At 38.6% G+C, this 144179-nt stretch overlaps 3 protein-coding genes across 4 annotated transcripts; 2 read left to right on the plus strand and 1 right to left on the minus strand.

Moving 5' to 3' along the window:
- Positions 1 to 310: 310 nt before the first annotated feature.
- On the plus strand, positions 311 to 83741 carry CCDC50 (coiled-coil domain containing 50). 2 transcript variants are annotated; one of them, XM_055307912.1, is made up of 12 exons: positions 311 to 728; positions 39510 to 39572; positions 40376 to 40502; positions 45899 to 45989; positions 54739 to 54856; positions 59116 to 59643; positions 68422 to 68537; positions 69124 to 69168; positions 69277 to 69381; positions 71214 to 71293; positions 76679 to 76785; positions 77438 to 83741. In XM_055307912.1, exons 1-12 carry the CDS (start codon positions 680 to 682, stop codon positions 77455 to 77457), a joined length of 1449 nt encoding a protein of 482 aa, XP_055163887.1. In that variant the 5' UTR covers positions 311 to 679; the 3' UTR covers positions 77458 to 83741. The 2 variants fall into 2 exon arrangements, with proteins under 2 accessions (XP_055163887.1, XP_055163888.1); XM_055307913.1 differs by lacking the exon at positions 59116 to 59643.
- Positions 83742 to 99380: 15639 nt separating this feature from the next.
- On the minus strand, positions 99381 to 103469 carry LOC129498456 (uncharacterized). Its single transcript, XM_055307764.1, has 4 exons — positions 103380 to 103469; positions 103068 to 103116; positions 101287 to 101493; positions 99381 to 101251 (listed from the first exon to the last, which is right to left on the minus strand). Exons 1-4 carry the CDS (start codon positions 103467 to 103469, stop codon positions 99381 to 99383), a joined length of 2217 nt encoding a protein of 738 aa, XP_055163739.1.
- A 986-nt stretch (positions 103470 to 104455) lies between these two features.
- Positions 104456 to 143800, plus strand: LOC129498457 (39S ribosomal protein L11, mitochondrial-like). Its single transcript, XM_055307765.1, has 2 exons — positions 104456 to 104463; positions 143280 to 143800. The coding sequence occupies exons 1-2, from the start codon at positions 104456 to 104458 to the stop codon at positions 143689 to 143691; spliced, it is 420 nt and encodes a 139-aa protein (XP_055163740.1). The 3' UTR covers positions 143692 to 143800.
- Positions 143801 to 144179: the final 379 nt, after the last annotated feature.

Raw genomic sequence — 144179 nt, forward strand, 5'->3', positions numbered from 1 at the left:
GCCCGCCCGGCTCGCAGGCGCGGTTACAGACCCACAGCCCCTAGCTGGTCGCAGGTGCGGTTACAGACCCGCAGCCCGCCCGGCTCGCAGGCCCGGTTACAGACCCACAACCCCCGGGGCTCCCAGGCGCGGTTACAGACCCGCAGCCCCAGCTGGTCGCAGGCCGGGTTACCGACCCGCACCCCCCCTCCGCAGGGCTCGCAGGCCTGGTTACAGACCCGCACCCCCCTCCCCGGGGTTCGCAGGCGCGGTTACAGGCCCGCCCCGCCCCGCGCCCGGCCCGCGCGCCCGCCTTTCTGTCTCCTCTCTCCCTCCGTACGGGACGGCCCGGCTCCACTTCCGGGCTCGGGGATCGGGTATCGATCCGGGCGGGGGGCGGGGGGCGCGGGAGCAGGTGGCTGCGGCGGGCTCAGCGGGGCCGCCTGCCCGGGCGCCCGGACGGCCCTCCCGCCGCCTTTGTCGCCAGCGCTTCCGCGGCGGCCGCTCCTCCCCCAGGTCGGCGCGCGCTGCCGGCCGGACTTTGCGCCGCGTCGGGCGCTGCTGCTGCTGCTGCTGCTGCTGCTGGCGGTGCCGCGGCTGCTGGGGCTGCTGGGGCTGCTGGTGCCGCGGGGCCGCGCTCGGGGCCGGCGGCGGGCGGCGAGGGGCGGGCGGCGAGGGGCGGCCGGGACCCCGGCCCAACATGGCTGAAGTCACCATCGACCAGTCCAAGCTGCCCGGAGTCAAGGAAGGTAGGGGCCGCGGCGAAGAGCGGGGGCGCCCCCCTCCCCAGCCTGGCTCCGGCCGGCCGGGGCCGTCGCCCTTTGGGCCCCCGAGGCCCTCGCGCGGGCCCCCCCCCCGCCCCCCGTGCCCTGACCCCGGCTCCCCGGCCCCCCTGGGTGCCCTGACCCCCCGGCTCCCCGCACCCCCTCCTGCCCTGACTCTGGCTCCCCGTCCCCCCCCCGTGCCCTGACTCTGGCTCCCCGCCCCCCCCTCGTGCCCTGACCCCGGCCCCCCTGGGTGCCCTGACCCCGGCTCCCCGCACCCCCTCCTGCCCTGACTCTGGCTCCCCGTCCCCCCCCCGTGCCCTGACTCTGGCTCCCCGCCCCCCCCCCCTCGTGCCCTGACCCCGGCTCTCCGGCCCCCCTGGGTGCCCTGGCCCTGGTTCCCGGGCTTTCCCCCCCCCGCCCGTGCCCTGACCCTGGTTCCTCGCCCCCCCCCGGGTGCCCTGACCCTGGCTTTCGGTCCCCTCGGGTGCCCTGGCTCTGGCTCCCTGGGTGCCCTGACCCCAGCTCCCCAGCCCCCTTGGGTGCCTGACCCTGGCTCACTGGCCCCCTCGGGCGCCCTGACCCTGCCTCCCCACCCCCGGGTGCCCTGACCCTGACTCCCCGCCCCCCACCCAGGTGCTCTGGCCCTGGATCCCCGGCCCCCTCGAGTGCCCTGACCCTGATGCCCCGGGTGCCCTGGCCAGTTACGGGGTTGACTTGAGGCTCTACTGTGGTACCTCGGGCGAGTCACCCGGTTCTGAGCCCGGCTCGCCCTTCGCCAGGAGGTGGGGGGAGACAGGCTAGCACCACCCGCGGCAAGTGGTTGTGCAAATGTTCTAGTGACAGGCCAAGCCTCGGTGAAGGTTCGAGGGCTGGGCACATCTGACTTATTTGTGTCCTGAAAAATCCAGGCCCAGCCTAGCTGCTGGTGTGAGGGCTAGGAAGTGGGGAGGGGCTGACGTTCAGTTCCTTGTGGAGCCTTTGTTTTGAAACTTGACTCTTTCCCTCCTTCTCTCCGCTTTTCCTAGCCCAGCGTCTGGCTGGCTGACTTTCCCACCTCCCTCAAGGTTTAAAAGTTTCATCTTGGCACTGCCCAGCGCGGGCAGGCTGATGGGAAGCTGCTGCAAGCATTTTCTTAGAGAAAGCAGGGGGTAAGGGGGGACAGGGGACTGACTGGTGGCCTTGATTTTTAAAGGCTCTTTATACTGATGTCCTGGAAAATCGTGGTTGATGAGTACTGGTCTGGTTTAGCCACTGGCAAGTAGCCCTTTGACTTCCCTCCCCTGCTCATGATCGGCTGCTCCAAATTTAGCATTTTTTTGTTGGAATTTTGGGTGGTGTTAGATCACCTTAACCTTTAGTTATCTTTGGCTCCACTTTGGCCCCAGGAAGTGTGGAAATCCCAGAGTGCTATCCAAGCTTGCAAAGGTTGTCTTTGTTGTGAATGCCATTTGTTTCAACTGAACATCTTGGCCCCGGGTGTCTTGTCTTGGGAATGTGGAATTGAAAATAAGAATTTTTGCTTTCTTGCAACTGCATGTTTCATTGACAACTTGATTTAATTCTGATGGTCTTGTGGGTGTTCAGACCGACGCCAAAATCCCAAGGAAGCTTGACTGCTTTCTTTCCCAGAGTTCCAAACACTACAAGATAGAGTCCCTGGTTTTGTGTAGAATTTTTCTTGGGGCCAGGCTTGTCCTATTTTTCCTGCAGGGTATTAGAGTTTAGGCCTGAGATCTTTCAACCTTTCAATTTCCAGCAAGGCTTTGGTGAAGACTCAGGCATTCACATGTAAATGTCGTTGTCACAGCAGTGTCAGGTCTGGTGCCTGAGTGGAAGGAAAAGCTGATAGACACTTTGAAAGACCTAGTCTCTGAGATTGTCTGGTTGGTTGCCCTTAGCCTTTTGGGTACAGTGTTATGGACAAATGTCTGTGTGCTATGGATAAATGTCTCTAAAGAAAAAGTGACCCTGGGTAGTGCGTAGTGCTTCCTTGGGGGTGGGTGAGGAGTAGAATGAGCCCTGGAGTTAAAACACAACCTTAACAGGTAAAGTATTAATCGTGTGGTGCTGTGATCTTACCCAGCCCCTTGTATCTGTCAGTGACCTGGAACAAACTCGAAACTCACTTTCTGTGTTAGCATTTATATGACTCTTAGGTCTTCTGGTCTCTAACCAAAACAGGAATGATTTATTCTAGTACATTCTTTCTCAAGGGGTTCAACAAACACTTTCCATCTAAAAATGCAAGATGTTTCTATTGCTAGACTCTGGAATTTTAACACATTCAAATTGGCTTTCACTTTGCTCATGTGTTTGGCAGTCCAGTTTGCATGATATGGTAAGGTGGTACGAAAATTTGGTGTGGCTTTTTTATTAAGTTAGAATTAAATGTTGATTGATTTTGAAGGTGGTCAGATTATTGTCTTTGTGAGCAGCTGACTTTTCTGATTCCAAGATACTCAAAGGAAATGAAGTATTGGGCCAGGAACGCCCTAATGGTGGTGTAGTTTTTGATCTGGGAAGTATTCAAGTCTAATAAAATGTATCTTTCTCTAATGTAACTCTTAATTATGGCCTAGTTACTCCCTAATAATGTCTTTGAACCCTAATTTAAAGAGAAGAAAGCTGATGCCCTTGTTTGGGTAAAACACACATTTGAGACTGTTCTTAATACTGAAACTACAACAGAGCTTGTAAAGGAAGTTTAGTGGTAAATTGCTTAATACCCTGGAATAGATTTTTAAGATCTGTTTTTAAAAATCTGTCTCTTCCACTTCTCTTTTCGATCTAAATTTTGGTGGATTTATATAGAATTATGATTTCGGGTCATGGGGTAGATTCCAATACAGATTAAGATTAATGCAGTCAGTGTCTGTGGCTTCCCGCTGCCTTTTCTTTGGGAGGGGTTGGGGAGCCCTGTGACCTCTGTTGTGAACGTCTCAACAGAGGTCATGGGTAACAGCTGACAGCAGGGAATATTTTAATATAATTTTCTTTTCTAGGTTAAAATCCAATGCTTGCTTACTTAGTTTTAGGGTGGTCAAAGACATTCATAATTTGGCCAGACCTTTAAAAAATACCCAAAGTTACAGCAGTATTGTTACCTTAGGAAATCTCTTAGAATAGGGGACAAAAGGACACATTTGAGTTGATATGTAGGTGAAAGGAATTAAGTCTAGCTAAATGTTCACACACGTCATTATTTCTGGTTTAAAAACATATTTGGGACACAGGCATACTTTTTGTAATGGAAATACTTTGCCAATGTTTAGGAATAGTCCTTTATTTCTTCTGAAACATTCGAGCTTCTACCCAACAAGATTTGAAATAATCCCCAGTATTTTTTAGATCAGTAGATGTATGACTCAAAGGCATCATGCAATTTTCGAATGTTAGACAAAGGTGTATTCAGGTTCCAACAGTATTCTGTAAGCTTCTTAGTTTAGATCGGAGCTGGGAATATATTTCTCTTAGAATGAATGCTTTTCTTCAGTTGACAAATTTAGATTTTTGGTCAATTGTAACGTCTTTGCCGAATTTTCTTTCTGACAAAATAGTCCAGACTCCTTACTTTCCTTTTTTCCCTCTCCAGTCAGATTCCCATATCACTTCTTAATTCATCACTTATCATCATAATCTTGCCCCTTCTCCCATATTTTTTTCATCCCTGCCATTTTTATTGGTGCATATTTTCTATTGGAAATGAGACTTTTACAGATTGTAGATTTATCTGAATTAACACTTATAAATAAATCACTTAAAAAAAAAAGAATCTCAGGTCTTCACAAAACATTTTATTCCCTGAGTACCCATTCCTCAGTGGTCATTCTGCTGTCTGACTTCCTCCTACCTGTGAATGCCTGTGAAACCCAGGCCCCAGACCTCTGCCCAGAGTCAGCAGAACTAAGGTGTCACAATTTTGCTTGGGTCTCCCCAGTCTGAAAGACATACTGGGGCAGGGGCCAGTCCTGGGTCCTCAGAGCTCACAGACACCCAAGGATCTGAATCTCTCTCTTCTCTGAACACTGGGGTGAGCATGTGTGCGGACCGTGGACCCAGTGAAGACTCTCTGGCCCCAGTATCATTACCTGAATTCTTGGGGAGCACAAATGTAGGGGCTGGGCCCCATCAGGGACTCCTGACACAAAGTTTTGACACTTAAAATGTTGGTCTAAGAGCTAATATTAGCCTGTCTACCAAAGCCATTTCTATACCCTTTTAAACTTTTATCAACTCCTTTGCAATTAGAATTTTCCCACTTTTAGCCATTTAGCCCAACACACAAACCCTCCTGTCAATTCCCAGGGCCAGCCTTCTTTTTTCTTCTTTTACAACAGTAAGAAATGCAATCATTTTGTTATGTATTTGTACTAGTCTTCATATGGAAAGTTCCACCATCTCCAAAGTTGGTTATATCTATGTTTCATGTACGTGTCTGAAATAAATGCACCTAGTGACTTTTTTCTTGAAGTAAAAGCAACTAGCTATTCTAAAAGAAAATCTTTTTTTTTCTCTTTTCTTTTCTTTTCTTTTCTTTTCTTTTCTTTTCTTTTCTTTTTTTTCTTTTTTTTTTGTGGAAGATAAGTACATCTTAATACATCTCCAGAAATATGTCTCAAAGGACTGATTCATTTTAGGTCCAGGACACCGTAGTGGCATAATGAAGTAAATTAAGTTAATGGCACAAATCCAGAATTTTAAGGAGAAGAGTACAAAATTAGGTTTGATGCATTAAGTTAAGCAAGTATTCCCAGAGATCGAAAGCATGTCGTGAGCATACGAGGTGTGTAATGGGAAGGCAGTGAAGGTGAGATGTATAGATGTATAGCACATGGCTCCAGGACAAACTACAGTTTCTCTTTGCTTCAGAATTCTACAGCAGGTTTTTTTGTTACTCTTTTTTAATGAGACAATGGCTCTATCTCCTTGAATTGGGAGATTTATATTTTATTTATCTTTCTTTACCCTCATCTGGCTTCAGGTCTTTCAGCCATAAAGTATTCAGCAAATATTTGCATATGTGAGTGAATGAATGAATGTGTTATTAAATGCTCCCTGTTAGTTCAGGAATCATACCTCTGGCAAAGTATATCATTTTATTATTATTATTATTATTATTATTATTATTATATATTATAGATAATATGTTATTTTATATTCCTTCTCAGAGTATAAGCTCTTAAGGGGCAGAGATAATGCCTTCTAACCATGGGGGGCACAGATCACAATGCCAGAAAGTAAATTTATTTAAAGAAATACATATTTTTTATTTTTTTATATAAGAACTTTTAATATTTTTTCTAATGTTTATTTTCTTTTTTTTATTTTTTAAAAATATTTTATTTATTTATTCCTGAGAGACACACAGAGACAGAGACAGAGAGAGAGAAAGGCAGAGACACAAACAGGCTCCATGCGGGGAGCTTGATATGGAACTCAATCCCTGGTCTCCAGGATCATGCCCTAGGCCAAAGGCAGGCTCTAAACCGTTGAGCCACCCAGGGATCCCCCTAATGTTTATTTTCTCATTGGTGCATCGTAGAAATAGATATCATCCCATATAGGTAAGTATAACATAAACAAGTGAAAAAATATAAAGGAATTGTTATGCTCTTCCTTCTGTCCTTGGAGATAACCATTATTAAGAATAAAATTTTAGTGAAAACTCGCAATAAATGCTCTTTTGTGGTTTTGATTTTTATTTGAGTAATAGGTTTAATACACTTATCTCACAGTTTGCAAGTTGGAAGGAATGTTAGATGCATATTTTTTAAAAAAGTGTTTATCTACTGTGTGCCACCTGTTGCGCAAGGGTAGTACCATCATAAAACATGCCCTGTAGTGCATGGATGTGATATTCACTGTGGTGGAGAAGCAATTGTGTAGAGTTCAAGGAGTTGCTGTAAAGAACCCTCTAAATTCATATTGTAGCCAAAATGCCTCTCACATGAAGGAGAAATAAAAACTCTTCCAGTTTATGGATGCAATACTTTCTTGAATGAGTGAATTAAAAAAAAATGGATATAGCTATCATTTGTAAAATAAAGACTTTTTTTAAATAAAGCATTTTTTAAGTCATTGAGTTTTTTTGTTTTGTTTTGTTTTAACTAACAGGTACCTAAAGGGCAACTTCTTCCATGTGTGAAACCATAAAGTTAAATGATACTTAATCAAAGGATCTCAGAGTAGAAAGCACTAAAAAAACCACTAATCTAAGCCAACCTCCTCATTTTCTAGATGAAAGTCTGAGGGCCAGGATGGGGAAGTGAGCTACAGGAACTGCTGAGGTTGAGTAGCTAGGAATTAGCACATTGAGACTAGAATTAGAAACACTTAAAGCTGCAGATATTCTCTCCTTACTTACCTTCCCCCTCCTCTCGCATTTTCTCCCTTCTCTCCTGCCTTCTCTCTTTCTCATCCTTTTCCCCCTTCCCCTCATCACCTTTCTTTTAAATTATTCTGTAGATACATAAGATTAATTTCTAACGTGTTTCCTTAATACTGCCTTATGTTTACAACAGTGGAATGAAAATAATGGACAAAAGTTTCACAGATGTTTTAGAGTTATTTTAGGGATAATGTTTGATATGAATGTTAATGAGTTTATGTAGGCTTTTTAAAACTTTTTTTTTTTTTTTGGTAAGTAGTATTCTTTTTTTTTTTTTATAAATTAATTTTTATTGGTGTTCAATTTACCAACATACAGAATAACACCCAGTGCTCATCCCGTCAAGTGTCCCCCTCCGTGCCCGTCACCCATTCACCCCCACCCCCCGCCCTCCTCCCCTTCCACCACCCCTAGTTCATTTCCCAGAGTTAGAAGTCTTTATGTTCTGTGTCCCTTTCTGATATCTCCCACACATTTCTTCTCCCTTCCCTTATATTCCCCTTCACTATTATTCATATTCCCCAAATGAGTGAGAACATACACTGTTTGTCCTTCTCCGATTGACTTACTTCACTCAGCATAATACCCTCCAGTTCCATCCACGTTGAAGCAAATGGTGGGTATTTGTTGTTTCTAATGGCTGAGTAATATTCCATTGTATACATAAACCACATCTTCTTTATCCATTCATCTTTCGATGGGCACCGAGGCTCCTTCCACAGTTTGGCTATTGTGGACATGGCTGCTAGAAACATCGGGGTGCAGGTGCCCCGGCGTTTCATTGCATCTGAATCTTCGGGGTAAATCCCTAACAGTGCAATTGCTGGGTCGTAGGGCAGGTCTATTTTTAATTCTTTGAGGAACCTCCACACAGTTTTCCAGAGTGGCTGCACCAGTTCACATTCCCACCAACAGTGTAAGAGGGTTCCCTTTTCTCCGCATCCTCTCCAACATTTGTTGTTTCCTGCCTTATTAATTTTCCCCATTCTCACTGGTGTGAGGTGGTATCTCATTGTGGTTTTGATTTGTATTTCCCTGATGGCAAGTGATGCAGAGCATTTTCTCATGTGCATGTTGGCCATGTCTATGTCTTCCTCTGTGAGATTTCTCTTCATGTCTTTTGCCCATTTCATGATTGGATTGTTTGTTTCTTTGGTGTTGAGTTTAATAAGTTCTTTATAGATTTTGGAAACTAGCCCTTTATCTGATATGTTATTTGCAAATATCTTCTCCCATTCTGTAGGTTGTCTTTGAGTTTTGTTGACTGTATCCTTTGCTGTGCAAAAGCTTCTTATCTTGATGAAGTCCCAATAGTTCATTTTTGCTTTTGTTTCTTTTGTTTTCGTGGATGTATCTTGCAAGAAGTTACTGTGGCCAAGTTCAAAAAGGGTGTTGCCTGTGTTCTCCTCTAGGATTTTGATGGAGTCTTGTCTCACATTTAAATCTTTCATCCATTTTGAGTTTATCTTTGTGTATGGTGCAAGAGAGTGGTCTAGTTTCATTCTTCTGCATGTGGATGACCAATTTTCCCAGCACCATTTATTGAAGAGACTGTCTTTCTTCCAGTGGATCGTCTTTCCTCCTTTGTCGAATATTAGTTGACCATAAAGTTCAGGGTCCATTTCTGGATTCTCTATTCTGTTCCATTGGTCTATGTGTCTGTTTTTGTGCCAGTACCACACTGTCTTGATGAACACAGCTTTGTAGTACAACCTGAAATCTGGCATTGTGATGCCCCCAGCTATGGTTTTCTTTTTTAAAATTCCCCTGGCTATTCGGGGTCTTTTCTGATTCCACACAAATCTTAAAATAATTTGTTCTAAGTCTCTGAAAAAAGTCCATGGTATTTTGATAGGGATTGCATTGAACGTGTTTTAAAACTTTTTAACTAAGATTTTGTTTTTAGGTTTTATTTTTGATTCATCAAATGAATTACTGGGTGAACTATAGGAGGGTATACTCCTGCATCAGTGTTATATCTAAAAAAAAAGATAATAATCATGTCTTCTCTGCTATAGTCAGCCTGACTGACGGGGCCAATGTTTAAAGGCTTGGACCCTTTAAATGTATAGAGGGATAAAGTCAAAGAAAGCTACAGGCCATGGTTTTTCCATAGTCCTTGTCAGGGAGTAAGAGTTGTTATTGAGATGAGTGAATTTGCGTCAATGACAAAAAGCTATGTGATACTCTTATAAAGAAAGCATTTATAGATACCACAAAGCTTTAGTAAACTCTGCTTGAAATCCTAGTTTTCTTAAGTAAAGGAGCATATTTTTAAAATGAACCACTCTGAAGCGTGGGGAAAAACAAACCTATAATAGCTATATTTGCGGTTTCAGAAGTAGCTAGTGGAAGATCTATTGAATTAATATTTTTAACTGATGACCCACTTAAAGGTGTCCTGTACTTCAAAATGTAGAACTAGGATATCCTAGATCTTGAATAAGACCTATAAAGGATAATTGGTTTGTATATTCAGAAGGACCTTGGGGATTATTTAGACCATTTATTCCCAGATGTTTGAATTTAGAAACCAGTGCAAAAGAATTCTCAGAGATTACCATTAGAAGTCATGACAAACGTGTGTGCAAACACAGTCATTTATTTTGCCATCATTTATTTTACAAGAAAAAACCCACATAAAGTATGTACATATGCATATGATAGTTGGTAATCATACATTGACATAACATTAAGAAGTTTCTCATAAACCAGAACCAGTTATAATCCGTTTTGTTTATATATTAGTATTTTTTCTTTTTAGTCAAACTCATTGAGGTATAATTTATGTACAGTGAAATTTCATCCTTAATTTACAGTTCTAAGTTTTTGACAAATGTATAGTCTTGTAATTATTGCAACAATCCAGATCAGAACAGTTATATAACCACCAAACTTCTCTACTCTTTTTCCCTGTCTCCCACTAGCTAGCCATTGATTTGCTTTTGGCCACTATAAGTTTTTTCCTTTGGAAAAATGCCCTGTCTTTGTTTTTCTTTATTATAAATTAATTTTTATTGGTGTTCAATTTACCAACATACAGAATAACACCCAGTGCTCATCCCGTCAAGTGTCCCCCTCCGTGCCCGTCACCCATTCACCCCCACCCCCCGCCCTCCTCCCCTTCCACCACCCCTAGTTCATTTCCCAGAGTTAGAAGTCTTTATGTTCTGTGTCCCTTTCTGATATCTCCCACACATTTCTTCTCCCTTCCCTTATATTCCCCTTCACTATTATTCATATTCCCCAAATGAGTGAGAACATACACTGTCCTTCTCCGATTGACTTACTTCACTCAGCATAATACCCTCCAGTTCCATCCACGTTGAAGCAAATGGTGGGTATTTGTTGTTTCTAATGGCTGAGTAATATTCCATTGTATACATAAACCACATCTTCTTTATCCATTCATCTTTCGATGGGCACCGAGGCTCCTTCCACAGTTTGGCTATTGTGGACATGGCTGCTAGAAACATCGGGGTGCAGGTGCCCCGGCGTTTCATTGCATCTGAATCTTCGGGGTAAATCCCTAACAGTGCAATTGCTGGGTCGTAGGGCAGGTCTATTTTTAATTCTTTGAGGAACCTCCACACAGTTTTCCAGAGTGGCTGCACCAGTTCACATTCCCACCAACAGTGTAAGAGGGTTCCCTTTTCTCCGCATCCTCTCCAACATTTGTTGTTTCCTGCCTTATTAATTTTCCCCATTCTCACTGGTGTGAGGTGGTATCTCATTGTGGTTTTGATTTGTATTTCCCTGATGGCAAGTGATGCAGAGCATTTTCTCATGTGCATGTTGGCCATGTCTATGTCTTCCTCTGTGAGATTTCTCTTCATGTCTTTTGCCCATTTCATGATTGGATTGTTTGTTTCTTTGGTGTTGAGTTTAATAAGTTCTTTATAGATTTTGGAAACTAGCCCTTTATCTGATATGTTATTTGCAAATATCTTCTCCCATTCTGTAGGTTGTCTTTGAGTTTTGTTGACTGTATCCTTTGCTGTGCAAAAGCTTCTTATCTTGATGAAGTCCCAATAGTTCATTTTTGCTTTTGTTTCTTTTGTTTTCGTGGATGTATCTTGCAAGAAGTTACTGTGGCCAAGTTCAAAAAGGGTGTTGCCTGTGTTCTCCTCTAGGATTTTGATGGAGTCTTGTCTCACATTTAAATCTTTCATCCATTTTGAGTTTATCTTTGTGTATGGTGCAAGAGAGTGGTCTAGTTTCATTCTTCTGCATGTGGATGACCAATTTTCCCAGCACCATTTATTGAAGAGACTGTCTTTCTTCCAGTGGATCGTCTTTCCTCCTTTGTCGAATATTAGTTGACCATAAAGTTCAGGGTCCATTTCTGGATTCTCTATTCTGTTCCATTGGTCTATGTGTCTGTTTTTGTGCCAGTACCACACTGTCTTGATGAACACAGCTTTGTAGTACAACCTGAAATCTGGCATTGTGATGCCCCCAGCTATGGTTTTCTTTTTTAAAATTCCCCTGGCTATTCGGGGTCTTTTCTGATTCCACACAAATCTTAAAATAATTTGTTCTAAGTCTCTGAAAAAAGTCCATGGTATTTTGATAGGGATTGCATTGAACGTGTTTTAAAACTTTTTAACTAAGATTTTGTTTTTAGGTTTTATTTTTGATTCATCAAATGAATTACTGGGTGAACTATAGGAGGGTATACTCCTGCATCAGTGTTATATCTAAAAAAAAAGATAATAATCATGTCTTCTCTGCTATAGTCAGCCTGACTGACGGGGCCAATGTTTAAAGGCTTGGACCCTTTAAATGTATAGAGGGATAAAGTCAAAGAAAGCTACAGGCCATGGTTTTTCCATAGTCCTTGTCAGGGAGTAAGAGTTGTTATTGAGATGAGTGAATTTGCGTCAATGACAAAAAGCTATGTGATACTCTTATAAAGAAAGCATTTATAGATACCACAAAGCTTTAGTAAACTCTGCTTGAAATCCTAGTTTTCTTAAGTAAAGGAGCATATTTTTAAAATGAACCACTCTGAAGCGTGGGGAAAAACAAACCTATAATAGCTATATTTGCGGTTTCAGAAGTAGCTAGTGGAAGATCTATTGAATTAATATTTTTAACTGATGACCCACTTAAAGGTGTCCTGTACTTCAAAATGTAGAACTAGGATATCCTAGATCTTGAATAAGACCTATAAAGGATAATTGGTTTGTATATTCAGAAGGACCTTGGGGATTATTTAGACCATTTATTCCCAGATGTTTGAATTTAGAAACCAGTGCAAAAGAATTCTCAGAGATTACCATTAGAAGTCATGACAAACGTGTGTGCAAACACAGTCATTTATTTTGCCATCATTTATTTTACAAGAAAAAACCCACATAAAGTATGTACATATGCATATGATAGTTGGTAATCATACATTGACATAACATTAAGAAGTTTCTCATAAACCAGAACCAGTTATAATCCGTTTTGTTTATATATTAGTATTTTTTCTTTTTAGTCAAACTCATTGAGGTATAATTTATGTACAGTGAAATTTCATCCTTAATTTACAGTTCTAAGTTTTTGACAAATGTATAGTCTTGTAATTATTGCAACAATCCAGATCAGAACAGTTATATAACCACCAAACTTCTCTACTCTTTTTCCCTGTCTCCCACTAGCTAGCCATTGATTTGCTTTTGGCCACTATAAGTTTTTTCCTTTGGAAAAATGCCCTGTCTTTGTTTTTCTTTATTATAAATTAATTTTTATTGGTGTTCAATTTACCAACATACAGAATAACACCCAGTGCTCATCCCGTCAAGTGTCCCCCTCCGTGCCCGTCACCCATTCACCCCCACCCCCCGCCCTCCTCCCCTTCCACCACCCCTAGTTCATTTCCCAGAGTTAGAAGTCTTTATGTTCTGTGTCCCTTTCTGATATCTCCCACACATTTCTTCTCCCTTCCCTTATATTCCCCTTCACTATTATTCATATTCCCCAAATGAGTGAGAACATACACTGTCCTTCTCCGATTGACTTACTTCACTCAGCATAATACCCTCCAGTTCCATCCACGTTGAAGCAAATGGTGGGTATTTGTTGTTTCTAATGGCTGAGTAATATTCCATTGTATACATAAACCACATCTTCTTTATCCATTCATCTTTCGATGGGCACCGAGGCTCCTTCCACAGTTTGGCTATTGTGGACATGGCTGCTAGAAACATCGGGGTGCAGGTGCCCCGGCGTTTCATTGCATCTGAATCTTCGGTGTAAATCCCTAACAGTGCAATTGCTGGGTCGTAGGGCAGGTCTATTTTTAATTCTTTGAGGAACCTCCACACAGTTTTCCAGAGTGGCTGCACCAGTTCACATTCCCACCAACAGTGTAAGAGGGTTCCCTTTTCTCCGCATCCTCTCCAACATTTGTTGTTTCCTGCCTTATTAATTTTCCCCATTCTCACTGGTGTGAGGTGGTATCTCATTGTGGTTTTGATTTGTATTTCCCTGATGGCAAGTGATGCAGAGCATTTTCTCATGTGCATGTTGGCCATGTCTATGTCTTCCTCTGTGAGATTTCTCTTCATGTCTTTTGCCCATTTCATGATTGGATTGTTTGTTTCTTTGGTGTTGAGTTTAATAAGTTCTTTATAGATTTTGGAAACTAGCCCTTTATCTGATATGTTATTTGCAAATATCTTCTCCCATTCTGTAGGTTGTCTTTGAGTTTTGTTGACTGTATCCTTTGCTGTGCAAAAGCTTCTTATCTTGATGAAGTCCCAATAGTTCATTTTTGCTTTTGTTTCTTTTGTTTTCGTGGATGTATCTTGCAAGAAGTTACTGTGGCCAAGTTCAAAAAGGGTGTTGCCTGTGTTCTCCTCTAGGATTTTGATGGAGTCTTGTCTCACATTTAAATCTTTCATCCATTTTGAGTTTATCTTTGTGTATGGTGCAAGAGAGTGGTCTAGTTTCATTCTTCTGCATGTGGATGACCAATTTTCCCAGCACCATTTATTGAAGAGACTGTCTTTCTTCCAGTGGATCGTCTTTCCTCCTTTGTCGAATATTAGTTGACCATAAAGTTCAGGGTCCATTTCTGGATTCTCTATTCTGTTCCATTGGTCTATGTGTCTGTTTTTGTGCCAGTACCACACTGTCTTGATGAACACAGCTTTGTAGTACAACCTGAAATCTGGCATTGTGATGCCCCCAGCTATGGTTTTCTTTTTTAAAATTCCCCTGGCTATTCGGGGTCTTTTCTGATTCCACACAAATCTTAAAATAATTTGTTCTAAGTCTCTGAAAAAAGTCCATGGTATTTTGATAGGGATTGCATTGAACGTGTAAATTGCCCTGGGTAGCATTGACATTTTCACAATATTAATTCTGCCAATCCATGAGCATGGAATATTTTTCCATCTCTTTGTGTCTTCCTCAATTTGTTTCAGAAGTGTTCTATAGTTTTTAGGGTATAGATCCTTTACCTCTTTGGTTAGGTTTATTCCTAGGTATCTTATGCTTTTGGGTGCAATTGTAAATGGGATTGACTCCTTAATTTCTCTTTCTTCAGTCTCATTGTTAGTGTATAGAAATGCCACTGACTTCTGGGCATTGATTTTGTATCCTGCCACGCTACCAAATTGCTGTATGAGTTCTAGCAATCTTGGGGTGGAGGCTTTTGGGTTTTCTATGTAGAGTATCATGTCATCGGCGAAGAGGGAGAGTTTGACTTCTCCTTTGCCAATTTGAATGCCTTTAATGTCTTTTTGTTGTCTGATTGCTGAGGCTAGGACTTCCAATACTATGTTGAATAGCAGTGGTGAGAGTGGACATCCCTGTCTGGTTCCTGATCTTAGGGAAAAGGCTCCCTGTCTTTGGATCATACAGTAAAATAGTTTGTTGAGTTTAGCTTCTTTCACTTAGCATAATGTATCTGATATTATGTTGTATATATTAGTAATTCTCTTCCTTTTTATTTCTGAGTTCCAGTGTTTGGCTGAACCACAGTTTACTTATCCATTCACTTGTTGAAGAACATTTGGGTTGTTTTCACTTTTCATGGTTATAAATAAAGTCACTCTAGACATTTGCATATAGAGGGGTTTTTTTTGGTGAAAAAAAGTTTCATTTCTTTTGGTTAAGCACCTATGGTGGGATTGCTGGGTCATATGGTGAGTGTATGTTTAGCTTTATAAGAAACTGCCAAACTGTTTTTCAAAGTGGCTATACCATTTTGCATTCCCACCAGCAGTGTATGTGAGGTCCAATTGCTCTGCATCCATGCCCACAGTTTGCGTTGTCAGGGTGTTTTTTGTTTCCTTTTTTCCTTTTAGCTATTTTAGTAGGTATATGATAACATATGTGGCTTTAGTTTACATTTCTCTAATGACTAATGATGTTAAGCCTCTTATCTTATGCTTATTTGCCATTCTTATGTATTTGTTGAAGTATGTGTTCTAAGCTTTTGCCTTCCCTTTTTAAAAATTAGACTATTTTCTTTTTATTGAATTCTGAGAGTTCTTTATATATTGTGGAGTCAAGTCTTACGTCAGATAAATATTTTGCAAGTGTCAGTGGATTTTAAACCTTGGTACAACATTAGATTGTTTATGTTGGGTGTTTTACTATAAACACATTCCTAGCCATACTAGATACCATTGAATCTCTTTGATATGGTCCCAGGAGTCTGTAGTTTTTATACCCAGATTATACACTTGGACTTACACAATGGACATTTGCAATATACTGTGGTCACCCTAGTGCAGGAATCCTCTCTATTCTAATTTCTCAAGTTTTTGCAGTGTTCTCTATCAATGTTCAAGAATAAGCAGCATTTTCCCCCCTCTAGTAATTGATGGTTCCACTAAGATAGGGGTCTGTACACTATGGACCATAGGCCAATGCAGCCCACCTATCACTTGTTTTCATTCAGCAGGTGAGCTGAGACTAGGTTTTATATTTTTTTAGTAATTGAAAAAAAAAGAGGAAGAAAGATTAGTGACATATGAAATTCATATTTCATTTCTATAAGTAACGTTTTATGGGAACAAAACATGCTCATTGTTTACATATTGTCTGTGGCTGCTTTCATGCTACAAAGGCTGAGATGAGTAATTGTGGCAGGGACCATATGCCAGCAAAGCTTAAAATTTTTATTATCTGGTACCTTATGGGAAGAAATAGTGGGTTTTTTTTTTTTACCATTTTTGATGAAACTTTAAAAAAACTTCCTTATTTGACTTTTTTCCTTTTTTCAAAATAATTTATTTATTTATTTATTCATGAGAGACAGAGAGAGAGTGTGGCAGAGACACAGGCAGAGGGAGAAGCAGGCTCCATACAAGGAGTCTGATGTGGAACTCAATCCTGAATACTTCAGTTATCACCATGAGCATCAGTTACAGCTTTAATAGGTTGGTGTTGTTGGGGACTATTGCTGATTGAACTCTTATGGTAGTGTATTTTCTATATGTAGTCACTTTTAAAATTATATACTTATATCCTGATTTTTTTTAGGAAGAAAAAATTTACACTCTGTATGTATTTCTAGGTACTTCAAAATTGATTATCTAGATAGAAGCCTTATATAAAATAAGAGCATGTCATATGCCAGCTCTGAGTGAGGGTCTGTGGCCTTTCATGAGTGAAGTGCATGAGTAAACAGATTGAACTTTTTGAAAAAGTTTACTTATGATTTTTAGTTTATTGCTAATTACTCTCTTCAAATGTGTTACTGACATTTGCATGAAGGAAATGTTATTTTGTCTTCTTGGAAACTTCTTCTTCTTCTTCTTTTTTTTTTTTCCTCTTGGAAACTTCTATCAGAAGTACCTAGGCTGAATTACCCCTCAGCTTTGAAGGTTTAGTGTGTAATGAGCATTTCCAGTCTTGATACAGCTCCTCAATGACCAAATACCAGGGGAGTCTCCACTGGACTTTTTTGGCTTTTATTTTTCTAATGAGTCATAAAGGTTGAGTCACTTTCCATTAACTTTACTCCAGAACTTTTAACTGCACATAGAAAAGTGTGAGTGCCTTATAGGGATGTCTTTTCCTCTTTGTTACCTCCCCATCAACAACATTTGTTTTGGATTCTGTTTTTTTTTTTTTGATTGTATGGAAGAGTCCATGATTTACTTTATTACATTAATTACATAAGTTGGGGGTAACATTCTGTCAAATGCTTTAAAATGTTAGGTTTTTTCTTTGGTGTTATGAAGATGTGTAAAATATAAAATGTTAGGGTTGACAAATACTGTCCAAAAGTCCTTATTGTCTAGATGGGAAACCTGAAGTAGAAAAGGAGAAAATAGATAGATAGATAGATAGATAGATAGATAGATAGATAGAAGAAAGAAGAAAGAAAGAAAGAAGAGACTTGATTAAGATCTTTGTTCCCCCATCTGTACTTCTTGAGCTTGGTCTGACATCTGGGCCAAGAGCTGTTTGGAAAGAACTGTTCATTCTCAATGTCTGTATTAACCAGATCACTTTTTAGCTTTGCCTACAAAAGGTCCCTTATGCTATCAGTGATGGCAGGATTTTAACTTGACATGTCTGCTTCTCTTGTTTTTCCAGGTTTCCATGGTCAGACCTTATTATTTCAAATTGGGCTTTAGTGGACCCACAGAACATTTCTTTTTCTTTCTGTAGTTACCCCATTAGAACTTCACAGAGCCGATCCTCAAAAGGTCATTTTGGCTAAGTGTGTATGTTAGAGGGGAGAGACAGGAGGTTTAGAGAATAGTTAGGGAGCTATGGATAGATGCCAGTTTACTGTGCTTTTAACATCCCTGAGGTCTAGGAAATTGGTTTCAGTGACTCTCAAGCTCCCTGTACTAAGATAATCACTAGGCTTAAAGATGGAGTCACCAAGGAATTTATAGGCCAAACCCAGATCATTTGTGAGTAAAAAGGGTGATTCTAATTATTTCACCAGAGTAAATGGATACTGGTAATCACACAACTAAAGGAGACATTGCTGAAATACCATGAGCAGTTGGATGTGGTGACTGAGTGAAGTCCTTGTGTTACAAAGCCTCTTCTGGATATGTGAAATTTTCATTGGCACTTAAAACCTGAAGGATACCTGTCTGTCACAGATTGTCTTGAGGTTCTAAATTTGTTTTCTGTTTCATAATTGATTACTATGTAAAACATAAAACTGCTTTGTAGGTTATAGAATAGAAATCATTAGGGTGTCATTCAGCTATTCATATTGGGGTTTATCAAAATTTTATTTTTATTTAGTTTTCTGTTCCCTACTTATGGGTTCTTTCCATGTATTCTCCCCAAAATGTGGGGAACAGGTGTTGAAAAGATTTGTGCCAGTTGAAGGGAGATAGGACATGGAGACATTTCTGATTCCCGTTTACTTGGCAATATGTAATACATCTATCATTTTTTTATTTTAAATACTACAGGAGGCTACATTTTTACTCTATATACCTCTACTATGCATCTTTTTAGTAACTGAGCTTTTCTTAGAATTATTTTGCAGTCTTTGCTGTAGTTTACTGGTACATTAAATAATTCATCCCAATTGCAATCAGACTAGTAGTATAAAATTTAACTTCAGTGGACTGATTTCTTTCTAAAGGGAAATACCCCAAACCTAGACTTGTAAGACCTGGTTTCACATCTCTTTATTTACCACCTATTAGGTGTAAGATCTCAGAGATAACACTCAGTATTTCTAAGCTTTAGTTTCCTTATCTGTTTATTGAAGATGATATTTACATGGGCTTCTGATGACAGCTAACTGAAGAAATGGATATGAAAACTTTCTGTAAAATGTTGTGGTATCCAATCAAGCTCCTGATGACATTACTGTTTAAGTTGCCCTGTAATACTTTGACTTTTTGACTTCTCCCAGAATTTTTATATTTACTGTTTTCTCCTTTAAATTTATTTTGGCATAAAAGGAGTAAGGTTCTTACAAAGCTTTAACTAAACATATCAAACATAACATGCATTTTTAAAGTAGTTGATTGTAAGAAGAGATAGTTGTGAAGAATCTAAAAGTTTCTGGTTGGAGACTAGAGGGACGATGTACAGATTGCAAACTTGGAGTGGTTTAAGATCAAAAGGTGGGAAAGCATGGGTAAGAGCTCAATAGATTTTGCTTTGGGCCTGGATATGTCCAGTTGTACTTATTTTGGAATGGTTTTCTAAGGCCACATTGTTTAGTTTCTTTCAGCTTCATATGATATATTAGGAGTTAACACTACTTTAAAAACAGTGTTGTAAAAAATAAATTTATACTCATAGATAGCTATTTCAATTTTTAAAAAATTGCCAAAATAATTTTGACTCCTTAAAAAAACAGTAAAGCGAGTAAATCTTGTAGAGCAGAAAGGATTCGGACAACTTGTCTTCCTATTCACAGCTGCGGGTGGCCCCTGATTTTCTTTCACTTCCTCTGCAGGGGAATTACACGATAACCAAGCATACTATAGAATGTACTGAAGCTACTTTCTATAGCATTGCAGAGAAAAATCCAAGGCATATTAAGAATCCATTCTACTTGAACTTAAAACATTTGGTGGTCTTTCAGAAGCCTTCTGAATTTCCCAGGCTATACTGTGATCATCTGGCCCTTTAGTTAGTGACACAGTTCACATTTATATTCATTGGACAATAAGTGACTGATAACATGGTCTCATTTTGCCCTAGTATTGAAGGCTCTGTGAGAATTGCTAATTGAAACAGGAAAAGATCACTTTTTTTTATAAGGCAGCAGTTGAATGAAAGGTTATTTTAGGATTTATTGATGATTAAAGCTACTATACAGATTAATAAAAGCAAATGTTTGCCATTTTGTATGGTGGGAATAGTTAAATCATCAGAAACAATGAAGAAAGCGATATTTGGTGAAGGAGAAAGCCTATTTTGTATGGTGGGAATAGTTAAATCATCAGGAACAACGAAGAAAGCGGTATTTGGTGAAGGAGAAAGCCTAACAGTCATTCTATAGAGTAGTCTTTTATACAGGCTGTGATGATCACATTTTATATACTTGTGTCCAAGAGAAATGTTTAACACTTACTCTGAATCAACTACCTTTCATGCAACCCTATGTCTAATTTGGATGATTTATTTTTTTTATTTTTTAAGATTTTATTTATTACAGAGAGTGAACACCACTGTGATAGGGGTGGGGGCAGAGGGAGAAGCTACTGAGCAGGGAGCCCGATGTGGAGATTGATGCGGGTTTCTATCCTAGGACCCTGGGATCATGACCTAAACTGAAGGCAAATGCTTAAGTGACTTGAGCCAGCCAAGTGCCCCAGAGATGGATGAATTCTTAATTTGGACTGATTGTTTACAGCTCAGGACAGTGAGGTTCTGATTTGGAAAGTGACTTGTCAGAGGTCACTTGGTGAACTGTTGACAGAACCAGAACTAAAACTCTGTCAGGTGTCTGGAGTTGAAGAACCGGGCTCTTGTACTTTAACTTGTGTGTTCCTTATGTGCTACAATAAAGCTGTATTTCTATACACTGGGCAAGAAATATCCACATTTCTAATAGTAAAGTTACCAAAATGACATGTGGATTTGGGAGAAAGCTTTTACTAGAGCAACTCAAAAATAGAAATGAGGAAAAGACATCTAGTTTTAAGCATGCACTGTTTTTAATCTACTTGTTAGTGTGTTTATATTTTGACTGGTTATACTTCTGCTCAGCAGTCTACCCTCATCATTCTTTTTTTTTAAGATTATTTTTTTATTTATTTAATTTATGATAGACAGAGAGAGAGAGAGAGAGAGAGAGAGAGAGGCGCAGAGACACAGGAGGAGGGAGAAGCAGGCTCAATGCCGGGAGCCCAACGTGGAACTCGATCCTGGGACTCCAGGATCGCGCCCTGGGCCAAAGGCAGGCGCTAAATCACTGAGCCACCCAGGGATCCCCTACCCTCATCATTCTTGATGTTGATTAAGCTATTACATGACTTTCTTATGTAATTCTACTTTTCTAACATTGGACATTCAATAGAAAAAGTTTGAAGTGATGGTGGTTATTACTCTGCTTTCTAACTCTGGACATTCGCTTGAAAAAGAAAGTTTGAAGTGGTGGAGCTTATTAAACATTTTAGACACACTGATTTTCTTTTGACTCAGGCCCACAATATGTAAAGGAAACATTCTCCTTCAGTTGGACAAAGGTTAGCAAGAGCTATAGAAATGTAGTAAGGTGTGATTACAATTTAATTTTTTGCCAGGATATATTTCTAAACATTCATAAGAGGAAGCAGTGATTGCATATTCTATTATAGATTCTATACTAGACAAGTGCCAAGATCTGTGTTAGTGAGTAACTTAGTTGAGGGACTTGATTGGAAGAAATACTTAATGGGACATAAGTATAGGACTTAATAATTCCTTAATTCTGATGCTGCCAATAATAATAGGTTCCATTTATTGAATTTCCTTTTATTGAGTGACAGATGTATTCGTTGGCCCTTCACTTGTCTAATTTAGTTCTCAAGACATTTATTCTCATTTTACAGAGGAGGAACCTGAACCTCAAAAAGATTAAATAACTTGTACAGGTCTTATAGCCATTAAGTAAGCCATATTTGAATCCTGGTCTGTATAGCTCCACAGTTTGTTTGTTTTTTTCCCCCTCTGAAATACTCTTTACACAGCAGGAAAAATCCAACAGAATAATGCTGCCACTTTATATAATCTTTATTTTTGCTTTATTGAAGAGGTCTCAGCTTTCTCGTTATTGGAATTTACCTCTATGCTTCAGGTTTTGCTTCTTTCTTCCGATAGCAGTAGCTGCTTCATTTCCAGCTTTCTTTAGGAATAGGGAACTATCAAAAATTTACATCTAACTTAAGTACCACTAAGGTGAATACATTTTTTTTTCTCAAAAATGAAAAAAAAAAATAGGGGCACCTGCGTGGCACAATAGGTTAACATTGGATTCTTGGTTGCAGCTCATGTTGTGCTCTCAGGGTTTTGAGATCAAGCCCTGCATCAGGCTCTGCACTCAGTATGGAGTCAGCTTGAGATTCTTTCTCTCTCTCCTTCCGCCCCTCCTGCTCATGCACGCATGCTCTCTCTAAAATAAGTAAATCTTTAAAAAATAAAATACCCTCTGATGAACTGCATAGAGAGAGCCAAAGTGGTTGAAAGAATCACTTTTTAAATTCTTGGCTCAACTCCCTGTTTATCAGCATAGGGATTTTCTAGGTGTGCTTTGAAATATAAGCTAGCTTCTTTCAGTTTACTGTTGGGTTACTTCCTTCTATATAGATGGTAATTTTCAGGAAATCTGATTTAAATGTAAGCCTACTTGTATTATAATTATAAAGCTAAATCTCCTGATCTTCTGGAAAGACATTCCCCTAGATTCTAAGAAAGGTACCCATGATCTCAAGATATCTTGTAGAAAAACACATTTCTAGTCAGTAAACATGGCCAATTATTGAGCATATGGCAGCATATCAGAGTAAAATTCCAAAAGATCTCCAAATTTACTCATTTGGGTTTTTTTTTTCATACTTTTATTTTTTATTTTTTTTTTTTTTTATAAATTAATTTTTATTGGTGTTCAATTTACCAACATACAGAATAACACCCAGTGCTCATCCCGTCAAGTGTACCCCCCAGTGCCCATCACCCATTCACCCCCACCCCCCACCCTCCTCCCCCTCCACCACCCCTAGTTCATTTCCCAGAGTTAGAAGTCTTTATGTTCTGTCTCCCTTTCTGATATTTCTCACACATTTCTTCTCCCTTCCCTTATATTCCCTTTCGCTATTATTCATATTCCCCAAATGAATGAGAACATACACCGTTTGTCCTTCTCCGGTTACTGTGGCCAAGTTCAAAAAGGGTGTTGCCTGAGTTCTCCTCTGGGATTTTGATGGAATCTTGTCTCACATTTAGATCTTTCATCTATTTTGAGTTTATCTTTGTGTATGGTGCAAGAGAGTGGTCCAGTTTCATTCTTCTGCATGTGGATGTCCAATTTTCCCAGCACCATTTATTGAAGAGACTGTCTTTCTTCTAGTGGATCGTCTTTCCTCCTTTATCGCATATTAGTTGAGCATAAAGTTCAGGGTCCACTTCTGGGTTCTCTGTTCTGTTCCATTGATCTATATGTCTGTTTTTGTGCCAGTACCACACTGCCTTGATGAACACAGCTTTGTAGTACAACCTGAAATCTGGCATTGCGATGCCCCCAGATATGGTTTTCTTTTTTTAAAATTCCCCTGGCTGTTTGGGGTCTTTTCTGATTCCACACAAATCTTAAAATAATTTGTTCTAAGTCTCTGAAGAAAGTCCATGGTATTTTGATAGGGATTGCATTATACGTGTAAATTGCCCTGGGTAACATTGACATTTTCACAATATTAATTCTGCCAATCCATGAGCATGGAATATTTTTCCATCTCTTTGTGTCTTCCTCAATTTCTTTCAGAAGTGTTCTGTAGTTTTTAGGGTATATTTTGAGAACCATTTGAATGGTAAATGGTTCTCCAACCTTTTATTTTCAGGTTGTAGGTGTCCTTCTGTCTAAAATGAGTCTCTTGTAGACAGCAAATAGATGGGTCCTGTTTTTTTATCCAGTCTGAAACTCTGCGCCTTTTGATGGGGTCATTAAGCCCATTCACGTTCAGAGTTACTTGAACTTCTTCTTAAAGGGGAGTTTTAAGAGTCCCCCTTAAAATTTCTTGCAGAGCTGGTTTGGAGGTCACATATTCTTTCAGTTCCTGCCTGTCTTGGAAGCTCTTTATCTCTCCTTCCATTTTGAATGAGAGCCTTGCTGGATAAAGTATTCTTGGTTGCATGTTCTTCTCATTTAGGACCCTGAATATATCCTGCCAGCCCTTTCTGGCCTGCCACGTCTCTGTGGAGAGGTCTGCTGTTACCCTAATATTCCTCCCCATGAAAGTCAGGGACTTCTTGTCTCTTGCTGCTTTAAGGATCTTCTCTTTATCTTTGGAATTTGCAAGCTTCACTATTAGATGTCGAGGTGTTGAACGGTTTTTATTGATTTTAGGGGGGGATCTCTCTATTTCCTGGATCTGAATGCCTGTTTCCCTTCCCAGATTGGGAAAGTTTTCAGCTAGGATTTGTTCAAATACATATTCTGGCCCTCTGTCCCTTTCGGCGCCCTCGGGAACCCCAATTAAACGTAGGTTTTTCTGCCTCAGGCTGTCGTTTATTTGCCTTAATCTGTCTTCATGGTCCTTCAATTGTTTATCTCTTTTTTCCTCAGTTTCCCTCTTTGCCATTAACTTGTCTTCTATGTCACTCACTCGTTCTTCCACCTCGTTAACCCTCGTCGTTAGGACTTCTAGTTTGGATTGCATCTCATTCAATTGATTTTTAATTTCTGCCTGATTGGATCTAAATTCTGCAGTCATGAAGTCTCGTGAGGCCTTAATGCTTTTTTCTAGAGCCACCAGTAGCTGTAGAATAGTGCTTCTGAATTGGCTTTCTGACATTGAAGTGTAATCCAGATTTTGTAACTCTGTGGGAGAGAGGGCTGTTTCTGATTCTTTCTTTTGAGTTGAGGTTTTCCTTCTAGTCATTTTGCTCAGTGCAGAGTGGCCAGAAACAAGTTGTATTGGAACACGGGGGAGTATCACTGGCCCCTCTAGCTGGTCTTCTGGGGGAGGGGCCTGTTGCGTTGATTTTCAGGTGTTAGCACTTGGGGGAGCTGCTCTGCCCCTGCCTGCTGCAGGGCTCAGCGGGGGTTGTTTACCCCGCCAGGCCCCAGGAGGAACAGCAGCAGTTGCTATGGCAACTCTGGAAGCCTGGATTCAGCCTCCGCAGGAACTATGGGGCTCGGGGCTCTCGGCTCTCCGTCCGCAGGGCCTGGAGGCTCCGGGGCGGGGCCGCTGATCTGCTCAGCTCGGGGCAGGAGCGTCCTCGCTGTCTCGGGCCCTCCCGGCCTCTGCCTGTCCCGGGGGAGGCCGGATCCTGGGCTGTGTCCCGGCGCCCTGTGCTCCGGGGCCTGCGCTGTTGGATTCGCGCTCCCGCCCTGCAGCTCCCTCCCTGGAGCCGCTCCCGAGCCCCTCCGAGCTGCTCCGGTCGGTCCCGCCGTGCGCGCTGCAGCCCTTAGGGAGCTCGGAGCACTCTCCTGCGCTCGCAGGTGTCTGTTAGTGTCCCCGGGAGCCCGAGGGCATCCCCGCCCTCCTGGGTCCTGCTCCAACTCCCTGCGAGCCCCTTTCCGCCCGCCCGGGAAGGTTGGTGCAGCTCCTGCTCCTCCGGGACGGGGCTCTCCTGTCCTGGGGACACTCGCCCCGGCCTCAGCCCGGCTCCTCGCGGGGCCCCTCCCCCTCGGAGGCCTTTTGTTCCTTTATTTCTTTTTCCCCGTCTTCCTACCTTGATAGAAGCGCGGACTCTTCTCACTGTAGCATTCCAGCTGGTCTCTCTTTACATCTCAGGCCGAATTCGTAGATTTTCAGGATGATTTGAAGGTTATCTAGGTAATTTGGTGGGGACAGGTGATTTGGGGACCCTGCTCTTCCGCCATCTTGCCCCTCCCCCCCCCTTTTTCATACTTTTAAATCTATATGATCTAAGATTACTGGAATTGTGTGTAGAGTTCTGAAAAATAGTTACCAGAGTGGAACTGTTGAGTAGTACAATTTGCTTTATAGGAGCAGGATTGTAAGAGAATTTTTTACAATGCCTATTTATTCCATGGCTGCTATTTGAAACAACATTTTTTTTGGGGGGGGTTAATATTACTCTTGATTTTTAAAAAATAATAATAATTATATATATATTTGAGAGACAGAGAAGGGAAGAGCAGAGGGAGGAGAAAATCTTTTTATTTTTTTATTTTTATTTTTATTTTTATTTTTATTTTTTTTATTTGAGTTCAATTTGCCAACATATAGCATAACACCCAGTGCTCATCCCATCAAGTGCCCCCCTCAGTGCCTGTCACCCAGTCTCCCCCACCCCCCCCTTTAAAAAATGAGTGGGAAATATCAGAAAGGGAGACAGAACATGAGAGACTCCTAACTCTGGGAAACGAACAAGGGGTGGCGGAAAAGAAAGAGAAAAATCTTAAGCAGACTCCATGCTGAGCAGAGCCCAACTCAGGGCTTGATCTTACCATCTAGATCATGACCTGAGCTGAAATCAGAAGTCAGACAGTTAACCAGCTGAGCTACCCAGGCACCCCTTACTGTTTTGAAATTGGTGACGGGCACTGAGGGAGGCACTTGACGGGATGAGCACTGGGTGTTATTCTGTAAGTTGGCAAATGGAACACCAATAAAAAATAAATTTATTATAAAAAATAAAAAGTAAAAAATAAATGTGTTTACTAATCCTGATAGGAAAGAAAGTGCTAGCTAAAGTATCTCCTTGCAGGAGAGACGTTGAAAGTGGAAATATCTGACTCAGGGTAAATAGAATTTGCCGTAGCTAGTACTTAAGGAAACTCTCTTGTCATATGAAGCCAATAAACCAAAATGGTTTTCTTTCCCTGGTGTAAACTTGTACTTAAGTTGGGTTGGATGTGATCTTTTGGGTTTTAATGGGCATGACTGGGTTTATCCTACAGGGGTTTAAGGAGATGGGTGGCTTTTCTTTCTAGGCTAAGGCAAACAGAGAAACCAAAACCATTTGAGGGCTGCCAAACCTTTTGAGGGCTTGTTTAAGTGCCAGGAAAAGTGCCATTCAAATAGTGGAACAACAGAAGATCGGAGTTTCTTTAGGGATACATGCAATATAAAAGCAATAAATTCTTACAGTCTGGATATTATTTGTGGAAAATTGTTCTGTCTGCTACTGCTTATCTAAGGATATTTAAGTATTTGGGGTATTTTGAGGACTGCTGTGGTAATCAAGGATCTTTTGTTTTCTACATAGAAAGTTATCTCCATCAGAGGGATCCCTGGGTGGCGCAGCGGTTTAGCGCCTGCCTTTGGCCCAGGGCGCGATCCTGGAGACCCGGGATCGGGTCCCACGTCGGGCTCCCGGTGCATGGAGCCTGCTTCTCCCTCTGCCTGTGTCTCTGCGCCTCTGTCTCTCTCTCTGTGACTATCATAAATAAATAAAAAATAAAAAAAAAGATTTAAAAAAAAAGAAAGTTATCTCCATCAGAATAATTTGTGAATACCTTTTAAAAAGAAGTGTACAGATTTCCTGCAGTGCTCAAGTCCTTATAGTGGTTGTTATCACTCCTATTTTGGGTGAGTAAACGTAAGCTATATTAGTTTGGTCAAGATTATTCATTTAGGGAGTGCTAGACCCAGGACTGTAATCAGGATAAGAATACTTGGTTACACTATACTGCATCCTTACAGCAGTGAGTATTCAGTATTGCAGAAAACACTGTGTAAAGAGTTTCATTGTTTTCTAAGTGTAACTATTTTTAAAGATTTTATTTGGGGGGTGAGAGGAGCAGAGGGGGAGGGACAGCAAGCAGACTCTGTGCTGAGCACAGAACCCAATGTGCTGGCTGCTAGATCCCTGGACCCTGATGAGATCATGATCTGAGCCAAAACCAAGAATGCAAAGCTTAACTGGCTAAGCCACCGAGGTACCCTTCTGAGTGTAATTTTGATATTTATCTTTTTATATTCAGTTAGGAAATTTTAAATCCATTTAAAAATAAACTGAATCATTTAAAAGAAGGAATGATTTATTTTAAATAATTTTTATGATATTAAAAGTAATTACTTATTTACCTGCTGTGTAAATTCACATATTTCTGAATTGTTCTGAAATGGAGCACCCAGGTAAAATGTAATTGTTCTTAAGGAGTGCACCAAAGACAGTAAACTGAGGAGAGTCTTCTCTACTTTTGACCAGTTTGATTTTCGGGATCAACTGAAATTCACAGATGTAGATTTGTTAATCAGAATGCAGAATTCTTCAGTAAGTGTTTGGTCAGTAAGTGTTAGCCATCTGGTGGGTTTATTCAGTAGCAGATGTATTTCCCAGAATTGAATTCCTTTAACTGTATTGAAATCCATTCGATTTCCTTTCTAAGTGGGTATTTACTCACTTTGTTTCAGTGACTATATCTGCACAGTAGTTGCTTGATAAATGTGGAATAACTTTTTCTTTTTTCACACTGCTGAAGTTAGCAAAACTACCATCACTTTATAGCTGAAGAAAAAGAAACAGGAGAAATACAAGAATTTTGAAGATAAATCAGTGGCTAACACAAGACCAGTAATATATTCAAAACCTTTGGTTGCCTATACTGGTAAAGTGAGCTACATCTGTTGGTTAAAATATAAGTGCATATGCACATGTGTGTGTATGCATACACACAGACACAGACGGTTAAAATGGCTTTAAATGCTACTGAGTGGTCTAGTTTAAGTTAGCGGTAACCTATCTATCTCACTGTGATTATTGTTTAGAGCAGTGCTGTCCAATAGAGCTTCTGTGATGATGGAAATGTTCTGTATTTCACACTGTCCAAAATGGTAGTCATCAGCCCCATATAGTTATTTAGCACTGAAAATGTGGCTCGTGAGACTGAGGAACTGAATTTTTAAAATTTAATTTTAGTTAATTTGAAGAAATATCTATATATGAGTAGTGGTTCCCATATATAGTATGGGGGAAAACTTGTGACCTGAATGGATAGAATAGTGACGGATAGACCATACAGATTTAGTCTAGTTTAAGGAAATCTTTTCTAACATCTATTCCAACATTGGATGATATAAAGGTACATCATACGGAGCTTTGAAGGGAGCTTCACTTGTGATCACTTGGTGGGAATGCAAGGGCAGAACCTAAGCACCAATTTTTGGGAGTGTAGACTAAGTGACCTGCAGGTTGAGCCTCATTTTGAGATTATGGGATGCTTCTTGAGAAGAGAGGAAGATTTAGCATCTAGATCTGCATTTTCTGAAAATAGATAAGATCTGAGTTGTAACTTTTCTTGAGTAGTTTTTTGGTTACTGTCAACACAGAAAAGGTTGGCTTCAGAGTACTGATCCATAAAGTTGATGCCTGCAAACACAGGAAGCTTGTGAGGTTGTGTTTGTGGGTATTTTTTATCCTTTATGATAACTTGAGTCATATTTTTCTTTCTTTCTTTTTTTTAAAGATTTTATTTATTTATTCCTGAGACACACACAGAGAGGCAGAGAGATAGGCAGAGGGAGAAGCAGGCTCCTCCTGCTTTCTCCTCACATGGAGCCCAATGCAAGACTGGATCCCGGGACTCTGGGATCATGCCCTGAGCCAAAGGCAGAAGCTCAACCGCTGAGCCACACAGGCATTCTGAGTCAGATATTTCTTTATGGAATGTTTTACCTGACAGTTCTACCGGGATGGGTAAATATTGCTCTGTTTCCACCCTACTATCTTCCCTCCTGCCACTTTTTCACGGTTCCTCTCACTCTCAATCTTTTGCTCTGTCAGATGGAAATTTCTGACTCAGCCATTTTCACTTTTCCAATAAGTTACCCAGTTCTTCTGTGGTCTCTGATAATGATGTGGATGGTTTATGATATTTAAGTAATACTTCTGATTTGAGGACTTACATTATCTCAGCATTTTCAAAACCCGCTTGCCTGCAATCTAATGTGTCTGTGGTCAACTATAACATATCTACTTGCCAAACAAGTGGTTTGGGTTACTGGAGTTTTCAGTTAACTTTGAATTTGGGGGATTAGAAAAAAAATAACTCAGGGACTGATTTTAATAAATTGCATCAGAGTGAAATGTTGGGGTTAAATCAGTTGTTTTGCTTTAAGACATTTTAATGTCTCTTTACTTAGTCTTGGGCTTTTGTTGAAGATGTGTGTGGTGTGTGTATGTGTAGGTGCACATTTAAAACGCATGCTTTAACTATTGATGATGTCCATTAATATAATTCAGTGCTTTCTATTTAAGTTCTAGCATTATAACAGCTTAGTTTCATGTTTACTGCTAGTAAAATATTTCTATTCAGTGTAGAACTGGTATTCTTTCTTTTTTAGATAATGGAAACTGGGCAACTTTCACATTTCCCAGCTTACTTTGGTGCTCAGGAAAATCAGATACAAATTTGAGGACTTATGTAGACTTTGTATTTGGTAGTATACTTTTTTCCTTAACAACAACAACAACAACAACACCCTTTCATTTTGTAACCTTAAGGAAACTATAAACTGAATCAATAAAACATTGCAAATGCAACTCATTTTTTCCTAGCAAATATTTGTTTCATTATTTAGATGTGAAAATTAGATTAAAAACATGTATCTTATTATAAAATATTATCAAAAGGATTATAAACATTGACTACTCTTCACAGTAGAGAAATTGGAAAATATAGAAATACTTAAAAAGGAAAATAAGTGACATTGTAATTCTACAGTATATAGTCAGTATTTGAATTTTGAGGTTTATCCTTCCTAATATTTTATGAAGTTGCAAAGTCAGGTATGTCACCTATAGTCAGAAAGGGTCACAAGATCAGCCCATCTGGGGCATCTGGGTGGCTCAGTCAGTTAAGTGTCTGCCTTTGGCTCAGGTCATGATCCTGGAGTTCCAGGACTGAGTCCTGCATCAAGCTCCCTGCTCAGCGGGAGTCTGCTTCTACCTCTACCCCTCATCCCACTCGTGCGTGCTCTCTTTCTCTCTCTGTGTCTCTCAAGTAAATAAATAAAATCTTTTTTTTTTAAAAAAAGGTCAGCTCATATAATGGAGAGTACCTTTACTTGTGCCTAGCTTGTATGATAAGCCACATGGATAATCATCTATAGGGTGTATTGAACAGATTTCAGAGTGCCATTTTTTATGCAACACCCCCCCCCAAACCACCACCGCCAATCTACCCAAGGCTGGAAGTAGGATCAGTGGATAATGTCTATGAATTGACAGATTTTGTCCTTCTGAAGACCATCTTACTTTTTCTCTTTCTTTCTTTCTTTCTTTCTTTCTTTCTTTCTTTCTTTCTTTCTTCTTATTATTTTTAAAGATTTTATTTATTTATTCATGAGACACACGCACACACATGCACACACACACACACAGAGGTAGAGATACAGGCAGAGGGAGAAGCAGGCTCCATGCAGGGAGCCCGATGTGGGACTTGATCCCGGGACTCCAGAATCATGCCCTGGGCCGAAGGCAGGCGCTCAACCGCTGAGCCACCCAGGGATCCCCCTTACTTACATTTATTTACAGGGGGTGCTGTGTTGAAAGGAAATGGGCTTCCTGGGGCTGAAATATTTAAGAGGATGGTTACTTGGACAGGGTAAGATTGGACTTGACAACTACTAAAACCTTTTCTGATAATCAGTTTCCATAATTTTAAGAAAGTGATGAATAAGCACATTTTTATGACCAGTGATTGAAACTTAGAAATATTTGAAGAAACTAGAGAACATGGCCTAGATCCCTTCATTATTCTTAGCTATATTTTCTTGAGGTTAGAATTCTTGATACTCTAAAACAGTTTGGTGTTCTCACCAAAGTGATAACTTTAGCAGACCAGATATTTGGTAGAACTTTGCAGAATTCTGCTCCTTGTAGCACCTTTTATGAAAAGGGTAGCTTTCTATCTCTTAGTAATGTTTGTGGCAGGATTGATTCACCTGGAAGATATTTTCCTATTACAAAGATCCCTCAAGATTCTTCCCCCCATATTTTAAAAAAACAAACAAACAAATTAATTAATTAATCAATCAATCGATTTATTTATTTATTTCTTCCAATGTTGACCCGTTTTTCATTTACCTTAATTTACTAACATTTTCTGATTTTAAGACTCTTTGGCAGTCTGCTACTATAGAAGTTTTCTGAAGACTGAGGTTTTCTCAAATGACTCAGGACACCACTCCAAGATTCTGAAAATTCCTGTCAGTATCTTAGCACACGTTACATTCTCTGCTTCAAAATGCCATGCACATCTTATGTATCCTGTTGGGTTATTTAGCTTAACATATATCATGATGTATACACACACTTTTTGTAGTCTGGGGGTCTAATCTTAAACAGATTATTATTTGTGTGATCCTTGGCATTATTATTCCAGCTCTCAGAGCCATCATTTCTTCATGTATTGAATGAGGTTTTGAACTGTGGTCTAAAGGGATCAACAGTTGACCATCTGACTGAATGTACTACCTTTGTAGATATTCTAGGATTCTATCAACTTTTATCCATTATAATACATATAATGTATCTGAAATTTGGGTGATGGAACCAGAAACTCTTTACTGTCATTATATTTTATATTTTATTTTTAAGATTTATTTATTTATCTTAGAAAGAGAGTGAGCAAGAGAAGGGGCAGAGGGAGAGGGAGAGAAGTAGACTCTGTGCTGAGCGGGGAGCCCTACACGGGCTCTACCTCATAACCCTGAGGTTATGACCTGAGCTGAAATCAAGAGTTAGATGTTTAACCGACTCAGTCATCCAGGTGTGTCCCCCCCTTTACTGTCATTTTAGGTAATGTGGGCAGACATAGAGCTCCTCAGTTTTGTTTTGTTTTTTCAGGTTAGTTGGAAGGTGACGATGGGCTCATACCTGCAAAAAATGCAGTATTTCATGGTACCTCATTTATATTGGTCACCATTTTCCTAGGAGCCCTCATTTCCACAATTATTTATTTGAAAATCATTCTCTCAAGAACTGTGATAAATGTTGGAGATAAAATAATCCATAATATTTTTCCTGCCTTACAGGATCTTGAATGTATGCTGGGGAAACAGATGGGTAAAGGTAATAATAAGATTAGTGCTATAGTATTATATTTACTATATCCTATGAAGTCACTGGGGAAAAATGTATAGGTATAACTGTTGGTTATGTGACAGTCAGTTGTGATGGTTTTGGCTTTATTCAAGAAGATTGGATAAATAGAGAAATGACATTTGTGTGAGGGTTTTGAAAGTTGATTATGAATTTTTTAGACAGTGGAGAGGTGCCTCAGGCAGATAGAACAGAGTTCTGCCCTCCACACCCAATCCGTAGTATGGTGACTAAGTTTTCTTCCCATTCTCTGTGTTCTGCACCCACACCAATGAACTAAAATGTAAACCAAAACCAGTAACCATAAAAATCCCCAAATAGTTGAAACATTGGTTAATAGTACTTGACTCAGTCATTTGTACAAAACGTGGATGAAAGTCTCTGTCTTTCATAAAGGAATTATATAAATATGTGTGCCCTTTGCAGTTAATTTAGTAAGGGGGGCAATTACATTAAGGATAAATATTTTAGAAAAGTGAATCTGATTTAATAATATTATGGGTCTCTTCTCAGAAGGATCATCTATCTTCTAGACAGATGAAATAACCATAGTATATGGGATAGAACAGGAGATTTGGAGACTTGATCAGAAAACTAGGCCTAACCATTGGCTACTTTGACTAGGAACAAAGTAAATGAGGATGGAATACCTATGTCATTGACCAGTTTTTCATCAGCCAAAATTAGGTGTTACTCTCCTTCTGTCATACCGTACTTGGATGTTGTTAATTTCCACAGGATGGACATCTAGGACACTAAAAGTCGGAGAAGGACCAAGGGCTTCAGTTATCCCTTATCCTCTAGTAAATTAACTGCTCAAACATCACTGAGATCTTATTCTCATTGTTTCAACCTTCTGCCTGAAAGGGAAGTTTCAGTTGTCAGAGTGGCCAGTGACTCAAAGCTATGTCTGCTATTTTGGGACTCATTATTGGGGCAGATGGTTAAGAGAGTGTCCACAGTCCATAGCTGAGCTACGGGGATGGGGATGAAGGTTCATTTTGGATTGGTATTGGTGGTGATATTGGTATATATGTGTGTGTGTATATATATATACTTTGTTGATTATGAAAATGTTGAAAACTTGTCATTAGGATAACTGTTTACACTTTCTCCTGCATCCCATTTCTCTTTTACTCAGGCAATTTTATTAGAGCTTTTCCTTTTGTAGGGCAACAAACAAAAGCATAGGGGTTTACATACGTATCACTTGAACGCATTAGTATGAAATTCATTACTACTCTCTTTGCAAAGGGGGATACTCATTGATGTTGGATGGAAAGTAGAGGAGAAGGGGGGAGGTGGTTAGATCCCAAAGGGAGATTTTCCTCAGAATTTCCCACTATACTCACAGCTGAGAGATTCTTGTAGATTGCCCATTAAAAACACTGTAGATGAAAAGATCTTTTTATTGCTGTTGTTTTTCAGAGGTAAACACAGTCTGATTGCTATAGAGACTTATTCTGGGGAGAGAGTGAGACAAAATAAGTGATGTCACATTTTTATTGCTCTATTTTGAGACCTGGAATCCACCTTCTAAGTACATGTATCACCCTTACCTAAATTCTCTTGTATTCACAATTTCAGAGAACCAAATGCATATTTATCTTATTTACTATTTAATGATATCACTCTTTTCTGATGTAATGAAATATAGACTTAATAATGCTTTTTCCTGGAGTTCTTTGAACAGAAACGTTTGGGGCCAGAAGAGCTTGATTTGGTTCTGATTCATTTGTTTATTTTTGGGCTATCTTGGTCAAGTCACTTTATTTCTCTGAGTCATAGTTTTCTCATAAATAAAACGAGAGTATTGATAAAGCCTTTACTTTCAAGTGGCTAGGAGAAATAAATATGAAAGTGCACTGTCATCAACAAAGTTTTTACGTTAGTGTCAACTGTGCCCACGTGTCATTACCGAGTTTTTTAAGACAAAATATATGTCTGGAATATCATCCTCATTCATAGAGGCTGTTTTCATGTGTATGGAACAAAGGAAAGCAAGTACTATCCCTGCTCTCAATGTGATGAGTAGGTATCCCATCTGCTGCTAATAGCATTTACACAAAAATAGAATAATTTACAAGCTATACCAGAATATAAAATGCATACAGATGCAGTTGAAAGAAATAGTTTCCAGTGAGTGTATTATTAATCCAGGCATTTGTATGTGAGTGGAAGCTTGTAAAGATTGACTCATTGGAATTGTTATTTCCAGAAAGTTTTGGGATATGGGTAAAAGGACAAAAGTGGAATGCTGTCTTTACTCTTCTGGTTTGTAAGAGTTAATTGGTCTCCTTCACTGAAAATGCCTACCCCTTCTGCCCTTAAGAATTCTAACCTTCCTTTGAAATTTGTTTTGTATGTTAGCTATTTTAAGGTTTCTGGATACCTTTGTCTGAGTCACTCCCATTCCTTATACTTACCTCCACTTCATACCAAGCATAACTCCTCCATTATTTATGCCCTCAAAGAATATTCTGTAGGTCTTTCTAACATTTATTAAATTATATTGTGTTTACGTTTACTTACCTTTCTGTCATCTCTATCTTCTTGATGGCTTGGAGATGACTTATTTATCCTAAAAAAGAACTCAACAAATGTTTGTTGAATGACTGTGCTTTCTAGATATATTCTATGTCATTTATTTATTTATTTAGGGAGATCCATAAATGAATTAAAATTGTCTTTTTCTTCAAGGAAAATGGATGGGGGAGTGTGTGTGTGTGTGTGTGTGTGTGTGTGTGTGTATTATATGTATATATAAATCCCACTTCTTATTTCTGAAATTTGTTTGGCTCAATACAAACTAATTCATTATATCCCTATATGTATATATCTGAATTAAAAAGAATCACTAAAACTATATTTCATTTAATGGGAATGAGGAAGATTTCTAGTTTTTTATTTAAATATTTGAAAATTTTGTAAGGCTCTGTGTTGCTGTCAACAAAAGAGCTCAATTCTGTTCATAAAATTGTTTTCTTCTCTTGTCAATGGAACTTTTACTGTGTTTTGACTTTGTTGATCAGTGTTTCTTCATTTTTTTCCATTAATATCTCTTGGAGTCTTACTACATGCTACACCCAGTGCTAACGGTGTGGAAGGTGCAGAAATTAGTCCAACAGGATCCCTCTCCTGAAGAGTTTGCAACTGGTTGGGGAGGCAGCTGTGTATTTGAGCTGAATGATAAAGTGTGTTTCTTTCTGTTGATGTTCTTCAAAAGCAATGAGGCAGAGTTGCATGGTTATTAGTTTTCAAAAGAGACTTAGCTACCATGCCCTAATTGTGGGGAAAATGTTTGAGGTTAGAGGTTACAGGACCATTGAAGTTTGAATGGGAATGAAGGAGAGTGTTGGTGTTGCCTTAATATCAACATCAGCCTGAAATTCAGATGAGTGAAAGTGAACATAGAAGGGAGAAAGTTTGAGAAGTGGGAAGGTAAGAGCTCAAGGTCCAATGATACATCTTAAATGTGCTTGCAGGGAAAGATGGTGAGATGAGTTTATGCTGTTTATCCTCAGTAGTGTTTATACTGTTTACTACAAAGTAGAGTAGATTAGGGAAGGAACAATTTATCTAGGCTCTGAACTTGGCCTGGCTGTGAAGTATTTTCTGTAATTCCCAGCCTGGTTACTGATTTAAAAGGTGGCTGAATGTGTGATTTTTTTCCAGCTTGTAGTAGAGTCATGATGCAAAGATATATCTTGGAAGGGAGCTAGGGTGGATGAAGAAGAAACTGGATTAAACTCATAATACTTGGTATAAGTGAGATTATATATTTGAAAGTTCTTATTAAGCTCTGAAGTGCTAAATCAGTGTATTGACAATATAATTCCATGTATGAGTGTGTGCACTTCCTTCTAGTCCTTGAAGAGCTTCTAGATTCTCTGCTAGCTCAAGCCCTCACCCCTATATGCTGTAAGATTTAGGGTCAAATCATGATAATTGAATGTACTTTGTTCTTGTTTAAATAGTAAGAAATCATTGAGAAGAGTCATTGTTATGGTAACTAGTGATTCATAAACTCTTTGTACCTGTTATGTCAAATGTGCCTTCATGTTTATGATTTAGCAATATATGCTGCTGATGGAATTAAAGATGTGGATTTTAAAAATGTATTTAATTGTAGAATTTAAAATGCAATATAAAAAATTACAAAAAGCAGAAAAAATACAAATGTATGAACCTAATAGATTTAATAGATGTTAATATTTGCCTTATTTGCAGTAGTCTTCTCTATTTTGTTCCTAAAACAAGAGAACACCTGATATAGCAAAGACACTCCTGCCCTTTGCTTCTCTCTACAGATGAGCACAATTCTAAATTCAGTTTGTGTCAGTGCTGTGTATTAAAAACATATTTTATTACAAGTGTTTAAATCCATAAACATAATATTTTTAATGTTGCACTGACTAAAGCAAAAAAAATATTGAAGTTCTTCACATGGGTATGCACATGGAAAATTGCAATGATTTTATATTTTTTTATTTTATTTAGCATGACATTAACATATATATAAAATATATTGTTTGGCATAATTTTTTGCTCTGATAACATAAAGTGAAGTAGCTTTTTTGTGAGTATAATATACAGGATGAAATATGTTTTACATTGTGAGCTAATACATACCATATATACTTGTGTGTGTAGGTGTGTGTGTGTGTGTGTGTGTGTGTGTGTGTAAAGCTGAAAAAGTTTCTCCATACCATAATTTCCTCCACTGTGTATGCTATACTTTTTTCTAGTCTATTCGTTTTTTTTTGAATCTATTAATTTTTAAATACTTGTTCTAGTCTTAGTAAATTGATTTGACCTAATAACAGGATTTGAAAAATAATCATCTCAACAATTAATCTAATCTTAATTAAGTTTAACACTGACTTTAGTATAGACACATAAGCTTTTGTAGTATAATAAAAACACTTCAAATAATAAGGCAACATATTAAGATAGCATTCTTTTGCACAAGATTTGATTATATTCATTTTGGCTAATTCGTTCTGAATATTTGTTTTCTGTGAACTAAATTCATACATGTCTTAGCCATTTATAATCAATTAATATTAATTAGCTAAGCATTTTAGGGAATGCATGTTGATCAATATCAAATATCTCCTTTCAGTCTGTTCCAACCTCATGGTTTGCCTGAAGTCCAGCAAGGCTGTCATGGTTTCAGGGAAAGAAAGAGCCCTTACTGGCTGGGACACTGACTTCTAGCCTTGTCACCAACAAACTCCATTTGGCCTTAATAATAGCCTTTGTTCCTTACAGCCCTCACTTTCCTCACCTGCTAATTGAAAGGGTTCACCAGGTCATTTTGAAAGCACTTCCATTCTCTGAAATACAGGGTAACTAGGATTTGGGACACAGTTGTTACAACTTGCTGAGAATATATCTGATGTCAAAGCACAGGACTTTCTACTGGAATTACTAGTTTCACAGTTGCATTTGAACAAGGGTAAGCAGGTCATATATAGTTTAAGCGGTTCTTAGGCAGAAATGATTTGTAAAACCATTTTGGAGCAACCTATTGTCTAAGATCTACCTACTTTTTTATGGCATTATTTCTCAGGGACAGGGCTACATGAGTGTATATGTTAGCATATGTAAGTGCTAAAAATAGCAAAAATGTGTGTGTGGTGTTTTTTAATTCCATTTTAGGTAAATGTCCTCATAGGCAAATCCAAAGCTGCGGAAAGAAATCTATAACCTCTGCTAATGCTATGGTATAGTTTCTGGAATCCTAGATAAATCCCAAGTACTAGTTTATGGCTTTGAGGACTTTTCCTTTTTAATGTGAGTTACATGTTGGGAATACAGTAAGAAGTTATCGTCTAAACTACATGTCCTTCAAACAAGTAAAAAAGCACATGTCATAATAAGAATCCTTCATAAGTATTGTTTTATGTATATGTTTGTTTTAAGAAACAGGAGTTTAAATTGCTGTTTAGGGTAGAACAGACCTTGGAGACCATCTTTTCCCATTTGCTTCTAAAAAGGCCACTAAATGCTCCTGCCCCGATCTCCAAATTGAGGCAACATTAGGGACGGATTCCTGTATCCTCTAAGGTTCCCATTTTCTTTTGGTGTACAGATTAATTTTAGGAAGCTCTACATTTAGGGACATGTAAGGAGCCAGTTCTAACTCATGTCTGAGGGTGTGGACCCATTAAAGAATGTGATTATCCTTGACAAAGAGATCTGCCCCTACCTGAGGGACTAATAAATATATGTTTTTCTTTATAGATGCCAAGATAGCTGTCAGTCTCTGATAGAGGATCCCCTCCACCCCAGATAACTGAGGCAAAGGCTAGATAGATTTCTCTTAACTCCTCTGATATGGGAGGACTCCGCTTTCTCTCAGCTGCAGTATGCAGAATGTTCTTGTCTCTTGTATTATGGCAGTAGCACTTGCTCTCTCTTAGCGGACTAGAATTTCTGGACCTCTGAGTTCTGATTCTGTGGTTAGTATAAGTAGGCCAGGAATAAGAGCTAACCATTATTTTATGACACCCTGTGCTTGGCACTAAGCACGTACTATGTGGATTTTTATGATTGAAGACTTTATACTAACTAGTCACTATTTTACATTGCATGTTATCTTATAATATTAGAATTGATTTTTGAAGTAAACACAATTCTTTTTTAAAAAACTATAAAATATTACCAATGAGCCTTCTTGTCTGCTTCTCTTCCCTCATCCTTTGCAGTGTGCCGAGATTTTGCTGTTTTAGAGGACCACACCCTGGCCCACAGCCTACAGGAACAAGAGAGTGAGTAATGGCCCTCATTATGTTTCTTCTGTTTTCTTTTTTAGTGGTAGCTTGAGGCAGGTTTCTTAGGGTGAGATAGCAGGGAACAGAGTCACCAGGCCTACACTGTCCATCTATCCTGGGGGATTTATCTAGGCAAATGTCACCTGGGTGGGGGATGAAATTCTGGGTATTTTGAAGTATGACAGCTGCCAGGGATTAGGAGACTGTTGGGTGTATGGAAGGAGAAGGGGGACTTGAACTTTTTCTCTTGCCTTAGTGTTATAGGAAGGAGACACTATCTGGCATCTATCCCTTCCCCTAGAAGAGGGGCTTGAACATCTTTCCAAGGCATTGGCAGTATCTGGATTGTGGAGTCTTCATAATATTTATATATGTAATCATGGAAGCTAAATCCAGCTAAAGTTGTATTTGTTACATAAAAGTACATATTTGTGAATATGTAATTTAAGAATCATTAATTCACGTGTCAATATAAACATTAAGTATTGAAAAATGTAATTTATAAATAGAGTGACAACTGGTGGAGCAGAAGGAGCCGTGGCCTTAGAGTATTTGTGTGGAAGTCCTGGCACTACCACTATTTTGCCATGTGACCAGGAGCAAATTACTTAACCTTTCTGATCCTCATTTTACTTAATGGAAAGATACAAAGAAGTTGCCTGTTACATAGCATTATTGAGAGCATAAAATGAAGTCACAGGTGTGAGGCTCTTTTTAAGGGAAAAGCTCTTCTTAAGGCATACTATTAATAAGCCAAAAACTGAAACATTGTTATTCCTGTCTTCAATATTTCTGTCCAGTTGAGCATCATTTGGCATCGAACATTCAACGGAACCGTTTGGTCCAACATGATCTCCAGGTGGCTAAGCAGCTTCAGGAGGAAGACCTGAAAGCTCAGGCTCAGCTCCAGAAGCGCTACAAAGATCTGTGAGGATTTGGGGGTGGGAGGGACTCACTCTGGGACTGATTTTCTCTGTGGAGCAGCAGGGCAGGGAAGAGACTCTGTGTCTGTCCCTCTCCTGCCTTTCACTATTCAATTATAAATCCTGTAGTGGCTATCCTATAGTTTTCTTTGATTTGAAAATTTTTCTCTGTTGTTGGAATACTTTCTAGGTTTTGGGACATGTGGATTCTAATATGAACTCAGCACTTTTAACTTTAGGACTGTGAGCCATTTGGTCCATCTCTCTGAGTCTATATTTCTTCCCTGTAGCATGTGGAAAATAATCTCAGTCCCTTTGCCTTGTAGGTGGTTTGGGAGGAATCCAGGGAAATAGTGGATATCAAAGAACTTTCTGAGTTGTTTTGGATTTCTTTACTCTTTTCTAGGGGTACTCTTTCCTACAGTTCTTTCCTAGGGGTGGTTGCTGCTATTATTTTCCTTGAACCTCTTGCTTTTCAGGGAGAGATAGGATCTTCTGGAATGCTTTATTTTTTTTTTAAGATTTTATTTATTTATTCATGAGAGACAGAGAGAGAGAGAGAGGCAGAGACACAGGCAGAGGGAGAAGCAGGCTCCATGCAGGGAGCCTGATGTGGGACTTGATCTCGGGTCTCCAGAACTCGATCCTGGGTCTCCAGGATCACACCCTGGGCTGAAGGTGGTGCTAAACCACTGAGCCACTCGGGCTGCCCTGGAATGCTTTAAATGACACCCTCAGTTATCTTTATAACTCCAGCATGTGACAAAAGTTGTTTCTTAGTCTCCTCCTTTAATAGTTAGGTAAATGGAAAGATCACATGTAAGGTCTCTTCCAGCACAATGACTTGTTCTTTTCCAATGCTTTAAAAGCTCACAGGGTGCATTTCTTAATTGAGAGTGGCCCCCATCCTTAAATCTCAATGATGGATTTTACCACAAGGTATTGTTTTAAGGAGGAAAGGGCAAAGGAAGAAGTGAAGGGACCCCTCAATTTAATGTCATTCTTGTTCAGAGAAACAGGAAAACCTATTATTTGTGCTGTCTTTGAGGAAGGGTTTATCCTTCTGTTTTATTATTCATAGAGAGAACTTTAGTTATCATTTTGTTCAGCTTCCTTATTTTGGAAAAAACGCTGTCACTGACTTTTGCTATACCTGTCACCGTGAAAGGCACTAGAGACCAGAGATAGGAGTAAAATATAGCCATTGCCCTTAAGAGCCTCAGAATAAAGCTCTGAGCATTATAAATCTCCAGATAATCTCACAAGCCACAGGAAATTGAAGAATACAGTTCATTCCTATGAAGAGAGGAGACGGGGAAAACCATCCCAACAAAGATACAGTTAATCTGAACCTTGATGGTTAATTAGAAATGTGTAGTCCTAGCTGGGGAAAACCATTCTCGCCAGAGGAGGTAACAGGGAAGGTAAGAGGTAAAAGAACTTGGAATCTCATGGTACCTAAACGATGTTCAGTCTTGCTGGACTACAGGGTGTGAATAAGGGCATGGGTAGGGGATGAGGCTGGAAAAGTAGTCAAAAGCTGGACTGAAAGGTTACATAAATTATGTTTTTAGGAATTTAGATTTTGCAGATTTTATATTAGAAACAACAGAGAACCTGTTGGGGTTTTCATTTTGGGGCCTAGTTTGTGGACTGGGTAGGTGGAGGATTGTGGAGGCCGCTATTGAGCAATGGTCAAATGAAGAGATGACAAGGTTTGATTTGAGGGTAATAGAAATGGAGTTTAAAGAGAAAGATTTGAGGGATATCTGGGTGGCTCAGTTGGTTGAGCGAACAACTCTTGTTTTCAGCTCAGGTCATGATCTCAGGGTCATGAGATTAAGCCCTGCATTGGGCTCCGTGTTTAGGGCAGAGTCTGCTTGGCACTCTCTCTCCCTGTGTACCTCCCCCCTGCTCTCTCTCTCTCTCTCCCAAATAAATAAATAAATCTTTCAGAAGAGATTTGAGATGTGTAGAGAGGTTCGGGGTCACAACCAGGTGAAGATCAGAGCCAGAGCTAGAAAAATATTCTAGAGTTCTCAACTATTGTTTATATGATCCACAGTGCTTTGCTATGAAAGGCAGTTCTCAGGCTGGTGTAGAGGTTTAAGATCCTGAATTAGGGTAATGATAGTATGAGATTATTCAGAGATTCTAGGCATAAAAAAAAAACACTACCTATAAATGAAGATTCAGGGAGTGTTGGATTATAGGTCTTAAATTAAAAGAGAGCCAGGTATTATATTTCTGCCTGGGACTTCAAGGTTTGGCAGGTAGTCCTAACTGAAATAAGGAAGTTTCATGATTTTCACACTCTGGTAATTTTGACAGTTGCACATCACTGGATGGGTGAAATGCTGTAAATATTAATGAACTGGAACTTCCCACTCAATCTGCATCCTGGGGCCCCTGTCCAGCGTCAGATTTGCCAGTTGTTGACTACTTCTTCTTTTTTTTTTTATTTATGATAGTCACAGAGAGAGAGAGAGAGAGTGAGAGAGAGAGAGGCAGAGACATAGGCAGACTCCATGCACTGGGAGCCCGACGTGGGATTCGATCCCGGGTCTCTAGGATCATGCCTTGGGCCAAAGGCAGGCACTAAACCGCTGCGCCACCCAGGGATCCCCTGTTGACTACTTCTTTATCACTTGATTTTGCTTCCTCTGGATTCTGTATAATTGGCTGAATGAATTAAATCTGGCCCTTCATGGCAATATGATTTGAAGTAATTAAGCTTAGCTTAAACCTCAATTCTTTCTTTCTTTTTTTTGTTTGTTATTTTTTAAAAACATTTTTATGGAAGTTAAATTTAGTTAAAATACAATGTATTATTATTAGTTTTAGGGGTAGAATTTAGTGAATCATTTAGTTGCATGTAATACCCAGGGCCCATTCCATCAAGTGTACTCCTTAATGCCCACCACCCATCCCCCATCCTCCCTCCCACCCACCTCCCCCACCCCGTAACCCACATTTTGTTCTCTGTAGTTAAGAATCTCTTACAGTTTGCTTCCCTCTCTGTTTTTATTTTTCCTTCCTTATCCTATGTTCATCTGTTTTGTTCCTTAAATTCTGCATGTGAGTGAAATCATATGGTATTTGTCTTTCCCTGACTTCTTTGGCTTAGTATAAAATCTTCTAGTTCCATCCAAGTTGTTGCAAATGGCAAGATTTCATTCTTTCTGATGACTGAGTAATATTCCATTATAAATATATACCACATCTGCTTTATTCATTCATCTGTTGATGGACATCTAGGCTCTTTCCATGGTTTGGCTATTTTCTATACTAGAAGGTACATCTATGTCAGTTGTGATCTTTAACATTTCATTTGGATTTGCCTTCTCTACCGAGCTTCTGCTTTCTTCCCATCTGTTATCATCTGCATTTAATTAACAATTGCTAACTCCTGTGTAGATTCTACATGAATTTGGGAGATGCAAATAGAGGCATACTTGAAAACTAAGACCATGATTTTGTGTATGATTCTTAATTCTTAGAAGTGAGTACATGAAAAGAGGTTATATAATAAAACCTATTCTGAGTAGATTTTTTTTTTCTTTTCAGTACTTTGGCTTGAGTGGATAAGAGTCCTAAAATGTTAGACCTATTAGATGAAGTCGTTAAGTGCAAATACTTTTATAGCTGTTAAATTGACACAAGAGGATGCAGCTGTCAGTGGCAGGACCAGACATCACATCTGCAACCACCTTCTCCAGTGGTTTTCCTACTGATTCTAACGGAATCTTGCCATCCCTTCCCTGTGCTGTCTTACTTTCTTTTCCTTCCTTTCTGTCTTGTGTGTGCATAACACATGTGTACACACCTGTGTGTGTGTCACATCTTCCACCTATACCTACCTGTTTCCAAGCATGTTAAAAGTGACCCATTTCCATACAAATTAAAATAATTCTTTCCTCTCAGTTTTGTCAGAATAGAATATATGGATTTTAATTCCTCAATTGAAGTTAGGATTATTGCTCTCTACAACACTTTTATATTACAAAATGCTGTTTGTTAAATATGGAACATATAACCAAGACTGAGATGCACTGAGTATTTTTTTTTAAGTGGATTCCACACCCAGCATGGAGCCCAATGCAGGGCTTGAACTTGGGATCTTGAGATCAAGACCTGAGCTGAGATCAGGAGTCAGTGCTTATTAACTGACGTGCCACCCACATGCCCCTACTGAGTATTTAAAGTTCACTTGGCAGGGGGAGAATGAGAGGATTTATTTGTTTAGGAAACAAACTGCATCTATAAATCACAATTATGATTTTATTCCAGCATTCTTTTTAAATAGTAAGCTCTAAACATGTCTGTGGTCTTCATTCCTAGTTAACAGTTTTGTATAAAAATTGGCTCTCCAGAACTATCACATTCTGGAGATTTAGGCTTCCCAATGACTTTTCTTGAAACCTGAATCCAGAAGACATATGGACTTGTAACCATCTCTGAGAGATCCAAATCCTATTTTTTGTTTGAACTGCTGTTTTAGAGGTTCTGTTTTAAAGGATCTGTTTCTCCCACCAAAATCATTCTCTTGTTTTTTTCCATCAAAAAGTATTGTGAGCTTCTGAGTGCAGAGTGAAGATTTACTCATGTTTGCTTCCTCAGTGAGGAGCATAGTGCCTGGACCACAGCAGGTGTTATTTAAATGTTTGTTGAATGCATGAATGCCCAAACTATGCTAGCTACAGTATTACAACATTTGGTTTTCTTAGAGGCTTGAGTATGAAGAAAACTGGCATCAGCCAGGAGGTGTCTATTGTGAATTGAAGCTGGGGAGTATTTTAAGTATTAGTGAAACTGAAAAATACATCCAATCATTTTAAAGTCATACCACCTCTAAGTGATTCCAGTGATATTTAGTGAGCTCTCCCCCAATTTTTTCTGTGTACTCCATATCTTTATTTGGGTATTTGTGGACATTAATCTCAGAGTGTATGTTTCCTTTGCAGAATCTTGAGAAAACATGCCTCTCTGTAGAGTGGCCCCAGTATGGTGAGGTGATTCAGGAGTGCAGAAAAAGCATGGGACTTTCCATTGTAGTGTCTGGGGATCAGATTCTAGTTCTGGCGCTTATTTTCTCTGTGATCTTAGGGAAGTGGTTTTACTACTCAGCCCCAGCTTTTTTTTTTTTTTTTTCTGTAAGATGTAACAATATCAAACTCTTTACATCACTATTGTGAGGATTAAATGATAGAAAAACGTACAGGGGCTTATAATGAGTATTCACTCACTATATTATAGTGATATATATATGATATATATAACACTCACTGTTATTTTTAGGAAACATCATTTCTTATTTTCTTTATTCATAGTGTTTTCTTTTCTTTTCTTTCCTTTTCTTTTCTTTTCTTTCTTTTCTTTTCTTTTCTTTCTTTTTTTTAGTGAACAACAGGACTGTGAAATTGCTCAGGAAATCCAGGAGAAGCTGGCTATTGAAGCAGAAAGACGACGCATTCAGGAGAAGAAGGATGAGGTACAACTTAGATAATGCCCCTCTACCCTAGCCCAGAGGAGGGACTGCTTTCAGTATTCATAGGCTCAGGTTAGGATTGCCAGGTGGGCAGCTGAGCTCTTGTCTTTGGGGTGCATAGTCTGAGTGTTGCCTTCCACAGACCACTGTTTATTGCCCCTTGATAACCTAATAAGTGAAATCTTAAAAGATAACAGTAATTGAACGTAACATGTGAATTAGTCTCCTAGGACTGCTTTAACAAATGACCCTAAAATTGTTGGCTTAAGACAGTGGGAATGCCAAAGATACAGATGCAGTGAAACGCCGGGACACCTGCACCCCGATGTTTCTAGCAGCAATGTCCACAATAGCCAAACTGTGGAAGGAGCCTCGGTGTCCATCCAAAGATGAATGGATAAAGAAGATGTGGTTTATGTATACAATGGGATATTACTCAGCCATTAGAAATGACAAATACCCGCCATTTGCTTCGACGTGGATGGAGCTGGAGGGTATTATGCTCAGTGAAATAAGTCAATCAGAGAAGGACAAACATTATATGGTCTCATTCATTTGGGGAATATAAATAATAATGAAAGGGAATAGAGGGGAAGGGAGAAGAAATGGGTGGGAAATGTCAGAAAGGGAGACAGAACATGAGAGACTCCTAACTCTGGGAAATAAACTAGGGGTGGTGGAAGGGGAGGAGGGTGGGAGATAGGGGTGACTGGGTGGCGGGCACTGAGGGGGGCACTTGGCGGGATGAGCACTGGGTGTTATTCTGTATGTTAGCAAATTGAACACCAATAAAAAATAAATTCATTATTAAAAAATAAATAAAATAAAAATTCAAAAAAAATTGCTATTGCTACTGGAAAAAGAAAAAAAAAAAAAGACAGTGGGAATGTATTCTCTCAGTTCTGAGGCCAGAAATCTGAACCAAAGTTTTTGTGGGGCTTTGCTGCCTCTGGAAAAGATGATGCTTTGCCCCTTCCAAGCTTCTAGTGGCTCCTGACAGTCTGGCATTCCTTGGCGTGTCACTGCGTCCCTACAGTCTCTGCCTCTATTGTCACATGGCCTTCTTCGCTGTATCTTTGTGTCCTCTTGTTTTCTTATAAGGAAACCACTGATTGGTTCTGGGACCCACCGTAGTCTAGCATGATCTTAACTAATGACATCTGTGAAGACCTTATTTTTGAATAAGGTCCTTTTCTGGGGTTCGTGGTAGAAATGAATTTTTAGGAGACACTCTTTGACCCAATACAGGCTGTATTCCTGCGATCTTGAGAGGGAAAGCACAGACCTGAGCGTAGGCTGAACGGGAGTCAGTACATGTCATTGTGGGAGGTCACAAGCTGCCGTTGCTTTCACTCTTCGTTGCTTCTGGCTTCACTCTTCTATGAGTTCTGCCTCAAAGAACTAATCTTTTGGATTCTGTGGATATTTTAAAATTGTATTGTTTTTAAAGCTGAAAATGACTAAAGGTATCAATAGTGGTTTGTTGGTAAGAAGACTTGAATTTGCAGTTAACTAACTTGAATTTGCCTTTGTGTTGGACTTTTAGCATATCTTACAAACAATTCCTTTTCATTGTGTATTGATTCTGCATCTGCCTTCTTTGAAACCAATTGTGCTGTTCTTGGTCACAGGTTAAGGTTATATTAAAGAAGATGAAAAAAAAAAGAAGAAGATGATTTATAATTTTAATAGTAGGATTGCCATAGATTTATTGTATGTATACTCAAATATATTTCTGGGTTAAAAGGGGCACTATTAACTGGGCCTGTCCTGAGTACCAGCACATGTGATCATCCTGTTAAATAGGTGGGATGAGGGCCATCAGTAAACTAGCCTGCATATACTGCTGCTCCCACAGAGCCATCCTTGTTCCTATAAGACGACTTGTACTATGCCAGGTGAGCATGAGACACCTGGTATGTGTGTATTTAGCTGTTTTTTTGTTTTGTTTTGTTTGTTTGTTTTTTAAGAAACAAACCTTGATTTTGTAATAATCAGAACTGCAAGTAAGAATTAAGAATTCCCTTTTATCCTTCCTGTTATCAACACAGGAACTCTTTCTTACTACAGGATGTGTTGCCTCTCTGTAGTTAATACTTTGCTTTTAGGGATGAAACTGGGAACTGAAAGGAGTGATTATATTTTCTAAACAGGAAAGCTTTTATTTTAAAAATAACAGAGTAATGAACTTGGCTTCTTATAAATGCTACTGGTGTCCTGTGATTTTTTTTTTCTCCCATTCAGGAAAAACAGGGGAGAATGAAAAACTAAAACACTTTATTTAGGCATGTAGAATCTAAACAGTGATCATACTAAATAGTCTCATGGTAATACTATATAAATGTAAGCAGTTTAGTGATTAATTCTTTTTCAGATGAAGAAATTAAAACTTGAAGAAGTCAGTGTCTGTTCCCCAGCTATAATAAGATGCCAGAGAAATGTCTCTATAGTTCAGGTCCTCTGACTGACCACTTCTGACACACATGACCTGTGATTCAATAAACATGTAACCTTTGGAGTCAGACTGCCCTGGGCTTGAATCTTAGCTTTTTAACTTTTGGCTGTGACTTTAGAATCTCACTTAACGGGATCCCTGGGTGGTGCAGTGGTTTGGCGCCTGCCTTTGGCCCAGGGCGCGATCCTGGAGACCCGGGATCGAATCCCACGTCAGGCTCCCGGTGCATGGAGCCTGTTTCTCCCTCTGCCTGTGTCTCTGCCTCTCTCTCTCTCTCTCTGTGTGACTATCATAAATAAATAAATAAATAATAATAATAATTAGAATCTCACTTAACCTTGTAGAACCCAGGTTCCAAATTGGAGATAGCATGATGATTGTACAAACCCTGGAGGGCTGAGTGAGATCATGTATGTAAGGCCTCTGAGACATATTAAGTGAATAATTTCTTTCTTTTTTACTTTCTTGCCAATTTTTTCCACATCCTTCTGCCCTTTATAACAGCTCTTGTTTCTCTTACATAGAGATGTATGCTAAATTAGAAAGGGAAAAAATAAACAGGCTTAAGTATATTCCAGTCTAGTGTGATCTGAGTAGTCTTCATGCATTTCCTTGCCTTGATAGGCCTCCCAGCTGACTTGCCCTCTACTGCTGTTTGACCTGGTGAAATGGCCCCATTCCCCAGTGCAGTGGAGAGAATTAAAGGAGAAATTCAGTAGGGGAGATTTAGTGAGACTAACCTTAAAAACTATGTTCAGACTCTGACTTTCCAGCTGATGCCTTAGATTAGAAGATGCCTACCATGCTGAGTTGTTCTCTTAACAAAAGATAGGACTCTCAGCTGACTGGTATGTTACTAATATTAAATGAACAAGATTTGTAATAGTAAAGCTTATCATTGAAGGATGTATAATAATGCATATTTATTTATTTTAGTCCTGCAGAGGAGACTGAGACTGAGATGAGATAATAGTGGGTTTTTTCCGGCCAACTCTTGAAAAAAAATGTTGCCTGTTACTCATGAACTACCCTAATTCTTTTTAAAATTTTTCTCCATGTATGCTCTTCTGTTTCCTTGTGGAGTCTGCTTAGCTAGTAAGTTCTTACTGAACAGCAGAGCTGTGGAAAATTCCTCTCTGGATTTTCACCCAGATCTCATTTTCAGAGATTTTTGGGGTCAATTCTCTTTAGTAGTTTATTACCCTTCAAACAACCAGATGTAGAATCCAAGGCCTCTTTTCTCTTGGGACAGAGTATTTTTCCTGCATAGCATTGTACATGAGAAGAAATACAATTCTGTGTGGGCGAATTAGCATTTCTAGCTTTGTTATGGTATAATTTTATTGTGCTTTTTAACACAGCACAGATGTAAGGCAACTAGCATTTCCAGGCAGAGAGGCAGATGTAGAAAAGTTTTTTTAAAAAAAGAAAGGAAGGAAAAAAAGAAAGGAAGAAAAGAAGGAAAGAAAGAAAAAGAAAGATCTTTAGTATTCTTACCAGCATTGTAACTTCCCCCTTCCTGCTTCTCCCTTACTTCCCCTTCTCTTTCTTCTTTCTTTTTTTCTCCCATCCTTCCTCCCTCTCATCCTTCTTTTCAGCTTTTCTCCTTAAAACAAAAACAAAAACAAAACAAAAAACATTTTTACGTCGTGTGACTATAGTAGTTCCATTTCTCTCTAGGCCTCTGTGGAAGCAGGGTTTTGTAGCCTTTGGGAATACTGGACTGTATGTGTTTGTAACTAAGAAAAGTGGACTAATTCCATTGGGATCATTCTCTTTGGTCACAGCATAAGCATTTGTCATTGTTGTTTCATAAAGCTAAGGAATGTGTTTAGTCGATTTAAGTAATTTTTGAATAAAACTCCTAAGCATATGTGTGTTTGTTTAAATATCTATAGATATACATATATGTTTCTTTTGAATCTACATCCAAATATATGTGAAATGTGCAACTATTTTAGGGCAAAACTTTTTTTTTTTTTTTTTTTTTTTTTTGCTTAAGGAAACATTAGCATGACCATATTATGAAAAGTCTGTGGCACTAGTCCAACAGTTTGAAGCCATTTATAATATGAACTGTTCAGGGATAAACTTAGTAACGAGTCTACATTAAAAATTAATCTAGTGTGAACCATGGTATTTTTTCATAACATTCTTAAAGTGATTAGAATTTCATATTCTAAAAGAATATTTATGTAAGTTGGTAATAATTAGAGCATACTTCAAATAGCAGTACATTTTAGCTACTAAAAAAATGCCTTATGTTTTGGTACTTTAAAAATAAGATTATGCATATATGGCCAGAAAGGGGGAGTGAGTAGAAGGTTGTTGATTGAGAAGATTCTTCTCTCTTCTTATCTTGGTTATAGTGATGTTTTTACATCCATAGAATTGGTACGTTGTTTTCCAGTCTTAAACCCCGCTGGAGAGTATACCTGTTCTGAGTTCCCTACTGAATTAGATGTTACTTGCTAGTTGATAAAGAAGTGTAGCAATCTAATGGAATGGGTTTCTTCTTTTCTCTTTCTGATAGTTATTTAATAATCACATTTTTAGATTTCCTTGATTATTTTTATGCCAAAGATTTCCTAATTTTGAAACCTACTACCATTGAGGAATAGAAGTGGAAACTTTCAGGGGAGAAGTAACCTAATATAAAATCATATAAACAAAAAAAAATAGCCTAAGGAACCCAACATATTAGTTTAGTAATTTTTTTTTAAAGATTTATTTATTTGAGAGAGAGACAGACACAGAGTATGAGCAGGGGGTGGGGGTGGGGAGGCAGAGGGAAGAGACAGTGAATCCCAAGCAGACTCCCCCTGAGCATACGGCCTGGTATGCAGGGCTCAATCCTATAAGCCTGAGATCATGACCAGCTGAAATCAAGAGTTGGGCACTCATCCCACTGAGCCACCCAGGCACCTCAATGGTTTAGTAATTTGTCATCTACTTGGGAATGATGTGTTAGGCTCTTCTGGGCTCCACTATGCCTTGTTTGTGATAATGCCTTTCTTAGAGCACTCACTTTTGCATATCTTAAATTATACTAATCATTTTGCTTCTAAAACTTAATAGGTAAGAACCTTGAGGATATTGACCACATATCCTGTTTCTCTACAGGTCTGTAGGAGAATGTTTGGTCCATTGAAGGCAATTAGTAAGACTATGTTTTCATTAAAATGACTTGTTTTATCATCTAGAGATCCTTAACTGTGTTCTGTCTTATGTTCATAGTTTAAAATTTTCAAGATTTGGATACCATAGTGAGTTTTCATTCCAATAAATGTATTTACTAGAAAGTCTTCTAATTACAGTTTTTTGTTTTGTTTTTTCACATGAGCCCAAAGTAAGCCTACCTGATTAGTATGATTAATTAAAAAAATAATTTAAAATGACTTCAGAAGAGCTTATGAGTTCTTTTAGGTTTGTTTTCTCAAGTTATTTTTTATGAAACAGTAATTCCATTAGGTTTATACCTTTTATGTAAAAAGCCTTTTACTCAAAACAAATTTGAATATTTTTAGGTTATAGGAAGATGACAGGTTTCTTTTATCAAGTTTTAAAATAATCTATTGTGCATTTCAAAGAGTTAGATGTAATGCAGGCTTTCCATTGAATGCTTTGTGTTTCTTGGAGAACCTTTAGAGACCAGCATTCTCAGGAATAGAGCTTTGGAAATGCTGTTCTAGACTAACCTTTACAGGAAGAAAGCTAAGGACCAAGGAGCTTGTTTATGACTAAGCTGCACGCAGCAGCATTGTGACTAACTGAAATCTTCAGTTTGTTTCAGGGGAAGTTTTTTCTACTGAAATCACCTCCCTGCAGGCAGTGCACAGTGATGTTGAAAAGTAGGGAGGGGCCCGCCCTTGGACTAAACCACAGCTCTAAGTCAATCACTGGTCTGTGAAGTCTATCCTTTCCCTCCTCAAGCCAGCAGCCTTTCCTCTCACCAAGTGGAAGCTTACTCAAAAAGGAGCTGAGAGCTTAAAAGAGCAACAGGTTTGGGTGCTAAGGAGCATAACTGTTTCTCTCTTTGATGAAAAGCACTTTCTTTGGCTAATGCACGGTAAACAAGTGGCATCATCCTTGTTTCTTTCCTCCTTGTTCTTCACACTGAGAACACAGCTTATTACTGTATATTCATCAGGATAAAGTTCAGTAGCAGGAAAGCAATTATAAGGTCTCTAAAGCATAGTTTCGTTAAATCATTTATGCTGGCAGTTGGACCTGGTAATTTTCCTGTTTATTTTTACTCAGTTACAGCAAGGGAAATTTCTTGTTTCCTCTAAAGCAAACCGTTTGTAGTGTCAGGTGCTCAGTAAACATGATAGCTCAGGAAAGTTTTGCATTTTCTTCCTATTCGGCACTAAGAAGTATAGAGATTTGGGAAACTTTATTATAATAATAATAGCTTTGGGAGAACAGTTATCTGTCCTACTTGTCTCTCTTGAACTGATTGGTATATTACTTTATAAGATATCAAATACGTTGAACCTGGTACAGGGGTTCTATGTAGTAACAGATTTATTAAAATGATATATTAGGAAATTAAGACATTGGACTTTAAGATTGACTAGTAATGTGTCTGTATAGATATATGTATGTATAGAATATGTAGATACAGGTATGTATATATATCTATAGGTATGTATGTGTGTGTATATACATATATAGAGAGTGAAGATTGGGTAGTTAAGTAGCAGAGAGGTATGTACACCTTTCACAAAATTTTATGAAACACTTGCAGCATAGAAATCAGTTAGAGATAGTAGGTTATTAGTATATTCATAAGCTTGAATTTAGATATTCATTTAATAAAAAGGCAGATTTGTAAGGCCATTTTGATGATCATTGAAAGCTAAGTGTGTGGATGATCATTGCTGATTTACCTAGCTGCAGCATCCTTCATGTTTCTGCACTGACATGAAAGAAATTGATTCATTCAGATGAATTTTTTTGAAGTTTGCCTTCTAGTCTTCATATAGTCTTCATTTTGACTTATTTGGAAAATTGCAAAAGGGAGAGTAGTAATGAATTCTTGCTTCAAAATTTATATCAACATTTAAACACTTCTTGTCTTATATAAGTACTTAGTGTAAATAGAAAGTAAGCACCTTAAACTACCTATGATTATTATCATTTTTCACCAGTGAATGCTATTGTATATTTGTGTGATAGTTAAGAATCTGGTGAACCTAGGGACCTTCTTTCCAAAAGAATGTACATGGAACAAAGTTTATGTGGGGTTTTGTTGGGCTTTCATAGAAATGAGCTTCAGTTTCAGAACACTGTCACTGGCTAGCTCAAAACCTTTAGTAACCCTTCATCTCTTAAACTGTAGACTCCAGACTTCTTGAGATTTTGTGTTAAGGACTGCCTGTGATCCAGTGTCAGAGTGTTTTTCCAGCCTCATCTTTCTCTTTAACACCGTATCTCCTGTGTTCTAATGCACTGTTGGTTGTCACCCAGTTAAAACATTCATATTTTTTCTGAGGTTGTTCTCCCTCCTTACTTTGCCTATTGGAATCCAGTTCTTTATTCAAAACCTAATGCAAATGCAAAGACTTGCCATAATTAACTTCAGCAGAAATGAGATTTGCCTCTTTTATACTCACATTGACATTTTTACCCTCTTATTAAGGGATTTGTGATTTAATTGTATTGTAGTTATTTGCATATACCTTTGTTTTCTTACAATGATGGTAATCTCTTGGGAGGCAGGATCAGAATGTTATTCATCACCCAGTAACTGCTAAAAACTTGCCTGAAAATGAAGCAAAGGGTAGACAGAATACTGTTTTTTCTTTTTCAGTGAAGACAGTCTAATGAAAAGCTAAATCAGAATCAGCTGAAGAATTATAAAGCTTTAAAATTAAATTATACATATGATTTATAAATTTTCATAGATTATTGCTCTCTTCTCCATGCAGACTTACTGAATCATAATCTGGAAAAAGGGCCCACAAATAAGTATTTTTAAAAATCTGTTGTGTAACCAGCTTTAGGAATACTAGATTTGTATGACTCCAGATTGAGTTAGACATAAATTTTGATTTTTTTTAAACCTTTCTTGTTCATCTGGATCATACACTGCTCCTGTTGAGCAGTTATCTATGGTGTTTGAATGGCATGAGCTCAATGCCAGGAAGTCTGGAAAGCTATGGACAGAACCCACAAAAGCTTGGCAACGGAATGTCAGACCACTGACTTAGAGGGCTACTGGATGGAATCTGTTTCATTATAAAAGGTTTCATTCTCTGGTAATATTGATTAGTGTTCTGTCTGTTTTTACAGGACATAGCTCGCCTTTTGCAAGAAAAGGAGTTACAGGAAGAGAAAAAGCGAAAGAAACACTTTCCAGAGTCTTCTGGATCCAGTGCTTATGGAGATAGTTACTATTATGAAAATGGAGGTAACAATGGCTACATTATGACTTACTCTGTCTTTAGACTCAACCATAAGACACCCCTTTAAATTTGTAAAGTGACCTCAGGGCCCATAAGGATTTGTGGCCAAATTCTCTCTGAATCTATTGAATTCATCAGTTCCTTAGTTGAATATCAGAGCCATTTTTATGGCTATTAAAACAATTGTGGTTTTGTAAGATTTGACATGCATTCTGTTATGCTATAACCACTTGGAATGCTGTACTACATTCTAAACACATAAACTGGGCTGTAAAAAGTGGGGGTGTGTCTCTGGGCTTGATCTTTCTCAAGGAGTCTGGACAGAATGTCTGAAGCAGCAAAGTGCCATGAATGATGAAGATGGTACACCATACATCAGTTGGGTAATAAAACTTTTTCCCATACCTCTTGTATTTCAAAAATAGGCCAATAACTATGTGTGTTGACGACAAAATTAAATTCTAAGATTCTTCTTTCATTATTTACCCTTGATACTTTCTTGCTATTTGATTGCCATATAGAAAAATTCCTGAGGGAGAAGTCCCTTCTGAATTTCTCTACTCTAGTGCTTGCTTTTGCAGTGTGGTGACAGCAATGGTATTGTGGTGGCAATTGTGGTACTGGTGATTCTTTATCTTTAAAGTGTGTTGGGAAATGAGTATTTGCAAATATTGTTCTGCCTTTTTAAGAGATCTGTCAAAGGAGAGGTATTCCCTATAATTCTAATGTCAGTATTTATTGTAGTTCAGCTTGGAGACCAAGCTTAGGGTAGCAAGTAACACCTAAAGCAGTTCCTAGAAAGTAATAATATCAAGGTCAATGATCCCAAAGGCCCTTGTGAGCTAATTATCAATTATTTCTGTATAATTTCATAGTAAAAGGTAAATAGGTATTTATCTTTGATGAGCAGAATGCAAGCTATGCATACATAGATGCTAGGATTATTACAGTTGAGTACAATCTTGCCCAGTCACGCTCTAAATTTATTGTTCTCAGTAGAGCTCCTTTCTATTGCATAGTAAGCGGGTTGATTCCCTATGGTTTGATGTGCTCTTCTTCCATATGTAAAATGCTCGGCCCTTTTTTGATAGTCACTTTCTATATGCTGATTTTTCTAATGAAATTGTGTATTACATCTTTTAAAAAGAAAAAAAATATCGCCATATATTTCTGTGCTAGAGACCAGAAGGTCAAGAGTTTATTCTCCAGTTTTAATTAAAAGCTTAGAAATGTGCTCTGGTGTTTTCCATTTGTTTTTATATTTATTTCTGCTCTGGAATAGTTTTCACTAAAAATAAAAGTAACGATTTAAAACTATTAAGTCTATAAAAACATTAGGATGGCAAGTAATTAAGTATACTAAAGTATTAATTTTGGCCTTCCTCTATTAAAACCTTAGACTAATTTCAGTCGGGACTGAAATCTGGTGGTTTTAACCAGAGTGCTGTCATCCCTCTAGGACAGGAGACTATGTTAAGAATTTAGTAGTTTTTCAAGGACACCTTAAAGTAAAAACAAAAACAAAAACGTGATGTCATGATCTCCTGAGCCATATTCATGTAAATATTAAAATTCCTCTTCAGGTGTTGTTGTTCAGAGTTTATAGATTGCTGAACATGTGTGATCCTCATTCATTTACCTTTGAGTTAGACAAAGTTGTGTTCCATAAAAACCACATTATAATTCAGCTCTTACCCACAAAGTAATCCTTGTGTCCTTTGCAGTAGTCTTTTCCCAACACATAAGGATATTCTTTAATTGTATTTCCCTCTATATGTATACTATGATTTTTGCCTTAATTATGTAATAAATACAGTAGGTCATTACAGAAGTGGTCTTCTTTTTAGCTTTTATTTTACTTAAGCTTTAATCTTAAAAATGATCATTTATTGATTTTCTGCAAATCTGAAATTATCTAAAACATCTGTCAGATTTATATTAGTTGAAATGGTATGTCTTACTCATTCGTGAATCCATGTTTTTCTTTCAAAGCCATACCTGTATCATAGGCATATTAAGTAATTTCTTTTAAGTCATGGTCTTTGGAATCATAAGACCTTGGTTCAAGTTGCATCCCTTCATTAGAACAATTGCAGTGTTGAAGCTATCTACTATAATCATGCTAAGCCTTTTTCTCATTTGTAAAATATATATTTTAAAAATACATCCTGCACCTGGATGTTGAGAAGATCACCATAAATAATGTTATTTTGGCGAGGACTTCAAGTACTATTGTTTATACATATATCAATATTATGTGTGTATAACAATATCTTACATATCTAAACAAAAATCATCTTATTTTGAAAGAAAGACATGGAAACATACAAATAAAATGTGTACATAAATATGTATGTGTGTATATAAATGTAGGTATTGGCTATAAGGAAGTTAATTATATTTGCCAAATAACTTGGCCTCAAGAAACATAGAAGTCTCAGTCCTTAACTGGACAGAGTTCAGAGTTTCAAAAGATTAAAACAGATTCCCCCTCCCCAGTCTCTTTCCTTTCCCAGGTTTAAAGATAATCACAAGTGAACTAGACAAATTGTTTTTTCTGTCAACTCTAATACAAATATAGTGACAGCTCTATTCTAATTCTTGGAGCTTAATTACCTAAAGTAGAAGTACTAATATCAGTTAACTTTTTAGAAGGGATTAAAAACAACAGAACAATCATAGCTTCACATATCCATGTCAGAAACAAAGCTCTGCTTGTTTTTGGGGGGCTAGAAGGCAGACTTCATTCATGCAGCTCTCTGTGGGAACACTGGTATTAACACTAAACCATTGTTCCCTGGATGTGGTCATCATTTAAGTAGCAAGTCAATATTGTATTAATAATTCATAGCAGTAGTCAATAGCTTCTTTCTCAATCGTCAAGATACGCTTAAAATAATAGTTATTATTTAATAATAATTATTATTCTGTTTCACTTTCTTTTGTGTAAAAAATAAATTTAACAAAAAATTCTGCAGATAATTTTGTAAACTTCCGAGATGACGGATTTTAATTTAGATGTCATCTTTGAAGCAAATTTCCTTTTCTCCTGGAAAGCTCAAGAGGAAACAATTTGAAGTTTTTGAGATGCTTTATGGCATCAATGATACATTTAGTACATATCTCCCTTTCCTTCTTTCCTTTATTAGGTTAACAACAAATTAAAAAAAAAAAACAAAAACCCAAAAAATTAAGAAAATGTATAGTCCATATGTTCTCTACATCCCATCAAATTGGGGTAGCTGGTTCAAATGCAATTTAGCAAGTGTGTAATTTCAACAGGGAACATAGCTAATTTAGCAGTTTTCTATGGATTTAGGATGTCTTTTTTTATTATAGAATATACTGAGAGTCTTAGAAAGTGTTAAAATAAACGTGCCTTGCAAAGTGCATAGTAATATCCTTCCTTCATTTTCATCATATATTTTGCTTCAGTGGGACCTGACCAAAGCATCCTTCTGTGCTGTTTTTGAAATTTGTGTACATTTAGGACTTGTATATTTAGCACACACTGTATTTTTATACAAAGAATATAATATCAAAATATTTTGAAATGAATGTAGGGATGGAAGTGACTCCTTTTTCTATATTCTGTTATGGCAACGTATTTTAATTTTTTCCTCTACCAAAGTTAAGGAAGTTTGGGATCAGAATTTATCTACAAAGAACAGGGTCATTTACTCAAAATTCTCTACTCCAGTTCTCTTCCACATTGAACTGTGCATGGCTGGGAGAAAGTAGGGAAATATAAAATTTGGGTCACTTACCTGAACTAAACAGATACTAGCACATCCTGATAGAGATTTATTGTCATTTCCAATAAGAATATTTGAAAGCCTCTTCTAGAAAGCTAGTTATTACCAAGCTTGGTTGTTTTCTGTTTTATGACTCCCTGAACTCCCCACAGTAACTCCAAATTGGTTTTATAAGTAGAATTTAACATTTGATGGCTGTGATTTTTGTTATTGGCAAATATTAAAGAATTATATTAACTCTCCTAATGATAATCAAGTTCCTTTCAGATTTATTTCACATAATTTTAGTCTTTTACATTTTGATTGTGTACCCAGAATCCTTCATGTATGCACAAACCATTCCAATAAATGCCTGTCCCCTTTTTTTTTCATTTTGTTAAGTTGAAAAAGTAGTCTTCTCCATTTTAAAATACATTAAGCTTGGGCCCTGTCTTTCCTGCATAGTGAGTTCATACTCTCATTAAGTTAACCTGCGTTTCTATTTTTCACACCCCTCCACTTCCACTCAGACCAGCCACAGTCAAGGAGGGCAAGGGAATTGGGTTCTGGAGTCTCAAGGTCATGTAGACTCCAAAGTGATGGAAACATTGTGAAGCAAAGGAACAAGAAACTCAAACATCCAGTGGAGAACTTGGAAGAACTAGAAGATCATTGTTCATCAGGGAAATTTCTGTCATCCCGTAGCTTGGGCACATTGAGGGCCAATCCCCAAATTGACATTGAGCAGCGTGAAAGGAAACGGTCTGACCATGAGAGACGTCGGAGACCTCCGCTCCCCAAGATCAGTGGTGAGGTGTTTCTGAGTACTGGATTTGATGACGGGGAAGCTCACAGTAGCCATCGAACTTGGAATTGGGAAAAACAATCCAGACACCAAGACCGGCTTTCACCCAAGTCTTCACAGAAAGCAGGGCTTCATTGCAAGGAAGCTGTATATGGGAGGGACAATGGGCAAGGGGAGCACAGAGAAAGGAAGCACAGGCCCAGGACCCCTCCCTTCCCAGAGAGTGAGGAACAGCTCCAACTCCATGACACAGGTAATGAAGGACAGTCGCCTTGAAAAGTCCTCGTATCACATATATGCATACAAGCAAATATATTTGATAAGCATCTTTAGCAACCTCTTCTTTCTCTCTAGTCTGTACTGGTGGCTTTAAAATAAATCCTGGAGCCAAACATTATAAAAGGTATCTACTTAGTATCAAGCATGTAAGAAAAAGAAAAATATTTGTACCTTTCTCCTACTGCCTTCTAAGAAAATATACCAGTTCTTTGCAGAGTTTTCCAGCCCCAGAGTGCAGTGAGGTGCCCATCCCAGATACAGTTCTTCATTTGCCGAGACCATATACCAGAAATTCCTATACCAAATCAAAGCTCTTGAGTTTCTGGTTGTAAGTCAGGTATGTTGATACTGTCATCATAGTATTTGCCTGACTGGAGAACCACCCAGGCTGGAAGTACCAGCTTCTCTTGATCTCATCTGTAAAGTGAGATTGGACAGGCATTCTCTCATAGCAGCAGATTTCTAATTGTGGGCCTTAGGCTTTTTTTTTTTTTTTTTTTTTTTGTCAGAATCAACTAGGCTGTTTCCAAATGAGGCAACTTTCTGGATCTCACATATATGATCATTTCTGTAGTTTTCCCTGGTGATTTGGACTTGTTTTAGACCTGTGCTTGAAGTTGGAAGACTGTTGCCTTAAGTTCCTTTCTAAGGTCTAACCATATTCGGCTTTTAGGCTGCAGTTGATGTTCTGAAATGACAGTATTGGGTATGTTCTTAGTGTTTGTTTGAAATGAAGTGAATGTTAGATTTGAGCCTCAAATTTCTGGTCTCTGAGGCTTAACTGATGTTCTTCAGTGACACAGTACTGTGTTTCTCGTTTTTATCTGGAAACTGCTGTGGTGCTGTTTTCCTTGTGGCTCTACCACTGTAAGTCATAATTAGACCATACTCCCCTCCCTGGTTCTATTTTACTTTCCTGAAGTTTTAAAGAGATGCAGGAGTTATTGAGCAGTACCACGGAGGTATCTGTTCTTATTTCCATCCTTTTTACTGCCCAGTCAAACTCTACTTCTGGGTCTGGAAACTGTTTTTTGGGTTGCAGATTCGGATTGATACAGTTGGTTTCTTCTATCATGTTATCTCTTCCTATGATGTTAGTCATTTAAGTTATTAAAAGACTTGGTAATAAATAAAATGAAAATTTGATATTGAGTATCTGCCAAAAGTATTACTACCTCAGGCTTTATGTTCAGGGATATATGCTTGAATCTGAGCCTCAGGGGGTTTACTAAGTCAAGCCAGAAAGTAGAATGAATGTAAACAAACAATTGGAAATTAGATATGCTTTGAACAAAGAGTAGAGGAGGTGGTGATATAATCTATGTATAATAAGTTATACTGTCCATATCCAAATGTAGAAAGACATGTTGGAGTCCTAACATGGGGGGGGGGGGATTGTACCTGCCTCTACATTTCTGATTCTGTGATTCTGACGTCTTGTGTGTTCTGAGGGCTGGTTTATATGGCTTTTAATTATATGTGAGTCTCAACACAGGCTTAGGAAGGGTAAAATTGATAGGAAATCAAACACTGATTCACAACCCTCCTACTGGAATTGTGGGCAAACTCCCCCCTCACCCCCCAGTGGTTTAAAAAACAATGTGGCTAAGCAAGTACTAAAATGGCTACAACATAGCTGCTAATCTATCATTCTGTATTCAACTTTACAAATGTTACCTTCCTAGAGACCTTAGGCATTTGCTTTTGTGACCGCTAGAATAGAAGTTTACATTAAAATGCAGTTATTAAATACTGGTGTCTGTTCTTGTTTTTGTAAAGGCACAGTTCTTAAAGTTGTTAGCAGAGGCCAAAGTTTTATTTAAGTTAGTAATGAAAAAACCAGCAGGATGACAAAGAGCTAGTTCTAATGGAATTTGCATAGTCCATTGAAAGAGGAATGCAAAATACAGTTGCTAAATTAAATATAGGATTGGTTAACTTTCTAAAGAACAGTAAAACCCTATCTCCTCTGAGGGTGACTTCTCTAATGAGCTATTAAATCATAACAGCGTATTATTTCCTGCAGGTTAACTTTCAACCTCTTAGGGCCATAAAACTTTTGTATCTTTCTGCTGTGACATTCCCCAAGCTTCAGACTGGCATATTAAAAAATATTCTTGCATGATATCCAAGAATCTATCAGTCACGATTTTACCTTATCCCAGGCTTGGGATAGGTGTGTCTTAAATATCAGTACTTCTAATAATTTTAGCTTATTTGGTGAGAATTTAAAGGTAAGGTTTGCATATGTTTGTTGGAGGAGGTTCTTGTGTCCTTAAACTGGAGAAGATGAACAAAAAGAAGCAAAGATTAGATTCAGAATTGAATCTGGAGGGGCACCTGGGTGGCTCAGTCGGTTAAGTGTTCAACTCTTGATCTAGCTGAGGTCATGATCTCAGGATCATGAGATCCGGCCCCACATCAGACTCTGTGCTGAGTGTGGAGCCTGCTTAGGATTCTGTCTCCTCCTCTCCTTGCCTTCTCCTCCCACCCTCGATTCCCCCCCCCTTCTTTCTAAAAGAAAAAATAATTGAATGTGCAACTGTTACATATGGCTCACTTGATCTTTTTTTTTTTTTTAAGATTCTATTTGAGAGGGAGAGAGAGTCCACAAGTGGGGTGAGGGGATGGGCTCTGAGGGAGAGAGAGAAGCAGATTCCCTGCTGAGAAGAGAGCCCTACTCCAGACTCTATACCAGGACCCTGGATTCATGACCTGAGCCAAAGGCAGGAGCTTACCCAACTGAGCCATTCAGGCGCCCCTCACTTGATCTTTTGAAGGCTAGTTTTTGGATTGTTTGGGCTATTAAGATGAGAGCAGCCATTCCGTTAGTTTCCTTCAACTAACTTTTTAAAATTTTTGAAGCATCTCTGTTTTCTATAATGAAATGTACAGCCTTACAATATAGTATGTGAAGTTCTTCTTATTTAAATAAGCTCTTTTTACCTCTGGTACAGAGCATACTACATTTAGTGAGCAATTTTGCCAGTCCAGAAATCCAACATTTTAGGCTATGAGATTTTATGCTTGTGAGACATGTAAATTCCAGTGGTATACAGTAGTTCAAATAAACTGTTTCCCCACTAGATATTTGGGATTTAGAGATATTACCTCAAATACTCATTAATCATTCATTCATTCATTCATTTATATTGAGGTATAGGTAACATATAACATTATATTTGTTTCAGGTGTACAACATAATGATTCGATATTTGTGTATATTGCAAAATGTTCACAATAAGTCTGGTTAATATTCATCACAATATATATAGGCACAATTTTTTTCTTGTGATGAGAACTTTTAAGATATACTCTCTTAGCGACTTTCAGATATGTAGTACAATATTATTAGCTGTAGTCACCATGCTTATTTATTTTATAACTGGAAGTGTGTCCCATTTATCCCCCTTCACCCATTTTGCGCATTCCCTACCCTCTGCCTCTGGCAACTACCAGTCTGTTCTCTGTATCCATGAGCACTTTTTTTTTCCATTTTTTAAAATGATTCTCTATATAAATGAGATCATAAAGTATTTGTTTTTCTCTGACTAATTTCATTTAGTATACGGCTGTCAGGGTCCCTCCCTGTTGTTGCAAATGGCAAGATATCCTTTTTTATAACTGAATAATATTCTACTGTATAAATACCACAATTTCTTTATCCATTTATATGTTTTTTATAATAAATTTATTTTTATTGGTGTTCAATTTGCCAACATACAGAATAACACCCAGTGCTCATCCCGTCAAGTGCCCCCCTCAGTGACCGTCACCCATTCACCCCCACCCCCAGCCCTCCTCCCCTTCCACCACACCTAGTTTGTTTCCCAGAGTTAGGAGTCTTCATGTTCTGTCTCCCTTTCTCACATTTCCCACCCATTTCTTCTCCCTTCCCCTCTATTCCCTTTCACTATTATTTATATTCCCCAAATGAATGAGACCATGTAATGTTTGTCCTTCTTCGATTGACTTATTTCACTCAGCATAATACCCTCCAGTTCCATCCACGTTGAAGCAAATGGTGGGTATTTGTCGTTTCTAATGGCTGAGGAATATTCCATTGTATATATAAACCACATCTTTATCCATTCATCTTTCGATGGACACCGAGGCTCCTTCCACAGTTTGGCTATTGTGGACATTGCTGCTATAAACATCAGGGTGCAGGTGTCCTGGCGTTTCATTGCATCTGTATCTTTGGGGTAAATCCCCAGCAGTGCAATTGCTGGGTCGTAGGGCAGGTCTATTTTGAACTCTTTGAGGAACCTCCACACAGTTTTCCAGAGTGGCTGCACCAGTTCACATTCCCACCAACAGTGTAAGAGGGTTCCCTTTTCTCCGCATCCTCTCCAACATTTGTGGTTTCCTGCCTTGTTAATTTTCCCCATTCTCACTGGTGTGAGGTGGTATCTCATTGTGGTTTTGATTTGTATTTCCCTGATGGCAAGTGATGCAGAGCATTTTCTCATGTGCGTGTTGGCCATGTCTATGTCTTCCTCTGTGAGATTTCTGTTCATGTCTTTTGCCCATTTCATGATTGGATTGTTTGTTTCCTTGGTGTTGAGTTTAATAAGTTCTTTATAGATCTTGGAAACTAGCCCTTTACCTGATACGTCATTTGCAAATATCTTCTCCCATTCTGTAGGTTGTCTTTTAGTTTTGTTGACTGTATCCTTTGCTGTGCAAAAGCTTCTTATCCTGATGAAGTCCCAATAGTTCATTTTTGCTTTTGTTTCTTTTGCCTTCGTGGATGTATCTTGCAAGAAGTTTCTGTGGCTGAGTTCAAAAAGGGTGTTGCCTGTGTTCTCCTCTAGGATTTTGATGGAATCTTGTCTCACATTTAGATCTTTCATCCATTTTGAGTTTATCTTTATGTATGGTGAAAGAGAGTGGTCTAGTTTCATTCTTCTGCATGTGGATGTCCAATTTTCCCAGCACCATTTATTGAAGAGACTGCCTTTCTTCCAATGGATAGTCTTTCCTCCTTTATCGAATATTAGTTGACCATAAAGTTCAGGGTCCACTTCTGGATTCTCTATTCTGTTCCATTGATCTGTGTGTCTGTTTTTTTATTTTATTTTATTTTACTTTATTTTATTTTATTTTATTTTATTTTATTTTATTTTATTTTATTATTTATTTATTTATTTATTTATTTATTTATTTATTTATTTGTGTGTGTGTGTGTGTGTGTGTGTCTGTTTTTGTGCCAGTACCACACTGTCTTGATGACCACAGCTTTGTAGTACAACCTGAAATCTGGCATTGTGATGCCCCCAGCTATGGTTTTCTTTTTTAAAATTCCCCTGGCTATTCGGGGTCTTTTCTGATTCCACACAAATCTTAAAATAATTTGTTCTAACTCTCTGAAGAAAGTCCATGGTATTTTGATAGGGATTGCGTTAAATGTGTAAATTGCCCTGGGTAGCATTGACATTTTCACAATATTAATTCTGCCAATCCATGAGCATGGAATATTTTTTCCATCTCTTTGTGTCTTCCTCAATTTCTTTCAGAAGTGTTCTGTAGTTCTTAGGGTATAGATCCTTTACCTCTTTGGTTAGGTTTATTCCTAGGTATCTTATGCTTTTGGGTGCGATTGTAATTGGGATTGACTCCTTAATTTCTCTTTCTTCAGTCTCATTGTTAGTGTATAGAAATGCCACTGATTTCTGGGCATTGATTTTGTATCCTGCCACGCTGCCAAATTGCTCTATGAGTTCTAGCTATCTTAGGGTGGAGGCTTTTGGGTTTTCTATGTAGAGTATCATGTCATCGGCGAAGAGGGAGAGTTTGACTTCTTCTTTGCCAATTTGAATCTTGATGGACACTTTGGTTGTTCCCATGTCTTAGCTTTTCTATATAGTACTGAAGTGAACATGGGGTGCATATATATTTTTGAGTTAGTGTTTCTGTTTCTTTCAGAAAAATACCCAAAAGTGGAGTTGCCAGATCACATGGTAGTCCTATTTTAAATTTTTTGAGGAAGCTCCAAATTGTTTTTTGCATAGTGGCTGTTCAGAGTACATTGCCTTCAACAGTACACAAGGTTACTGCCTTATCTCCACACCCTCATTAACACTCGTTATTTCTTGTCTTTTTGATAATAGTCATTCCAACAGGTGTGAAGTGCTATTTCATTGTGGTTTTGATTTGGATTTCCCTGATGATTAGAGATGTGGAGCTTGTTGGCCATATGTATGTCTTCTTTGGAAAAATATTTATTCAGATCCTCTACCCATTTTAGATCAGATTGTTTTTTGCTATTGAGTTGTATGAGTTGTTTATATATTTTGTATATTAACCTCATATCAAATTTGCAGATATTTTTTTCCCATTCCATAGCTTGTCTTTTCATTTTGTTAATGGTTTCCTTTTCTATTAGAAGTGTTTTAGTTTGATGTAATCCCACTTGTTTATTTTTTGCTTTTGTCACCTTTACTTTTGGTGTCAAATAAAAAAAATCATCTCTAAGAGTTTATGTTCTCTTCCAAGCATTTTATGGTTTCAGGTCTTATGTTCAGGTCTATAATGCACTTGAGTTAATTTCTTTTAGATAGTATAAGTCCAGTTTCAATCTTTGGCATATAGCTGTCCAGTCCTCCAAACACCATTTTTTGAAGAAACTGTCTTTTCCCCATTGGCTTCTTTGTGATAGATTAATAGAACATATATGCAGAGATTTGTTTCTGGGCTCTCTATTCTGTTCCATTGACCTATGTATCATTTTCTTTTAAACTGCCTGGAGGTGACAGTCTTATCACCCTGTCAAACCAGTTAAGTCTGTTCATTTGACTGTTTCATTTGAATGTCTTCAAAGTGTCTTTGAAAAATAACTAAAAATATTTTCTCAGTGAATTCTGTGGTGTAGAGTAAGAGGAGGCATGCAAGGTTTAGTGTGTTGAAATCTGAGTATATCCCACTCTATTTCTTTTAGTGGTGGCAAAATTGAAGGAGCAAGGCCTAAGTGTGATCTTTCGTATGAGACTCAATGAGGTTTTGAGCTGCTTACAGAAGTGTCATTTTTCTTTAGGTAGAATAGTATCACAAGCTCTTTTCCACTAACTTTGTCCAACTCTACCTCCCTATCTGATTTCATTTATTTTTTCTGAAGTGTTGTTTTCTAGTTATGCCCAAACTAATGATAACTCAGAGGTTTAGATTTCATTTAAATATGGTGCACTTACGGGAATATCCCTCTGTTTCCTGACTATCCCAGACCCCTCAGAAATCTGGGTTAAAACCAGCGTAGCCCAACCCAGCAGTGTAAGATTCAGTAGCTCTGGAGAGGATAGGAAATTGAGGTGGATTCTTTATGCTGAGTAAACAGGTGCTAATAGGCCTGAAGCCAAAGCCAGGTTTATAGTCTGTATTTGTAGGAAAAACAGATGACTCCATTGCTTTTGGATTTACCACAAAGCTAGGTTTAAAGCTCTACAAAGAAAGACTTTACCAGACAATTTAAATTTCTTCATGTGTCCAGAATTTAGTTGTACTTTTTCTTTCCTTTTTCTCTTTTTTGTTTAAAGCAAGTGAATCAAGTGTAGTGAGGCATATTCATAAAAATTGTTTTAATGTATGGTTCTCTTCATGGATATAATAAACTAATAGTTTCAATGCCAATTTCAAATAAGAATCAACTGTTAGCAATCCACCAAACTATCAAAAGCCAGATCTCATCCAGGCTACTTAAATTAGAATCCTTGAGATTTGTGTCAAAGATTTTTATGTTTATTTAAAGCACTCCAGATGATTTTAATATATTAGCTAGGGTTGACAACCACTGATGCAAAGATATAGTCAATTAGGAGTAAAAACTTTCTTTTTCCCTTCAGTAACCCATTTGCTGGAAATCACTATTCCAGATGGTTAATCTTATTCATGGCATTAAAATTTTTTATTACTTCTGAATACAATACATTCACATTGTTGAATAATTGTAATTTATACAGGATACAAAGAGGGAAATGCCTGTAATTTTGAAGTAAACCTTAGCACTTACCACTTGATTAAAAGTTAGAAGGGGAATATATGCCACTTACAACATTTCAAAGTAAAATACCAAAATTCCCCATCAGTCCACTGTATTCCTTTTCTCTCAGAGGAATAGAAATCTAAGATCATTCATTATGTTCTCTGGTATTTCCTTTATGTTATATCTTCCCTAAAATTTAGCAACAGCATGAACTGATCAAAGATATAGGAAAGATCTAAAGCAAGTGGGTTTGTTGACCATTAGAGCAGAAGCTATGGTAGAGCCACTGGTTGACTCACATACCCCCAGGTGATGCGGTTTCTATTCCCTCTGAGGTAAAGTATGCAAGGCTGAGTTAAACAGAAGGAAGACTCTTGTTTCCTCCAGTCTTGAAGTTTAGCTTTTTTAAAACTCCAGCTCTGTAACTTTCTTTTCTCTGTTTTGTTTGTTTCAGTGACTTAACCTTTATTTCACTTACTGTTTTGCAAAAACCTCACCTACAGTTCATTGCGTGATTTTCTGCTGTTGAAGAAACTATGTGAAAGGGGAGTTTTGTGCCTGGCAGTTTGGGGTGGGTAACTTTTTAAGAAATGTGTGGATAATCTGCATTGCCACATCTATGCCTAGGAGAAAAAATTATTTCAGGTGTACCCTACACGGAGTTCAGTAGTGGTAGCAGTGTTGTCAGTGTTAGATACTAAAGAAAAAATTCTTTAAGTTTTGCACCTTTTCAGAAAACAAATGTAGTTGCCTTATTACATTGAGTTTTTCTAGGAATGAAGCCAAGAGTGATGAAAGAAGCTGACTCTGCTCCGTCGCGAGTGGCCCACAGGGATCAGGAATGGTATGATGCTGAAATTGCCAGAAAACTGCAAGAAGAAGAAATTTTGGTGAGCAAATTTTAATGCAAAAGTTTAGGTGATAGTCCCTAGATTTTCTTGAATTGAATCATTATTGAGATTACATAATAGGCTTAATGAGCCTCTATGAGTTGAGAAACTGATACCTTTTTTATGGGTGGAAAAATCAAGACAATGGGAATAGATTGTCCAGTTTTACTTACTGAGTAAGAATTAGCAACAGAATTCCATATACCTATCTTTCTGTTATTGAATTCTGATAATTCTTTTGTAATCTGCTATAGAATTTAATAAAAATAGCCCCTGCTCTGGCTGGTGGAAGTATACTAGCTCAACTTCAGGGATGTTAATTACAATTGGTTTGAAACACCAATTTATTTTTATGGAAGATTTAAAAACAAAAAGATTTGATTTATTCATGAGAGACACAGAGAGAGAGAGACATAGGCAGAGGGAGAAGCAGGCTCCCTGTAGGGACCCTGATGCGGGCCCAGGACCCTGGGATCATGCCCTGATCCAAAAGATGCTCAACCACTGAGCCACCTCGGTGCCCAGATATTTTTTAAATGGACAACATAGATTCTAATTACTCTTTTGTGTATTTTCTATACCATAGGCTACCCAGGTGGATATGAGAGCAGCTCAAGTAGCCCAGGATGAGGTGAGTCCATGTTAGTTTGTTTAGCCAGGACTTTTTAGAAATATCCCAGTAATTTTCTGGGATTCCCTTTGAATCTGCAATCAATGATATTGACTGGATTTTGTTTAGGAAATCGCTAGACTTCTCATGGCTGAAGAAAAGAAAGCTTACAAGAAAGCCAAGGAGCGGGAGAAATCATCTTTGGACAAAAGAAAGCATGACTCTGATTGGAAGGTAAGTTTTGTTTATTGTTTTTTTTTATTTTTGTAATGGGGATTTTGCTTTTAGGGTAAGTTCTGCAAATGTATTTAGGGTATACAAATTATCTATATTGCATATATGAATCTTATTTATAAAGGTTATTTCATTACAAAAATCATAATTCTTGAAAAATAACTATGAAAAAAAAACTGCTAAGATTGAAAAACTCATTCCATTCCTTTTAAGACCAATTGAGTTGCAGGTGCCTCTGGTTAGGAGCAATCTTAGTTTTACTAATATTTACCTTACAGGAGAATGTAACCTGTACCTTACAGGAGAATTTTCACAAGCTTTCATAGCTCCCTAGTGGCCTTTTCTTTCCTTCTCTAAGTCCTCAGTGTGCTTCTGTTGCCCATCCATAATCATGTGCCCATTATTTCTCTTTTCTCTGACAACTTAATCTATGGCAGACCGACAGATACCACCAATAATTATTGCTTATGTCAAAGTATAGGAACTAACAGCATGAGCTTCACCTGTTGTCTTTTCCCTAGTTAATCAGAAACATTATACAAAATAGTTTATTCTGCTGTAAAGTAATGTAATTGTTGTATGTGGTGGTTGCAAGTTCAGTTTAACAGACTTGACTCATTAGTTACTGTGTGCAGTGCACCCCTCTGGACTTAACAGGGAAGGACAAAGATCTATTTTCCTTATAATACTATATAATGTAGGAGGACAAATAGGATAACATAGATAGCTAACAAACACAAGGTCAAACTGACTGAAGAAAGTATAGTAGAAGAACAGCAGAGTTACAGGGGGATCAATTCCTAAGCTAAAGGACCTTCAGAGAGGGACTTTGTACTAGGCCTGGAAGGATGCAGCTAGAATGTGTGTCCATGACATAGTGATATTCAGCTCTGTTCTTTACTTCTCTCTTTTTTTTTATTCTCTCTCTCGAAAAAAATTCCTCCCTTGAGTCTCTGGTTCTGTCTCTGTCTCAGCACTGATTAGGAGGAAAAAGAGGACATAGAAACCGTGATGATAATAGTATTGCTCTACTATTTCCTATAGCTCAGTTATTCAGTTGTCAGTCTGAAAACAAATGAAAGTATACTGCCATGTTAATTATTTATAGGAATCTCCTTCTTTTACCCTCTTAGTAATTCAGGATTTTTTTTTAACAAATGTATTTCATTTTAGTAGAAGTAGAAGGCTCCCAAATGATTCTGCTATATAAGTTAAGCTACAAATAATTGCCCAGGAGTTACTCAGATTCTTTGTTAACCACGAAGAAGTAAGTATTTTTAAGAATTGCAAATCAGGCAAGTAAAAGGGGAAAGCCACATTTCTAGCAAGTATCAGGGTTTCTTTAATCTCTAGATTCTGTAACGGGTGCTGGTATTGGTGTAAGTTCGTCTCTTGAAAGGGTTGGATTGAACCTTCCTTAGTTTCCTGGCTTGAAAATCACCATCCTCAAGTCAGATGTTCAGAAATAAGTTTAAGAGCATAGTCCTACACTCCATAGACTCTGGAAGTTCTTGTCAGCTGTTGTGCGGCTATTATGTTAATAATGTGTAGCCAGGCACACCCCTGCTGGGGAACATGTTCACATGTAGTTAGCTCACTCTCTGGCTGTACTGAGCACTTCCAACATATTTTTGTGACTATATATATATATTTATTTATATTATATTTATATTTATATTTATATTTATATTTATATTTATTCAGTTCAACTGAATGTAAGTAAATTAAAATTACTAGATTTTGGCATAATTTGGATATTTTCTAAACCTAATAATCTTTCAGTTTGTTTGCTGTTTTCTATATGTTTTTTCTTTTTCTTTTTCTGTCCATAGCCAAAAACAAGTAAATCAGCACACTCAAAGTCAAAAGAGAGTGATGACCCTCATCGTTCTAAGAATGACAGGCCAGCACGGTAAGATGACACCTAAAAAAAGGGGAATGAGGGACTTGACTTTGGGGTAAGAAGATATAGATTTTCTGAGAAGAGTGTTCTTTGGAGAGGAGATCCAGAAATCGGCTGTTGTCAGGGGGTATCAAGTCTTGCAGGATTATTCTCAAACTTTTTTTTCCATTCTTAAATTGGATTGAACAAGTCAAATCAGGAAGATGCTAGGGCATATAAAAAATGATGTTTTTTGTTAGGACGAGTTCTTGTCTTTGGATTCACTTCCCTTAGCTAAGAATGGATGAGATTAACCATTTTCCCAGTAAAATCTCAAGTTTTAAGGTTTACCAAGTTTCATGGGTACACTAATGTGTGCATGACATTTACAAATGCTTAAATTCATTTCTGCATGAGTTTCAAAGTCTAGGCAAATACTTATTTTGAGACACGGCAGACTTCTAAATCCCACCAGATCTAATAGCTGTGGCTATGGTGTATGTACTTCTTTCTGACTTCTCTCAGTCTTAGGTCATAGTTAATGGAACAGTTGCTGTCTTTCTACCTCATACCTCAAGTTGGCAATATTTAAGTCTCTGGAGAAGCAAACTTTTTTTTTTTTGGGGGGGGTCCTTTATTGCTTTCTGTTGCTTTTCAAAACAAAACATGATTGGAATAGAAAGAATATTATATACAGAAAGATGAAAGTAACACTAAATATAAAATTTTGAAAATTCTATTAGAACTTCAAATATTGTTCCTAATTATAGTGTATGTATTAACTCTAAAGATAAATTTTATCACATTGAAAGCATACACTGTTGTTGCCACTCTTTGCCCATGCTTAAGCTGCTAGACTTGTCGACTTAAAGTGATATTTAGTGTCCTTAAAAATCTACATTCTTTTGAGATGCCTGGGTGGCCCAGTCAGTGAAACATCTGGCTCTTGATCTCAGCTCAGGTCTTGATCTCAGGGTCATGACATTAGTCCCATAAGTAGTGGCTCCATGCCACCTACTTAAAAAAAGCCATATTCTATTTTTAAATCCATGGGCTTTCAGAAGATAAATAGCCTTCAGAAGACTACATCAAGTTTGTAAGGCTCTTAGGACAAGAGTAATATATTTTTATCAATTGCTTAAAATTGGTTCTTCTTGTATCTTTTAATTAAATACATGCCAAAGGTAGTCTTTATTTTCATCCCTGCAATATCCAGGTAAAATAAGATGTAACTAATCTGTTCTCAGTAGGTAAATAGGTATGGTTTATTATGTTTTCTTTAGTCAAATGAATTAAAATAATCTTTTGGGTTTTTCTGCAGTCTTCCAAATTTTGGGGGAACACTAACAATTTTGACTTCAGATATTATAGACCAATCTGGAATGTCTATTTTTAAAAATGAATTAAAATTGAAAACAAGTTTCTGAAAATGTAATAGTTACTTTAAAAATATTTGGCATTTTGTAGAATGAGTAATCAAATGATCCTGTATTAAAAATTGCTATTGTAAATGAGTGAAAGTGATCTATGACTGGTAGGAATGAAGGTTTTTTTTGTTTTTTTGTTTTGTTTTGTTTTGTTTTTTTACTTGAAGGGAATATTTATTTGTCTTTAAGTATCAGTTGCAGAAAGATTATATGTGTAGATACAGATCTAGATATAGGTGATAAAACTGAGAATTTTATGAAATTGTATTTCATAGTTAAAAGTTAAGCCTATTATTACAGATTTTATACAACTAATATTAGAATTATATGCATTCTGCTTAGAGCTTTTGGTTTCCTCTTTCACATTTCCTTTTTCTTCCCTCACATTTAATTTTGGTGGATTTAGTTAGCTATTTGTACAGAAAGAGATGGATTTAAGGATTGAAAATCATGGAGCTTCCCAGGTCTAGAAGTTTACTGCATTATAGTGTTAATAATAGTAGAGGGAAAGCAAGTTATTGTGTAGAGCTTGTAATATTCATGGTCAAAAATCAGTTTCTTTGTCCATTACAAAAATCTTGTATTCTCTCTAAAGAAATACAGAATCAGTTGGTGATCTTAATTAACTATGATGCTTTATAACTGGGAAAAATCTCAACTAAGTTCCAAAGTCTTTTAACTGGGTATTATGCTGATAATACTCCCAGTATTTTATTTGCATTTTTCCCTTAGAAAAAATAAGCATTTTTAAAATCTCATTTAGTTCCTACAGCATTCTTATGAATGTGAAATATATTTATCTCCACTCAGTCACTTATCAGATATTTACTGAATGTCCTAATAATTGCCCATAGAGTAAACAGCAGTTAACAAGAAAGAACTGTTTCTTAGTCTCATGAAATTTATCATCTAAACAACTGCATAAATAACTATTACCATGTAAAATGCTTTAGATGAAAAGTACGTGATATTATAAAAGAATGAGGAGACAGCCTACCTAGTCTGCGTATCTAGGAGGGCTTCTTAAAAAAAATGACTTATTTATTTATTTGAGAGAGTGAGAGGACATGAGCAAGGGGTGGGGTAGGGGAGAAAGAGGGAGAAGCAGACTCCCCACTATGCAGGGCTCCATCCCAGGTCCCTGGGATCATAACCTGAAGCAAAACCAGGAGTTGAACACATTTAACCGACTGAGCTACCCAGGCATCCCAAGAAATGACTTCTAAGTGAATTCTTAAAGGGATGTCTGTATCACTGACTTAAACACGTAAATCATTGCATGAGGACAGTAGGAAACAGGTATTCCTAATACATCTAAAACTATGAAACAAACTATTGGGTTAGCAAGCTTTTTCTAATTTTGGATGTGAATATCTTTGACTTTAAAATAGCTATCTCCAGCATAACAAATAGTTTGAAATAGGAATAGTGGAAGCTATAAACAAAGGTTTGTTTGCTGTGTAGTCAATAACTAAACAGACAGGGGACACTTGGGGGGCCGGTCTTATTAGTCACATAAGCCTTGGACTCTTGGTTTCAGCTCACGTCATGATCTCAGAGGACCTGGGATTGAGCCACACTGTCTCTTTGCTAAGTGGGGAGCCTGAGATTCTCTCCCTCCCTCCCCCTCTGCCCTTCCCCTACTTGTGTGATGTGCTATCTCTCTCTCTCAAATCTTTAAAAACAACAACAAACTAGACAGCATATGAAGAGAACTAAGGGCATTCTAGATTGATTTTGTATATCCTTATGTGGAGATCCTAGTGGATTTGTGGAAGTTCCGTGTGTTGTTTCACACTTCAGCATCTTTTCCTTGACAAGTTGATGGTGAGGCAGTAATTCTGGGTTTTTGTTTGTTTGTTTGGTTGGGTTTTGGTGTTCTTGTTTTTGTTTTTAGAGTCCCATTTGACTTTTGTGTTTCTGGGTTTTGATCACCTAATATAAGAGTTTAATAAAAAAGAATACAAGTCTCTGCTGTCCTGATTACCAATCCTATTTTCTTGGACCCAAGTTACTTCTTTAACCACCTATTTTTTTGAAGTTGAGTTTCTTAATTCTAGAGTCAGATAGTTTGTCTCAACTCTTCTGCCAACTTCTAATACTACTTTTTTAAGGTAAATGTTACAAATGTTAGTCAATAATGAAAAAAACTGTATTTACTTTCTAATATTTGTAAACAAGTAGTTCAAAGTGAAAAACAAGAAAAATGAAAATACCGTATCATTTGTTATACTCACATTAATTATATGTATATATACAGAAGCATGAAAATATAAGCCAAATACCATTTGAAAGTATATTTACACACACACACACACACACAAATATGGATACTGCTGCTAATAAAAATACACACCTATGTAGCATAGCATAGGGTAGTGAAGAGCAGAGTGATTTTGTAGTACAGTTGAGTTTGAGTCCCAGCCCTGTCATTTAACAACTGTGTGATCTTGGACAGATCACTTACCTCATCTAACCTAATCTAACTCTAAAATATGTGTATGATAGCTACCATGCAGACTTGTCCTGAAAATTCATTGAGGGGACCCCTGGGTGGTTCAGCGGTTGAGCGTCTGCCATTCAGCCCAGGGCGTGATCCTGGGGCCGTGGGATATCTACCCACAGGGAGCCTGCTTCTCCCTCTGCCTATATTTCTGCCTCTCTCTCCATGTCTCTCATGAATAAATAAATAAAATCTTTAAAAAAAAATAAAGTTCATTGAGATCATCTGAGTAGAACCCATAGCACAGTCCTCAATAAATAAGTTTACATCCTATGCTGACCTGTGTTTTGTTTTTTCGTTTTTTTTTTTTTTTTTCCTATGCTGACCTGTTACAGACAGATAACCGAATACCCAGCAAGAGACCTACTGCTTAGGGACAGAGTGAGAAATTTGAAATCACTTGTCTTCTTATATGACAGAGCCCTTTGTACCAAACTTAGCATAACTTTCTGAACTGCAATGTACTTATGTCTTCCAGATTGCATATATGGTTACAGAAAATCTCCCACAACATGGTTATCTATTTGACATTTCTGTTACTGCATCTGGTTCCATGCTTTAATGCAACATTTAAGTACACATCTGAGAAACAAAAAACAAAAAAGGAGAGATTTTCTTCTTCATCTTCTTCAATGCCAAATGTTTACAAAAATCTATGTAACATAATTTTAAAATAATAAAAATTTCAGAGTAGCAAAAATTCCCAGTGCTTTTTTACATTTTGTATTATTTTGATGTGAAAAGTTGCCAATGTAGGATTGTCTTTTCCTTTTCTAAGCTCTGCTTTGCCACCTAGTGGATTGAGAGACTTTGCTCTAGACCTTATATGATGACCCATGTCCTCTTCCTTCCCTTTCCCTCTTTCCTGTCCTCCCCCATTAGCTGCCAATTTTGCCCTCTTTTTTTCTTCATTTCTTAACTTTCTGTATTACTTCCCTTTGATCTTTTCCTTTTTTCCCTCTCTTTATTCATAAAACCTACCAAAACAAAGGAAATTTCTCATTAATGGCAGTGGTGGGATCCCTGGGTGGCGCAGCGGTTTGGCGCCTGCCTTTGGCCCAGGGCGCAATCCTGGAGACCCGGGATCGAATCCCACGTCGGGCTCCCGGTGCATGGAGCCTGCTTCTCCCTCTGCCTATGTCTCTGCCTCTCTCTCTCTCTCTCTCTCTCTGTGACTATCATAAATTTAAAAAAAAATGGCAGTGGTTACACAACTCATTTATCTTGTTTCTCTCTAGTCCATAGCACAGTGCCTCACACATATTTCTCAGAAAAATGTTTGTTTTTATTGAATTATGTGCATCAAAGCAAAGGAACAGTAAGATAAAATAATTTATTCAAGGTTATGCAACAAGCCAGGAACTAAAATGAGAGTTCTGTGTCTTTGCATTTCTACCAAAATGGTTTTACCATATTTTCCAATGAGAGGTAGAGTTGTAGTCACCACTACTTAGAATATCTCTTTAAAGTTTGACTTCCCTTCAGGCCACCACCACCTACCATGACAGCGGCTGAAGATTTGGATTACACTCATTTTACAAACCAGCATAATTCCACACGTCATTTCTCAAAATCGGAATCCTCTCATAAAGGTAAGAAAAATATATGTGATCAAGTTTGGGATTTTTTTTTTTTTTTTTTTTTTTTACAATTCTCATGCTATGGTGGAAAAATCAAATGGTGTCTTATAGATCACTGGAGTGGCAAAATAAGTTATCCTTCATTTTGGAAGATCATTATAGTATTTTTCATATGTTAAAAAACAAAAAAGGTAAAACAAAACAAAACACCTTAAATTGAATGCAAGATGTCTGTGTATGTGCATTTTCCTCCAGGAAGAATTTGTAGCTTTCATCAGAGTGTGACTATAAATAAAACAAAGGAGCAAAAGGAAAAAAAAAGAGCAATAAAACAGACTCTTAACTATAGAGAACAAAGTGATGATTATCAGAAGGAAGGGGCTTATCAGAAGGGATGAGTTAAATAGGTGATAGGGATTAAGGAGGGCACTTGTGATGAGCACCAGGTGCCTTACAGAAGTGTTGAATTGCTATACTTTACATACTGTATACCTGAAATATATTCCTAAAATAACTTATTGACTCTGTGTGTAAGTATTTTACAATCAAGAACAAAGAAACATGTATAGATATAAAGATAAATGATTTGCCTGACCCGGGAGAAAACAGAGCATTTCTGAGGTTTTTCTTTAATGGTATTTCTTCTTTTTTCTTCCTTTCCAAGGTTTCCATCATAAGCAGTAAAACCCTAGGAATCTGCCTTGAGAACGGACTCACTGTAGCAAACATTACTGGATATACAGAATGCGTTCCACATTCATTTTTTTCTTTCCTGTGTTTGTATTCCTGGGATTTATCTTCAAGAGTTCTTCTGACCATAAATAATTTTAATTCATTTAAAATGTTTTGGTTATTCTTGATCACTTGGGCAGTACAAGAAAATCTAGCTTCTGAATATTGGCCTCCTCTCTGCTGCATACACTTCCTGGGATATAGTATCTAAAAGCTCTGTAAAATGTCACTTCTGTTAGGTATGGAGTACTGGTATCTAGACACTAGGCTTTATTTAGCAATTAGAATTTTGTGGAGACTATGATCAGAGTAAAACAATGTTTGGATGCAATGCAGAATAAAAGACTATAAGAAATAGCTTTCTTTGTGCATTAGTATATGGCATATTGAAGAAAGAACCTGTTGTTTTCTGTATTTCTTAGAAATTTTTTTTAAAAAATCACAACTATAAAGTGTTAAAAAAAAAAAACTGGAACAATTGAACCATGTGGTTTTGTATATCCTTATAAGCTTTCTTGGGAGAATTGGCCCAGATGTCATTCTCTGACACTTTCTCTGCTTCTGATTAATAGCAAGTCTTTCTGAGGCATCTGGGCATTGGGCAGATTATTAGTATTTATTGGCAAAAGTTTAATTCTATGAAATTTTAACTCAAGTCTGTGCAGTCAACTGAAAGTGAAAGAGTGAAAAACTTTGTATCCATTCTCTTATTATACTTTTATATGGAGAGCCAAGGGAGGTGGAATTAGAAAAAAGTTTATGTAAGTAATGATGCCATCAATGCTCTCTGGACATAGGTTGAGAAGTTTTCCTCTTGCTTAAAAAAGTAAAGCAAGTATTTGTTGGCAACCACTCAAAAGATATTTTATCTGTCAATAATCAGATTGATTCAACATAAAGTTGAAGTGGATAAAATGGTTCTTTATCCAGGTACATTGGATTCCTTTGTACAGGACCTTTGAAGCCCTCCTTGAGAAATCTAGTCTTTGTCTAGCCTCTAACCTTGTGGAAATGCTTATCTTCCCATTCTAGTTAGTTAACATAAATGGCAAACATGCTGTCTATATAAAAGTTTCCCTTCAGCTTGACTTTCCATTATTTTTTATTGTGTGAATCTGACATTTCTGACATTCCAGTATGGTGTTTGTTTAGGAAAGAAATACATAGGTGACTAGAGAAAAGGTTGTAAATCCATTCTTTTCCCACTGGGAACTGACTATTGTTTAGCCTTATCTTTGCAGATAGTCTTTCAATTGAGGCAATATTCAGGAAGCTATTTAGAATAGTTTCTCAGAGTGGATTTGGGTCCTTTCATTTTGAGAAAGAGCTTTAGTTCCTAAAGTTTTTGGATTGCAGGAACTTGAGTAAAAGGTGCCTAAGAGTCAAGTTTTAGGGAAATGATAATCTAGAAAGAAGCAAACCCTAAAAGAGTAATTTTTGAGAAAAGGTGAAAGAGAAAACAAACAGGACTTTGAATGACACAGATGAAATGAATGAGGCAGAGTCCTCAATTAAATAGGCAAGGACACAAGGGATGGAGGTCCTAGCCTTAGTCAAATTCTAGAGGGTGCTATCAGTATCCAAAGCTTAGGCCTTGTTGACTTCTAGTAATGCTATATTTTTCTTTGTCTGCCCTGTGATTTTGTTTCATGTTTTAAAAAGCTTTTTTTTGTGTGGTAACTTTAAAAGAAAACACAATGTATCTTTATTTTGATAGGCAAATGTGCAACATCATTTGCCATATTTTTATTTCATGAATGTTTATTTTTCTATCTCATACAATGATCAGATTTACTTTAAAAATTCTGCATTTGTCTTGCTTCTCATGTACTCTATCCAATCATATTTATTATTGTAAAATGCTATTGAGGTATTTTCATCCAAAAAATGTTAGGCCACTTAACAGTTAAGTCTTGGATATTAGCGCTTCAGCTGTCTTAGTGAGCAGCCAGCGGTGATAGTTCCCTGTGACACCCAATTCAACATCTGTATTGAACATTTGTTACTTTTTTTTCTTTAGGTTTTTTAAAAATTAGAATTTTAAGATATTTTATTTTTTTTTGTAAAGCAAACACTTTTTAAAGAGTATCAGAGTAATTCTTTTCTTCTTATTAGTTTAATCCTTTTATTCTCACTCAAATATTATAATTATTATTTTTAAGACTATAGAAGTAACTAACAACTGTATTTAAAGGAACTGCCAAACATTCTTCACTGTGTTCTCTGCTTATCACTTTGTTATTTTTATATAAATGCAGAAATACTTTATTCCTCTTTCTACCACTGGAACACACACAATTTAATTTTTAGGCCCACCATGTATTATGCTTTAATGTTGCAATGTAAACTAATAGGCTGGCCTTGGAAATTCTTTCTGTCTCCGTACTTCTTTTCTCTGGAGGCCCCATTAACACTAGTATTGCTGAATGAGCACAGTATGTTATGGAGCCTTATCATGAGGCTACTGGATGTGTACACCCTCTGCCCCCAATCTAACTTTTTGTAACTTGTTGCCTAGAAGTAAGGTCAGACAAGAGTCATGTTAAATGTTCTGAGTTGGAAAAAATTTGTAGTGTGAAGCCATTGTTAGACATAATTATTTTACGGAAGACTGGACAGTTGCTACATATGCTTTAACAGGACATTGAGATTTTTTAGAAAGTGACTTTGCATACCTTTGAATTGTTTTTTCTCAAGTGACTTTACAACAACCAGCAACAGAGTAATGTAAACTGCAAAAAAGACTTATGGTCTTTGATCATAGAGAAACACCTAAATTAAAAAGAAAGATCTGGATAGATGTTTCCTGGGAGGAAAACCTTTTCAGATTTGCAATGGCCACTTGGATCTAGATCAACATATTCCAAGGTATGATCTTGGACCTTGTATTCCACTGAACTCACTCTAGAAAATTGTGAACCGGACCCATTTTCCCCTTTTCTTCTCTACTGTGGTCTGCAGCCGAACTGGATGATGAATAAATTCATTGCTGAATTTGTCCACACCTTTCCATCGATGTCAGGACTTTTCAGTATAAATATAATTAACTTTTAATGGATAATTATTTTTCTTCAATACTGTCAGATACTCTCTAATTTTTGTCTTGTGCCAAATTGTTCTTTAGAAACACCTGCTATATAATATGGTGCATTCAGTTTACCACATCAGTGGTTAACATTTTAGGGCCTTGATTTTTAATGGGTATTGCCTTTGTATAAAAATCACTTTGGGGGAATATCAGGATTATTCATTTATTCATTGATGATTTTCTTGAAAGATAACCGGTGATTGGATGTAAGATCTTCCCTCTAAGTAAAGGAGTGAGACCGCCGTGCAATCAGCTTTCCCAGGGACTGAGAACAGAGTAGAACTTGCACTGAAAGGATTTTTTCCCTTTTGGGAAAAGAGTATTTGTGTAGGGAACATTAATGTGAAAGGAACACCGTTCAGGTAGATTTCACCATATGTAGTGTGCCATGTTCTCATAACACCGAATTTTTAGAAACAATCAAAATAACCAAAACCTGTTCTTTCAGCTGAAAGGAAAAAACAGATGTTTAAGGTACTTTGTCCCTTACTTACTGCTCATAGTCAGAGAAGTGACTAGATCAAGTGGTCTCATTTTCTTTTCCTATCTGGGTAGTACCTGTGAGTTTTAAAGCCATAACTGTTTACCTTACTATTGATAGAATCCTATTTTTCAAAGCCTTTAGCTTGGAACAGGTAATGTGGTCAGGGAGGAGCAAACTAGAAGACTGTCCTGATAATGCTGCACAATGGGGCACAGGGTCATCCAAACTCCTGGTCAGAGAATCTCATTCAGCCCTGATGGTGCTTACAGTTATTAAAGGGAAGAGTCAAGGCTGTTGTTGCTCCTGCCATTTAATTGTTGTTACAAACCCTGAAATTTACTTCCAGAGAAGTAAAAAAGGAAATGGTAAACTAGGAAAAATTCACTTCTGACAGAGTCACTTTTCTGATGAGACTTGTACTTTTTGCTTGCAAGGTCTTGAGGAGCAGTGTTGCCTTAAATTAGTTTGATTCTAACCGAGGTCAGTATACTGTACTTCCTGTATGTGAATGTCAACTCTCCATTGAGATCTAAAATTCACAGGTGATCACAAAACATCCTTGCCGTCAGGAACTCTGGATTTCCTCCCACTGAGCTGTGGGGGACCTGTACACTGATAAATACATCATTTCATTGAGTTGCCTCTCAATCTCTGAACAAGCAGTGGCATGACCAAAAAAGGCTGGTAGAGGGAGAGGGAGAATTTCCTAGCCAGATTTTTCAGGTTATCGTTTCCTGAATAACTGAGAGTTGACTGTCTATTCTATAGTGACCATGTAGAAGATACTTCCAAACATTGTGTTGTGTAGAAAAGTCACTTATTATTGTTTTGTGAGAATTTCACCAACACTCTTGTGTTTTTAAGTGCATACCATTGACAGCAAAAAGGGAGAAAACCAAACAAAACAGGGACATTTACTTGAAATGAGGGATCTTTGATGGGAAGAGTGTTTCTATTTTGTTACTTTTAGGACAAAATTAACCAGGAAAACTGCTGTGGTAAGGGAGACACCAGAGTGTTTTTGTAAGGTCGTGTTTGATGCCATAAATTGACAGAATCATCTAAGTAATCATGTTGATTTGTTGAACTGTCTAGTGCTGGAAACCGTCTTGTTCCTCTTTATATTTGTGAATACGGCCTAGAAACATGTTCTGAATGCATTTCATATGCTGTTGTTCATTCTCAGCAAACTAGAGGATGCTTTTCTCTTTTTGAGTAACTGTTAATAGCATAGTGAGCCAGCACTGTGCTGGTTTCAGCATTTCAGATAAGGACAGGATTAATTGTGCATCTTAGTTAGTGCCCTATCATTCATTGTTGAGGTTCGCATATAAAGAACAGGAGAATTGAAAGACAGGGTTTTTGAGTGACATGTCCTTCACAAAAGAGCAAGGACTAATAGCAGTAAAAAGACAGTTAAGAAAATACACCATTACACATTGCATACTTAGGGTATGTTTTTGTTGCACTGAATTTCAGACCATAACTGCTAAAATAGTTTCTAGCTATTAAATTTAGTAAGAGGGTTTTTGATGTCAGAATTTTTTATTTCTGATTGAATTAGCCCCTGAAATCACCGTAGGCTATAACTTCAGCTCTTGCTATAAACTGAAAGCCAAATGCCCTTTTTCAGAAGTAGCTATATTTTTCACCTGCCTCTTAAAGGCAGCCCAATATTTGTTTCATGGGGTATTATAAATAATGAGGAGATGCAGTGGGAAGATAGCATATTAAAATGGTGTTCCACAATGAGAATTCTCTATAATGGGGTTTTCCTTTAAAAGAATCCATCCCGGCACAGTATTATATTTTGAAAAGGTGCTGAATTATAAAATACAAGAGTATGCTCATATAAGTCAAATTGCTTAGGAAATTAAAGGTGGTGCTATCATTTGTCTTACAATTTGGAAAAGTACGTTCCTGAGAGAGATAATGCATAGTGCCCAGGCAGTTTCAGATTCTTTGGTGAGAAGCCCTTTGGGATCTGGAATGTGGATATGTTTAAAAAATGAGTGAAATATTAATCCAAGTGCTCATCAACTTGTAGCCAAGCCCCAGAAGGAAAGGCAGCTTTGAAATAACTACTTCATGGAACTGAACAGAACCTTAATGGAATACAGTTGTCTGTCTGAGGACAGAAAACGAAGAGGCCACCTCATACCACATGCCTATTTAGAGATTAGATGAAACTGTGAGGGATACTCTGTGGATGCCTTAAAGGTGACTGGTGTTGAGTACTGGTGGGTATGTGTGCACCCATCTGGCCTAGGCCGACGGAAACTATTTCCGTTCACCTTCACACAGCACAAGCTGTTCCTGCTCATAACCTCATTGAGGAAAATGAGAAACATGGTGCTGGTGACTTCCGTGTGTCTTGGGAGGTGAGGTGGTAATGTCACTCAGCACTCTCCAGTGCTCAAGCCTCCCCCTTAAATGCCAGTTCTACATCTACATTAATTCATCTATGCAAGCTTGTGTTTTCATGGTTTGTTTTATACACATTTGCCCATTTGATTCTTTAAATAATCAGGTCTACCATTAATATTATGAATAATTTTTAAACCAAAGTATGTATATGTTTGTGTGCTTGTTTTCCTGGATGGTTTGAGGCAAACACCAATCTTGTCCTTCTCTCTTAATAAAGTCATCCATTTGTTAAGTCAATGGTCTCATGTTTTCTTTATTGCATTCAAGGACTTGAAAAGTTCTGGGAAGAGGAAAGGAGTATTTTTTTTTCCTTTATGAAGTAACATATTTGTTTAATAATGTATATTTGTTAATAACAGCATTTTCTCTTATTCCAGTTCCATCCACTTTCTATAACCATGTATGGCACTGATGATGCTATCTAGTATATTGAAGTTGTCAACAAATACTCCCAAATCTGATACTGATAGCTAATACGTTGAAGTCCTCAATAAATACTTCCAAACCTAAAGTTGCTTAGAGAAGTGGCTTCGTATAGTCTGTGGCGGTTGGTGACTTAGTTTGATGTATTTGGGAGAAAAACAGGTAAATGTATGTTCACAGAATAATACAAGTGATTAAAGACTCCATGAGTACAATAACTCAAGTCTGCAGGATACCTGATACTCCATGGATTTGGATAAAATAGATATTAATAACAACTACCATTTAACTTTTTATAAATTCATTTTTCTTTGTTTTGATAGATTAGCCATGATATGGAAACCAGTGCTCCAGAAGTTAGGTATCTTAAAAATAAGATCTTCTTTTTCATGACTACTAAACAATTTTCAGAGGTTACTAGCTTCCCTGGAGCATATTCTCTAGGACTTAGCTTCTTCTCTGGCAAATATAATAGGAAATCTAAATGATCTGTAATATATCTATACTGTTACCACTACCAGATGCATAAGGCACACCAGTGATGTGCAGATGTCGAAGAAAGTTGGTGTGTTGATTTCAACCTTCCTGGGTGAAAGTTGACAATGAAAGAAGTTGACATATCTACAGGCCAATTACCAAACTTATATACGTAATTAAAGTAGCTCCCTTAAATCTGTGGTAGAAGGTACCTGGTATTCTTGGGTGGAGTTTGAGTAATATGGCTGAGTATGACGTTAAACTGTGGCCATGTGGTGTGTATGGAGAGCTGTGGCACACTAGAAAGCCCCTTTTTAAAACAAAGGCAGCAAGAAAATATTCATCTCCTACACCTTGGAAATTGGGTGTAATATTTAAGGAGTCTTTGGATTACTTACAGGGTAGGGGTAGAGATTTGAAGACTGTTTATTGGCTCCTCCTATGTATCTAGGCTACATGCTTCAAAAAGCAAAGGCTGCAAAATAGTGTCCTGAATACATCATTAACAGGAATAAGGAGACCCAGGTGCTAGTCCTGGCTTTGAACTTGCTTCAGGACCTTGGGACACCACTTACCCTCTCTAACTCAGTTCTTTTATGTAGAGTAATAAGCACATTGCAGGAGAGTTGGTGATGTTAGGCCTGACTCCCGACTGAGGAGTCAGGCCTAACATTCTATAATGCCTGAGGAGTCAATGCTGACTAGGTTCCTTTAAAATGGCCCAGAAAAAGAGTAGCCTCCCACAGTACTGGGAGCCAGGAAAGTCACAAAGACTTCTTAGACACTTGGCGAGAGGCCTCATTCCTGATCATATGTTCTTTTAAAAAATATTTTTTTTGTATTTTTGACAAAATTGTGTACAATGTGATGTTTTGATATATGTATACATTGTGAAGTGACTACCACAGTGAAACTAATTAACACAGCCATCATCTCCCTCACAGTTAGCTTTTGTGGATCTGTGTGTGTTTGGTGAGAATGCTTGAGATCTACCCTTAGCAGATTTCAAGTATACAATATGTTATGGTTAACCGTAGGCACCAGGCTGTATATTAGATCCCCCAAACTTAAAAATGAAAGTTTATACCCTTTGCTGACCCTGTGTTCTTGGTTGTACTATCCTCCTGCTCCTAGTTCCACACCCAGAAAATTGCCATTAATTGTGTGTGTTTCTCTAACCAAATTCTATTTTCTATTTTTATTATCCCCAAGCTTCATGAACTTTCTTTACTAGGTAGGGTTTGGGTTCTTAGGAACTTTTGTACCTCCCATTGGCATATCATGCTTTTTATGCTCTCAAATCTCACTTTTCTTACCAATTCCTGAACGTAATTATGCAGATTTCATCTTGGTCATGTTAATCATGACATGCCCTTAATTACACCTGACACATTTAATTATCTGGTGTCATTATACCTGATCTGTGCCCTCATTCCCTTGACCTGGCCTCAGGCTCTAGGACATAACTGGGGGCACGTGTGTGTATGTGAGTATATGTGTCTGCAGGTCTGTATGTCTATAGCTGACATAGCTCTAATGGTGTATGTATAAATGACTGGACTTTTCTGGCATGGAGAGGTGAGAATCAAGTGGTGTATATCAATTTTGCCTTTTATGAATCATGGTTTGGTGTCAAGTCCTTAGAAGTCTTTCCCTCGCCATACATCCTCAAGCTTTTCTTCTGATATATATTTTTTCTACGCTTTATACTTTTAAGTTTTACATTTAAGTCCTTGACTCATTTGGAGTTGGTTTTTAGGTGAAGTGTGAAGTTCGGTCAAAGTTGATTGATTGGATGGATTGATTGCCTGGATATCCAATTGCTTCAGCACTATCTTTTACAGGCCTCCATGAATTTTCTTTTATACCTTTGTCAAAAATGAGTTGAGTGTATTTTGTGGGGGTCTGTTTCTGAGTTCTCTATTCAGTTCCATTGATCTATATCTCTCCCCTTGCTAGTGCCACACAGTGTGGATTATTGGAGCTAGATAGTAAGTCTTGAAATTGGATAACCTGATTCTTTACACTTTATTTTTCAAAATTGTTTTAGCTACTCTAGTTCTTTTGCCCTACCATATAAATTTTAGAATAATCCTACTTACATCTATAAGAGATATTTCTGAGATCTTGAAAGGAATTGCATGAAACCTCTACATCAATTTGGGGACAAATAATGTCTTTACTGTATTAAGTGTCCCAAAAAAGACTACAAGTATGTCTTCTTTATTTAGATATTTGATATCTTTAGCATTTCAGCATGTATGCTCTGTACATGTTTTGTTAGATTTACTCCTGGGTATTTTATTTTTGTGCAGCTATAGATATTTTCATTTTGTGTCAACAAGTTTTTTGCTAATATATGGAAATGCATAGATTTTTGAATAATTCTTTTTATATGTTGTTGAATTGCAATCACTAATATTTTCCAGGATTTTTGATTTTTGTATTATATTGGAAGGCATATTGACCTGTAATTGTACTGCCTTTGATTGGCTTTCACATTAGTGCAACGCTGGAAAAAAAAAACTGATTTTTGTCTTTTCTATTTTCTAAATGAGATTGTATAGAATTGCTAGTCCTTTTTTTTTTTAAGTTTTATAAAAATTCTCCAGTGAAAAGACATGTGTGCCTGGGCATAACCTTTTTGGAAGTTTTTAGATGAAAATTTCAATTTTGTTTAGTTATAGGGCTATTCAAAGTACGTATTTCCTGTTAAATTAGTGTTTTTCAAGGAATTGGACTACTTCATCCAAGATATTGAAATTCATGTGTATAGAATTGTTTGTTGTATTCCCTTCTTATTGGTGTCTACTGGGTTTGTAGTAGTATCTCCTATGTTATTTCTAAATACCTTATTCCTTAAAAAAATAGCAATTATAGATTTTCTTATTTTATTAAATTAAATTACACTGCTTTAGCTGTGCCACAAATTTTAATATATTGCCTTTTCATTTTCATTTAGTGAAATGTATTTTTTTTAATCTTCTTGGAGACTTGTTCTTTGATCTATGCATTATTTAGAAATGTTCTGTCTCATTTCCATGTTTTTGGAGATTTTTCTTTTATCGTGTTAATTTCTAGTATGATTCTGTTGTGGTTAGAGGACACGCTGCATGATTTCAATTCTGTTAAATTTGTTGAGGTTTGTCTTATGTCCCTGGTTGTTGTATATGTTCCGTGAATGTGCATTCGGTTTTTCGGTGGATAGTTCTATAAATGTTGATTAGATCTTGTTGGTTGATGATGGTGTTGAGTTCTATATCCAGACTGATTTTCTGTCTAGTTGTTTTATCAATGATCAAAAGAGAGGTGTTGAAGTCCCCAACTATAATTGTAATTTGTCTGTTTTTCTTTAATAAATTTTTATTTTTATTTATTTATGATAGAGAGAGAGGGAGAGAGAGAGAGAGAGAGAGAGAGAGAGAGAGAGAGAGAGAGAAGCAGGCTCCATGCACTGGGAGCCCGATGTGGGATTCGATCCCGGGTCTCCAGGATCGTGCCCTGGGCCAAAGGCAGGCGCCAAACCGCTGCGCCACCCAGGGATCCCTGTTTTTCATTTCAGTTCTATTAATTTTTGCTTCGTGTGTTTTGCAGTCCTGTTTGATGCATAACATTTAGGGTTGCTGTGTCTTGGTGGAATGACCATTTTATCATTATATAATCTCTTCTCTGTCACTGGTAATTTTCTTAGCTTTGAAATATACTTTCTCTGATGTTGATATAGCCACAATGCCTCCTTTTGATAAACATTCACACTACATCTTATATTTCAACTTGCCTACTCCATTGTATTTGAAGCAAATCTCTTGCACAAAATATATAGTTGAATATTTTTAAATTCATTCTGCCATATTTTTTTATTGGTGTAAACCATTAACAGTTTGTTGGTCATTTCATTTATTAAACAACCCAGTCATTTCTGTGGGTTTGGAATTCTGCTATTTTAAGAGTTCTAATTCTGTATTTCTCCATCAAAAAATTATCTCTAGGGCAGCCCCAGTGGCTCAGTGGTTTAGCACCGCCTTCAGCCCGGGGCATGATCCTGGAGACCCGGGATCAAGTCCCACGTTGGGCTCCCTGCATGGTGCCTGCTTCTCCCTCTGCCTGTGTCTCTGCCTCTCTCTCTCTCTCTCTCTGTGTGTCTCTCATGAATAAATAAATAAAATCTTAAAAAAAATAAAAATACCTCTTATTTCCTAATCTAGTACCATTTTATTTTATTATTATTATTATTTTTTACTTTTAAAGATTTTTATTTTTGTGAGAGAGCGTGAGAGCCCATGAGTACATGCATGCCTGTGGAGGAGGGACAGAGGAAGAAGCAGACTCCTCCTTGAGCAGGGAGCCAGATGTGGGACTCGATTACCAGACCCTGGGGTCATGACCTGAGTCAAAGGCAGAGGCTTAACCAACTGAGCCAACTAGGCGCCCCCTAGTACCACATTTTAAATCATGAAATTAATATTTGATGAGACATGTCCCATCTTATTCTCTCAAAAAGAGTCTATGTCTTTGGCTAGCTCTTTGTCCAGGAAAAACTTTAAGATCATTTCTTAGTTTTGCCCATGTGTATTTTTATTGTGAAATGTATATCAAAAGATATGTCATTTTAATCATTTTTAAGTGCACAATTTAATGGCATTAATTATATTAACAGTGTAGTGCAACACTATTTATGTCCAAAACTTTTCCATCACCACACATAGAAATTCTGTACTCAGTAAACAGTAACTCTCCTATTTCTCTCTGCTCCCAGCCCAACCTCTGGTAACCTCTAATCCATTTAATATCTTTATCAATTTGCCTGCCCTTGTTATGTAGGTGGTCATCTAATAGTTCTCTTTTTATGTCTGGCTTATTTCACTTAGCATTTGTTTTCATGTTTTGCATGCATCGTAGTTCATTCCTTTTTGTGGCCAAATAATATTCCATTATATGTATATACCACATTTTGTTGGGTTGTTTCCAACTTTTGCTAATTGTGAATAATTCTTAAATGAACATTGTTATGCAAATATTTGAATCTTATGTCGGTGTACTTAGGGGTGGGATTGCTGGGTCATGTGGATTCTTCGTTAACTTCTGGAAGAACCAGTAAGCTCTTTTCCATAAGAGCTGAACAATTTTACATTTCTGTCATTAATGTACTAGAGTTTTAATTTCTCCACATCCTTACCAATACTTTTTTTAAAAAAGTGTTTTTATTATAGCCATCCTAATATGTATGAGGTAGGGGTCCAACTTCATTATTTTGCATGTAGAAATCCAGTTGTCCTTGTACTATTTGTTGAAGATATTCTTCTTTCCTCATTGAATTGCCTCATTTTTGTTTAAAATCAGTGAGTGGCCATAGGTGTATGAGTTTATTTTTGGCCTTCAATTCTATTTCTGCTTGCCTATATTATCCCAGTTCCACACTATTTTGATTACTGTAGCTTTGTAGTAAGTTTTGAAATCAGGAGGTGTGATCCTCCAACTTGTTCTTTTTTTCAGAAATGTTTTGGCTATTCAAGTCTCTTACAACTCCAAATAAATGTAAAGATTGACTTTTCTAAAAAAGACTTGTTACTTTGATAGGAATTCCACCGGATCTATAGGTCTTTTTGGGTACTATTACTATCTTAAAAATATTTTTTTCCAATCCATGAACATGGAATGTCTCTCCATTTGTTTGTCATCTTTAATTTCTTTCAGTGACATTATTTTTGTTTTCAATGTACAAGTAAGTCTTTAACCTCTTTGGTTAAATTTATTTGTCAGTGTCTTATTCCTTAATATTTTAGACTCAGTTGTAAATGGAATTTCTTAACCTCCTTTTCAGATTGTTGCTGAAAATCAGTTGCTTTTCATGTGTTGATCTTGTAACCTGTAATTTTGTTAACTTCTTTTTTAAACTCTAGCAGCTGTCTTGTGGACTCTCTGGGATTTTTGATACCTAGAATTGTGTCATAAGAAAACTGAGAGAGTTTTACTTCCTTTTTCCCTGATTCAGATACTTTTTACTTCTTTTCATGTCTAATTGCTCTGTCTGGAACTTCCAGTACAGTGTTGAATAACAGCAGTGAAAGTGAGCATCCTTGCTTTGTTTCTATCTCAGGGGAAAAGCTTTTAGTCTTTTATCATTAGATATGTGTTAAGCATCACATTTTTATGAATACCTTTTATCCTGTCGTGGATGTTCCTTTATATTCCTGCATTTTTTCGTGTTTATCATAAAAGGGTGTTGAATTTTGCCAGATACCTTCCTGTGTCACTTGAGATGAATGTGGGTATGGGTATGTGTGTGTGTGTGTGTGTGTTTCCTTCATTCTATTAATGTGGCTTACTACATTAAACGATTGTCTTAAGTTGAACCATCCTTGTATTCGAGGAAAAATTCCACTTGCTCATGGTGTATAATCCTTTTAACATGCTGTTGGATTCCATTTTCTAGTATTTGTTGATTTCTACATCTGTATTCATAAGGCATATTAGTATGTAATTTTATTTTCATGTGGTATTTATAGCTTTGGTATCAGAGGAATGCTGGCTTTGTATGAATTAGAACTTGTTACTTCCTCTTATGTTTTTTTTGGAAAAGTAGGGAAAGATTAGTGTTAATTCTTCATTTTTCTTTCAAGATTTATTTCTTTGTTTTAGAGAGAAAGAGCATGTGTGAATGGGGAGGGCCAGGGGGCAGAGGGAGAGAATCACAAGCAGGCTCCCACTAAACATGGAACCTGATGTGGGGCTAGATCTCACGACCCTGGAATCATGACCTAAGCCAAAATCAAGAGTCAGATGCTTAACTGACTGAGCCACCCAGGAACCCCAAGATTAGTGTTAATTCTTTTAATATTTAGTAGAATTCAATAGTGAAGCCATCTGGTCCTGGGCTTTTCTTTTTGGGAGTCTGTTTACTGATTCAGTCTCTATTTGTTACAGGTCTGATGAGATGATCAATTTCTTCTTGATTAGGTAATTTGTGTGTTTCTAAGAATTTTTTTCTTCATTTAGGTTACCTAATTTTTTCATGTAGTTCATAGTATTCTCTAATACTCTTTTTTTTTTATTTCTGTAAGGTTGGTAGTAATGTCCACACTAATTTCTAATTTTAGTTATTTGCTTCTTTTTTTTTTCTTCTTTGCCAGTCTAGCTGAAGGTTTGTCAGTTGATCCTTTCTAAGAACAAATTTTGGTTTTGTTGATTCTATTGTCTTTCCATTCTCTATTTCATTTATCTTCATTGTAATCTTTGCTGTTTTTTTCTTTCTAATAATTTTCAATGTCATAAATTTTTTTCTAGCTCTACAAAATGCAGAGTTAGGTTACTGATTTAAGATCTTTCTTTTAAATATATGTATTTACAGTTATAAATTTCCCTCTGAGTATTGCCTTTGTTGCATTCCATAAGTTTTAATATGTTGTGTTTTTTCCTGTTTTTCTTTTCTTTTCTCCCTAAGTATATTCTAATTTTTGTTTTGACCCATTGGTTGTCTAAAGATGTGTTGCCTGATTTCCACATATTTTTAATTATCTCACTTCCTTCTCTTGATTTCCAGCTTTATTACTTTGAAGTCAGAGAAGAGACTTTGTGTGATTTCAGTCTTTTAAAATTTATGTAGACTTTTGTTTTAAACTTACTTCCTTTTTTTTATTTTGCTTATTCATGAAAGACACACAGAGGCAGAGATATAGGCTGAGGGAGAAGCAGTCTCCCTGTGGGAAGCCCGATGTAGGACTTGATCCCAGGACCCTGGGATCACGCTCTGAGCTGAAATCAGATGCTCAATCACTGAACCACCCAGGCATCCCTATGTAGACTGTTCTATGTTCTAACATATAGTGTCTCTTGGACGCCATCCCATATGCAATTAAGAAGAATGTGTATTTAGTTGTTGGATTGAATGTTCTATATATTTGTTAGGTCTAATTGGTTTACAGTGTTGTCCAAGTGTACTCTTTCCTTATTGATCTTATATCCAGATGTGTTCAGTATTAAAAGCAGTATATTGAAGTCTCCAACTATATATTTCTCCTTCAATTCTGTTAGTATTGGCTGTATTTATTTTGAGGCTATTTACTGAACATGGTTTATAATTGTTATGTTTTCTTGATGAAATTGACCCTTGTATGTAATGGCCTTCTTTGTCTCTTGTAGCAGTTTTTAACTGAAAGTCTATTTTTTCTGGTATTAGTATAACCACTCAGCTCATTTTTTCCCATTTTTTCACTTTCAATCTATTCATGCCATTATATTTGCACTGAGTCTCCCGTGAATAGCATATATTTTCTTTGTGAGTCTATATGTCTTGCGAAAACTGGACATTTGAGTATAATAATGTGGTAACCCTGGAAGTCAAATTCTTCCTTTTCCCCAGGGTTTTTGTTTTTATTTTTCATTTTGATTGTTGAAGATTGTAGTAGTTAATTTGTCTAATGACTTTTCTAAGTTGTTTTTTGCAGAGATTGTATTTCTTTCATTTGTAGTCTCTATAGTCTCTGTTTCTTAGCTTTTGTTCATCTTTTGTTTCATGGAGATTTTCTAGAACACCAGCGGTAAGAAAATCTTTTAGTCTTTGTAGATTTGCTCTGTTCTGAACCTTCCTTTGACACCTAGCTGGATTTTCACTGAACATAAGGTCCATCTGAAGTCAAAGCTTAAGGTCTTCTGAGGTCTTTTCTGAGAATTCATTTTGCCTTGGGCTTCTGCATGGCTTTCTAAATCCCCCCATAAATATGGGTATTTTTTTATTGCTCCTGTTTCACAAAGAAACTTCACCCCAACTTTTCCTCCTAAGACTTAATTTGTCTGTTACATGTCTCAACTGTAATGTCTTGCCTCAGCTGTCTGCAAATTGTCCACTTTTGCAGTATTTTCAACTAATACCCCGTGCTTTTCTGTTCTCAGTGAGTTCCAAGTTAGGGAAAACAGAGATGAGCACCTTACAACACCTTACACCACTGCTTCAGCTAGTCCCCCAGTCAGGTTAGAACAGATGTACCCAACAATTTGCAAAGAATTCTACTTGCTCTGGAACCAGGAATGGAATGCCCCACTAGGAATGCAGGCTGCTGTTGTCGCCGTCGCCTTATTCTTCTTCTTTCTTCTTCTTCTCCTTCCTTTTCAAGATTTTATTTATTCATGAGAGAGACCGAGCGAGAGAGAGGGGCAGAGACACAGGCAGAGACACAGGCTCCCTGCGTGGAGCCTGACGTGGAACTGGATCCCAGGATCACGGCCTGGGCTGAAGGCAGGCGCTAAACCGCTGAGCCACCCAGGGATCTGCAAGGCTGTTGTCTTCAAGACTGCTGCCCAGCTAGAGGGTATGGGGCAAAGTCAAATAAAACAATAAAACACTGAATGCCTTTCTACTATTTCAAAATTATATTTTCTTGAATCTGTGTTCACTTGATTACCATAAGCCTTTGATTAACTTCCAGAGTTCTGACAATCTTGGTTCTGACAGTTTCTGCCTTTTTTATTTTATTTTTTTATTTCTGTGGGAGAATGGGAGCTTGGAGCTACATACTTGGTCACTTTGCTGATGTCATTCTTGGCCATTTCTTAAAAAGGAAAACAGTCATTTATAGATCAGTGTTGGAAAATTTATCTCATTTTCATAAATAACTAGGGACTAATGAATTATGGAGTACTAGACAGCTGAGAAAGGAATGAGGGAAATATCAGCCATAGGCTGATCTTCGGGATGTATTTTTAAATGAGAAAAGTAAGGTAGAGAAAGCATTAAAGTTTTCTACCATGTAGCTGGAAAAGGGGTGGGTGTCAGGAAATGATGCTGTGTATGCATTTTTTTATAGTAAGTAAAATGGAATGTCAACATTTTGAAGACAGCTATAAGGAGGGAGGAGAAACGTGTAGGGGAGATGTAGAGGCTAGACATAGAGGTATATGCTTTATTTTGTAGATCTGATGTTAGAGCCAGATACTTAAATAATTTTGAAACAAAGTATAAGTTTCTTTAAAAGATGAACTTAACTAACTATATCCTTTGGTACATAATCTCAGGGAGCGAACTATTTCAAATGATTTTATCTATATATGGATTATATCTCTCTTTTTTTCCATACACACATACATTTTTTTTAGGAGAGGGGCTGAGGGAAAAGGAGAGAGACTCTCTCTTAAGCAGGCTCCATGCCCAGTGCAGAGCCCGATGTGGCCCTGAGATCATGACCTAAGCTGAAATCAAGAGTCAGATGCTTAGTGGACTGAGCCACCTAGGCACCCACACACATATATATTTTTAACAATATTTTTCACCATTTTCACTGAAAAGTCCAAGAAACCTAGACAGTGAATACCCTAGTAGCAATGAATATTCTTCATACTCAAACTGGGTCTTAAAATAATATTTCTTACAAAAAGAAAATAGACTTTCATAAAGATATGGCTAGTTTTAGGTACGAATTTAAATTTACAAGATAAAACTGGAATATCTTTATTACCAGTTAGCAAAGAAACTCAGTGGCTACTAGGATCATGTCAAATGTCTCCAACTAGCCAGAGATAGGAGGTTGTGTATCAGTAAAGATTACATCTGAAATGAATAGAAGCATATCAAATATGTTTAAATCCATGTCATTTTTTAAAAACGATTTTATTGGGCAGCCCCGGTGGCTCAGTGGTTTAGCGCTGCCTTCAGCCCAGGGTGTGATCCTGGAGACCCGACATCGAGTCCCACATTGGGCTACCTGCAAGGAGCCTGCTTCTCCCTCTGCCTGGGTCTCTGCCTCTCTCTCTCTCTCTCTCTCTCTCTCTCTCTCTCTCTCTCTCATGAAAATAAATAAATAAATAAATAAAATCTTAAAAAATATTTATTCTTGAGAGACACAGAGGAAGAGGCAGAGAGAGAAGCAGGCTCCCCTGAGGCGGGACTCTATCCCAGATCTCCAGGATCACGCCCGTGGTCAAAGGCTGCGCTAAACCACTGAGCCACCCAGGCTGCTCTAAGTCCATGTCTATATAAGCATCTTTATCCTCTTAAAATAACCCTTACTGCTTACGTATGGCAGATTCTATGGGCCAACTCATTATTTTTGAAAATTAGTGAATAGGTGAATAATTGGGCATTTATCCTGTTTTTTTAATAAGATCTATACCTTATTGATGAATAAATGAATAATTGATGAGAATATATTTCCCTTTATAGAACATTTTACTAACAGTCAAAAAGTGATAGAATGAGATTATGATCATTTTGCAACTCTCAAAGAATTAATAGATCTAAGTAATGATCACCAACATTTCGTATCATAAAAGGAGAGAGAATTGGATATTATATGCCTCTAAATGGAAGTAATAATATAATAGAACAAAATTGCCAGGTTTCTAGATTTATCTGCCAAACCATAGGAAGTATAGGGCATTAAAGATCATTTTAAATAGCAAATAAGGTTGCAATCTGCAAAATCAGATTGTGAGAAACTATAAAATAACAAAAATTCTCAGAAATGGAATATATCTGTGAAGAATTTGGAGAGAATAAGATGCAAATGAAATAGACTGATTGTAAATAGACTGATTGAAAGACTGATAACAGAGTTCATAAGGTGATGGGGGAGATGTGAACACTGGCTGGATATTTGATGATACTGAGGATTTAGCATTAATTTTTAAAGTGTGATGATGTTGGAATCAGATCGTAAATGAAAAGAGTCCTACGTTTTAGAGATAACATAACTGATGAAATGATACAACATCAGAGGTTAGGAAGTGAATGAGGTATAGGTATGAAAAAATCAGCCATACATCAATAATTGGGAATGCATAAATCAGGTTCATTATACTGTTCTCTCTACTCTTAAATATGTTTGAAAATGTCCATAATAGAATCTTTTTTTTAAAATGATTGGGAAATAAACCTTCAAACTAAAACTATTGAAAGTCACATTTTAAGGTAAATATGTATATATTCTTCAGGCAAAAGGAAAATTATCTTGGATGAAAGGTCAGGAATTACAAAACAAGAATAAATGGAAAGTATATCTTTATTGGCAAATAATAAATGAATAGATGAACATTGTCCAAAACGAGATGGGTTTGAAATATAAATAAAATACACAAAATGGTATAATAATTGTGAAAATTTAAGTGGAGTTTCAATGCTGTAAAGCAGTACTCCTCAAACTTTTAATATATGAATCATCTTGATAAATTGTAGATTTTGATCAAAAGGTCTGGGGTGGTGCTAGAGATGTGTCATGTTTGACAACCTCCCAGGTGATTTTTATGCCGCTGGTCTAAGAACAGATAGCTAAGGACACATAGTAGCAAAGTTAAATTTCTCCAATATCCTGGGAAAGGTAAAAAGACGTTTATTAGACTTTGATATGTCAAGTGTGCTTGCTGTAATCTTCATTTTAAGAACATAAAAGAGGCCAGCCCCGAGTGGCTCAGCCGTTTAGCGCCACCTTCAGCCCAGGGCGTGATCCTGGAGACCCGGGATCGAGTCCCACGTTGGGCTCCCTGCATGGAGCCTGCTTCTCCCTCTGCCTGTCTCTGCCTCTCTCTCTCTCTGCGTGTGTCATAAATAACTAAAATCTAAAAAAAAAAAAAAAAAAAAAAAGAGTAGTAAAAGAATGTGAAACTACAAAGATAATAAGATAATAGGATAATAGTGAGGGAAATGGAATTGTAGAGTATAATCCCTCTGAAAGGAACATAGAGAAATAGAACACCTGGACACCAATATTTGGAAGGTAAATTCAAACTTAGGTATTTCAGTAGTATAACTGAAGTTTGGGGGTAAGTGCTCCAATTAAATGGCACAGGTTGTCATTGTCAGACTGGCAAATCCCCATTTTATGCTTCTAAAGAGAAATATGTGAAACTTAGGATACAGAAAGATTGAAAAGTACAAGGATGAGAAAAGTGTTCCATGGAGACGGTCACCCCCCCCCCAAAAAAAAAGCTGTGATAAATATCAGAAAACGCAAACTTTGACAAAAAATATTGCAAGGAAAAAAAAGTGGCAAGTTTGGAAACATAGATGTTTTATATTCTTTCTTCCTATAAAGTCTTGAACGATGTTGTGTTTTCTACGCTTACGATGCCTGTCAATTCAAGCGAGGTGTGAAGTGCTCAGGAGTCGCCTGTGGCTAAAGGCTGCTTTTTGTTTTTTGTTTTTTGTTTTTTTAAGATTTTATTTATTTATTCCTGAGACACACACAGAGAGAGGCAGGGGCACAGGCAGAGGGAGAAGCAGGCTCCGTGCTGGGAGCCCGACGTGGGATTCGATCCTGAGACCCCGGAGTCACGACCTGGGCCCAAGGCAGGTGCTCAGCCGCCGCCGAGCCCTCCACCCCCCTACCCCACCCCCCACCCCGGCGTCCCAAGGCGGCTGTTCCAGACAGCCTGGAACTGTTATACCCAGCTCAACTGGAGGCAGGGAGAGTCCTATTGGTAACATGTGAACTAGTCATTATTACAGGAATGCAAGTGAAACACGAACTGCAAAGTGATTGGGGACCAAGCAGAAATCTCACAGAGGAAGACATAGACTTGGCCAACACGCACATGAGAAAATGCTCCGCATCACTGGCCATCAGGGAAATACAAATCAAAACCACAATGAGATACCACCTCACACCAGGGAGAATGGGGAAAATTAACAAGGCAGGAAACCACAAATGTTGGAGAGGATGTGGAGAAAGGGGAACCCTCTTGCACTGTTGGTGGGAATGTGAACTGGTGCAGCCACTCTGGAGAACTGTGTGGAGGTTCCTCAAAGAGTTAAAAATAGACCTGCCCTACGACCCAGCAATTGCACTGCTGGGGATTTACCCGAAAGATACAGATGCAGTGAAATGCTGGAACACCTGCACCCCGATGTTTCTAGCAGCAATGTCCACAATAGCCAAACTGTGGAAGGAGCCTCGGTGTCCATCGAAAGATGATGGATAAAGAAGATGTGGTCTATGTATACAATGGAATATTCCTCAGCCATTAGAAATGACAAATACCCACCATTTGCTTCAACGTGGATGGAACTGGAGGGTATTATGCTGAGTGAAGTAAGTCAATCGGAGAAGGACAAACATTACATGGTCTCATACATTTGGGGAATATAAAGAATAGTGAAAGGGAATAAAGGGGAAAGGAGAAAAATGAGTGGGAAATATCAGGAAGGGAGACAGAACATGAGAGACTCCTAACTCTGGGAAATAAGCAAGGGGTAGTGGAAGGGGAGGTGGGTGGGGGGTGGGGGTGAATGGGTGACGGGCACTGAGGGGGGCACTTGATGGGATGAGCGCTGGGTGTCATTCTATATGTTGGCAAATTGAACACCAATAAAAAATAAATTAAAAAAAAAGAAATTCTATACAAAAAATAAATAATAAAGCGCGGGAGCCGCGTCTTCCTGGTGAACGCGCTGTGGCCAGCAGGGGGCGCGCGGAGCCGGCGGGACGGCCCAGCCCGCGGTGCTGGAAGACCAGATGCGGTTTCAGGGAGGGAAAACCAGACTTTTAGGAAAACAACACTTTACCCAGAAAACTATTAGGTGATCAGTCGAGAAATTCTTGGAACATCTCTAAGTACAATCTAAGTCCATTAATGCATCCGCCGTACACCCACCCAAACACACCCACAAACCCTCTCCCCCCCCCCCCCACATTCCTTCCAAGCCCTTTTCTGGCCATAGGCTTTGACCCCATGCGATTGTGGCCCCGGGAAAGTGGGCTCGGGGGTCTTTGAGCACAGTTCGACGGTGAGACGCCGACGGGAACGATGAACTGGAGGGAAGAGCTACAAGAACGTGGGGAGGCCTGAGGACGGATAGAGCGAAGGTCCTGTGGAAGGGAGGGCCGGGACCAGAGGGGCGCGTGCTGCGCGTGTGACAGCCGTGCAAGGACCACGGTGGCCTTGCGGGCCGTCGTGGGGTGGGCTCTTCATACACGACCGCGTGGGACGCGGCGGCCGGCGGAAACCCGGGCAGGCGACCGCGGTCTGCGGGTGGGAAGGGCTGGGGTTTCTCTAAGGTCCTTCTTTTGTGTCATAGAAGGGGCTTGATTCTCTGTGCTGAGAACGGGGGCGGGGGGTGCGAGGGGGAAGCTGAGGCCTCGAGATAAGAGGCAAGTTCTGGTCTCCCCCAGGGTGGGGTGTGGGCGCTGACGGAGAAGGCGAGGGAAGGGAGACACGCCGGGGGGCCAGCGCGGAGGGGCAGGACAGAGGGACAGGATGGAGGGGCAGGACGGAGGGGCAGGACGGAGGGGCAAGACTGAGGGGCAGGACGGAGGGATAGGACGGAGGGATAGGACGGAGGGACAGGACGGAGGGACAGGACGAGGGGCAGGACGGAGGGGCAGGACGGAGGGGCAGGACGGAGGGACAGGACGGAGGGACAGGACGAGGGGCAGGACGGAGGGACAGGATGGAGGGCAGGACGGAGGGACAGGACGAGGGGCAGGACGGAGGGACAGGATGGAGGGCAGGACGGAGGGGCAAGGACTGAGGGGCAGGACAGAGGGACAGGACGGAGGGACAGGACGGAGGGGCAGGACGGAGGGGCAGGACGGAGGGGCAAGACTGAGGGGCAGGACAGAGGGATAGGACGGAGGGACAGGACGGAGGGGCAGGACGGAGGGCAGGACGGAGGGACAGGACGGAGGGGCAGGACGGAGGGACAGGACGGAGGGACAGGACGGAGGGGCAGGACGGAGGGACAGGACGGAGGGGACAGGACGAGGGGCAGGACGGAGGGACAGGACGGAGGGACAGGACGAGGGGCAGGACGGAGGGACAGGACGGAGGGGCAGGACGGAGGGACAGGACGAGGGGCAGGACGGAGGGACAGGACGGAGGGGCAGGACGGAGGGACAGGACGAGGGGCAGGACGGAGGGACAGGACGGAGGGCAGGACGGAGGGGCAGGACGGAGGGCAGGACGGAGGGCAGGACAGAGGGACAGGATGGAGGGGCAGGACGGAGGGGCAGGACGGAGGGGCAGGACGGAGGGGCAAGACTGAGGGGCAGGACGGAGGGATAGGACGGAGGGACAGGACGGAGGGGCAGGACGGAGGGCAGGACGGAGGGACAGGATGGAGGGGCAGGACGGAGGGACAGGACGGAGGGGCAGGACGGAGGGACAGGACGGAGGGACAGGACGGAGGGGCAGGATGGAGGGGCAGGACGGAGGGGACAGGACGGAGGGGCAGGACGGAGGGACAGGACGGAGGGGCAGGATGGAGGGGCAGGACGAGGGGCAGGACGAGGGGCAGGACGGAGGGCAGGACGGAGGGGCAGGACGGAGGGGCAGGACGGAGGGACAGGATGGAGGGACAGGACGGAGGGACAGGACGGAGGGGCAGGACGAAGGGACAGGATGGAGGGGCAGGATGGAGGAACACACCAGAGGGGCAGCACAGAGGGACAGGTTGGAGGGACAGGATGGAAGGACAGGACGGAGGGACAGGCTGTAGGGGTAGGGTGGAGGGACAGGACGGAGGGACAGGACGGAGGGAGAGGATGGAGCGACAGCCGAGGCCCCACCGAGTGCAGCGACCGGGGTCGGTTCCACGTGTCCGAGGCTATTGGCCTGCGGCGCCCGCATCAGCAGGTGCTGTGGGCGGGCACCGCGCTGCTTGCAAGTGAGCGGTTGTCGGGGGGCGGGGGGGGGTGTGTCCGTGGGCAGCCCCGCCGTCGGGGGCCGGGGGTCCGTGGGCAGCCCCAAGGGCGGGAGGAAAGAAATGGGCTGGGCGGAGGCAGCGGGAGCTGTGGGGCTGCGGCGCGGGCGGGGAAGAGAGAATTTGCTGGAAGAGGGTCGAGTTCCCCCGGGGATCACGGGCCCGGGCCGGGCCGGGGGACTAGGGAGCCGGCAGGGTGAAGCGTTGGTCTGAAGGAGCGGGTCTTAGGGGCAGAAAAGGACTGAGGCCCAGGAGCACATGACGGGTGGGCTGCGGGGTGCGGGTTAGACACGGAGTTCCCCAGCGAGAAGAGGCGGCCGTCGTGGAGGAGGCGGCCCGCAGAGCCAGGACAACGGGCTGGGGAGGCCGAGGATTTCGGGAGGCTGAGCTCCGGGGCCATCCTTGGGCAACCAGGACTTTGTGTCCATTTCCGCGCCTTGGACTTGGCGATGGACACCAGGGCCGCTAGGAAAAAAAAAAAAAAAAGAGAGACTACTTTCGAGACAGTACATCTGGGCTGTTTTCAGGCCACACACCGTGGGGTTTAAGAGCATCGGATGGATTTGGGTTCAAAATAGGTTTTTGAGACTCTCCTGAGCTGTGTGGCTTGGCCAAAGTACCGATTGGCTCTGAAGCTTAGTTTCCCTACGCATACAGGGGGGATAATCAAATAGTCTACTTCAAAATTGTATAGTACCTTTTTTGTAGAAAATATGCAATAAGTGACAGTTATCGTAATCAAAATTAAGAAAAACCAGGTATGTTTACTGACGGAACCCAGAACATACTCAAACTCGACAGATCCTCCGAGTTTATCACACATCAAGCTTCAGTTGTGGGCACAGGGAAACAGAAAGAAGCCAGGAGCTGTTCGATATCATTTGACAGGGTTACCAGGATCCCCAACTCCTAGTGGAACCCATGGCATCGTCCTCTTTCCTTTTGTTAGACAATCTGCCTTACGTCCTTGGTAGCGCGGGCATCACTTCTTTACCTGGCTCCTCCTTGCATATTTCTCACTGTAGGGAAATCACCACTGCTCACAAAAAAAAAACTGCTCCTCTCCTCTCCTTTCCTTTCCTTTCCTTTCCTTTCCTTTCCTTTCCTTTCCTTTCCTTTCCTTTCCTTTCCTTTCCTTTCCTTTCCTTTCCTTTCCTTTCTTTCCTTCTTTCCTTTCCTTTCCTTCCTTTCCTTTCCTTTCCTTTCCTTTCCTTTCCTTTCCTTTCCTTTCCTTTCCTTCTTTCCTTTCCTTTCCTTTCTTTCCTTTCTTTCCTTCTTTCCTTTCCTTTCCTTTCCTTTCCTTTCCTTTCCTTTCCTTTCCTTTCCTTTCCTTTCTTTCCTTTCCTTTCCTTTCCTTCTTTCCTTTCTTTCCTTCTTTCCTTTCCTTTCCTTTCCTTTCCTTTCCTTTCCTTTCTTTCCTTCTTTCCTTTCTTTCCTTCTTTCCTTTCCTTTCCTTTCCTTTCCTTTCCTTTCCTTTCTTTCCTTCTTTCCTTTCCTTCCTTCCTTCCTTCCTTCCTTTCCTTTCCTTTCCTTTCCTTTCCTTTCCTTTCCTTTTCTTTCCTTTCCTTTCCTTTCCTTCTTTCCTTTCCTTTCCTTTCTTTCCTTTCTTTCCTTCTTTCCTTTCCTTTCCTTTCCTTTCCTTTCCTTTCCTTTCCTTTCCTTTCCTTTCCTTTCCTTTCCTTTCCTTTCCTTTCCTTTCCTTTCCTTTCCTTTCCTTTCCTTTCCTTTCCATCTCTCTCTTTAAATTTTCTCTTGGCAGCTTGAACAGTTAAGAATTTTTCTTTTTTACAGCATAAATCTGTTTTTCTTTGTTTCCCATCATTTGACTTTCCTATGCCCTCTGGCAATTCGATATTCTCTTCTATGTGACAGCTCTTCAGACATTGGAAGACAGTGGCTGTGTCTCCCCAGATGTTCCACTCCAATGACATAGACACCCCTGGGTCCTCAGTGTCCTTTTACAACACAGCCAGGGCCTTTGCACTGACGATTGCCTCTTTGCCTGTTTTCCTCCAGCTCTGTCCCTCCCAGGACCTCACCTCCAGGGAAGACCTGAATTCCACGAAACTGAATAGGGCCATCGCCATCCTAAGTTTGGACACAGTTCATGCAATTAGAACACACATGCTTCATTTTGTAGATTTGCCTATTGTCTACCTTTGGTGATTTTGTGAGGGATCCTGATTCTGGAAAATTGGACTTATGTGTAGATTTGAAGAAAACTGGCTAAGACTTGGGAGATGGGCAGCTGTTTCATTTAGAAACGTGGAAATTATCTTCACAGTAAAGGCCCCTGAGCCGTGTGTCTTCCTGGCTCCCGTGGGAAGTCAGGAGGGAAGGGGCCTACATACAGCCTCTGGCAGCTGGCTTCTTCCCCCGAGAAGCTGGAGCTGGAGACAAAGAACTTGCAAGCCGTGGTGTTTGTACTGACTCTGGCCCATGACAGCATTTTTCTCATCAGATGCAAAAATATTGTTCCTTTTTGAGAAGGATTATTTTTGCTTCTCAAATTACTACCCTTCTTACTATGAATTTTAGTGTTCTGTAGTTTACAAGAATGATGTGCTAGTAGGTGGATTTCTTTTTTCTTACTTGAAAAACAAAATTTGGCCATCTTCTGATCTAGCTAATTAGGGACCATTGTTCTCTAACTTATTTAGATACATTAAATAAATTGAATGGATGATATATGTCTTACTTTGTAAGGAAGGAAAAAAGTTATCCTTGACCTTCTTAGGGTCCCTCACAGGGTCTAAAAGGATGGATTTAGCAGGAGAAAAGCATAAACCTTTACTGAATTTTTACATGTACTTGGGAGCCTTCACAAAAGTATGAAGACCTGAAGAAATGATCAGAGCAGGAAGCTTTTATGTCTTTTAGACAAAGAAATGATAAATTTGTGAAGAATTGACAAGACAGAGGAGTTAAGCTATTAAGGAGTAGTCGATGGTGAAGAGATCAATAGAAAGATCAGGGTTAGTTTAACAAGGTTTGTTTGTACAGATTTCTCAACCCCAAACTCCCCATCACAAGTGATAGAAGCACATGTCCTTCCTCCTGGTGCAGGGAGAGTGTCTTTCATGGGACAGTCCTGCCTCAGGGAAGAAAGGCAAGACAGGAGGTCACAGTGAACTTCCTAATTCTTTTTTTTTTTTTTAACTTCCTAATTCTGCCATTTTCTCAGACTCCTGCAGCTTTCAGTACATCAAGGTGCTATATTTTGGGGTGTAGTGCTTCCTGAACCCCTCAGCTTCTTCTGAACGTTAATTCCCACTTAAGAAATAGTCTATAAACCAGAGCTCATGACTATTAGGATAAGAGAGCTTGACTAGCACCAACACTCCTACTGCTCACTGCCATTCCATGCGTGACGACTGTGAGTTCCCCACTCTGCAGAGGAGGAAGCCTGTTGAGTGGCAGGGCCAACATGGCCTGGTAGGCTTGGCTTCTAACAGCACGTTACCTGGTGATTGCCCCTCTGGATCTTAGATCAGGCTCCTCAAATATGGCTAGTTAGCAACCTAGCTGTGTGATGGAAGTGGGCATCAACTAGGTGGAATTAGCAAGTAGAGCTTCTGGGTAGCTTGGGCCAGTCACGTCACCCCTCTGGGCCTTACTGCGCTCATCTCTTAGACTATGTGATTATCCCAGCTCTGAGAATGACATCTTGGGCCATGTTGATGGGATGTAATAGGAAAGGACAAAGGGCTGATAACAGATGAATGAGAAGAAATGAGGCCACTTCCTTCACATCTGGGTGTGAGGCCTGAGGGGGTTCTCTCCTAATGGAAGTGTGTGGTAGTCCCAGGGACAGACCCTGGTGCTAGAGAAGGCAATGGGTTATAGGAAAGAAAAAATGTCATCAAGTCAGGTAAATGAGAGAGCCCGTGAAATCGGTTGCTGTGTTCCTGGTGTTGGAGGGGAAATGACCTGCCCATTAATCAGGTAGGAGCGGGAGGCATAGAGAAAGCCCTGGGAAATGGGTTATCCTAGTAAACACCACTTGATTTTAATTGACACGAGCAGCACTGTTTGATCTACAGCAATTAAGAGGCAGTTTTGCTGAGGGAAGCTGGTCAGGACCTTGACTCTGACACCAGGACCGGAGGCAGAGCTGCCACTGCCTGGGCTGAGGGGGATCTGGGCTGTCAGGGGATGGCAGGGGGCCCACCCTTCCTGGGGGGGGGGTTGGCCTTGGGCAGGGCTGGGTGCTCTCACCCAGAGGTAGTCAGGCTAGTGAGATGAGAGCAGGGTGCGCCAAGTTAGCAGACTCCGAGGAGTGAGCTGGCAAAAGGAATCACATCACATCTGCCAGAGAGAGTGAGCAAAAGCAACAGGCCCCGGGCAGCTGGCAAAAGGTGACCCCTGGATCTGCAGCTTCTCCCAAAGCGCAGCTGATCCCAGAGACTGTGAAAGTGAATGGATTAAGTTCTGGCAGGTTACATGACCTCTCTGTCACTTTCTCTCTGTCTCTCTTTCTCTCTTTTTCTCTCTTATTTTGAAAAGTCCATCTTTGCCAGTTTACCACTTGCAGATTATAAGAAATCATATTCTGTACAATGTCTCTGAATGTGGGAATTCAGGGCATTGCGATCGGGTCCCTTTTATTTCTTGGGGGAACGCTGCCACAACTGATCTGAATGCTTCTTCAAGCAAGAGATGTTTCTTTGCCTTCCCTCATTTCAGAGCCAGATGTTGAAATGAAATGAAAAAACTGCTTCATTCCAAATTCAATGAGTCTATTTTGCTAAAAGCCTGGCCTAAGGCAGAAAAGTAGTGTCGCCGTTTCTATATGAGAAGGGATATTTTAATCTCCTGAATCATGACTCTTTGGCCACATTTTCTGTTTACAGTCTCATTCGGCCTATAACTTCGGAAAGAGAAAGGGTCACTTTCTCAGTAAACTAATTTTGCTTTTCATTTTCTTTATAATCACACGGTAGCTATTTGAGATTGCACTCTCAGCAGGAAAACATTTAACATTTCTAAATAAATATGTTTACTGCAATTAAACCAACTCCAGCTTATTCATCCTGAAGTTTTGAGTTTTGTTAAGTTTTTATTAAAAACATACTTTATGTCCTAGAAAAACAACTCACTCTTCTGTTGCAGGTGTCCACATTGTGGAAACTGAGGACCGAAATGATCACAGGGTCTGCCCCAAGTCACCCGGTTTACTGGTGGCAAATAGGTCTTAGATTCCTTATCTGGCCTCCACCACTGTATTCTTTCCTGCAGTTCCACCTCCATTTTCAAGTAAAAACCTACTATCCAGTGATAAGTAATAGATGATTCTGCTTTTTCAAAATGTGGCCTGAGAACAGTAGAATGGATACCCCCCCCCCAAGGGAAGAATGCTAAAATGCACAATGTTAGACCCCATGCCAAACCATGGAATCAGAATCTGCGTTTTAAACTGGTTCCCAGAGGATTCAGGTGCAAACTGAAATGTGTAGCCCTGGAAGTTTCCAGCAAGACTTTAACATTTAACATTTAACTGATGGATATATTTTGTTAGGGTGGTAGGCTCTTTCCGCTTTCTGGGATTATAAAGTAACATATTGTACATAAGTTTTCCCCTCAACTCAATAGGCTGTTGATTATTCTTTAATTTAGCTTGTTAGATGACAAAAGTTTAGCACTGTAGATGACTAAAAGCGATGGTTACTTGGAATCGAGTACAAATCTAGGAATGATCTCTAACAACATTACACTGTTAGTTAAAGTGAAGCCTTTTTCAAGGCCTGTCTTAATTTGACTTTTAGACTGAAATGGGAACACCCGAGACTGGGGTCTCATCTACTGAGAACTAACACTCATTTTTCTTTTTAAAGGATTTTATTTATTTATTCATGAGAAACACACAGAGAGAGGCAGAGACATATGCAGAGGAGAAGCAGGCTCCCCTCGGGGAGCCGGATATGGGAATCCATCCCAGGGCCCCGGGATCACAACCTGAGCCCAAGGCAGTTGCACAACAACTGGTTGTTGCCACCCAGGTGCCCCAAGACTCAATTAAAATATTCTATGCAAACGTCAGTTGAAGGCAGGGAATATTTTGTGTCTTCTCTTTTCTTTTTTTAAGGTTTTATTAATTTATTTGAGAGAGAGAGTGGGCACACCTGCAAGTGCACATGCGAATAAATGGGGAAGAGGGGGGGAGAGGGAGGGGTAGAAGCAGACTCCCTGCTGAGTGGGAGCCCAACACAGGGCTGTATCCCAGGACCCCAAGATCGTGACCTGAACCAAAGGCAGATGCTTAACCCACTGAACCCCCAGGCGGTCTCGTGTCCTCTTTCTTATATGTGAATTTTCATATAAGTGGTAGGAGGTTTGGCATCACAAACCTAGACCTTCTACTCCAGCTGCAGAGTGTGGAGTGGGAGGGGGGGTGGGGGGATCAGGGGGACGGGACTCTGCAAGCTGGACTTGGACTGTTACTTCCTCTCCTCCCCTGCCTGTCTGGTCTCTGTCTTGTCTTCTCCCCTCTCACTATTCCAGGAATTTATTAGAGCACCTTCTTTGAAACCGTTTTCTGTAATGTCAAGGAAATGACTTTAAAAACAAAACAAAACAAAATCTGAGAATCTTACCTCCAGCTTAAAACCCATAATGTTGTCCTTTTTTTTTTAAGATCAGACAAGAACTTCTTGATTGACCTACACCTTTTTTGTTTTAAGAGAAATACTGATTTTAATTCAACATAAGGTCAACTCTAGGTAACCACAATCTTTCTGCCTAAAAATTAACAAAACTGTGGAAACGAGGCAAATGTTTCCCCTTACATATTATGTGGCTCCCATTACAAATAATAAATAAATAAAGAAAGAAAGAAAGAGAAAGAAAGAAAGAAAGAAGAAAGAAAGAAAGAAAGAAAGAAAGAAAGAAAGAAAGAAAGAAAGAAGAAAGAAAGAAAGAAAATGCTAAAACATAAAAATGAAAGTCTGAGGTTTTTAAAAGAGTACATTAAGAAACTCTCACATGACCTATCAATGTCGTTCCTTATTCTACAACGTAGCATGGGTAAGAGCAAAAGGAATTAAAAACCATTATGACAGCATTTCTGAAATGCAGCTTTCAGAATTCCCTGGTTCCCCCTAAAAATGAACAGAAAAGAACTTGAAGATTTCTAGAGGGAGAATCTGAACGTCCACTGTGATTTGACTCTTACCCAATTCACCAATGCAATGTGTGATCCTTGACTGAATCCTGGATAGAAAATTCCTTTAAAGGACATTAAATGGGGGATCCCTGGGTGGCGCAGCAGTTTAGCGCCTGCCTTTGGCCCAGGGCGCGATCCTGGAGACCCGGGATCGAATCCCACGTCGGGCTCCCTGCATGGAGCCTGCTTCTCCCTCTGCCTGTGTCTCTGCCTCTCTCTCCCTGTGTGTGACTGTCATAAATAAATAAAAAATTTAAAAAATAAAGATTACATTAAAGGACATTAAATGGGACAATTAGAAAAATTTGAGAAGTCCATATCAGAAGTAGCCCACCAATGTTAATTTCCTGGTTTAAATAATTATAAGATATTGTAAGATAATGTCTTTCATTTTAGAAAGTTGATGTCAGTTTAGAGGGAAAGGGGGCATTGTTCTGTTTGCAGTCTGCTTTTAAACAGTTTAGAAAAAAAAGTATAATAAACACACATAAACAGATAAAGGGTGAAAGAGAAACACACAGAAACAGATAAATATGTGCAGTAAAGTATTAACGTTTAAGGAATTTAGGTGAAAGGATTTTAGGATTTCTTTGTACTATTACTGCAACCATTCTGAGTCTAAATTTTCAAAAAAATATAAATTTTCGTCAGCTTGTCATGTAGACCATCCTGCTGCCATTAAATTTACACTATAAGACAGTAAGTAACCTATGAAATATCTTCATGACTCACTTTTGACTAAGATTAAACTTATCAAACAATAGGCACACTATGATTCAAGTTATATAAGCCATGTGTACAGGCGTATTTTAGAAGAAAATATAGGCTGGAACAATAACCTTATAAATGTTAAGGGTAGTCACTCCTAAGCAGTGGGATTATGGGTAATTTTAGTATATTTTGCTTTTGCTTGCATTTTTCTAATTTATTCAAATGACTGTATTATTTGTTAAAATGAAAAAAAATAAAAATTATTATACTTGCAAATTCAAGTGGATTTCCTTGTATTTGGTTTCTCTTGGTTGTTAACATGGAAAAAAATGGGGAAAAAAACCCTCTTCTTTCTCAAACTTTAACTGATAGTTCTCACCTACTTTAACACTTGAATTGTAACTGTAGTTGCTAAAAATAGACTAAGTGGGTTTGGATAAAGTATATATACAGTTGCCTCAAACCCATTGAGGAAGGTTCTAGAAAGTGCCAGAAAGAACAAAGTCAGGCACAGGGAAACTCTAAGGAAATAAATGACCTATATTCTGCCTCTATTTAAGGGAGATGAGTAGTTACATATTTATTTAATGAAAATCAATCCCCAAATGAGCTTGCCCACAATAGGCTCATTGCATTAGGTGATTTGCTAACGTGGAGTTTTCATCTAAAAACAACAGAAGTTATGGAATTGTAAAAGGCAAGGTGACTTATTCCCTAAGCTTTACTTCTACCTCTTCCATCATCAGCCTTGGGAGAAAGACCCTGTCTTTTTGAAAGTTAACAATACTTTTTTTTTAAAAAATTTATTTATTTGAGAGAGAGAGGGTGAGAGAGAGCAAGCATGACCAAGAGGGGCAGAGGAAGAGGAAGAGAGAATCTCAAGCCCATTCCCTGCTCAGCATGGAGCCCAACTCCTGGCAGGATATCAGGACTTGAGCTCAATCCAAGAGTTGGACACTCAACGGACTGTGCCACCTAGGCAACCCAGCAATACTTTTTTTTTTCCCCTTATTTTTTTTCTAGTTAAAAGTCACAATACTGTAGCTAAATTAGAAAATACAGAAAAGAACAGAAAGGGAAATGTCTTATAATTCCAGAGTAAAAAAATAGCAACTCATCTACATTCTTCTCAAGCCAAACACACACCTAAATTCACATATTTATTTTACTAAAATGTGATATTTTTAAAGATTTATTTATTTATTTATTTATTTATTTATTTACTTACTTACTTACTTACTTACTTACTTACTTATTTATTTATTATAGACAGAGACAGAGAGAGAGAGAGGCAGAGACACAGAAGGAAGGAGAAGCAGGCTCCATGCCAGGAGCCTGACGTGGGACTCTGGGACTCGATCCCGGGACTCCAGGATCACGCCCTGGGCCAAAGGCAGGCGCCAAACCACTGAGCCACCCAGGGATACCCTAAAATTCGATATTATTTTGTAACACATCCTTTATTTTTTTTGTAATACATCCTTTAAAATTAAATTTTGTGAATATCTTTCCATGTAAATGTTCCACTATATGATTTTGCCATAAGCAATTTAAGTTACCTCATATTTATTTGATATTTATGTCATTTTAAAATTTTTTCTTTCCTAATTAGAGGCAACATTTTCATAACTATCCCTGTAACTAAATATCTGTGTACGTTATTAAATATTTTCTTAGGACAAATTCCTGGAAATATAATTACTACGCATTTTAAAAGAATTTTGATAACTGTTCTTCCTTCAGAATGGGGGCGATGCTATATACTCCCACTTTGACAGACACCTTTATCCTGCATAATCCTGGACATTATTTTTAATCTTGTCAACTTGATAGCTGAAAAGTCCCATCTGTTCTTTTTTTTTTTCTTAACTTAAATTCAATTTAGTTAACATATACTGTATTAGTAGTTTCAGGGGTAGAATTTAGTGATTCATCAGTTGTATGTAATACCCAGTGCTCATTTTATCACATGCCCTCCTTAATGCCCATCACTCAGTTACCCCATCCTCCACCCACCTCCCCTCCAGCAACCCTCAGTTTGTTCTCTATAGTTAAGAGTCTCTTATGGTTTGCCTGCCTCTCTGTTCGCACCGTATTTTATTTTTAATTCCCTTCCCCTATATCCGTATGTTTTGTTTCTTTTTTTTAATTTTTTTTATTTATTTATGATAGTCACAGAGAGAAAGAGAGAGAGAGAGAGAGAGAGAGGCGGAGACACAGGCAGAGGGAGAAGCAGGCTCCATGCACCGGGAGCCCGATGTGGGATTCGATCCCGGGTCTCCAGGATCGCGCCCTGGGCCAAAGGCAGGTGCCAAACCGCTGCGCCACCCAGGGATCCCTGTTTTGTTTCTTAAATACCACATATGAGTGAAACCATATGACAATTGTTTTTCTCTGACTGACTTTTTGACGTGGCATAATACCCTCTAATTCCATCCACAACATTGCAAATGGCAAGATTTCATTTCTTTTGATGGCTGAGCAATACTCCATTGATATATAAATACCACATCTTCTTTATCCATTTATCTGTTGGTGAGCATCTAGGCTTTTTTCATAGTTCAGGTATTATGGACATTGCTGCTATAAAGATTGGGGGGAATATGCTCCTTCAAAACACTACGTTTGTATCCTTTGGATAAATACCTAGTAGTGCAATTGCTGGGTCTTGGGATAGTTTTATTTTTAACTTTTTGAGGAACTTCCATACTATTTTCCAGAGTGGCTGCAGCAGTTTGCATTTCCACCAGCAGTGTGAAAGGGTTCTTCTTTCTCTGCATCCTTGCCAATATCTGTTGTTTCCTAGCATTAATTTTAGCCATTCTGACCAGTGTGAGGTGGTATCTCATTGTGCTTTTGATTTGGATTTCTCTGATGCCCAGTGATGTTGAGCATTTTTTCATGTGTTTGTTGGCCATCTGTAGGTCTTCTTTTTTTTTTTTAAAGATTTTATTTATTTATTCATGAGACACACAGAGAGAGAGAGAGAGAGAGAGAGAACAACAGAGACACAGGCAGAGGGAGAAGCAGGCTCCATGCAGGGAGCCCAATGTGGGACTCAATACCAGGTCTCTAGGATCACGCTAAACCGCTGAGCCACCCAGGCTGCCCCTATAGGTCTTCTTTGAAGAAATGTCTGTTCATATCTTCCGCCCACTCCTTGACTGGATTTTTTTTGTTGTTGTTGTTCTGGGGAGTTGAGTTTGATAGGTTCTTTTTTTTGGATTTTTTAATATAAATTTTATTAGAGAAGAACTTGTTCTGAGTGTATAATTTAAGTGTACAACTGGAAACACTGAACATTGTCATAGCAATCATCTTAAGTTTATCTCGTTTAAATTTTTACTTGAGAATTCTTTTATTTTTTTATTTTTAAAGGTTTTATTTATTTATTCATGAGAGACACAGAGAGAGAGAGAGAGAGAGAGAGAGAAAGACAGAGAGAGGCAGAGGGAGAAGCAGGCTCCATGCAGGGAGCCTGACGTGGGACTCGATCCCAGGTCTCCAGGATCACTCCCTGGGCCAAAGGCAGACACTCATCCACTGAGCCAACCAGGCGACCCAAGAATTCTACTTTTAAATGTGCAAACCCAATTCATATGCTCAGGGGATAAGTAAGCATTCCATTTTTGAAAAGTCTATTATTTTTACTCTTTCTTCCTCTGCATACTACCTTTTCCGCCTCCTCCTCCTCCTCCTCCTTCTTCTTCCTTCTTTCTTCTTCTTCTTCTTCTTCTTCTTTCTTCTTCTTCTTCTTCTTCTTCTTCTTCTTCTTCTTCTTCTTCTTCTTCTCTTCCTTCTTTTAAAAAATCTTATTCTCAGTATAATTTCTGTCTAAAGGTAGAGGAAAAGAAGTCATAAACGTCAAGCCAGCTCCATCCATATCATTTTTTGTTAGCTTCTTGGCTAGATGTTAAGATTACCTGTGTCATATAAGGCTTGGAGATTACCCGAAGGTGTAATTCTGTGGAGTGTATTTGTTTATTGTCAAGAACAAATGGAGAGGGTTTTCTTAGTATCTTCCATTTGAGGTTGGCTTTCAGCTAGCTAGATAAGAACTACTGCTTAAAGGACAGTAACAAGAAATCACAAATATATACAGGTTATGAAGTCTAATAGATTCACTACAAATTACTTTTCTCTGTCACAAAATTTGAATTTGCAGATTACCATTCAAGAGTTCCATCTTCCTTTCAAGAACTATCCTCTGAAACCCACTTTTAGGCACTGTCCCCAAGAGAGGCAAAATGTAAAACATAAGATGTTCAAATTATATCAGAAGTCAATCAGAGAAAGATAATTATTATATGATCTCATTCATATGTGGAATTTAAGAAACAAAACAGAGGATCATAGGGAAAGAGAGGAAAAAATAAAAGAAGATGAAATCAGAGAGAGAAGACAAACCATAAGAGACTCTTAATCATAGGAAACAAACTGAGGGTTGCTGGAAGGGAAGGGGGTGGAGGGATGGGGTAACTGGGTGATGGGCTTAAGGAGGGCACGTGATGGAATGAGCATTGGGTGTTATATAAGACTGATGAATCTCTGAACTCTACCTCTGAAACCAATAATACATTATATGTTAATCGAATTTAATAATTTTTTTAAAAAAATCAAAATGTGTTTCAATGCCACAAGTTATGACAAAAATAGATACTGTTCTTAAAACTGGAATGTATGTCTTGATAGTGTACCAATGACAATGTCTTCCACTGTAAGCAATGGAAAGTGCCACTCTACTGGTTCAAACACAAAGAAATGTCAAAATACAAAACTAGAAGTCAAGAAAGTGGGCAGATTTCAAGGCTAACTTAACAAGGAACTCCAGCTTCCTCAGGCCCTTTCCTCTGTCATTCTGTGTTGGCTTATTCCCAGGCTGGCAGGAAGATGGTTCCATCAGTGGGGAACACCCATCCATACACAATCACCACCAAAGGAAGGAAGAGCATCTCTTCCTGTAGTTCTTTCTTCAGAGTGAAAAAACTATACCCAGTAGCCCTCAGAAATTCTCCCAGTATCTCAGGGGCCCCACAGAGAAAGTACATGTTTTTTTCTACAACTATTTCTGTCACCAAGGCTTGTTTTTTGGCCCAAGTTTGGGTTCCTGAACCAAAAATGAGGTTTTCTGTTAGTATTTTTTTGCTTCTTCGGTCACACTATAAATGTGGCCTGACATCAAACTACACCTTGAAAAAAGGAACCTGAAGCCATCCTGGTTCCTTCTTCCAAATTGCCACTCTACTCCAACCTACTTGGGTCTTTCACTCTCCATAGACTTCAGGTAGTTGTTGTCTGTAGTCTTATGGTTTCTTTATAGATTTTGGATAGTAGCCCTTTATCTTATAAGTCATTTGAAAATATCTTCTCCCATTCCTAGGTTGCCTTTTAGTTTTGTTGATTATTTCCTTTGCTGTGTAAAAGCCTTTTATCTTGATGAAATTCCAATTGTTCAGTATTGCTTTGGTTTCCCTTGCCTCCGGAGATGTGTCTACCACGTAGTTGCTGTGGCCAAGGTCAAGGGGGTTGATGCCTATGTTCTCCTTTTAGGATTTTGATGGATTCCTGTCTCCCATTTAAGTCTTTCATCCATTTTGAGTTTATTTTTGTGTATGGTGTAAGAAAGCGGTCCAGTTTCATTCTTCTGCTTGCGGTTGTCAATTAAATACTACTATCAGTTCTAAATCACAGTTCTTCATTACTATGCTTATTGGCTATGTATAGTCCTGTAAATCATCTTTTATTTTCTGATACTGAAATAACTAAAATATGGAATGCCACAAATTAATGAGCTTGTTTTCTTTTTCTTTCTTTCCTCTTTTTTTTAAAACAGGGAACCTGTTTTCAAATGAGGCCTGAGAAGCAAACTACATGTAAAATAGATAAAGTGTAACTATACAGGTTAGAGCAGGGCTGTGGGAGCTGGAGGACAAGAGTTAGCTAATTATTGTTGAGCAGAGGAGTAGAAATTTGCAGAAAGAGTGGAAGGGAGAAAGGACTGGAGGCAGGAAGGCCAGATAGAAGACATGCAATCATGCAACTGAGAGAGACCATATGTGTTTATCAGGAAAATTGCAAGACAACCTTATCACTGTTTTTCTCCTTCCCTCATACCAACTCTTTAGAAAGGTCTTAAGCCTTGGAGAATGTTCCCAGATTTAATTCAGTTGGACATATAGGAAAAATCAGGAAAACCGGGATTATAACTTAATAACTGACCTCTGTAATGATAGAGTTACAGGGATATAAGAGAACACTGAGTTCTGTGCTTCTCAAATTCGTATATGCCAATGAATCACCTACGGGTCTGGCTAAAAATTCAGGTCTAGGGTGAGGACCTAGGTCCTGCACCTCTAATAATCTCCCATGGGGTGACCACACTGCTGCTCTAAGAAGCAAAATCTGGCACAACTCTTGTATTCACTAGGGACTTAGAGACATGGATACCTCTGTCATAGTTACCTGTAATGCTGGCTATAGGACCGGAAACCTCTCTCCACAACACACATGCTCACATGTATGCACATGCATGCACACAGGTGCACAGCCACTTGGGAGACTGGATGAATTATAGTTGATACTCTATTGAGAGTACAACTGAGGTTTCCATAGGACAAAGCTTACGAAATGGGAAATCTCCAGGAACACTAAGGAGAGAGTGAAAACGAAGATGTAAGTACATGAACTGCCCTGGAACACACTGAGGACTACTCATCTAATTTCTGAGTGTGTTCCAGAGAGGGAAAATGACTTGCTCAAAATTATATTCTCTTAAACCTAGTGTAAGTTCTTGCATCATTATCCAATAGGAACTGAAAATGATTCTGACAAATAAAAATGGAGGAAGACCTGCATACCAGATAGTAGAGCTTACTATAATGCTATTATTATTATTATTATTAAAAAGAAAAATGACAGGAATAGACAAATATATCAGTACATCAATGTAGAGAGTGGAAGGAAACAAAATTAAATGTATATTTTCTTGGTATATGGGTGGGCTGCATTTTACTTCATTGGGTAAAGAAAAAGCATGAATTATTTAATAAATGGTAATGCGATAACTGACTTTCCATTGAAAGAAATCAACATAGGCATATGAGAGATAATGGCTCGTTGCAATCTAAATGGAAAAAATCAAATTAATTCTGTAATAAATGTAAAATATGACTGTGTGGAAAAAAATAAAGGAAGTTTTGTATAAATTAGGGACTATACCTAATATGTAAAGTCTTCCAACGAGGTAATAAGAAAAACACAAACAACTCATAGAAAAAAAGTGTAATACTATAAACAGATTGTTCAGAGAAGATATGCAGATGGGGACCTAATAGTGCTCAGGAGAATGCTAATTAATACTGCAGTGCCCACTCTGCTTGACCAGTGGCATTGATCTTAAGTTTGATTGATAAGCTCATGAGGGACAGAATAGGCTTTACTCAGCACCAAGTTCATTTCATTTAATGACAGGATAAATTAAAGGCAACCACAAATCATGCATGCTACCAATATAGTGGAGTCTTTTGACTATTAGGCACACCCTGTGAAGTCTGCACGTCATTAAACACTCAAGACATGTGTGGTAACAATGAACAAAGCTGAGCTCTTGGAAGCCATGAGCCCTAGATTCTCCACAGTTCCACATACCTTGCTACTTGTACCTCTGGTACAGCAGCATCTCATCAATATCGTTCCCTTAAAACTTGGAAAATTATCTTGATGATAATGTGCAGGTGCTTGGCCCAGTACATAGTCCTCCAGCTGCTTATTATTTATCTTGGATCTGTGGTAGCCATAATTCCAGTTGTTAGTTTCATAAGAAGAATTTACCCAGCAGTTAAATATATGAATACATGTATACCAGATTGTTCCAGAAAAAAAAAAAAAAACTAAAAGAAGGAAGAAACTTAATTTTACTTTCTAAGCTCTTGCAATTTCCTTTCAATTGTTAGAGCAAATGTATTACTTTTGGGTTTTATTTTTAAAAGTAGTTGGTTTCAGGAACTTTGTTAAGGAAGTAACAGCATCAGTTAATGCTGTCTGACCCAAAGGTAATGAATCTGTGAAACAGACCAAAGGATGGCTCATCAGAGTCCCAGTTCTTAGAGGACATTTGGGTCTTACTAAGTGAAAGCCATTGGTTCAATTATGGGGTTTCTGTGCCTTGCAGAATTATTTCCATGGGTGTCCTGCTTCTAGGAGAATGAGATTTTCCAGTAACTGTCAGACTTCCCCAACAACTAACTGGGATCCTAAATACTTGAATTAGCCTTAGGTTTTTTGTTTTTGTTTTTGTTTTTCTTTTTGTTTTAAGTAGTAAAAACCTCTAACTTCAGGCTCCTGAGGCTGTTAGATATTCTGTGATAGCATGTCTCTTCACATGAAGTTGACATTCCCCAAGAATCTGGTCAAGTCCACCTGGAAGGCTTCCCTGGTACAGTAATATTACTGTCCATATGTAGGATGGGTTTCCAGGGGGTCTCAGAATTGAGGTCCTCTGGCTGTGGCCAGAATGTGATCTCTAACTGCAGGTTTAAGCCCAGTTCTTGATGGCATCAACCTCAGCAGAGTTGACTGGTGGCTCCTCCTGGTGTTTGCTTTGATACCTTGACAGTTAGCTCTGATAGGTTTTCAACAGGCTGCATCTAGAATACTCATTAATGACTGCTGGCTTTTGCTCTAGTTTGAGGGGACAAGTGACATCCCCAGCATGCTCCAGAAGATCTAAGAGAGTCTTTCGGCTCTTTATCTCGGATTCCAATGTTCCCAAGTGGTCTTTAGGGCCATGTTCTTACTGGGGGTTTGCTTCATAAGAAAGTCAGGAAAAAGGTTTCTGGGGGCTTCCAGGGTATATTGAGCTCAAGGGGAAGCCTCAACATCTTCACTGGATCTGGAAGTACTTTATGTTCTAAGATCTACCTCCATAGGAATATATACTACTGTGGGATCAGGCCGGGAATTCATATGGTTCTTGGATAACCTGGGTACCACTGTGTGTTCCCATACCCACTGTGAGATACAGAAACAGTTCTTGGCTCCCTCAGGGTTTACACATTATCTAAAATTCCATAACTTTGGAGCTATTCAGAGATGATCTGAGGAACTTCCAAGCAGATATCCAGATTCTGGGGCCCTTGAGGACACTATAGTTAGATTCTGTAGCCCTAAGTCCTTTTAAGGCCAGAGAAGGCAGTCTTGGGGTTGGAGAGCTTTAAATGAAAGCAGAGTGTTTATAAGAGCCCAATGGAATCTTCTTAAAAGAGGAGAAGTTTCCTTCTCTCAACCACTTGGTCTCCTGGGAACCATCAAGCCAGGAGGTCTCCAGTCTAGAAAATGTGTCTGTGTTCCCCACCCCCACTGTGGTAAGAACAAGCGCTTAAATTCAACCCTGTGGGATCAGGGTGATCAGTTGAAATTGTGTGCATGAGGTTGTGTGCAAAAGTTAGATTTGTAAAGCTAGACACTACCTAGATTAGATTTGTTTTGGAAGCAATTAGGAAGACCCATGGTGAGGTTCTGAGGCCCTCCAGACGCAGTGGGAAGAGAATAAGAAAATCTTCCATTTTCAGGGATGAGATTAGTCCTGGAATGCCTGCCATCCATTACTGGCTCTCAGTAAAGAACAGCATTTGCTGCTGGGCATGGCTGTCTTTCTTTGGCAAATTTTCGCAGGGTTTGGCCTATTTAAAAGGACAACCCTAATAGTTAGAAGATCTGTGGGTATTTAGGTAAATTATTTATGGCCTGAAATCTTGTACATTCACCCTTCAAAGGTATAATGCAATATGAATGAGGACTGAGTTCTTCCTCAATGCATAAACCATGCTCAGCATTCTTACAGAATGGTCTTCTCCATGTGGAGTCTTTGGCAAACTCTGTGGTTTTTAAACTTTTATGACCCAAGCATTGCTCAAGGTGAAGCAGGTGTCTATGGAAATTTATTTTAGTAGTAACTTCCTTGTGGAATGGTTGCTTGGTTCTCTTCTCTTATTAGGGTATATCTGGGCTGATTTTTCAACATAAGACCACTGGCTATTATGATAATTTCAGATTCTAAAATAATACAGCAAAGAGGTGTTATTTTTATTTTGTTGGAAAATACATTTAGGCCATGAAAATTTAAACCATTTAGCATAGATAACACAGGAGACACCTGAATCTGTTTACAAGTTCAGATTTGACCTTAAATTTAATTCTTCCCTTAGGTTCTGTAACCTTAACATGCATCAGAATGACCTGGAGGCATTTGTAAAAGACAGGTTTCTGGATGCCACCCCGAGTTTATGATTCAGGGAGGCCCCCCAATTTGCTTTTCTTTTCTTTTTTTTTTTTAAGATTTTATTTATTTATTCATGAGAGACAGAGAGAGAGAGAGAGAGAGAGAGAGAGAGGCAGAGGGAGAAACAGGCTCCATGCAGGGAGCCGGATGTGGGACTCCATCCTGGGACTCCAGGATCACACTCTGGGCTGAAGGTGGCGCTAAACTGCTGACCACCCAGGGATCCCCAAATTTGCTGTTCTAACAAGTTCTCAGCTGATATTGATGTTCTTGGTCCAGGGACCATATTTTGAAAACTATTGCTCCAGACAATGCCAAGATTTTGGAACCTTTCAGGAAGCTTATCTACGATGGTTATGTGTTGGAAGTTTATATTGCTTTCTAGCTTGTAGAGCGTCATCAACATCTATTTTACTGTTATATACACATGAGTAATCTAAGGATCGTTCTAGGTCATGTTGGATAGAAATTTCCATTTGTTTAGATCCTTTCAAAACAAAGACTTTGGCTCTAAAGGAATGTATGTAACTCAATAATTGGTTTTATTTTCCTGTGGATACAGGACAACATCTTGCTTGGGTCTGGCTGACATAATTTATCCTCTGGCATCTCTGGAACAGATCTGAAGTAAAATAACATTTTTTTTTCCTTTGAAAAGAATGGAATTTAAGCCCTGAGTATGCCCTCTGTGTTTGGGACTACTGAGGATCACACTCCCCATCTTTCTGATATTGCTGATTGCATAGTCCTAGCTCCTTGTTCAGTATCTGTGCAATCAGGCCTAAGGCCCCACTGCCACGAGCATTCATGGTTTTCATTTGTCAAGTCAGAGTGATCATTCTGTGTGGATCAGATAAGAGAAGAGATGTGAGAAGGATTCATACATTCTTCTGTAACCATGAAATGGCATTACGATATTTTTAGAAGACTGAGATGAGCAGGGGCAAAACTATTTTGTTAGGACAAATAATCTTCCTCTAGAAACATCAATATAACAAACTACTAGTTCTGCTGGAAATTATCTGTGAGTAACAGATGAGTGGGAAAGCTCTGCTAACATTCCTCATACCTGTAGCCTACACGGGTTCCCCCATTTCTGAGGTCTTGACAATACTTGTTTACTTTTAACGGGTTATATGTTACTTCTGCTGGCAGCACTCAGTGGGGTTTCAATATGACTGCGCTTATTGGAATCCTTAGAACAGTTCTGTTAGGATTCACGAATCAAAGGCTTAAATTGAATGCAGCCATAAAATTATGTCTCAAGTAGGCCTTACTGGGTAGCCTATTAGTACTATTTATTTCTCTCTTTCTAAAAGGCATTTTAAGCACCATGCTGTTTTCAGGAACTAAAATATTTAACATTTAAAATAGCATTGCCTTTATCCTTAAGGTAACATTAAAGTCATGGTGCTCAGTTTTCATTTAATTCTTCACTAAATGAGAGTGTGAGTAGCTGAAAGAGACCAACATTTCTGGGGGGCCTTTTGAGAGGAATCAGAAATTGGCTGCTCATGAAGGAAACCCCTGAACTCAGAAACTCGTTGTATATTCTGTATCTCTGCAGAAAATACCTAAATTACTCATAAAACTTTAATGAACAAGGCAGTTTTTGAAGCTGAAAAGCATAAAATAATGTTGAAGTTCTTTAAGTGTAGATAAAATTGCTTCTCAACACCCCCCCTCTTTTCTTTTTTTTTTTTTTTTTTTGGCCCAGTTTCTAGTGGAAAGCTCTTCTAAAATTGCTGCCCTTTCACTTCCTCTTTTCTGAGTGACTGATGAGTAGGGAATTTTGTTTTTCCCTGGATAACTTCAGAGAATATAGCTTTTGCTCACTGGATTGGGCACATGTTGGTGTCTGTACTATTTTCTTGCTCCAAAGGATAGGACGCTGTCATTGGCTTTTTTGGACTCTTCTCATCATATTCATTCTGTGGTCATGTGGCAAAGTGTATACAGACTGGCATTCAATTGGACACCCTTTATAGCATCAATCAGAATCCTGATGGGAAATGGAAACCATGTTAGTCATTTAAAAGAGAGTAGCTTTGATTCGGGATATCATTACACAGTCATTGAAGAGCTGAAAGAGCAAAAAGGGAGCACTGGTGACCTAGAATCCCAGCCACAGCAAGAGCCCAGGATAAAGAGGAAACAGAGAAGATAAGGAATGTGGTGTGGCTGGCTTGGGAACTGCAGGAAGAAGCTGCAGACTTGACCCAGTGTCACTGCTACAGCAGCTAATAGGGCCAGGTTGGAGGTGAGGCAGGAAATTCTCTCTCCACCTGCCCCCCTTCCAGTACCACAGAGTGCTGCCCGTAGGCAGAACTTCTCAGCCAGCCAGCTGGCATGGGAGTCTGGGAAATACAGTTTGTATATTTTGTACCCCAGTGTCTCAGAATATACAATCAATTTGGAGGTAGAAGCAGATGGATAACTAATTAGCATAATCACATTAAATTTTAATACAAAGAAAGTAATTTCTCAATGTACTACCTCCTTATGAATGTACTACTGTCACTGCAGGGTCCTGTAATTAGATATATAACAAAATTTCAGCAAATGACGTTTTATTTTATTTTATTTTAAGAATGTTATTTCTTTGTTTGACAGAGAGAGAACACAGGTAGAGGGGGAGCAACAGGCAGAGAAAGAGGGAGAAGCAGGTTCCCCACTGAGCGGGGGCTGAATCCCAGGACCTGGAGATCACGACCTGAGCCAAAGTCAGACGCTTAACCAACTGAGCCACCCAGGTGCCCCATCAAATGACATTTTAAATAACTAATTTTAAACCCCTTATGTTTTTCATTCTATAATTCATGAGTTTCTGTCTTTCTCGCTGTGTCTTTGGTAGGCACTACTTTAAATTACCATAGTATGACAAATACTTACACATACACATATGCACATATAGGGTAATTTGGAATGTGGGATTTTCACCTTCTGTGCTGATTTTAGAACTTAGTTAATCCCTATACAATATGTATACATACATATACACCCATACAGAGTAATTTGGAATATGAGGTGTTCACCTTCTGTGCTGATTTTAGAATTTACTTAATCCCTATAGAAAGTGGAATTACACAGTATCTAGTAATCTAGGATACAGTCACAAACATAGTAAGGCGATGTAAAAAGAACTGGAATATATAGGAATTATTTTTCTCTGAAGAAAAATTTGAGAACATAAAACGGAATATTTAGAGAAGGACTTCAGAGCTCATCTAACCAAGGAAACTTAAGTTTCTAAAGTTATTTCTACAAAATAGTTAATTCTTCCCTTAAAGACTTTAGGGCTGGACTAAAACATTAATGAAAAAGATAAAATAAATTTACTCTTGACACAGGTGACTTCACTAAATTCAGTTTTCTTGAACTGCATGCATTTAAAATGTCTCAGGAATGAATGTGTAAATGGTGCTCAGAAAGAAATGAGAATGGGTGAAATCAGCAGGTTAACTCAGCTTGTTCAGAGAGATATCATTAGAACCCACACTAAACAAAAACCAACTATACTTTGAGGTGTGGTGTGCTTTATCCGTAAATTTAGGGGAAAGTATTGAATTTTTTCGATGGAGGAAATGACCAAATTGTCTATGACAGTGAGGCAGGAAGCTTACCTGATAGCACAAGTAGTTATTGAGGATTTCTATAATGGAGGCCTAGACTTTCTATAACTGTGGCCTAGACTTCATGTTTAAGAACTGAGAGGAAGGCCAGAGCTGGAAACCAGCTTTAGGGCTTAAGTTTCTCCTTCATATAATCAAGAGGGGAAAACAAACGATTTTTTTTTTTTTTTTTTTTGTAGCTCACAGGTTCTGGTGTTGTTCTTACTGAAGACAACAAACACTGCTTTCAAAAGTAGAAAATGGATTTGCTTTCTGCTCAGTGCCCCCTCATTTAGTACTCAGACCCCCTAACCCTTAAGCACAATCTAAGATCTCCTTCAGTGCCGCATCTGCATTCTCCCCAACATGCATTTGTGTGTGTGTGTGTGTGTGTGTGTGTGTGTGTTTGCTCCTACCTTTTTCTTAGCAGGAAATGCCCTCCCCTTTTTTTCCCTTCCCATCAAACAAAACTCAACCTTTCCAGATCCAATGCAGATTCCATGATTTCCATAAACCCCTCCAGGATTCCTTTTTGCTTTATTCAGTTGCTTCTTCTTACTCCTAGAACATTTTGCCCATTTATTTTCTGTCTCCTGCACAAATAGTTTCTTATTCAAGAATATGTACACATCTGATGATTCTACAGTGGGCTGCAATAGATAAAAGCCTTACATTCATTTCCCCAGAAAATCATGCATATTTGCACACAAAGAATCTTACCTAAAATTTCCTAAGAAGAGCTAAAGGTTTTTAAAGGTAGATTGTTTTAGGTCTCTAGTGCACCATTTCTTTTCTTGCAAATGAAATACATGCTCTCCCCTCCACCCTGCCTTCCTTCCTCCCTTTCTTCCTTCATCTCTTCAACTTATTTATCCTTTAATGATGGTTTCTACTTCTTATTTAGAGTATCAAAAATTTGGGTCCTCTTCCTGGAATGGAAGCATGTCCTGACAAGGCAAATACAATTCAAATCCTAACCTGGGGACTCAGGGTGCCATGGTCGGTTAAAAATCAGACTCCTCGGGGATGCTTGGGTGGCTCAGCAGTTGAGCATCTGCCTTCAGCTCAGGGTGTAATCCCTTGGTCTCAGGATCGAGTCCCACATTGGGCTCCCTGCATGGAGCCTGCTTCTCTCTCTGCCTCTGTCTCTGCTTCTCTCTCGGTGTGTGTGTCTCTCATGAATAAATTAATAAAATCTTAAAAAAAAAAAAAGAATCCGACTCTTCGTTTCAACTCAGGTCTTGATCTCAGAGTCTTGAGATGGAGCCCCACATCTGACTGAACTCAGCGAGGAGTCTGCTAAAGTTTCTATCTCCCTCTCCTTCTGCCCACCCCCTCCTCTCTCTCTCTCTCCCTCTCTCTCTCTCTCTCTCACACACACACACACACACACACACACATCAATCAATCAATCAATCAATCAATCAATCAATCTTTAGAAACCCTGAAGTGATATAGTTACTCTAAATAACTTTGTTGAAGAAAAAAATATATACTCATTCTAATATTGTGTCTTCAACAACATTGCAGAATTCAGTAATGGAAAGAACATTGGAGTTGGTGAAAGTCATGGGATCAATTTTAGGATCTACCAGTTAGTTTGCATGTAAACTTTCAAATTAATGTGATATCACTTACGCTATACAACTCTAACATTAAAAAAAATTAAAAAGACCCATATTACTGGGGAGATCAATGAAATATATATGAAAGCATTTAACAAACTGTATATTTCATTAGTTAAGTTGTAGAGGTTGTTTTTATTATCATGAGTAAATAAGAATTCTTAGAATGTCAAATTATATTTAAGCATGAGCATCAAATTTCTCTTGGAGTATGAAACATTTCCAATGATTAAAGAAGAATACTTAGTGACCTGAGTCAGGGCACTTAATCTAAAATGTGTCACGTATTGCTCATTGTGTTCTGCCTCATTTTTCATGGAGTGCATTGTATGCATTGAATTGATATGAATGAAAGACATTATAATACAGCACAGCATGGTAGGGGTCAGTAGTCTTACTGTAGACACATCTGTGTCATCTTACTATCTCTTGGCCTGACTTCTGCATGTCAGATGTGGTATCACCAGAAAAATGGGAGTAAAGAGCCCTCATAGTGGTGGTGTTAGACATGGAAGGGAAGCCTTTGTTTTTCTGGGTAAATTTTCTTGTGACCTGGTGGTTTAGTTCTCCTCAGAATGATTAAACCATGGCTGGCATTATCTAACTATAGGTTTCTACTTTATTAAGGGACCCTGATGGTTTAATGGCACATAAGTTGTATTCCCTGGGATTCTGCTTGACAGGAATTTAATGCTGGAAGCAGATGAAGTGTAAACTGCCCCTGTGGTACCCATTACACTAACATTAAAAAGTCTCATTGTGAATGGGTACCACGTAGAATCCCTATTCTTTTTATTTTTGTCTTGCAAGTCTAAGTGAGGCTGTAAAATTACAGAAGAGGCCCTAGAGGCTACAAAATATTAAGCTAAACTTATCATTCCTAATAAAAGAGTGAGATATACTTAGTTTTTTAAATTTTAATATCTTATGACTTCCATTTACAGGCTACATGATTTTATCTGAGATATTTTTCACTGAGTCTCAATATTAATTCTAATATTCCCTGAAGCCTCAAAGATGCATTTGGCTATTTAAAATAACATTTTAAAGAGACATATATGTACTGTTTCTCTTTACTAGACTATTACTTAAAAAGGAATTGTAATCTCAGAAACATCAGTACAAGACTTTTTACTTAGATAGGACTTTTTAATCTGCATGTCCCGGTAACATGTGCCTAGGTATGACTAACTGTCTCTCCCATTCATAAACCTTTTTAATAATTTTATCAGTGCCTTCTAAAACAATATTTTGTTTTCCTACAGAATAAGAAACTTTTCTGCAAGTGTGTCTGTGTATGAGCATACATATAAAATTATGGACAAAGACGCTAATGTCCACTGTAGGAAAGTCTAGCTTACAAATTCCTGATTTATTTTTCATTCATACATCCATCTATAATCCATACAAAGTAAAATATTTGTGCAGTTAGTAAGATCATATGTATTTATCATATGACTAACCACAAAGGAGCATTAGTTAAGTAGTGCTTATATTCATTCATTCAACATTGATGGAGTATGTAGTATGTGCCAGTCATTGAGAAAGACAATAGGGATATGAAGAAAATAGGATCCATGCCCTCATGTACACTGAATCCATCTGCCTGGAGAGTGCACTGGTAAATACATATACTCTCATAAAACAATAAGACAATCATATAGCTAAGATCAGTTCAATGAGCTATGAGAATACACAACAGGAAACTTTCCCCAGTCCCTTAAGAGGGATGTCCCCCAGGGCATCATCATGGATGATGCTGAAGCTGAGTCAGGAGAGAAGGATGTGTAGAGGTGCAAATGTTTGAAAAAGCATGGCTTTTCAGGGATTCATTCAGAGCATTTATTTCAATATGATTGAAATGTCAGTATTTGGTATATACATTTCAGTAGGACTAAAATGTAGGCTGCAAGGCAAATGTGGTAAAAGACAGGCTGCAGAGATTGGCAGTGCCAGGCTGTAGAGGGCCATGCCCAGGAGTTGATATTTTATTTTGAAGACTGTAGGAAGCCAATGGACTGTTTAATCCATAGTGGAAATGAGAAATACCTTGATCAGCTCTGCATTTTAGAAAGATCACCCTGGTAGCATTGTGGTAGAAATATTAGAGGTAAATATAAACTGTGGGCAGGGAGAAGAGCTGGGCAGGTAATGTAGATGGAAAGATTCTGAAGCTTCAGGAACTGTTCAGGAGGATAGCATCTGACAGAACTGGGAGACCTTTTGTGGAAAGACTCAACAGGTCTTGGTGACCAATCAGATGTGAAGAGTAGGGAAGAGGGAAGTACCAAGTATAATTTTTGTGTTTTGGATTAGGTAAGGTGCTGGTTCTATTGACTGAAAAGGGAGGAGGTTTGGAGAGATAGTAAAAAGTATTGAGTGACTGTATGGGGCCTAATGTGGTCCCTGAATAAGGAAACAGAAAGGTACAAAGGGTATTTGGTGGGACCAGGTACCTTGGGAAGACATCTAGGTTAGAATAGATCTGAGCTTTATCAGCATGATGGTAACTAAAATCGAAAGAGTAGATGGGGCCACCCAGGGGGATTAGATATTGTAAGAGGGAAAGAGGAACAAAGGTGGAACTCTGAGAAACACCATATTTTAAGGGGTAGCTGTGGGAAATGAAATCTTGACAGGAGGTTGAGAAGTTGGCCACAGATATGGAGGGAAAAATAGACAAGAATTGTATCATGGGAATGTTCCAGGAGACAATTTCAAGAGAAGTCTGGTCCAGACTTCTATATACATCAGAGAAATAAAGTAAGATCAAGGCTGAAAGGTATTCCTTTTGTTAGGAATGGTGGGGTAACTGATCATCCTTGTGAGAAAAATTTTCCCAGAGAGATAGGGACAGGCTCATACAGCAGTGGGGTAAGAGGAGGAGAAGGAGAAAATGTTGGCAACTTACAAAGAAGTCGGTTACAGAGGAAATCAGGGAGATTAGAGGGGGCTAGAAAACCATGACAATTAGAACATCTATTTTCTAGTAATAAGAGAGAGAGAGAGATTTATGCTTATTTACGTGTGAAGAGAAAGGAAGCAGCTCTGCTGTTGAGGAAGCAGAAAAGAAAGATGATGTGAGTTTTCTAAGGAAGAAGAGTAAGATTTAAGTCATGGTTTGAAGGATTATGTTTAGATTTGATATAAGATTAACTTTCTTGTGAGGCTGAAGGGAGATGATAAGAGTGAGTAGGGATCAGCTATATATAGATGGACAGGGATGGGCTCAAAGCAGGAAATTGAATCATGACCTATACCTTGTGAAATAAGAGACATTTCTTTGGGATTTAAAAAAATGATAAAATGTCAATATTACTGTGGATTTTTAAACTCTAGTTTATGTTCTTATGAAATCCAATGGTCTCCACAAAATTGAAATAGTATACTAAAGATATAAAATGCTTTGTCCTGGGGCACCTGGGTGGCTCAGTTGGTTAAGCATCTGCCTTTGGCTCAGGTGACGATCCTGGGGTGCTGGGATAGAGCCCCATGTGTCTGGTTCCCTGCTCAGCAGGGAGTCTGCTTCTGCTTCTCCCTCTGCCCTTTCCCCACTCCCCGCTCATGTTCTCTCTCTCTCTCTCTCTCTCTTTCTCTCTCTCTCTCAAAATAATAGATAAATGCATAAATAAATGAATGAATAAAATGATTTGTGCTATCAAAAGTTGTGTAGAACAAGAAACTGATGCAAACATTCCAATGATTTTCTAGTGCTATGGATGTTATTATGTCAAAGTTTGGTCCTTTACTGTGGCAATTGTTTACATAGAAATTGACACAAGAGTTATATACAGTAAGTAGTTGAGAATAGTTTATATAGGAAGTGAAGATGATAGGGGAATCAAAAAATCTATGTATTTAATGAAGTGAATGTGTGTCTGGCAGGACTTTTGAGACACTGGCAGTTGAAGAGTCCATGATCTCTCGTAATGATGGGCCCCCAAAACATATTTTTGATGATATCTCTAAGATATCATATGTATAATGATTGAATTTTCTAAACAATTAATTTGTTAAATGTAAACCTTTATATAAATCAGTTTTGTAGCCATATTTTGGCATTTTTTTTAATTCTGCAACCAACTGAGAATCCCCAAAAATAGAAATGACTTTGACTTACTTGCTCACTGAGATACTCTGGTGCTTAGGTAGTAAGATTGGCTCTTAGACACATAATTGAAGAAGCTTCCATTCTAGGATCACATATTTGAATTTTTAAAATTATTATTTTGGGTGGATAGTAAAACAGAAGAAAAGAGAATGTTTTTTGGTGGAGTTTATCCATTTATGTAATAACATATCAATTGAACTGTGAAACTGTTTAACATAGTATATCTGTATAATAATCTAATAAAGGGATTATGCTAAATAAATGCTTAGACATTACTGCCTGTTGCACATTTCTGGGTTAGCTTATTGTTTACTATCAAGTAAATAAGGAATGATTTTTATATGCAGAAAAACTCAGAATTCCACTGTCTAGATGTCTCATAGGAAATCCTACTGATAGCTAGAAGTAGACAAAAACATTCATTCCAAATGACTTAAAATAGAAATATACAACTAGTATAGTGAGGTGATATTTCACTGTGGTTTTGATTTGCATTTCCTTGATGGTAAGTGATGTTGAACATCTTTTCATGTGCCTGTTGGCCATCGTCTTCTTTGGATGTCTGTTCAACATATTTTTAGCACTAGGGTTGCCAGACAATTTCATTTAAATATTCTGGCACACTTGATAGAAAATTATTTCAGCCAATAACAAATAATATGGTACCTTTGAAAATCTCCACTATACTCATTTTTTGGCTTTAACATAAATAAAAGCATAATAACAAATATGCCTACTAACTTAAAGATTCAATTTTTATTCTTTAGTCCATACGCTCCCCTCAAGTCTGTGTTTACTTTTTTTCATACCAGCACTAAATCATTTTATACAGTAATGGAAAGGCAAGTTCTTTGTTGAAAAAAAATATCATTCATCATGAAATGTTGTTTTTTCCAAAATGTGAACATTATGTTCAAAGTATGAATTCTTGCCTAAAGAAAATTTGAAGGGAGCTATTTTCAATGTGGCAATAAGAAGATTGGAATAGGGACACCTGGGTGGCTCAGTGGTTGAGCATCTGCCTTTGGCTCAGAGTGTGATCCTGGGGTCCTAGAATCAAGTCCTACATCGGGCTCCTTGCAGGGACCCTGCTTCTCCCTCTGCCTATGTTTCCATCTCTTTCTGTGTGTCTCTCATGATTAAATAAATAAAATATTAAAAAAAGAAGATTGGAATATTTCATCAAAATAAAGATGTTACACAGTTAGATCAACTGGAAACACTCATGGGGCATTACACTGAATGTTCAAAGGGCAATGCTTCTGCAGGTACCTGGGAGTTCTGGTGTATGCACTCATTGTTCCAGGGAGCAATTTAGTTGTTCTTTAACAGTAACCTCATCCTGCTGCAATTCAAAAGTTCAGTTCAGAATTGATTTTCTATTCATTCTTACCTCTGAAAGATTAAGAAACTCACTAAATAGAATAATGTAGATTCCAGGTATGCAAGTCTCTTCATAAGTCTTCTAAGTGTTTCATATCTTAAAGAATCCCATAATATAAAACCAGGATGAAACTAAATGAACAGCAATGCCTTAAAAGATACGGATAGGGGGGCACCTGGGTGACTCAGTGATTGATCATCTGCCTTTGGCTCAGGTCGTGATCCTGGGGTCCTGGGATCAAATCCTGTATCAGGCTCCGAAGGGAGCCTGCTTCTCCCTCTGCCTATGTCTTTGCTTCTTTATCTGTGTCTCTCATGGATAAATAAATGAAATCTTAAAAAAAAAAAAAAAAGAAAAGATAGGGATGGTGATGGGATGAGAGTTAAAACAAAATAAATGTGTCCCTACTGAATAGTTGGTAGACAATGCTAATAAAAATAACAATTTTAGTCAAAGGCAAGACATGAAACTTGATTGAATACTGGTTTAAGGGGAAAAAAAACTTGAAGAATGTTGTTGGACAATTGGAGAAGTATGAATATGCACTAGATATTAGATGGCATTATGGAAGTACTGTTCATTTTCTGAGATGTAGTAATAGTGCCACAATTTTACAAGAGAATGCCTTATTCCTAAGGCAGCATGCTGAAGTATTTCAGGTAACAGGAGAGTGAAAAAAACAACACAAAACAAAACAAAATGGGACACACGGGTGGCTCAGCGGTTGAGCGCCTCCCCTGGGCCCAGGGCATGATCCTGGAGCCCCCGGATCAAGTCCTACATTGGGCTCCCTGCAAGGAGCCTGCTTCTCTCTCTGTCTATGTCTCTGCCTCTCTCTGTCTCCATGTCTCTCATGAATAAATAAATAAAATCTTTAACAAAAACAAAAACAAAACAGAATAGACTATTACCCAGTTTTATTGTATCCAGACACCATTGATTGTAATATGCTTCATTATCATTTAATAACAGAGAAATCTATTGCCAAAAAATAAGACATGACTTCATACCACTTCACATTTCATTTTATATTTATTGATAGAGCTTTTTAAGTCTTTTGTGGCAGTTTATAAAATTGCATATCCCTTTGTACATATCTAAGAAATGAAAACACAAACAAGGTAATTAGTTATATTTTCCTGAAGCTTCTCCACATTTGGAGTCTGACTTGTTTGGATTGTTTTTGGACTCAAAGTCATCTGTGATGTTTCTTGCAATATCAACCTCTGTACCATTAGGAGAATTGTTGCATTTCTCCAGAGCGCTTTACTCTTCACTCTAGGGCTTTCTTCAGAGCTGCAGACACCGTTTTGTGAGGGTCAAATATGGTTGATTTTGATGCTTGCACTTGGGCAGGCAATGAACAATCCCCACCACTACCTGGTGGGAGCATTACAAGATATCATCACTTTAGGCATCCCAAATTTAGGAATGTTGCCTGTGGAAAAATATGTATGTCTTTGAATCTGTCCCTCCACACCACATGTGTGCATGTGCATGTTCCCTTTCTCTCTCTAAAATAAATAAATAAACCTTAAAAAAAAAGAAAAGTTTTTGGGAATTACATATATTTAAGACATTAATAAATTATCATGTATTTTACATTGTACCCAAGTAATTGTGACTTTGACACCCTAAACTAAGCCTTCACTGTTACTTTTCTGATTACTAATGTAACATATATGCATTATAGATGATTTAGAACATCCAGCATAATATAGAGAAATAGAGAGTAAAAATCAAATAAAAAAAATCCAAACACCTAAATAAAATCATTGTTAAAATCTGGCATATCCTTACATTTTTTTGTACATTCAAAAATATAACTGATATATTAAATATATTTAGTATTCTACGTTTCTCCATAGCATTACCCAGTATTCACTTTATATATATTAATTCACTCACTCATTCATTCATTCATTCATTCATTTTTATAAGATTTTATTTTTAAGTAATCTCTACACCCAACGTGGGGCTTGAACTCCCAACCACAAGACCAAGAGTTGCTTGGTCTACTGATTGAGCCAGGCAGGTGCCCCATATAGTATTCATTTTACCAGTTATGTTTAGATATTCATGTTTATGTTATTTTTGTTAAATATTTGTATCTAAATAATTTTAAAATAATCATTCTATAGCATTCCATTTTAAATAATAATACCTGATATTCTTTTTAGCTGAGTACATTTCAGAAAATTATAAAATTACCATGTAAATAAATATGTATGCTCGATACCCAGGAAGCTAGAGTATGATCTATTGTCTCTTTTAAATCCAAATATATAAAAGCTTAAATGCACTAGGAACAGGCTGGGTCAACAGTCCACCTGGAAGTTAGTCATTGCTTTGGGAAGAGTAGCCTAGAATGTCAGTGAGCACTGGGGCCTGGTGTCATGCACCTTCCCAGAGGCCATGGTAATCATGGAACCAGTGTCTCCTTTGGTAGAATCTGCCTCTTTTCTGTAATGCTTGCTTGTCATGTGTTTAAACTGCGGATGAAAGCTTTCTTCAGATCCAGCTATCCGCCAACTCAGAGCTATCAAAATTCAGTACTTAGGGGAGCCCTTCAAAACGTGGAGCGTACACGGGCTCTGATGGCTCCTCATCAGACTTTTAGATGTTACTCTTGTATTTCGGAGTTTTTGTTTTATACATTGACCAATCTATTTCAGTACACTTGGATTCAACTTAGAATTTGACATCTATGAGCCTGATATCTGAGACCGTGGTGGGACAAAATACCTTTTAGTATTATTGTCTCTATAAAACTATCCTGGGATACCTGGGTGGCTCAGTGGTTGAGTGTCTGCCTTTAGCTCAGGGCCTGATCTCAGATTCCCAGAATCAAGTCCCACATCGGGCTCCTTGCATGGAGCCTGCTTCTCCTCCCTCTGCCTGTGTCTCTTCCTCTCTCTCTGGGTCTTTCATGAATAAATAAATAAAATCTTTAAAAACAAACAAAACAAAACAAAACAAAACAGAATAAACTATCTTGAAGGCTTCTAAAATCTTTGGTTCACACTTGCTTCATCTGAAATATCCAAGGAGTAGAGAGCAAAGGGATGTGGAAAACTTTTGTAAAGGGATTGGAAAGAAAAAATAAATATAAAATAAAAAAATAATAAAATAAAATAAAATAAAATAAAATAAAATAAAATAAAATAAAATAAAATTAAATTAAATTAAATTAAATTAAATTAAATTAAAAAAGGGATTGGAGCTAGTAGGGGGTTGGGAGCACACCTTTGCTGTCGAAACTCTGCCTCCCATCCAGGCTTTCTCAGTCATTGCCCCAGCCTCTCTGCCACTTCTTACTTCAGAAGAATCTTTCCTATAAGTCACGATGTAGTATTTCTTGCTAAAAACTTCCTTTTGTATTTTCTCTAATCTGGGGCACTTGGAAGGCTCAGTCAGTCGTGTCTGCCTTCAGCTAGGTCATGATCCCAGGATCCCTGGGTCAAGCCATGCATGAGACTCCCAGCTCAGTGAGGAGTCTGCTTCTCCCTCTGCCCCTCACCCCACTCGTGCTCTTTCTCTGGCACACTGTGCCGTTCCTCTCTCTCAAATAAATAAATAAAATCTGTATTTTCTCTAATCTATTTTGTAGATGTATCCATGCTTAAAAAATGTCAGGGGCCCTTACTCTCCTTCCTGTGTTTGAAGACTTTCCCTCAATTTAATTGTGTGTCACTATTCTCAAATTCAGGATCCAGACATTTGACCTCTCAGCACTCCTTGCAGCAGGGACATAGACCTGTGGTCTAGACTCTCCCAACCAGAAGCTTCTTCAGGTAAGAGCAGTGCGAGAAAGCAGTTACCCCCATGGGAGTTATTTTCAGGCAAGCCTAATGGCAAAAATGTCTGACCCTTGAGGACAACAGTGTCTGAGTTTCTGGCATCTGGAGTCCAGGACAGCTGAAGTGTGTCCCTGGGGGTAATAATGGTGAGATCAGCACAGGCAGTTCTTGGAATTATTCTTAGTTGCACACATTTAACTCTGACTCTATCTCCACCTCAGATTTTGGGCCACTTAATGTGCAAAGCTGATTCTTTATTTTCCTTCCTAAAACAGAAGGAATTTAGTGGTTTACAATTCTACATCCTGAGAAATACACTCATCCTCCTTCCCACTGGGCTGCACCCTTTATCTCCCCCAGGTAGGGGCTTTGTCTTCTACTGCTTGACCATTTTCCTCATCTTTACCCACCATACAACATAGTACCAGTTTGCAGGGTTTACAAAGTGCATAAACTCTGTAAATGGTTTTTGAGTCAAACTAAATTACGTTTAAAGCAGCCCCAGGCAGCTCGGTAAGAATTGTTTACTCTCCTCTTGTGAACGAAAGAGGCTTTCCCTTATATTCTTCATAAATAATACTTTAAAAATTATTTCTTTTAAATTGGTGAGAAAAATCAATATCTCTGTATAATGTGAACACAAGTTTTCTGAACAGGGCCAGTAGGAAACGTGGAACAGAAAGATTTATTGGTTTGCAAGTGTACAGGGAAAACCATATGATTTCCAGTACCCCAGTGAAAGTGAAAAGTTGCAATTTAGATTAAATCCTTCAATTTATCAGTCAGATTTTGTTTGTCCTTATCTAAGTCAACCTGGTGTAATAGACGTACAAAGAACAAATTGGGATCCTTGTGTTCAATGCCTGCTCCCTTCCTTATCTCTGTGATTTTGGATAAATGATGACTTTCGGAACTTTGTTTTGTTCATTTTCCAAGTGAGAGCATTAACACACTGCCCATCTTAAAAGCTTGTTGTGGAAGTAGGAGGATGAAGTTGTCAACGTTATGACATTGCTTTGTAACTTGTAAGAAGAATTGTAAGAATTGTTATTGCTTGTGTTTTTTTTTTTCCTCTAGGATATTGTTCTTCTATCAAAAAACTTATAAATGCTCCAGAGAATTTGAGATTAAAGTAGGGGTCATATTGTGTTGCATATCTGCTTCCTTAAGCATGATCTTTTCGTTTTCATAGAGATTATATTAGAAAGAATAAATAATAGAACCTGTATTTTGGAGAACGTTAAAACTAAGAAAAGGTATCTATACCTCATAATTAAATTTTTCTGTCAGGATTATTGAGCTGCAAGAAATAGATACTCAAATCTAGCCTAAAGAACCACCCAAAACAGAATCTTATTTTTTCCTTTTTGTACAACTGTGAAGTTCAATGGATGAATTTTCAGGCTTAGCTAGATTTAGGTACTTAAACGCTCTTGGGAGTCTTTCAGATTCTCATTTCTCTTTGTTGGTTTGTATTTGTACTTTTTACTTGGTCAAGTAAAGTTGACCACCACTGCAGTCTTTAGACTTGGATTCTTTCAGTTTAGTAGCCCCCAGAGGAATGTAGGGGATAAATTCTTGATAGTGCCAGCAAAGTTTATGTCAGTCTTTGGCCTAGGCTGAGTTACATGCCTGTACATCTCTGTGCTGTGGTTAGGGATGGGGTATTCTTCTTGGTCCTGTCTGGATCACATGCCCAATCCTAGAGCTGGTGTACTCAGCAATCTTTGAACCTCAGAGACTATAGTCTTCTTAAAGAGAGACTGTGCAGAGAAAAATTAATGCCCACTTCAACATTTCGAGAAGTAGCCAGGACCAATGTATTTAGAAATATTTGCATAAAGTTCTTAACTTGCCTCAGTGGAATCTTGTTCTTGATTGCTTTTATCTCTGATTTATTAATCGACAATGTAGACACCACCCCTATTAACTCTGGAACAGGTTGTTTTGCCACGTTACCAAGGACATGAATGAAGTTAGGGTGCCCATCCTATTATCAAGGTGGACAAATGCATAGACAGTATTTCTAAGATGGCCCTTTGGGAAACAATAAAAACAATACAGTGTTTGCAAGAAGAAAATGTTGCAGAATGTGGCCACTTGGGGCCTGCTTTTGTGACTTGTTTTTTTTTTTTTAAATAAAGAGCTCCTAGCACATAGAGCTGTCATGACTTCATTAGGGGTAATTTGGAGGCTGCTATGAAGCAGGCCACATGTTGAGGGTGGTCCTAGGGTACCCACAGATTGTAAAAGGCTTAGAATATATTAGTTTTCAGTATGATACTTTCTTCCCATAATATGTAGTAAAGTCAAATATAAAATCCCCTAATATCAAAAGCAGATATGCAGAAGTGGGCAGTGACCTGATATAGAATTGGAACATTTGAGTCCTCACATCAGTTGTGCCAAGAACTTGCCATGTACCCTATGGCAAGTCCCATTTTCTTTAAATTTTTATTTAAATTCCAGTTAGTTAACATACAGCATCATATTAGTTTGAGGTATCAAATTTAGTGATTTATCACTATGTACAATAGCTGGTGCTCTTCATAGAGCCAAACTATAAAACAGACTCTTAACTATGGAGAACAACGTGAGGGTTGCTGGAGAGGAGGTGGGGGGGGTGGGCTAAATGGGTGATAAGGATTAAGGAGCGCACTTGTGGCAAGTCCTTCTTCTTATCTTGACCTTCATTTCTTTATCTGTAAATTCAAGGATTTTAATATGATGATAACAAAGGCCACTCGTGCCCAGCAACTTTATCCTAATAGATATTTTCCATTTTGGTTATTTTTTAAATTTAGCTTTTTAATATAAGTAATACATTTACATGGTTAAAGTGAAAAATAATGTCAAAGGAACACTGTGAAATCTCATTCTTACCCCTGCCCAAAGCTATCATGTTCTGTGCTGATCTCTACTTTCAATGATTTATTTCCAGAATTTATGAAAATTTAAGTAAATAAATATTCATCCTCCCAATTTCTCACATAGAAGTTCGTTTGCACCTTTTTTTTTTTTTCTCACTGAATGTGTTCTGGAGCTCCTTTCATATCACTATATAAATCTCTTCTTCATTCTTTATTTAGTCTCTGGTATTCCATTATTTCTAATATTTTGCTCTTGGAAATAATGCTGTGCAAGATAAGTTCCAGAAGTAGACCTGACAGGTCAAAGGGTAAAGCTTCTGTAATTTATATTTTTTGTGACTGCCTCCTCTAGGGAGTATACAAATTTATACTTAACTTGAATTGTGTAGGAAGGCCTGCTTCTTCACAGTGTCCCCAACAGAGTGTGTTGAAACACACTTAGATTTTGGTTGTCTGATAGATTAAAAATGGTATTTTGGCACACTTTTCCATTTCAATTTTCTTATTAAGAGTAAATGTTTAGCGGATTGACTTCTGTCATTTCAGTGTTAAGAACCCTCTTGACCTGTTTCCCTGTGAAACTCTAAGAATTATTAAAAAAAATAACCATTGAAAGCCTTTGGAAATGGTCTTAAGGGAAGCAACAAATGAAAAAAATCTATTTAAGAACATCTACAAAAATTAGGTAACAAAGGCCAGATTCTGTGGTGTTTGAACTCCCTCTCTCTACCCTCCCAGCTAGTGACATAGAGAATTTACTTCAGACTGCTTCATCCAGCAACACAGGGCTCCCTCTCCCCTCCACTCTCAGTAGAGAACTTTCTTTCTAGAAGGAGCAGGGCTTCAGCAGTTCTGAATCTGCCTCGGTACCTATTGTTGAAGCTAAGTCCTCAGCAAGTCTAGTTGGGGGGTATGGATTCTCATTTCATGTTTAGTTCCCACTTGTGAAAAGGAGACTTGGCCTTGAGTGCATCATGCTCTTAGGAGGTGGCTTGTGAGGTGTGGTCATGAGCCAGAAGAGGCAAGCTGAGAGATTTCAAGTTCCCAGCTGCCCCCTCAGCTACCCACCAGGGGTTCAGCTCCCATTGTGAAGGTTTCTCTCCAGCTCTAGAGCCCTGGCACAGAGATTATGCCTGGGAGGAGAAGTAGGTCATAAAACCAATAGTTCTAGTCAATTCCTAAATGAACTGATTTCGTTTGCAAGAGTTTAGAGAAGTTCAAGGCTAAGGGCAATCTCAAGAACAGTGGAGGCTGTTGTGAAAGGCAACTCGGAGGAGATATGTGAGTTTAACAAAGATACAGCCTGACTGGAGGTTGGCTAGTTGTAGGAAAGAACCAAGGAATAAGACAGCAAGAAAGAGAGTTCCTGGGGTCATAACATATCAAGTGGGAACTTCAGAAACTATTCCTTCAAAGGAGATGCATTTTGATTGGATTAGTTTGTAGAGCAATTTATACAAAAGACATCGTTGAAAACAATAGAGCAATAGTTGGGCAGTTGGTGGAATTTTTAGGTTGTTAGTCGTCAGGGAGAGAGGAAGAGAGTCCTACTAATACCACTGTCATCGCTGGGTGACATACATAGGGTGGGCATACACAAAGCTGTGTCTTCCTGAGAAGCAACATCAGAGGCTTAATGCTGGGGTGGGGCGTGGGGGGACAGGCAATAGACCTCATCAAGATAACCCAATCAGTCACTTATCAAATAAGCCTCAGGGAAGAGAGATCATTACTCAGAATTGCTACTATATATATATATATATATATATATATATATATATATATTTAAAACGTTCAGTTTCTGTTAAAAAATTATGGGGCATGCAGAGAAACAGGAAAGTTTCCAACCTGCTATCCTGGATAATTCAAATTCAAGTTCAATATTGAAACATCAACTCTTACCGAGTTTCTGGCCTGATAGCCTGCCCTGTGGATTTCAAACATGCCAGCCCCCACAATCACATGAGCCAATCTTTTAAAATAAATCCAATAAATCCCTCTCTGTCACTGTCTCTGTCTCTCTGTCCCTGTCCCTGTCCCTGTCTCTGTCTTGTCAGTCTCTTTCTCTCCCTAGAGAAACTTCACTAATAAAAGGGCAAGAAGAAATCTAAAGGGAATTCAGAAAATAATTTGAAATGAATGAAAATGAAGATATACACACCAAAACTTAGGATATACAGGTAAAACTTTGCTTACAGGGATATTTGTAGCTGTTAAGGCTTACATTAAAAAAAAAGGCTCAAATCAGTAACCTAACTTTTAATCTTAAGACACTGAAAAAAGAAGAGTAAGCTAAATCTAATGAAGCAGGAGGAAGATAATAATAAATATTTGAGTGGAAATTAATGAAAAGAGATAATAGAAAAACAATAGAGAAAATCAATGAAACCAAATGCTGATTCTTTGAAAAGATCAATAATATTTAGAAACCTTTAGCTAGGTTGGCCAAGGAAAAGGAGAAAAGATTCAAGTTACTACAATCAGAAAAAGAAGGAGAAGGCATTACTATAGATCTTATAAGAATAAAAAAGTATCATAAAACAATGCTATGAATAATTGTGTACCAACAAGTTGGATGGACTTAGATGGAGTGGGCAAATTTCTAAGAAAGATACAAGCTATTGAAACTGATTCAGGAAGAAATAGACAATCTGTGTAGACTCATAAAAGCAAAGAGATTGAATTAGTAACTAAAAAAACTACTCACAAAGAAAAGCTGATGTCCAGATGGTTTTATTGCTGAACTCTACCAATTTTAAAGAATTTTATACCAGGACTCCTGGGTAGCTCAGCAAATGAGCTTCTGCCTTTGGCTCAGGTATGATCCTGGAGTCCTAGGATCAAGTCCTGCATCCGGCTCCCTGCAAGGAGCTTGTTTCTCTCTCTGCCTGTGTCTCTGCCTCTTTCTCTGTGTCTCATGGATAAATAAATAAAATATTTTTATAAAAAAGAATTTTATATCAATTTTTCACAAACTCCTCTCAAAAAATAAAAAGGGGCCAGACACTTTCCAGCCCCTTTTAGGAGGCTGGTATTATCCTGATACCAAAACCAAACAACTATCTCACATGAGAACTATAGATCAATATCTGTTTTGGTCTATTGATAAAAGATCCTCCAAAATACACCAGCAAATTAAACACAGTAACATAAAGAAATTTTTACAACATGACTAACTAGGTCGATCCCAGGAATACAAGGTCGATTTAACATCTGAAAGTCAATTAATATAATTCATTAATCAATAGAATAAAAAATGAAACTGATATGATCATCTCAATAAATACAAAAAACTTATTGATAAAATACTGCATCCACTCATGATAAAAAAAAACAACAAACTAAGAATAAAGGGGAATTTCCTAGATCTGATAAAAATCCTCTACGAAAATCCCACATCTAATATCATAGTTAACAGTGAAAAACTGAATCCTTTTCTCCTAAGATAAGGACTATGGCAAGGCTGTCTGCTTTCCTTACTTCCACATAACATTGTGTTGGAGGTTCTAACTAGGGCAAATAGGCAAGAAAAAGAAATGAAAGTCATCCATATTGAATGGAAGAAGTAAAACTACCTCCATTTGCCAATGACAGGATCTTATACCTAAGAAATTCTAAGGAATCTACTAAGATGCTATTAGAACTAATAGATGAGTTCAGCAAAGTTTCAGGACACAAAATCAACACATGAAAATCAATTTTATTTCCACATATTTGCAATGAACAATCCAAAATGAAATTAAGAAAATTATTCCTTTCAGAATTACATCAAAAAGAATAAAATACTAAGGGATAGTAAAAGAAGTACCAAAATCATACTCTGAAAAATATAGAATATTGTTAGAGAAATTAAAGTTCTAAATAGGTGGAAAAACATCCCATATCCATGAATTGGAAGGCTTAACATTGTTAAAACGGAATAGAATTGAAAACAAAAAATAATACATCTATGACCAACTGAACAACAAAGATGCCAAGACCATACACTAGGGAGAGACAAAAGACAAATGGAATTCCATATGCAGAAGAATGAAATTGGGCGCCTGCCTCATATTATATACAAAAATTAACTTGAAATGGATAAAAGGCATAAATTTGAGAACCAAAACTATAAACTCTTAGATGAGAAAACATAGGGGTGTATCTTCATGACTGTGGATTTGACAAAGGATTCTTAGATATGACATCAAAAGCACAAGCAACAAGAAAAAAATAAAGTGGATTTAATCAAAATTAAAAACTCTTATTTTTATCAAAAACACTTCAAAGGATACCATTCAATAAAGTGAAAAAACAACAGCAGAGGATAGGAAAAACATATTTCCAAATCATATATCAGATAGGGAACTTGTATTTATAATATATTATAAATTATTTATAAATTATAAATAAACTTGTATTATAATATATAATGAGAGAGAGAGAGAGAGAGAGAACTCTTACAACTTGATAACAAAAAGGCGAGTAACCCAATTACAAAATGGGAAGTGTTTTGAATAGACATTTCCTCAAGGATGCTATACAAATATGTTCTTACTGGTACATGAAAAGATGCTCAACAGCATTTGTCATCAGGGAAATGCAAATCAGAGCCACAATGATATACTACTTCATACTTACTAGGATGGCCGGAACCAAAAGTCACATAATAACAATATCTCTATTGGCAGAGATGCGATAAATTGGAACCTTTACAATGTGCTGCTTGTGAGAATGTGAAATGGCGCAGCCACTTTGGAACACAGAGTGGCTGTTCCTCAAGTGACTAAACATAGCACCATCATATGACCCAGTACTCCACTTTTAGGTACATACTCAAAGGAAATAAAAATATATGAATGCAAATGTTCACAGCACAATTGTTCATAATGGACACAACATGGATGCAACCTAACGTCCATCAATGGACAAAAGATAAACAAATAATGATGTATCCATACAATGGATTATTATTTGACCATAAGAATGAAGCATATACTACAACATGGATGAACCTTAAAAACATTATGCTAAGAGAAGGAAGCCAGTCACAAAGGACTTCTTATTGTACAGTATGACACATATTACGTGATTCCATTCATATGAAAGTCCAGAATGGCTAAATTTACAGAGTCCAAAAGTAGACTAGTGGTTTCTTAGGGCTAGGGAGGGTGTTAGCAGATTGGGGAGTAGAGGCTGATAGCTAAAGCATATGGAGTTCCTTTCTGAGATGATGAAATTATTCTAAAAATCAACTGAGGTGATGGTTTTCATATCTGTGAATATGCTAAAAACTATTGAATCATATGCTTTAAATGGCTGAATTGTGTGTTGTGTGAATTATATCTCAATAAAGCTGATAAAACACACACAAAAAAAGAATGGGTATTTAGCATCTTTTCAGGTGTTTGAGGACTATTAATAAACGCATTTGGAGAACTATTTATTCATACCCATGGCCATTTTTTTGTTTTTGTTGCCCCCCCCCCCATCCCTTCTAAGAGCTCCTTTTATATTTGGGAGGTTAGCCCTATATGGATATGAGCTGCAAAATTTGTTTTCTGTTTGTCATGCCTTTTGACTTTGCTTGTTTTCCCCTCCAGGCAAGAGCCTGTAATTGCATGCAGGTGTATTAATCTATTGCTACTGTTCTGTCCTCTAGATTAGAGTTCTAGAAAGGCCTTTCCCATTCCTACCCAATAATTCTCCTGTGTTTACTCTGGGTTCATTTGCGGTTACGTTTCAAATTTTGCCTTTAAATCTTTAATCTGTTTAGCGTTTCCCTAACAAAAGTATGAAGTATGGATCCAGCATTCTTTTTTTTTTTTCTTCTTTCTTTTAGGCAGCCAGTCAATGGTACCAGATTCCTTTACCACAAATTTCAGCTTTTCTGCGCTGACTTGAAATGTTATTTTCATTATATAGTAAACTTCCTAATATATTTGGCTTTCTTTCTTGGCTTTCTATCCTATACCATTGGTCTGTTTCATCATGCACCAAAGCACACTTTTTTATTTATTTTTTAAAGCACACCTTTTTAGACATAGAAGCTATAAAATGTATTCTAATATCTGTCAACAGAGACACCCTTTATTACTTTCCTTTAAAGAGCTCTATTATTGCTTGTTTATTTATGAACTTTAAAATTAGCTTTGTAGTCCCAATACAGAAAAACATGCAAACTGTGAAAATAAGATACCATCATCACAAAAACACAAACAACAAAAGCTGGTTAGTTATTTTTTAAATATCATGTTACAAGATAAAGAAATTTAAGGGAATTGATATCTTTTTGATGTTGCTTCTTCCTATTTAGGAAGGAGGGACCTCTTCTAATTCAGTTCTTTTGAAAGCTTCAATAGTGTTCTAAAGTTTTCCTTGTGTAAGATATGAAAATTTCTTGGGATGCCTGGGTCTCTCAGTGGTTGAACGTCTGTGTTAGGCTCAGGTCATGATCCCCAGTCCTTGGATTGAGGCCTCCCATTGGGCTCCCAGCAGGGAGCCTGCTTCTCCCTCTGTCTACCATCTCTGCCCTCTCTCTGTGACTCTCATGAATAAATAAATAAAATCTTTAAAAAAGATGAAAATTTCTTAAGGTTTTCACAAGAATTGTATCATATGTATGTATTGCTGCTGTTTTTAAAAAATGTACTTTTCCTCCTTTTAATCCTCTAGCTTATCTTCTGTGTACATGGATTCTTTTGATTTCTGCTGTATAGCTTGGTAACCTGCTACATAGGTATTCCTTTGCCCACCAAGATTTTTGTGAAGCCTGATAGGACATTTGAAATCAAGATCGGACAACCCACTGTTTCCTACTTCCTGAAAGCAGCTGCTGGGATTGAGAAGGGGGCCCGGCAAACAGGGAAGGAGGTGGCTGGCCTGGTGACCTTGAAGCATGTGTATGAGATCGCCCAAGTTAAAGCTCAGGATGAGGCCTTCGCCCTGCAGGATGTGCCCCTGTCCTCTGTGGTTTGCTCCATCATTGGCTCTGCCCGTTCCCTGGGCGTTCGTGTGGTGAAGGACCTCAGTTCAGAAGAGCCAGCAGCTTTCCAGAAGGAGCGAGCCGCATTCCTGGCTGCCCAGAAAGAGGCAGATTTGGCAGCCCAGGCAGAAGCTGCCAAGAAGTGACCCTGTCCCTCACACTCCAGGGTTTTGAAGGGAATAGCTGGAATGGAGGCCAGTTGGAAAAGCTGTACCAAAAGGGTGGGAGGGAGGTGACACCAAGCTGATTGTTATATCCCTGACTTTAAATTATATATATTTTACACGTATGACAGTATCAAGAGATCAAACTTAAATAAACATGCTTTTGTAAAAAAAAAAAAATTCTCTGACTTTTAGTTCCTCAGGTCACAAATGTAATCATATCGTTTGCAAGTATCACATATGTTGGTAGAGGAAGTCACGGGGAGGATTGACCACTGGCCTACCCTCAAGCTGACCCCGGGACCTGGAGGCATCACTCTCTCCTCTGTCCGGGAACATATGGTCATCCTCCCATTCCCACAGGGAGCACTGCTTGAAGGCCACAGCCTGGAGGGAGGGAGGTGGTGGTGAGAGCCTCTGAACAGGTGTCTGTGATTGAGCCCCATTAAGGCCTCTCTGTCAACTTGTAA

The sequence above is a fragment of the Nyctereutes procyonoides genome, unplaced genomic scaffold (genome assembly GCF_905146905.1).
Source record: "Nyctereutes procyonoides isolate TBG_1078 unplaced genomic scaffold, NYPRO_anot_genome, whole genome shotgun sequence".
Lineage (NCBI taxonomy): Eukaryota > Metazoa > Chordata > Mammalia > Carnivora > Canidae > Nyctereutes > Nyctereutes procyonoides.

Excerpts from the sequence above, each read along its gene's own strand:
- CCDC50 (XM_055307912.1), top strand. The coding sequence starts at position 680 with ATGGCTGAAGTCACCATCGACCAGTCCAAGCTGCCCGGAGTCAAGGAA. Across the intron at positions 71,294-76,678 it reads AAGAATGACAGGCCAGCACG|GCCACCACCACCTACCATGA; the intron begins GTAAGATGACAC and ends ACTTCCCTTCAG. Across the intron at positions 76,786-77,437 it reads ATCGGAATCCTCTCATAAAG|GTTTCCATCATAAGCAGTAA; the intron begins GTAAGAAAAATA and ends TTCCTTTCCAAG.
- LOC129498456 (XM_055307764.1), bottom strand. The coding sequence starts at position 103,469 with ATGGGCCAGAGTCAGTACAAACACCACGGCTTGCAAGTTCTTTGTCTC. Across the intron at positions 103,117-103,379 it reads GAAGCCAGCTGCCAGAGGCT|GATGGCGATGGCCCTATTCA; the intron begins GTATGTAGGCCC and ends GTCCAAACTTAG. Across the intron at positions 101,494-103,067 it reads AATTCAGGTCTTCCCTGGAG|CGGCCCTGGTGTCCATCGCC; the intron begins GTGAGGTCCTGG and ends TTTTTTTCCTAG.